At 40.0% G+C, this 144,179-nt stretch overlaps 1 protein-coding gene and 3 pseudogenes across 3 annotated transcripts; 2 read left to right on the forward strand and 2 right to left on the reverse strand.

Annotated features, from left to right (window-relative positions):
• The first annotated feature begins 27,722 nt into the window (after positions 1-27,722).
• Positions 27,723-113,644, forward strand: KCTD1 (potassium channel tetramerization domain containing 1). Of its 3 annotated transcripts, none has more exons than XM_039844011.1 (5): positions 27,723-28,256; positions 71,436-71,614; positions 93,304-93,448; positions 108,678-108,983; positions 112,687-113,644. In XM_039844011.1, exons 2-5 carry the CDS (start codon positions 71,451-71,453, stop codon positions 112,843-112,845), a joined length of 774 nt encoding a protein of 257 aa, XP_039699945.1. In that variant the 5' UTR covers positions 27,723-28,256; positions 71,436-71,450; the 3' UTR covers positions 112,846-113,644. The 3 variants fall into 3 exon arrangements, 2 of the variants coding, with proteins under 2 accessions (XP_039699945.1, XP_039699944.1); XM_039844010.1 differs by lacking the exon at positions 27,723-28,256 and adding an exon at positions 28,450-30,389; XR_005648907.1 differs by lacking the exons at positions 27,723-28,256; positions 93,304-93,448 and adding an exon at positions 28,356-30,389.
• Positions 51,842-51,960, reverse strand: LOC120590612 (uncharacterized; annotated as a pseudogene).
• LOC120590945 (uncharacterized) lies at positions 63,661-63,779 on the reverse strand (annotated as a pseudogene).
• Positions 113,645-120,166: 6,522 nt separating the features above from the next.
• Positions 120,167-120,285, forward strand: LOC120589392 (uncharacterized; annotated as a pseudogene).
• The last annotated feature ends 23,894 nt before the right edge of the window (positions 120,286-144,179 follow it).

The raw sequence follows: 144,179 nt of genomic DNA on the forward strand, positions 1-144,179 counted from the left end.
TAATGTAATTTGGAGATCTTTCCATACCTATACATGAAAAGCTGCCTCATTCTTTTCCAGGGTTATCTGGTACTTTTTAGGCTGCACAATTTATTTCTCCATTTAGGTTATTTCCAATGTTTTAGGATTGAAAACAATGTCACAGTAAATAACTGTGCAATTTTATCATTTCAAATGTGAATATTTCTAGAGGATGACTTTCTAGAATCAGAATCACTAAATCAAAGGGTAATCGCATTTTATTTTAGTTAGATATTGTCAAATTCTACTCCCTAGAAAGTTTTGCTAGTGTACAGTTCCACTAATACAATGTGCCCTCATTAGCTGCAAGGTGGGAAAAATAGCATCCCGTTTAGTTTAAGTTGTTTTTTGTTTTTTGTTTTTTCTTTTAAGTAGCTTGATCATCTTTTCATAGGTTAAAGAGGCATCTGTAGTTCCTTTTCTGGGGAACTGCCTGTTGATATCCTTTGCCCACTTTTCTATTGGGTTGTTGTTGGTCTTCTTATTGATTTGTAGGAGCTCATCAAGGAACACACTCTTTGTGCTTTTTTTGAGATTTACCATTAGTCTGTTGACTTTGCTCATGGTGGTTTTGCTGTGCAAAAAAATATATATGTATATATATTTTAGTTTTTATATAGCCAAACTTATAAATCTTTTATTTTATAGCTCCCTAGATGTTGTGTTATATTCATTCAACAAATATTTATTGAGAGTGTAACTTGGGTCCCAGAATTGTAGGTACTGAGGGCATAACGGTACACAAAACAGCACTCATGGAGCTTATATCACAAAGGAATATTTGGAGAAGCCCAATAATTGCACTCAAATGGTTTTGTCTTACTTAACATATCACAAACATCTTCCTGGAATATATGAAGATTTATCTAATTTTCTTTATGGCTACAGTATTCTTCTTTTAGCACATACCATAAATGTTACAGCCGATTCCTTGCTGAGTCCATATTCTTATCCAGGGGTCAGCAGACTTAATTCTTATTGGGCCAAATCATAAATATTTTAGGTTTCATGGGTCATACAGTCTCATCACAGCTCTCAACTGTATTGTAGCATAAGAGCAGGCGTAGACAATATCTAAAATAAAAAAAAAGTGTGTGCCAATAAAACTTTATTTATAAACACTGAAATTCGAATTTCACATATTTTGCACATATCACAAAATATTACATTTGTTTTTTTTTTCCAGTCATTTAAAAATGTACAAGAAATTCTTAGCCCATGGCCATATAGAACAGGCTTTAATAAAAACAGACAGCAGGCTGGATATTATGGCATGTGGGCTATATAGTGCACAGACCTCTGCTCTAAACCATTCTGCCACACTACTTCCCAAATGGTCTCTGAGCTGCCTATGAGTTTCAGTGGCCTCTTTTAGAATCGTATTAGGAAACAATGGGAACTTCATTGCCAAAGCCACAGCGGTAATAATCGTTATAGTAATAACAGTACTAATATCCTCAAATGCAGAAAACAAAAGCCAGCCCCCAGCCACTATTTGTCCTGCAGTGTTGATTATTACAGTGCGTGCTATCCTTACCAAAATACAGATCTCATTGAATGATTAAGACACCAGGTTTTCTCTGGTATCACAGCTCACTAGCTCTACAGTCTCTGGGCATCGCAGGCTCGGCCCTTACAGCAGCAAGCCCCGCCCACCCCACAGGGTCTTTACCCTGTTCAGCACTCTATCTGCTCGCCTTGCCTTGTTTTTCCTCATTGCACTCAGGACACCTGACGTTACATTACATATTCACATGTTTCTTGTTTGTCTCCTTCACCAGAATGAGGGCAGGAACTTTGCCTGCCCTGCTGGCTCTTTATTCTCAGAGCCAAGATCTGGGTTTGGTATTTGGTGGGTGCTTAAGAGCTACTAGTTGATGGAGTGAATCACTTCTCTTCACAAGTCACCCATTTGGCATTGGGCATGCTGAGCGTGACTCCCATAAACATGGGAAATCTTACTACAAATGGAACTTATCTGCTTCAGAGAGAATCAGTGAAGACCAGGTTACTGTTGGCCAATGTCTCTACACAGCTGTATAGATAGAGGAAAACAGGCAAATATGGGAGCAGCTCACATTTTCTTCATTGTCCTGACTCAAAGGATAAACAAGGTCCTTCCCACCTCCAGAGACCAAAGCACCAATGATGAAATAATCCAGAAATGGCCAAACCAAAGCCTGGCAACAATAGGTAGGCACCTAAGTGCTTTGTTTTTGACTCTGAAGCTAAGAAATTGCTTTGGTTTTCTTCTTCCAGTGACGGAGTCAAAAACAAAGCACTTAGGTGCCCACTAATTGTTCTCGGGCGCTGACTTGGCCATTTTTGAACTATTTCATCATTACTGAATGTTTTTGCATGCTAAAGGAAATATGAAATTTTGATGATGAGAAATAACTTCTCAATTTTTCATGTAATTTATGGAAAACTGACTTTTCCCCAAAAATATTTCTATGTAATATTTACATTTTAAGTGAGGCATACATAAATTTTAAAAAAGAAAATTAAGCTTCCTAGAGGAAGCAATACAAAAACCCTAAGTAAACTTTAAATTAGGTTGAACACTCTAGATGAGTTACTGAAAATATCTACAGTTCTGTTTTCTCTATAATTATCTGCAAAATCGTTGTCGAATTTAATTAGTTCCTAAGGTCACACGCAAAATAAAACAATTACAAATCACCGTGTATGTCGTGATTGCCAAGTGTAAGACAGCAGTTTGGACACTAACATATGTGCGAGGTTTAGGGCAGTTACAAGAGGCCTTTGCCATCAGGGTGATTCCAACCAATGGAGATTGTAGGGCATAAACCTAGGGGCTTTTTGGCCTTATAGTCACGTTGTCACACTGAGCCTTATTGATACCTATTGTTAATCTGGTGTATTGAGAGCAGGGTAGATTGTTAATCACTAAAGTAATTTCCAGCTGTAAAACTTTTTATAAATTTAAATACCACCCTAGCACATTCAGATCTTTGTATTCGTTTGCGTATGTGCAGACGCGCAGTGATAAGAAAAAGCCCACGTTGTAAAAAATTAACTTCCTTTCTTCTATAGCTATTAAAAAAGATCCAATAAGTATGTTTAGAGCACCTATGGAATGCAGGCTAGATGCTGGAGACACAGTGGAGTAAGACAAATAAGGAGTTCTCAGCCCAGTGTTTCCTACTTCTTAAGCCTTTGTCTTCCATACGTATTCAGTATTCAGTGTAGAGAAACAAACAGGTAAGAACAGATCCTGTGGGAGCTACATGGAACACATAAAATAAGCCTGGCTTTGTTGAAAAGCATTCTTATTTCCTATACAATTGGCATGTTGTAATTATATTTGCTTTCTAATTCCTAATGAGCACTTCCTAAGTAATTGGCACCCTGTTCATGCTCCCCAGTACTAAGAATTACACTGGATAACTTCCATGGAAGTGATGTGTGTGTAATTTCATGAACTGGAAGGGTAAGGCATCCACTGTAATTGAAATCAGTTTCTCTGTTGCATTTAATATTGGCCTACCAAGAAGAGGAAGAGGAATCATGTATAATTATGCTTAAAGGGGAGTTTGTCAGGCATTTCAAGGGCTCCTTCATACATTGACCTAGGTAGGAAATGGGTAAAGTCACGTTATTTTCATGGCATAGAGCCCAAATGTCTACAGTGATGAATCAACTGAAGTCAGTTCAGTTATGTTCAGCAAACCTAATCAGACACCAACTATATGCACTTTGCTGGGTACAAATTTAAAAAATAAATAAATAAGACATAGCCTCAAAAGCTCTTTGTAATTTTTCAAAGAGTTTACATTCGACTTGGGAAGAGAGGACATAAGAACAAATGGTGACAGTGAAACAAGCAATTTTAATACCTTGATAGAGTTTTAATTTTAGTGTAAATCTATTTTCATTAAAGCCAGTTCTGATGTTTTATAAACTATATTATACTATCAAGGTCTGTAAAAGTGATTTATTTATACATCACAACTTAACTTTGCTATGGTTGCTTATTGGGAAACAAAGTAGAGACGAGTAAATAAAGACTAAAGTGAACATAGTAATAGCGTGGACATAATAATCATGACTGACATCTTTCCAAATCCTTATATTCTTTCTAACACAATTCAAATCACATACACGATTGTATTTAAGAGCAATCAGAATTAAGAAATGCTAATGCATTTATCTGAAAGAAATAATCGCACTCAAAAGAAGCAGGAGAGCCCAGTTCAAAGCGGCAGGTTAAGTATCTATCTCTACTACCTTGCCAGACCTCATTGGGATAATTAAAAGGATATCCTAAAAAAGAATCAGTTGATAACAACTCTACAGCAAGGTAGTTATTACTAACAGACAAGAAATCTCAACTAATTTCTGGATGCCAAAAGCAGAGCATTTGCACAGGAGAAATGGAAACTGCTAAAGTCCACATACAAATATCATACACCTTGCCAGTGACGGTGTAGCTGAGAGAAGTTTGAAGAAGTGGAGGAAGCGGGAAGTGTAGATGCTCTAACATCCGAAAAACACACAGCGGGAAACCAGTAGTTGCTGGCCACAGTTTATGGGCAAAGAGAATTTTAAGGACTTTACATAAGGTTAACCGTGTAACCACTAAAATAACTAAACATAAGGACAGAAAGAAAGCCAGGAGGTGGAAGGGGAAGGGAGGTGGAGTAAAAGCACTAAATTCTTCAACTTTCTTATCAAGGAGTTGATAGATACTATCTAGTGTTGAGAAATCAAGAAGTAATTTGGAGTCGTTGAGATAACCACAAAGAGCAGTAAAGTTAGGCACAATTACAGGTGTTTACCTGTGAGTTAAGGAATGGCCAAGAGGAGCATGGTATACCTTCTGCACTGTTTGATTTTTTAAACTTGTGCATTGAACCTTTTTATAATGAACAAATAAGAAGATGAATACCTGAACAAAGAAATATTCCGAGCTTATAGATGAGAATGAGATATTTTACATATTCCATAGAGAAAAAAGCAAAACACAGAAAAATACCTAAAATATACCTTGTTGTGTTTTCAAAAATATTTTTGTTGATATATTAAATATGTTTATAAATGCAAAGAAAAGTCTTTAAAAGTGATTTCATCTGGGGGAAGGGAGTGCGATTGATGAGGAGGAATGAAAGGAGGCTCATTTTTTTCTTCTTTGTGTACTTCTAAATTATTTGAAATGGTTATAGGAGTCTTTTTAACTCTTGAACGCTTAAAAACAATTTATAAAAATGAATAAAGAAATCAAGAGAATGGCAAAAATACATTAAAATCTTAATATAGGTCTACACTCTATTATGTATCCATTTAGCAAATGTCTTGAATTCCCACCAGGGGGTTATGCATTAGTACTTATCAAGGGCAATGAACAAGACGGTCTATGCCTTTAAGAACTTTGTAGTCAAATGGCTCAAAAGACAATAAATACACAATTATAATACAGGGTGATAAGTGCTATGATAGATGTAGGAGCAGAATGCTAAAGAAGGGTACAAAAGGGACACCTACCCTTACCGAGGTGGGTGGGGCAGTGTTGGTAAGGTTTCCCGGAACAGTGATGCCCAAGTGGAGGACACCTATTTACATGTCAAGGCACATGTGGAGCGTATATTTCCATAGGTATTTTATGTGTAAGTATTTGTATGAAGTAAAAAAAGCAAGTCATGTTGATAACAAAGTGACACCAAATATTGCCAAGGCTGACACTAGAAACTCAACCCTTGGCTCTTTTTCGGGAGTATAGTTGTGTTCCATGAAACTTGAGGGAAGATTTGAGGAGAAAAGGAAGAACCACTTTCTCAAGTATTCGAGTGATCCAAACCCCCTGAGAAAGGGGAGCACTATCAGGTATGACCAGCAGAGCCTAAAAGATGTACAAATATTTGAATAATGGTTGAGAATCATCCCTTTGAAGATCCCAAAGCACCTGACAAATAAAGACTCTCCTTTTACAGATGGTAAGCCTGAGGCTGAGAAAGCCATTTCCCTAAGCCACTCAGTTAAGGACTTGCAGTAACAAAACAGACCACACTCTTTCTGGCTTGTCTTTTTGTTCTGGTAAGATCGGCCCCTCCCTCCACCACTGAAGAGACAGAGAGCAATGTTACAAATGGTTTTATTCATAGGGTCGCAGAATTCAGTGTCAACAAGCTTTGTTTCCCATACCCTGTTCACATGCATGCCATGTTCTTCAGAGAGGCTTACTGTGGTTTCTGAGGAAGGCAGGCTTTGGCACAGCACTCAGCATTCAAGTCTGCACGTGTATCCAAGTTGCCACGACTCGGCAATGCTCTTCTGGCAGGTTAGTTTTGCCCTGCAGTACTTTCGGTTGGTTTTTATGGTCTTGACAGCCACCATGAAGGTCAATGGGCCCGGAATTCAAACTTCTGAAATATTCTACTCTGTTGCTGAGATTTCACTGTTCAAAACTGTTTCTTTTTTGCAACAAGAGTCTCGGCATTTAAGACAAGATAAACGTGATAAGACAATAGCAGAGGAAATTGTGGGTTTATGTCTCCAGGTGGGCTAATTTCCAAACTACACTAGAGAAAATTGCTCAGGATAATTTCACAGGTTTCCTCCTTCGTTCGTGGTGGCAGGATTGTTGCACCTGCAAAATTTAATTACACATTTGTGTTTTTTTTCCACAGCAAAGATATCACTATAATTGGGGGTTGCTTGCCTTAGCCAAACTTGTTTCTTATAAGGCCCAGGAGAAACTGCTTTATCCTGGGAATGAATAAATGAGGCTATTTGATCTTCATTATGACTGACTCATGTTTGTCTTCATTGATTGTGAGATGATGACCTGTGTGAAATATAGTACACTAACATTCCATCTATCTGGAGGGATTGAAGTGAGGGTGTTCTGATTAATACAATATTGATAGTTACTATAAATTTTTTACATGGAAAAATTCAATTCATTTCAACAGGTATTTATCGAGTGTCTTCTGTGCTCAAGGCTACATGGGAGGCACTGTGAGAAATGTGAAAATGAAGGCCTGCCCTCAAAACACTTGCACTCTTGAGAATTATGTACTTTTTTAGTGAAAAGACCATGGTAAAAGTATGTGTAAATGCGAACCCACTTTGAAAGTGAGCTAATCTTTATTAAATGACTGGAGGCGTTTCAGGACACTGCACTTGCCTGAAAGGCAGTGGGGGGTGGGGGGGGTCACATGGCAAATCACACCAAGGATTAATTTTTAGAACCAATATCTAATATCAGCTCATTTATTTGTCAGCTTTTATTAAAAAGTAGAGAGAGGAAAAAATGTTTAAGTTCTCTGTTATTTGTTTTTCAGATAATTGGGAAACACGTTTAAAAGCTATTTAATTATTTATTAATTTGGATTGATAAAAGACAAGCAAACCGTGAGTTCCAAGAATGAGGAAATCACAGTGGAATGAGAAATCTGAGGCCGCATTAGTGAAAGGGTGATTGGATCTGGGGCACAGAGTTTGGTCAGCATTTGGCAGTGGCTCTCCTGATGAAATCTGGGGGGACTTTTGCTTGTCACGGGGACTATGGAGTACTACTCGTATTTAGTGGTCGGGGCCAGGGAGATGTCCTGTAGTGCTACGAACAGTCTTCAGCCACAAAGACTTCTCCTGTGTCCTTCACAACCCAATATTTATCAGAAAAATCTGCTTATAATTATCTAAGAATCTAGCTTATTTTACATATAAACACTAAATATCTTTTATATGATTCTAAATATGCCAAATCTTCCAAAAATGCAGCTATTACAAATATTGAGAGGAAACTATGCTTGGTTTTGTGCAGAACTTCCCAAGAGTTGTTCACCATTTGGTAAAAGCCATATTCAGTGTCACTGCTCTGGAAACACACATATCAGACTATCACACGTATCATTCATATTGCTAACATTCATGGTGATTCCATAGATAGCCAGCTTCTAACCAACTCCTTAGGCCACCTAGAATAGTTGTGCCCAGGCATTAACTTTTTGTTGTTCCTATTATTTGGAAATAAATTACTCTCTCTTTATTCTTTAATATTACAAGTAGGTCGACATAATGATTTTTTTAATTGTGGTAAATACACATAATATTTACCACCTTAACCATTTGTAAGTGTACAGTTCAGTAATATGAAGTACACTCACATAGTTGTGCAACTATCACCACCGTCCATCCATAGAACTCTTCATTTTGCACAATTGAAACTTCATTCCCATTAATCACTCCTCATTCCCTCCTTCCCCCAACTCCTGGCAACCATCATTCTACTTCCTGTCTCCATGAATTTGAATACTTTAGAACTCACAATATGAGGATTTTTGAGAGACAATGTGTAGATTATATTATCTGTGAATTTCATTGCAGGACAATAAGGAGTTACAAGTTATTTTTTATGAAAAGGAGACATTGAGTCTAATTAGAACCACTGGTATCTGTGAATCAGCTAACAGTACATTTGCATGGTCTGTATCTTAGAAAATCAACCTTTAACTTAGTAATGTATTTAAGGTAAAATAAAAATCATTTCCTCCTAAACCGTTTGAGGAGAGCCTTTGTTTACTTGAGCTTTTCCAGTATTGTTTTAATTTCTATGCTAGTTTGACCTGATCTGAGAAACATGACAATGGTCTTGAAGTTGAATTTACTGTAGTCAACAAAAATGGGAGCACCTCACCTGGACTGTGGCCTACTTTATTTAGTGTCTCAGAGATTACCACCATGCTGGCAATTTCTGAATACATATTGTTGGTTGCTTGATTGAAAGACATTTCTAAGAGTAAAACTGGAGTGTTTGGCAGCCCCACCCCAAGTGGCTCATCAGTATCATCCCACTTTATAGTTCCTGCCTCTGGGAGCAACCACACACCTCACTCAGTGTCGTGACCCACACATTGCTCAGTTTTCATAGGAGCACCATACTCTCACTAGGTTACCTCATTTTATCTACAACGAAGTCATTGGAAGAATAACCTCCATGAAGAATTTTGATCTTTCCTCAGACTCACATTTGTCTTCAATGATTGTGAGATGATGACATACTTGAAAGTGAAATATAGTACATATTCTGATAACTTTGGCCCTAATAAAATAACATCAAAACCAATAATAAGACCTTGGTGTATAATCTGACTCATGTACTGGTTTGTACCATGTCTTTGACTTCTCTTACCTTAAATTACCTGAGGTAATTTTCTCACATGGAGAGAAATCTCATTTGTCATCCTGTAATGGTGCCAGCTGAGAATAAAAAACCTTACCACTAGCATGAGGTTCAATTTAAAAAGTGGATACAGAATTAAGTACCATCTACTGTTTTGCATTCAAACAGAGTAAACTTATTCAGTGGGTTTATTTGTTCTTCTTTGCTTCCTCTTTGTTTAAAGAGGCAATATGGACCATCATATATGTAGGTACATTTTAAGTAAAACTTATATTTGCTGCCTCGTGATTTTTTTTTAAGGAATGTCTATTTGAAACAGGTTACACTGTGACTGACTGTCAATTAATATACACAATTAATATACACAATCACCATACGTTTCCAGAATACCTACCCATATATGACACTAAGTTTTTATCCTTGAACAATCACTCAGATATGGGCATTTTTAACAACTGTATTATGGAGTGTTCTTGATTATTTCTCCTCTTTTTGTTAAGGCTATGTCAGTTTTCTCAGTTTCAAGAATTGGAACTCTGTCATTCACTTCATTCATTCACTCAATGTGTATTATGTTTACTGGCCTAGTATGTGCAAGGGGCACCACTGGTTCCTGTTAATGCAAAAATGAGTAAGACTCAGTCTCTGCTGTCCAACTAGTAAAAGATTTTTTTTTTCATATTCATTGGTTACTTGGAAATTCACTATTGAGCCCTTACATTCTGTAAAAGAAAGCTGAGGAATTTTAGATGCAAGAGATATTTACCAGTAAAAATATTCTATGATTGGTGGCAACAGAGGTGATGAATTTGGCAAAAATAAAATTAAAAAATCCTTAGTACCATGGAAGTGCCTGGAGCACACTCAGAGAGTAATAGAGTTATACTCAGAGTACGACGGGGCATCTTCACAGAGTAATAGAGCTATACTTAGAGTATACTGGGGCATCCTCAGAAAGTAATAGTTATAATCATACTAAGACTGGAGCATTCTTAGACAGAATAAAGTTATAATCCCACTACCAAGAGAAATTTCCACATTTCCTCATTTAGCCAAAGCACCATTTCCCCTGTCCCTGACGTGAGAATCCCTGGAATCAGAGAATACTTTCATGTTAGAGAAAGAAGGCAACTTAGTTGTTTTCAGAGTAAAGAACTTAAGTCCTAAAAGGCTTGATGATTTGCCTGAAGTCAGAGGTCTCATAATAAACAAGAAATGCTTAAGTGAGAGCCAGGTTCCCCTGGTAAAAATGTCCTCACTGGGTTCCTTTTCCTCAGCTCTCCATTCTAGAAGCTGCTTCTTCCAACGTTCCTCGGGTTTTGCCCTTCTTCATCTTTGGTTCTCCAAAGTATCTTTCTCCTCCAAATTTCTCTGCATACTTTTTAAAAATTAATATTCCCAGAACACAGCTTTCTCTGTGTCACTCCTCAGTAGGAGATCTATACCCAGTTAAACAAACACTTTCCAAAAGGTAACGCAAAGGCCCCCCTGCCTCCATGAAGCCCTCCTGGGTTGTTCCAAAGCATAGCTCTCCCTGTTTGGAACTTAGTTGCTTTACTACCTAACATGTGAGTATAGTGTGATTTGTGTTATTGGGAAATGATTTTACTAATATGTCTTTTTCAATATTGTAGTCCAGCATCTTTTGGGTACAGAGAAGGTAAGATCTTGCCACATACTGGTTGTCTGTTCTTACTCATGGGCCCTTGGCATCCCCCATAACCTTTCTTGCACATGACTTTGGTTAGTCTCAGTGCCAAATCTACGTGATTTTTATCTAATTAATTCAGCTCCTCAGACGATATATTACTCTTAATTAGCTGGGAGTGAATGACTTTATTAGCTGTAGTCTATCTAAAACTAAGTTCCAGTTGGTGATTTCGGGACTGAGCCAGGAGAGAGTTACGATCATGTTAGAAGAGGTATTTCATAACCAGAGGTGCATTGGGAATTATCTGTTCTTTGTGAATAATCTGTGCCCCTACTTCCCCCTCAACAATTAATGTAACAGTTTAGTTGTCATTGCCATGATAATCGAGGCAAAGTGCCCCCTCCCTTTCTAATTTGCGTCCCAAATCCTTTGCTAGAAGAATCTGACAGCCTGAATAGAAGAGTTGTCGGGGGCGGGAGAAAGGCGAGAAAGGTAGGAAGTGTTTCTTTTCCATGACATTTGAGCTGTGAGTTGTCAGGAAGGGAGAGATCTGAGTGGGTTTTTATCAGTTACTGAGTGAAGCTCTGCTCAAAGCACTAAGCTTATTTCTCAGAGCCCCGTGGGGTGCTACTTTTTTTTTTCTTACATGGTAGCTATAGTGTAGTGAAGGAATACAGGATTTAAGATGGAAGTACTGGGTTCAATTCTTGACCCTGCAACTTAATACTGGGGTTAAATAATTTTGGAGTAAGTTGTTTAATACTTTCTGCCTCAATTTTCTTATCTGTCAAGTGAGAAATAATAGCACATCTCCATTCTTTGTTGTGAAGTTTACATGACATAATACATATGAAAGTGCTTTGCTAACTCTAAATCTCCATTAAAAAGTCAATTACTTTTAAAGGTGCCTCTGCTCAGTCTTTATGCTAAAATGCTGCTTATTCAATGAAGGTGGGGTCAACTCACAGGCTAATTGCCTTTTTAAAATGGTAAACAGTAATTTATATACTTTACCTCCAACCTAAACCAAATTTTCATGTCAAAAAAAATAAAGAAAAGAAAAAGAACATCTTATTTTCACCAATAAAACGCATTTGGAATGAAACTTTAGATTTTTCAATCGTACCAACAAAGGTCAGTTTAACATGAGAAGCTATGAGGACTGTTTGTTGGGTTTCCAGGGTTTTGCTTCCATGCTGTAGAGCTCAGTCTCAAAAATGTATTAGTAAAAGCAAATTACTTACAAATTAACAGGGAGCAGAGTGTTGGCCTTGATTAAGCTCTCAGTGGATCATGTTAATTATTCCACTTTTTACTTATGTTATTCTATAGTATAATGGTTTTAAGGCAAATGACTGCCTTTATACCCTACCTACCTCTTTTTTTGTTTATGCTAAAGGAAAAAAATATTTAAAACTGCATGAGCTGGTCCGTTTATATTTGTTAACTCCTCCATTCTTTCCCCCTTGATAATTCTACTTACATTACTTTTGCTGTACTTGGGGTGTTACTAATATCACCTTATGGAATCTGTTAATCGTGCCTTGTTAAGTAGAGAGGAAACACGTAACAAATGAATTTTCAAGTGGCCAGAGATGAAAATGATCTAAAATGTCCTAACTTAAAATCCTACAAATATTTAAGAGAGTGAGGTCTTGACAATCTTGATTTTGGTTGCCTAAACAATATTCTTCTGCAAATTGATGGTTATTTTCTAATGGGGTGGTGGGTAGAGAGAGAGAGAGATGCTTTTTTTACATAGATTAGGAGAAATCACAATCATCATCCTCAAAATGTGTATTCAATTCCTATTTGCTATGGTGATCTGTGTCTCTAGAACAATAGCAGTTCCCTCTCATTCTCACATCACCCCTAAGATTCCCTGTCCCGCGGGATATACTAAAAGATTTATCTCTTTAAAAAATAATTTGTATATATCTCTTTAAAAATAATTTGTGGAATACTAGGCAACTAATATCAAGGGAAGCCTGATCAGCATCTGGATTCCAATGAGAGAGAGAGGGGGTTTGCAGGAGACCTCAGAGTTATTTCTCTTCTTCCCTTGCTCCCACAGTGCCTCTGAAAGCAGAAAAACCTTTTCCTTGTTCTTTTATGTCAGGAACGAACCTCGAAGCTGATACCTGAACCAGCCCCAGGACTTAGGGGTCCAGATTCCTGAGTGGAAAGAAACAAATGGTTTACTCACAACTCTTTTCTCTCCCCTTCAAGATCCTGCCTTTAAAACAGAACTTCGGGGTTATTGTCTAAGGTTCTCTAAGCCACCAGGGGAAATGCCAGTTGTGTGGGCTGTGACTTTGGGATGAGACCACAGAGACTGTAGAGTCAAGTTGAACCTCCAAGTGCCAGCCTGTGGATTTCTGCACACAGGCAGCTCCAGCAGAATATTCATGCAGACACTCCATGAACAAGCTCCCTCTCTAAACTGCAAATTCAGACTTCCCAAACAGATTCGTCAAGTTGAAAATCTCTATATATACCCACCCTCACCCTCTGTGGGCAGGAGCAATTTCAGAGCTGTCTTCTGGGTGAATTGTTAACCAGTTCAGAGCCTGGCAGTGCAGCCTGAGTGGTAAGCTTTTGTTGGTTTGTTTCAGGACAGCCAGAAGGCACTCAGTGGAACTGGTCTGGTGCCTCTACAATGCAGGTGTGGAGCTGGTGGGGTAGGAAGTGCGGCCAGAGAAAACAAAGGCAGGAGCCTGGGCAGACACGGCTGTCCTTATGGAATCTGGCTTCTTGCTTCCCTATTCAGACCACAGATACAACACTGGGATCCTTGGACAGGACATGAAACCTTGAAAATTGGAATGTCAGGAAGAAAAATGGTTAAAAATACCAAATACTGCATTGACTTAATCGAAGGAGAAACAATATTTAATTACAGCTATTTAATGATATTTCAAAATGGCAAGCCATTACAGTCATTTCAGTCCAACTAACGATTGTTGGTCCTTACTATGTACCTGTGCTTGTGTTAGGCACTGGGTATAAAATGAATAAACAGACAAACTATATCTCACAGGGTTTAAACTCTACTAAGATTAAAAAAAAAAAAAGCTAAACTTGGATAAGAGATATAAAGAACACTTGTGAAAAAAAATTTTTTTTCCCTAAATAAAACTTAAGATGCCATAAAGTCGGAAAGAAAATACTCTGGCAACAAAACAGCAATTTTATATATACTTAATACAGATCTATTTTTGCCTTTCATTTAATGATTTCAAAGAGTTTAGCAGCCACTCCGAGTTAATCCTTAGTACTGAACCTGACTCTTCCATCTCCCTTTGGAAAAAAAAAAATTGGCACTAACACTTAAGCATCCCACAGAGAAGTTCTGGAAACAAAGCATGCTCACTCCCTCACAAGCATCAAGCAGCAAATTAAAGACAATCTAATTTATTCCAAAAAGTAAGTTGGGACGCAGAAGAATCAAACCAATGCCCAAGAAATGAAAGTTATTGAAAAAAGAAATACAAGTTCATTTCTTGCAAGTGGGCATGAAAAACTTTAACGCACCTTCGGGTGTTCTTGTTGGGCTTTCACTATCTCTCTAAGGTCCAGAGTACATTCTGGGAAGGCTTGCTTTATTTTCAAAGAGAGAATCACTTCCTCCTGTTTTAAAAACAGAAAGGGAGATAAAGATTTCATTTCTATAACGTAATATATAAAGGCAACCTGATTCAGCTGATGATCCCCGAATCCTTTGATGGTTCCCCTCAGAACCATATTCATATGACAGGAAGAGTTATGAATGAAAGAATTCAATTGTTTGCAAAAATAAAGTGAAACTCTGCCAGAGATGGAGATGATCTGGAACAGACCTGATCTCTAATTACATAGTAATCTGATACTTAGCGCTGTCACCTGGCAGTCTTCATCTTCAAAGGACCTTACCAATGTTAATGAATTCTTCACCTCCTCTCCCCTCCTCTACTCCCAAAATAGCTACTCTTTAAAGAAACATCAGTCTAACTCCTGAGAAGACTTGACTCACATTATCATATCATTCTAGGATACAATCACGAGTATCTCTTTCCTTTTGATGTTTTGGGATGTTTCCTTCATATATATACAATAGAATATTGTATATTCTATGACCCTGTAAAACTGTTGTAAAACAAACAAACAAACAAAACAAACAAACAACATACAGGCACAGCATAGCCTCTCTGTGGAGATATTATTATAATAAAATAATATAGGAGTATTAGCATAGGATAAAGAGCAGGATGCTTCATGAAAGCCTCTAAGACATGTGAGCTGAGTCCTAACAAATAAGTAGGAATGTATCAAGTGTCTCAGAGAGAAAGGCATCCTAGGTGGAAGAGAGTTGCATGGACAAAGGCCTGGGATGTGAATGGGTATTGACGGTTTAGACATAAGGCACAGTGAAGTAAGCTGGGGTTGTAGGTCAAGTTCATTGGAATGAGACTGGAAGAGTGATTTGCTCAAGGTTACACAGCTAGGAAGTGACACAGCCATGATTTAATCCAGACTGTCTGGCTCCAAGTTCATGCTCAGTCTAACTTACCTCCTCACTGCCGCTCTTTATACAAAGAATAAGATGGATTCAGGGAACTCACAGACTAATGGGTGATATAGGCAAGTAAATTCATAATTACAATACATGCAACAGACAGCTATTGAGTACCTTCTGTGTACCTATGCTAAGACAAAGTGAATACAAAGGAAAAATAATTAAGCTCCTCTCTCTTTTTTTTAAGTCTAAGGCATCTAGTTAAGGAAAGAATAACAATTACAATACATGCATCTGCTAAAATATGGGTCTGTCCAAAACGCTGGGAAGCACAGGAGAGACTAGCCTTAAGGAGTCAAAGAAGGTGCCTCAGAGGACTTGTGCGGAGACTGGAAGGCTCACAGTTCAGTGGACAATGCTGGGGTACCGCACAGGATTAGGGTCGTTGCTAGCATTTATTGCACTTACAGGCACTGTTCTAGGCACTTTTCCCATATTAACTCATTTAATCGTCACAACAATCCCCTATTCTACAAACTGAGACACAGAGAGAGGTGAAGAATTTTGCCAAGATCACACAACACATAAGCGGCAGAGCCAGAATTTGAATCCAAGTTGTTTAATACCAGAGCCCAAGCACTTAACCACTACACAATACTCTCTTACTATAGAGGAAGGGAACCCCAAACCTGCTGAAGTCAGAAAAGGCTTCCAAGAGGAGGTAACATTCTCCTGGGAGTTCTCTGGGAGTTCAGCCATCATCAGTACGGAGATAAAAAAAAAAGTCATCAGGCCAAGGGAGTAGGATCCAAGGTACATGGGATAAAAGAGGAATGGTTTAAAAGAAAAACAATTACTTTTGGTAGCTGGTGGGTGAGGTGGGTGTTAGGGGATGATGAGTGCCACTGAAAGGGTAGGCAGGGAGCACATTCTGGGCTTGTCAATTTTCAAGGAAAAGACACACGAGTTTAAGAATACAAAAGCATCCTATGGACATCCAAAGGCAGGAAACTAATCATAGCCTAAATGCATGTGGAGCTGCTCCCTTTTCCATGGGTGACAGTGCCTCAGTCTCAACTCCCACTCTGTTTGTTCCCTGAGTCACAGAGCAGTGGAGGTGGCCAGATTTAGGGTGATGCCATTGGATCTGCAGAGCAGGAGCCAAATGGGACTGATTTGACTTGAACATGAGGGACCAGTGAGGTGACTACTGGGTTCCCAGCTTGGGTGTACTGCAGAGACAGGAAATAAGGAAGGAGGAGCAAGTTTGGAGGGTGTTATGAACTAAATCGTGCCCATTCATATGTTTAAGTCCTAACTCCCAATGTGGCTGGCTATATTTGAAGGTAGGGCCTCTAAGGAGATAATTAGGTTAAATGAGGTCATTAGGGTGGCATCCTAAACTAATAAGACTGCTGTCCTTATAAGAGAGATACCAGAGATCTCTCTCTCCACACATGCACAGAGAAGAAGCCATAAGAGGATATAGAGAGCAGGCAGCCATCTAAAAGGCAGAAAGAGAGGTCTCACCAGAAACCAACCCTGATGGAACCTTGATCTTGGATTTCTAACTCCCAGAACTGTGAAAAAATAAATATCTGTTGTTTAATCTACCCAGTCTGTGGTATTTTGTTATGGCAGTCTAAGTTGACTAATACATAAGGAAAGACAATTCACACTTGGATGAAGGCACAGTGGGTAGATTTAAAGCAAGTCATGAGTTAGAATTGGTAGAGCTGGAAAACAAACAAACAGAGACTCATGGACATGGAATATAGACTAGTAGTTACCAGAGGACTATAGACTAGTGGTTACTAGTGGGGTGGGGGAGGAGGGGGGAAATAGATGGGGTAAAGAGGGTCAAATATAGGGTTTAGGGGGAGGGTGAACTGGATAAAGGGGATCAAATATATGGTAGCTGAAGGAAACTGGACTTTGGGTGGTAAACACACAATAGAATATACAGATTTCAAATGATAATGTACACCTGAAAACTATATAATTGTATTCACCAATGTTACCCCAATAAACTTAAAAAAAAAAAGAATTGGTAGAGCTTGGTGCTTCAGTGGAAGTAGAAGGTAAGAATAAGGAGGAAGGAGAGGAGGAAAGGATGCTGTCCAGGTTTCAGTCTGGGATAAAGGGTAAATTGTAGCTTTCACTGAGTCTGAAATTTGGGAGTTGGACCTGGGCAGACAGAAGAGGCATAGTTAGGATTTCTTGGTTGTAAGTAAGAGAAACTTAAGTCAAGGGTGATTAACTGTAGGGTTGTAGGAAGACTATAACAGAATTGGAACCTCATCGAAAACCAAGGTCAGGATTCTAGGATGGTCAGGCCCCATGGAGGCCAGATTGGAATATGAGTCTGGATACAAAGTAGTGCCTGCCTGTGCCCACCATCCCCACCGCCAGGACTCTCAGCAAGAATAGGACCCAGGAGCACAACCCAGCTGCTTTGATGGCTCTGAAGACATAATGAAGGACGTTGGGAAGTTAGACTAGGGCCAAGATTATGGAGAGATAGAACTTCTCATTACTGACTGACTTACCCTAGTTATAATTCCTAGGGAGAAAGACTATTTGGCTCAGGAGTTTCAATCCAGGTTTCTGGTTAGCCTAGGGATTGTTCAGGGATCCATCCTGGATCAGTCAGTTAGAGTTGGTGGTCATGTGATAGGACACTTGGCTTGACAAATCTGTCCCTTCATCAGTGACTGTGAGCAAGGCAGTATCCTTTAGAAAGGTCTGGGATGTGCCAGGCGGTATAATTGAAATACCTAGAATGGAGGGTAGGGGTGGTAGGAAGATCATTATTTTGGTTTTAGGCTTGTTTGGTACATTTGTAAAATATGCATATATCATTTTAGTTCAGTGTTTTCAACAAATGAACTCATGCTTTGCATAAACATTCTTTATTCATTTAATAAAATGCTTTGGAGATCATTCCACTGAGTATGCAGAAACCAAACCTACATTATTCTTATGTCTAGAGAGATAATTCATTTATTCATCATCCACTTCTAGAGTTAGATTGTATCTAATGATGCTTTATTACAAACAGTGCTTCAAAAATATCCTAGTACATTTTTCTTTATGTACAGCCTAGATTCCTAGAAATGAATTGCTGGATTGAAAGCGATGTGCATTTTACGTGCTGATAGCTACTGCCAAATTGTCCTCCGAAAAGCCTGTACCAATTTATATTTCTAGCAGTAGAGGATGCATGTGTTTATTTCACATATCAATACAAATGTTTCTTAAACTATTTTGAATCATAGAGACCTTTAGATTCTGATGAAAGCTATAAACCCTTGTTCTAGGATAAGACACTGATGTCCACGTACAGACATTTTGCATACAATTTCTACCAGTTTACAGACCACCTGAAGACAATCCAGGAAACCCAAAACTTTATATTAAAGGCCCCTGAGTGGACATGAATGGGTGTCCCAGTCTAGAACAATGTGTCTCAAACCTTAGCTGCACATTCGAATCGCCTGGAGAGCTTTGGAAAATTCCCTTCCCCATGTCACTTCCTAGACCAAGTGGATCCAATTCTCTAGGAAAAGGATCTAGGCATCAGTATTTTTTGCAAGTTTTCCAGGTGATTCCAACATGCACTCAATGTTAAGAACCATTGCATTCTAGGCGAGGACTGTAGAAGAATAAAAAGTAACTGGAAGACAGAAAATCTGAGAGTGTACAAGTGGCTCTCGAGGGCCTCAGACCTGGCTGCAGGAGCTTTTATTTTTAATGAGTTGGGTGGAGGGGGTGGGGACAAGGACCTGGCATTGATGCATATATTTTCATTGGGAAAATGTTCAACATGCACAGAAGTAGAGAGAACACTTACAGGACCCAAGGAGGGCTGACATTTCTCCCTTAAATTACTCAGTGGTTTTGGTACTTTTGTAAAGATCCCCTGGTGATTCTAAGGTATGGCCAAGGTTGACAGTTGCTGTGCAGTATGAATCCTGCCAAAGAGAAGGAACCCCAAGTGGTGAAAAGTAGAGGAAGAAAGTCAAATGCAACCTGAGAACTTGCAACTTATAACCAAAGGGCAAAGGTCACTGCCAGATCCTATGGATGGCACTGACAGAAGGGCCTGGCCATGAGGGTCAAAAGCAGTGACAGTTGGCTTCGAGCTGCAATGGTGGGAGGAGGCTTCGGGAAGAAGTAGGATTTGGAGCTGGGCATTAAAGAATCAAGATGATTTAGACCAGCAGAGGGGAGGAGAGGAGACTTTTTCCGATCAGAAAGGAAGCTAGTTGTCAGGGCTGATTCAAGCCTCCTCACAGCTCTGCCATCATAGGTTCAGCCATGGAATCATGTGAAAGATTCCTTCCTCTGGTCCTGCTGAACTGACTCAGCAAGGCTCACTGGACTCCACGCCCTCAACCCCTAGTCCCATCTTTCCTCCTTTCCTGAGCAGATTCTCCCCTTTGGATATGTTTATCTTTCTCCTAGGCCAGTGGTTCTCAAAGTGGGGTTCCGGGAACCAGCAGCATCAGCATCACCTGAGAGCTTGCACATTTTTGGTCCCTACCCTGGACCTGCTGCATCAGACATACTGGGGATAGGCCCAAAAGTGTGTTTTGACAACCCTCCAGGGGATTCAGATGCATACTCAAGTTTGAGGCTCAGTATCCTGGGAACTCCTAGCCATGTTTACTCTTTCCAGTACTGTTCTCTCTGGAGTACTCTCCCACAGAGGACTGGATTCATGTTAGGAAGACCCAGTGAAGGACATTGGGAAATTAGACTGGGGCCAACATTATAGGGAATTTGCTCTTGAAACTAAAGAAAAGAGTCATGATGACTCTTTGGCCAGGGGAGGAAAAAATATTGAAATGGTGTTGGCGACCAGGTAACAACAGCATTTTAAGAATGCAGGTTGACTCATTAAATTGTAGGCAAAATTGTGGGTATGCATCTTCTGAGGAATAAGTTTCATAACTTTCATTCAATTTTCAAATGAATTTATGGCCCCAAAATGAGTTAGTAATCATTGCTAGAGAGGAAATTATTTTATAGCTTGCTAAATTATATTAGCTTTTGAGGCAGAATTTCTCAAAGTGTGGTCAGATTAGTATTCAATTAATTGTCTGAGCTGTTTGTTAAAAATGTACATTCTTGGGCTGTACCCTAGACCTACTAAATCAGAATCTCTAGAGCTGGCACCTAAGAATCTGCATTTTAAAAGAAGTTCCTTAGGTGATTCTGGTTGATACAGATGCACTCTAAGGTTCACGAACTACCTCAGGCTTTAAATCTAATAAACCATTAATTCTAGGAAAGCTAAATTAATGGCAAATTTAGAAAGCATGTGAGCCACTACAGCATGGTGCTGAGGCACAAAAAGCCTTTCAGTGACCAAAATACCACAGAACGGGGAACATTAGCCAGAGCAAACACTTTCCTGGCATTTCAGTGATCATCCATTTAAAGCTGTACTCTATATGCCTTACCATATGGACAGCAAAAAGGACCTGAGTCGAGGTTCGTCCTCAAACTCTGGCAATTCAATTCAGCTTCTCAGAGTTGGATGAAGAATAGGTAAATGTGTTTTTCTGTGGAAATAAGATAACTATGAGAAAGGCAGAAGGAAAACCACTGACCACGTGAACCTCCTGAAGGTTCATCCCTTCCTAGAGTCAGGCTAGGCATGTTCCTGGAGTGAATCTTCTGCCCTTTCTGCCTCTTCCCATGTGCTTGGCAGAGTCTGCCAAAAATCCACTGATTACGTATTTTGAATTATGGATTTTGAAACACATAGTTCTTAAACAGTAAACCATGTGGGACTGAATTCACTGAAATATGCTTAAATGTAAAGAGTGTTTTTTTCTGGGCAGTAGAAATAGAACCGAAGGACCTAGTCTGGTGAATTAAGAAAATATATGTGCTCTAGAGTCTCACCTTCAGTAGCTGTGTGATGTTGGGCAAGTGATTTAAGCTCTCAGGGTTTCTACTTATCTGGAAAATAGGAACAATCCTCACATATTCTTGAGAGTATTAATGTAAAAGACCAGACCCTCCGCAAGCACTCACTAAACATCAATAAGAAAGAAATATGCTGCATATATTTTTTTTCCAGATTTCTGTACTTTCCAAACCTTTTCCAATGAAGACTATTTTTAAAATCAGAAAAGAGTGATAAACTGCAGTTTTATCACAATTTTTTAGGGAATGAGCCATGAAGAGAAAAAAGATAGGAAAACAAACAGATGCAATCACTGTCAGGGGAGCCTGTTTTTATTTGGAGTAATGACAACATGTGACCTCTGGGGTACCCTAATCAAAGCACAGACTGTAGGAAGAGTAAACATGAAGAATTATGAGTGCTATACTGGTATCAACCATGCCCTGTCCTTGCTCACACTTAGATCCCAAATAGAGAGTTAGGTCCCCGCCCCTCTCCAAGGCTGTCCTCTTCCATCAGATGCAAAGCCTGGATCTCCAGCGTCAAATTAAAGAAATAGAACAAACCCATCCCAGGGCTTCCTTAAATATTCAGATAAACCCATGTGCCCCTACCAGTTAAATTAAGCTTTCCTAAGAAAAAGTAAGTCAATTAGTTCAAAATGTGGGTTAGTGCTTCTGGGTATTTAAAAGGGGATCTTTTTTTCTTCTTCTTTTTTAGTTCATTTAGAAACATAGCCACGGGGCAGGTATATACTCACTCTTCAGCACGTCCTGTGAATTGCCACAATATACTTAGATACTAATTTCTGACATCTAGAGCTTCAAAATCTGGTCCTTAAAGTTTCTCAAAGTCATGATGATATTGAAATAGGAGATCTAAGATTTATCTTGCATTACCCTCTTAATTCATATCCTTTATCTTCACCATCATTATAGATACTCATCAAAGAGTGCTTGACATTACTATAGAACATGATTCTCCCTAATTGAACTTCTTCCTTCATTCAACAAATACCTACGATCTAAACTTTTGTAAACAAAGGTAGGTCTCTAAGGTATTGTGAAATGTGGTTCTAGAGCAGACTCTGTGACATGTACTACAAAACTCATTTGTCTAAGTTACCTAGATGCAATAAACCAAACTTTACCGAAGTACAAATAAAATTACATATTTTCTTAAGAAGACAAATTTCCAGAATCAAGTTTCTGGGTCATAAAATATTAACATTTTTATGGCTTTTACGAGGTTGCCTATTGCTTTTTTAAGAGGCTATCTTAATTGATTTTGACATGAGAATAACATTTTCATACCAATATTCGAGCATAAAGTTTTTTTTTTACATTTTTATTGTTTTATTTTGCTTTTACTACCTTAATAGGCTTTTTTTATAGATAGTTTCAAGAACATTTTAGGTTAAGACAACAGTAAATAGCTCCTCCATTATTTAAAATATATGTATTTGTTACATGACATTAACGCATATCTTTATCTCCTTTTCCACCTTAATTAGTCTTGTAATGGCATTGAAATAAATGTTATTTAATAATGTGAGTAATATCTACTTCAATCCCACATACCCTTTAAAAATATGACTAGAAGATAAAGAAACTATCATTAATTTTATGTTCGATTTAACTTTGGCAGCCTTCACATTTGACTTCTTTATTAACAAAGTGTTATTATCGGAATATTATAACAAAGAGAGAGAGCACACTTTTAGGCTCCACAGAAAAACAATTGACTCATGGAAAACTACATTCCTCTCATACATTATTTGCTTTAAAAAAACCTAAGAGACTGGTCAGTGATTATTAGGTGAAAATATCAAGAATTACAGTTACCAGGTAGCAATTAGAAACTAAAAATTCTACTCTTGTCAATCACTGTACTAAGTTCGAGCTGACCTGTTTTTTAAACAAAACATCCAAGATAAAAATAGGTAATACCTTCTTTGCCTTCAGGAGATTTAGGCAGAAAAGCCCAGGATTTCAGTGGAAAACACCTCATTCTAGTCTGGTTGGGTTTGTGAGCATTCATTTTACCTCTAAACTCTTTACTGTCATTCTTCCAAGGCGCAAATTGGCCCCTGCTTCCAATAGTCCAGGAAAATAGTACCAGTGTTTTAGTTGCCAAATGACAAAAGTGACACTGTTTCTTAGGCCATTTCTGCTACACTCGCAGTCTAAGGCCTCAGCTTAGTACTATTCTGGCTTTCCAAGATTCCCAAGTCAAATGACACACAGAAGTATTTAAGGGTAGCAAATTGTTCCCTTGAAGATTTTTTTTCTTCATTCAGTTCCTAGAAGCTGAATGTGGTCAAGTGGCTCAAGAGTAGGATATGGAGCCAAATTTTCCTGTCCTACCCAGGTCTGGGAGACCTTAGGCAAGTGGCTTAAAATTTATCAGCCTCCTGGCCTTGGTTTTCTTGTTTATAACCAAGCCTGGAAAATATTTGAGTCTCAATAAGTAAGAGCTAACAGTTCAATGTTTACTAATGTTCTAGACACTGTATTATGTCCTTTACTCATATTAACTCATTTAATTCTCACAACAATCCTCTGATGTAGGAGCTATTACTATTATTATCCAGATAATAAAATAACGAAGAGAACTGAGACATAAAACAGCGTGGCTGGTAAAGACAAACTAATAGTCAAACATAGGCAGTCTGGTTTCAAAGAGGAAGCTTTTAACCACTCTGCTACATACCTTTTGTGGAGATTAGTTCTCTTCCCACGTATAAACATCTTTATGTTTATTGAGTGTCTACTATGTACCATCTCTCTGCCCAAATATGTTAAAGAACTGTACTGAAAATGAACGAGAGGCACAGTATAAAATAAGACATAGTTTTTGCTCTCGTGGAAAATTTTTTTCTTTCACTTGATAGAGTTAGATTACATGGGTTCTATTTTCATCTGAGTTCAAGAAAACATTACTCAAAATGATCTTCAGTCGAATTCAACAGAATTTAGTAGTGAAACAGTGAAACAGAGATATGTCATAATAGCTTCAGTTTGAATTCATATTTAACCTCCAAAGTACTTTATGAATCTTGTAGTAATCAAATCGAGAAAGCCTGACTTAAAAGTGATAAACTAAAAACAAGAAATAAACTAAAAAGTGACTTGAAAAAAGTGATGAACTAAATGCTTTTTCTGACTTGTGCCCTGAAGACCCCACACAATTCTTTGAATTTATCAGTTTAAATCCTCCCCAAAGCACCTCTCTTAACACATAGATGCCTCTATTGCCTGGCACCTTTACTTCTGCAATAACTTTCTATAGTGTGTTCTACTAGAAAGGGAATTCATGGTAGAGCGATATAAAGCAAAGCAGTCTTTACGTTCATTTTAATTTGCAAACAACAATGTTGCCTTGTAGTTACTTTTTGTCCTGATTTTAATATAGAAATTAAGATCATGATATTTTAGATTTTTTCCAAAAAAAAAAAAAGTTTCTTGCTAAATATAGGATTTCACTAAACACAGATCTTGTTCATTTGTTCAAGGTAAACAACTGGAGTGCTCACCAGGTCCCAGGCATCAGCCTAAACCACAAAGGTATATTGGTTTATTAGAGGAACCAGACAGATAAAAAGCAACTATCTCAATTACATACCAGGTAATGCTCAGAAGACTGGAAGCCAAGAGGAGGAGGAGCTGAATATGTTTTTTGTAACATAACGTTTAATAAAGTGTGAACCTGAAATGGGAGTAGGTGAGTTATAAAATGAGGGGGAAACATTTGCAGTTTTCTTTCCAAAACAGCCATGTCACTACTTTCAAGTAATCTAAGAATGGAGAAGCATACATATATTGTTGGTGCTTTATAATGATTATAAAAGAGACAAAAAATGTGGAGCATCCTGTTGAAGTTATAAATACTTAGCACATTTTAAAAAGAATTCTGACAGTTAAATAATCGCATTAAATGTTCCATACAGTACCAGAATCATTTTTATATAAAGAACCTATGCATTCAGCACAAGAAATCTTAAGAACTTCCTTACAAAGGAGTGATGGGCAGCTGTCAGTTTTAAGTGGTGGGCTGAATGGACTTCATGATAGAGCAGAATCAAAGAGGAGGAATGGGGGCTGGACTGATAGAAGTCAACCAATGTTGCCTCTCTACTGAAATAAGAAAGCCCTTTTTAATTCTCTCAGTTAGGAATTGAGTGTGTGGAACCACAGGAAGTTTTAAGGGATAATTTATTAAACTTCCTTTATGAACTCGACTGTAATTTTGTATTGATGGTTTTAAAAATTAAGCAATATTTTTCTTTTTTGGTCGGGAGAGAGGGAGGTTTATAACTACTTGTTTTTGGGGGGGTGTTCTTTCTGGTAAATACTGTAGGTACTAATCCGAAAAGGTCTTTTCTAATATTTGATGTATTATGAGCAAAGAATTTTAGTAGCGTTTCAGGAGGTGGTGCTACGAAGTAGATTCACAGTCGTCCTATAATCAGGCCAAGGCATATTTTCCAAGGTGTTTTCATATCTAACGTAAGCGGGGGTCCTGCCCCGTGGTTTGCAAACTGTCCAGGCAGTATCTGAAACTGCTGTTTTTCCAAGTCCGTTAAAAAGTTATTACACTTGGGGTTTTTCGGTTCTGTTATTCCCCACCCCTGCCCTCTGGCTTTTTCCAGTGGAGACCTGCCCTGGGGGGTATTTTGTCCCGGGAGCACAAAACTATTTTCTTTTCTGGAAATAAGTTGACGTCAACTGGGAGCTGTTTTTGGTTGCTTTGTTTCCCGGAGCGTCCAACCAAGCACACTGCCTCAGGCAAACTGCAAGCAATTCAAAGCAGCTCGCCGAGCAGGGAGGGGAGCTGGGGGGGGGGAGGGGCGGAGGGACAGACCCCCACCGCCCGCTGAAGTGGGGAGACTCGGGGAGCGGCTTCACTACTGGGCTGGAGCGTGGGCCTGAGTCCCCAGGCGGAGCCGGGAGCACAGTCCCTCGGTTCACTGCGCTCACGGTGAGGGCCTCGGGGGAGCAGCCCCTGGTAGGTAACTCGCCTGGCACCCACCTGAGTTCTCAGCACCGCTGAAATTACCCGCCCTAGCGTTGCGGCGGCCGGGAAACCTGGCAGCATCCCGGGACAAAGGGACAGCCCTCCAGAAGTAGCCGTGTGCGACTGGTGTGTGCCAGCTCTGGTGCGCGGGTCCGCGTGTGTAACTAAGTTGCCTACTGCCCTGGGCTCTGGGAAACAAACACGGCTTTCTACATTTTGGGGGGTGACAGTGAAGTTTGAACAAAGCGTGCCGCATCTCGGGGACGGTTCCTGAGGAGTGTAATCTCCTGATTCCTCGCCTCCCGTGACGGTTCCCAGCGGAGAGCAGGACGAATGAGTGTGTGTGTGTGTGTGTGTGTGCGCGCGCGCGCGCGTGTGTTTCCCCGAGGAGCGGGAGGGGACCCGCGAGGCAAGGACTTGCTCGAACTTGTTCACACCTGGCGTTGTTTCTCCAACGCTCTGCTGCGTCCAAGGCCCAGGAGGCACGCGGAGGGCGAGGACTGATCGCTGGAGAAGACACCATCACTCCTACTAAGACGCCCACGCGGCCCAGAGACCTAGTTCTCCTTACTTTTTTTTTTTTTAAATTACAATTGACGGATGGGTTTCTATTGATGTGTAAAATTATAAATTGCCAGGAAAGCAAGACCGAGGGCCCGGGAGAGGGGAATAGGCAATTGACAAGACTCCCACAGTCGAACTGCAGAGAATTTGGACTGGGATGCAAATCTGAGGACGCACTCGAGGAGCTGGCGAGGCTGCCTCACGGGAGGGCCGGCTCGGCCGGGGTCACGCTGTTGGGACCTGACTCCGTCGGTTCCTCTCGTCCCTGGGGCTTGGAGCTGGCGCGGGCTAGACGACGCTCGGGCTGCCCAAGGAGGAGAAAGTTAGGATGCAGCGCGAGCCCCGGAGGGGCTGTGCCACCAAGTAAACAGCCGAGATCTCTGACTTCTCCGAGGGCGCTGCCCCAGAGCCAGGAGAGCAGGAGGCAGCGACGCGAGGACGCGCGTAGACCCACCGCGCGCCGGGGGCGGGCGTTTGGCTGGAAATGGGACAGTGTCTCCTCTGGGAAAGCGGGACTCGGCGAGCTCTTTGGCCGCCTTTCCAGTTTCGGAGGTGCCCGCCCCCGTGCGCCGGAGGCAGCGCAGCCCAGAGGACGAACGAATGGCGGTTGGCAAACTTGGAACGAGAGCGCACTCAGGATCGGAATTGCGACGGCAGCGGGGGCGGCCGAGACCCAAGTTCACTTTTTCCGCCCGTCCGACGGGCCTTAGGGACAGGCGATTGCTCTAGCTCTAACCAGGTGGAGCGCCTCGCCAAAGGGAGTTGTGTCAGTTTGCTCCGGGGCAGGGAGGGCGGTGGCCTAGGCGGGCGGGGAGGGGTCCCTAGGGTCCCGAGCGCCTCTCCCAGCGTCTCCCCTCCCACCTGCCCCAACTAGTCTTTCTTTCTCACTCCTTCCCCAGGCTGGGTGGACCCGCGCGGACTTGCCCCGGACCTACGGGGAGCGCCCCAGGTCTTTAATGACAGCTTAAAAGTGGCTGTTGGAAAAGTCGAAAGGGATGAGGCTGACGTGGGGCGTTTCGCTCCTTTGCAAGAGTCGGAAAGGGAGCTGGGAGCCGTGCGGCTGGCCCCAGGCCCCCGCGCCTCGCCGCCAGCAAGTAGGTGGGGGAACCGCCGCCGCCAGCCCCATCCCGCTCCCAAGCCTCGCCCGCTGCGCCCTGGCCGCGGGCGCAGAGAGGGTGCGGGGCCTCGCCGTGCCTCCTCCACCCTGCTCATTAACCTGCTTGCTCCTCTCTGCTCCGGGCGGCCCCAGACACGGGCTTCTCCAAGCAGCACCCGCGGCCCGCCCGGCTCAGCCGCCTCCCCGACCCCCCGGCTCCGGGGGGCAATGAAGGGGCGGTGGAAGGGGCACTGCTCCTCGGGCATTACTTAGAGAAGCGAGACCGCCCCGCCCTCCCGCCGGCCCACCCTCTCTCCCGCCTCGGCCCGCGCGCCACTCCGCCAGAGGGTAAGTTGGGAGTGTTTCACCCCCACTAACAACTCTCCCTCCCCTTTCTTTTTTTCTCCTTCAAAGTTTTCTTAGGAGTGGGAAAGGGGTGGGGGAGGAAAAGGGTCCAGCCAGCCTCCGTCTTTACCCTCTCCCAGTCTAACTTCCCCCCGCCTCCGGTCCATCCCCTGCGCGCCGCTGCCCCTCTGGAGCAGCGCTCCGAACTGACAATTGGAGCGCGGCTCCTTTAAGAGCCCGGCTTTGCCTCCCGGTAGCTGAAGGTCATTAAACACAAAAGCTCTCAGCGCTGCGGTCCAATATAGCGCATGCGCCCTGCCCGAGGACTGGCAGAGAGACGGCAATATGGCGAGAATGCCTGGCAGCGGGGACTGTAACACCAGCGCGGGCGGCAGCGCCAGCGCCGCCGCCGCCGCCGAGAACAATGGGGAGCGGGGCGAGGGCGAGCGCGGAGCGGGGGTCCGCGGCCGCCGCCACGGCCGCCCACACTACTGCAGCGCCGGCGAGGAGGAGGAGGAAGAGGAGGAGGACGACGAGATCCAGGAGGTGCAGATAACGGGGGACGAGGAGGAGGACGGAGGCGGGGGGCTGGAGGAGGACGAGGAGGAGGAGGAGATGGGGCTGGACTGGGACGAGCCCCTGGAGCCCGAGGACTCGGCCGGGGAGGAGCTGGAGCCCGAGCCGGTCCATATGATCAATATGGACCAGAGCGCCGTGCTGGAGCCCGAGGCGCCGCCGCGACTGCTGGCGCCCCGGGCCCGCGGCGGGCCGCCCGGGGACGGCGCGGAGCTGGACCCCGACGTGCTGCAGCGCCCCGAGCGGGCCCGGCTGAGCGAGAACACCCGGCTGGCCACCCGCTACGCCGTGCGCATCTTCCGGGAGTACCTGAGCGAGAAGGCGCAGAGCCCAGACTTCGAAACCATGGACAAGGGGGCGCTGTGTCGCGTGCTGCGCTCCTTTTACGCCGAGGCCCGCTCCAAGAGCGGCCAGCTCTACAGCAAGTCCTCGCTCATCAGCATCCGCAGCTCCCTCAACCGCTACCTCAACGAGCCCCCGTACTGCCGCACGCTCGACCTCACCAAGGACCCCGAGCTGCGCAGCGCCAACCTGACGCTGGCCGCGGTCATTCGCAAGCTCGAGGAGCAGGGCGCAGGACCCGTGGTGCAGAAGCAAGCCATCACGCGCGCTGACCTGCGCAAGCTCTACACCTCCAGCGTCTTCAGCACCAACACGCCCTTCGGGCTGCTCAACAAGGTCTGGTTCGAGACGTGCATGTACTTCTGCACGCGCGGCCGCGAGAACCAGCGCGAGCTGGAGGAGGACTCTTTCGGACTGGCCATGGACGAGGACGGCCGCAAGTTCGTCTACTTTAAGTCCCTTGGGCCCTACCACAAGTCGCGCTCGTCGTCGTGGAGTAAGAAGCGCGCTGAGAGCAGCGACGAGGAGAACTTGCCCCGCATGTACGAGACGGGCACCGAGTTCTGCCCTTATGCCAGTTTCGTCAAGTATTTGTCGAAGCGCAACCCCCTCTGCAAGGCGTTCTTCCAGCGGCCCCGAGACCACTGCAGCGAGGGCGATGTGACCTGGTACGAGAACAAAGCCATCGGCAAGAACTTACTGGGCACCAGGATGCAGATGCTCTCCAAGGCGGCCAAGCTTTCCAAGACGTACACCAACCACTGCATCGGCGCCGTCTCTATCGCCACACTTAACAGCATCGCGGGCATCGGCACCAAACTGGGCTCGCCCGCCCCGCAGGGCTGCTATGCCGAGGCTCTCAACGGGGCGGCCCGCCACCACTCCCACCACCCCCCTACACTTCCATCCCACCACCACCGCCCCCAGCCGCCCTCGCTGGGGAACACCTACATCCTCCCCAAAGACAGCCAGATCGGGCCCGACGTGAAATCCGAGGCTGCGCCCAAGCGCGCCCTGTACGAGTCGGTGTTCGGGTCAGGGGAAATCTGCGGCCCCTCTTCCCCCAAAAGACTTTGTATCCGCCCCTCGGAGCCTGTGGATGCGGTGGTGGTGGTTTCCGTGAAACACGACCCCCTGCCTCTTCTTCCAGAAGCCAATGGGCACAGAAGCACCAATTCTCCCACAGTAGTTTCACCTGCTATTGTTTCCCCCACCCAGGTAACCAAGCTAAAAACTCTATGCATGAAATGTTTCTGTGGTATCACTTCGGGACTAACGTGTGCTAATGCAGGTCTGGGTTGGGGGGAAGTTTGAAAAAGTAGCAAATATACTGAAGCAGATTCGATTTCACCCTTTGAAGCTTAACTCTTGCTTTTCGGGAAAGTTTACACCTTCCCTTAAAAGATATGAGAGGGCAAGCGCCCTAACAATCACTGCTGCGCAGTGACTCTAATCCTTCAAAGTTCGCAGAACAAAAGGGTTAGCTCAAGCCCTCGCAGCCTCGCTCTTTGAATGCATGAGTTTTATAAGGCAGAGTGCAGTAATACGGTACATATAAAGGAAGCATTTACTTCAAATGTATTTGAATAAAGTAACCATAAAATACCCTATTACATATTCACCATAACTTATGAAGTTAAAAGAACAGTTATAAATTATTAAAAAGAAAACATGCCAATCGCATTTCCTATAAGGGGGCGAGTAGAGAGACTGGCAGTTGAGTGCCAGTAGCTTGCACTTGAATGAAAAGTGACGTTTGGATTATAGTTTCCATAACTAAAGTCAGTTGTTAATGTTATTACTAAATGGAAAGGTTATCTGCCCTACCAGCCAGGCCCTGAATTGGAACATGCCCTCTGGTGCCCAGCACTGAGGGCATTAAACATTGCTGTCTTTCCCTAGCCCCATGGAGCTCACCATCTAGGTGGCAGATAAGACTTATGAAGATAGATAATTAAGACACTGCAAGGGAGTGTGGCAAAAACACCGAAGTAAGAGTGGTAGCCCAGAAGCTGAGCCATCTTGGGCAAATCAATTCACCTTTCTGGACTTCAGTGTCCTCATCAAAGATAAAGTAACTTTTAACATTAAAACATTCTAAGCAGTACCAAATTCTAGGTCGAGGCTGGGGGCTTAAGTGGATGCTTCTTGTCTTATGATTTTTCCTAGAAGAATATGTTTGTATTATTAAAATTATATCCATCTCTCAGATACTCTTCTCTAGGAGCCAGAAACCAGAGGTCTATGGGGACTGTGCCCTATTCTGCAGGCAGGAGTAGCCACTGGAGGTTTCACAAATGTGACCTCCCTGCCATCAAGCAGAAGTAGGAATTTTGACTAAGTCTGGAGGTGTAGTTTAGGCCCTTCCAGAAACAGATGTCAGGTACCTCTGTGCTTTTTCCAAAGTGGAAATTCCAGTTCTGGACAAACTGACACATTCAAACCTTTACCAGCTAATCAGCAAGCCTCAAGGCCAACTGAGAAAGGCACTGTGAACTATAATATAAACACCAAAGTTCTCTAAAATACACAAGACCCGTAGGCTATGTGTCTTTCTTTCTACACTTCTAGTGTGTGTAGTACATTTCTGACAGACCAAGAGATTGTTTTAGGGAGTTTTAAGGATGGAGAGGAGAACTTTTTCTGTTTGGAGAATTCGGGTTTGGTTTTTCTTTGAAAGCAAAATAAATGTTCACATTCTTCTGCTGAAGTCAAACCCTTAAAATGTCTGTTTAGAATAGCATCTGATTAAGAATTAAAAGCCTAAGAGTTTATTAAAATGTATACCTTGGAATAATAATGAAACAGTTTGTCTGCTGGCATGTGTCTGCTGGTTTCTTGACACCAGTGTCCTATAGAATCATGGCTTAAAATCCATAAAAGGTGGGGGGAGGGTTGTTTAATTGGTTTTGTTTTGTTCTAGGGAATACAGTCCCTCTGTCACAGTCTTGTTTTAACTGAGTGAGATAAATCAGTTCTATACACCTGAATGCCGATTCTTTTATTTTTCTTGAATTGTCAGTTAGCTCCCAAATTAAATACAGATTCAAGTGTCCACATGTTAAGTATATTATTATTAGGGCTCTTGAACATTATCTCAACTAAGTCCCCTGTAGTTAAAATACTGCAAAAAGTTGTTCTCTTTCCCCATATTTTATAGTCAGCTTTTCACATATATTAAAGTAAAAAAAAATTTTTTATCAGCATTAAGAAAGTTATGGGAACTCTAGTAACTCCTGTTCAATTCACTTTATGAAGTCTGAGTATTCTAAGTATGAAACAAATGTTTAAGTAGAAAGCTGATATTAAACTTTTTCTTCCTGTATTTATTAAAATCGCTGTAACAGTTAAGGTCCAGGGCATTTCCTGGGGATTAATGACTGGCTAGGGTTACTGGCACAAGGCATTACTTTAGGTTGTCCACTATAGCTGGCCATTAATCCCCAGGAAATGCCATGTGTACTTTAAGTTTCAGTTATTATTACTTAATTATAAACATAGGCTGTCTAACCTTAATACTGACTGGACCTCATCAAATGATGTGGCACTGAATTCCACTGTTGACTTTATTATTCTAGACTTCTTGATAACGTAGTCACGCCTTGATGCTCTAAGTCTCTTCTAACAGTGCAGGTTTCTCAAGAAATGGAGAGCCTGTTACTTTAAATGCATTGACTCTTTTTACTTCTTGAGGATGTTAGTGTGTCATTTATGGGACTGGTTGAAAAATTAATTCACTTAAGGATGGAATTTGTGATTTTTACTCATGCGTAGTACCTGGCTTTTTGTTTTGAGGGGGCGGGGTGGTGGTGGTTGTGATGTTTGCTTTAACTTATTCACTGTTTAATTCTCTTGAATAGCTGTGTTCAAAGTACAGGGTAGTTTTAGTTCCCCTTTTCCCCATGTTGCTGTTGTGATCTAAGATGATCCAGTTATTGGTGCAACTTCCTAGCTCCAACGTGGAAATAATTTTAGAAGGTTTAGTGGGCCTGTCTTACTTCTGCATAGCTGGGCTCTTTGCATGAAAATACAGCATTTTTCATGCCTCAGAGAACAGTCCTTCAGCTTAGCTGGATGACAGAGATTTGTAACTTTAGTCTTTAGCATTTACACACATAAAAAGAATACTAATGGGAGTTTAGATTTTGTTCTTTTAAGTTTTTATATACAGTGCCTTTCTCCAGTACCAAACAAAAGTGTGAAAATTAGCCTCCTAAAATGCACATAGAAACATTCATAAGCTTGTGACAAAGCTGCAAGTAAATTATACTTCCTTGACCCTACCCAGATTATTTCCAGAAAGACTTTTAAGGAATTCTGTAAGTAGGAAATCTATTAGTTGAAAGATTCTGGAGTCAGTGGTGCACATCGACTGTTTCTATTTTATTTGTCTTCACTGGAGACTCAGAGTTGGTCCTTACATTTTCCAAGCTGAAAATTGGAGCAGCCTCCCCATAGGGTACACGCAGTAGTTCATGACCTTGCTTTTGAGAACTCAGACGCTGATAGCACTGAGAAGACAGTTTTCATTCAGATTCAGGTGCCGCAGTGTGGGAAGGGAGAAGGAATATTTAGTCTCTTTACTTAATAGAAAAGAAAACATGCATTTTGTGTATTATTTAAATAATCACCAGTCTTATTTTGCATTTGGAGATAGGAGGGATATCTTTTTCTACTTAAAGATGGATACAGACTTCTATAAATGTGAAAGGAGTAGTGTGTTTAGCAGTTATAACAATTTTAAGAGAACTTTTTTTTTTTTTTTGCAGTGGTTATCCGAAGCTGTTATGATTAACTACTTTGTTTAAAACAGATAATTTTTAATGTTAGTTTGTGGCTACATTTCTTTTGCTGTTGCAGGAATGTTTGCTCTCCTTTATGGAAAGTTCAAATTGGTAGAGAACTAAATGTCATTAACATTAAGTATGTAACTTTTCATTCATTCAGAAAACAATTACTGAGCACCTACTAATTTGGTTCTTGCACTAGGAATCTCTATAATCTATTTTCCACTTGGAAAGTAATCTCATTGGCAAGATTTTGGCCTCCTTGAGTATTAGAATGATATCAGAATAAAGAAAGTTCAAAGATAATGCACTCAATGTTTTGCAGCAGTCATTTGGGAAAGAAATCTGTTCTCTTACTCTTGCATATTATACTGCAGTCAGTACTAGAGTGTATTATTTTAAATAGATATAAACTCGTGTGTTGGCTTATTATCTACTAAATCTAATCTGGGAAATAGGAAAAAGTATTTGTCACCAAAGAGAAAGTGGATCTCATTTGTCTAAAACTCAAATCTTTGTGTCTTTCCTAAAAAATGTCACCTAAAAGGCCATCCTCTTGTCATCGCATATAGATTTCAAGCAAAAAGAGCCCCTTCGTCTAACAAGACTGCTAGTCGTATGTGAGACTACTTAGGCAGATTCTCACCTTGGCTAGGCCAGTCAAAGCTCCACTTTAATTAATAAAAAGGTCAGTTTCGTCCTATGTAACAGCAGAGTAACATGAAATAAAATTACATTTTATAACCTCCCCGCCCCCCACATAATGTTCAATTTCAAGTTATCTTTTTGTATCTTAACTGCCATTTCAAAAGGAAAATCGATACAGGAGTTGCTGTGTTGTTACTTATGTTGAAAATATTAGGACCAAATGTATAAACTAGTAATCTGTGGGTCTGTCATAGGCTCAGACTTTTATTTCTAGGGCCTATTTTACTTCTCTTGATTGATCATTCATTGCATTATACCGTTTAGGATGCCTTTGTAAAGAGTTTGTTGGAGAATTAAATAGGGAATAGGGGAGTGCAGATTTATTGGTCCTTTCAGAAAGGGTATTGATTGACCTTGATAAACTAAAATGAAAGAAAACATAACTTTAGGATTTGAATCATTGTGCTGATAAGCCTTTTAATTTAACACTATGATCTTTTAAAGATGCTGCATTCAATTCAACCATTGTTACCTGAGCCTCTTTCTGCCTGTTAAGTGCTGTCAAGAGGAACAGGAGTCAGTCCTTGCCCTCAGTAGGGGTTTGCAGAGGACAGGCAAGGTCATGGACATCAAGCTGAAGTGATTCTCTGCTTGATACATGAACATCACAGTAGGAATAGATGAACTTTGAAAGTTTTAAGCTCTATAAAGTTTTAGGCTCTGTGGTTTTTCAGATTTATAGAAGTTTCTCTTTGCCTCCTATTCTCCTTTGAGAGAAGGATGGGCTCTGAACGATGTCAAGTCTTTTTAATGGAGAATGAGCTTCTAGTCTGTATGGTCTAAAAATGAGTGTATAGGGCTCTGGGCTGACATTAACCCCACTCATGAGCTTGTATTATCTCACACGCATGGCTTTAAACTGAACACAGATCACAATATGTCCCCTAGTACTACTATAGGAGGCCCAGCTTAATTAGATGTGCTTTAAGTTTTCAGTAATTCTCCATATCCTTCTGTTCGGCACTTCCTTTACTCAGACTTCCTTCCTTTCAGCTTATATTTTAATAACTTGATAGAACATTTTCTTTCTCCTTAAAAAAGATCCATTTATATATGACAGCAAACTTTCAGTAGTGACTGATATATTTTTATTCATATCCTATCCTAAACTTTGTACAAGTCTTGGGTAACAGAATCTTCAAACATAACGGAAGTAGGAGATACCTTACAGTATCGTAACTCCAGAGTGTCTGAGCTTTAATTGGAGTTTTCATCATAGCAGTTTGCTCTCAGGCTGCTCTGGGAACCCCAGTGGGAACTTCCTTTTTCTGGAAACCCTCTACATTCTGAGGTTTTTGACTTGTGTTTAATTGCAAACAGTTCAACTCCTGCTGGCTCTCCAGGCAGTAAGCTGGGTTATTTTTAATATGTGGGGTACAAGGAAGTCTCAAAGTGTGTTCCTCACACTGAAGCAGCGGTATGGGGATGGTGAAGTTCTCATGTCCATTTATATAACCCTGGAAAACTGAAGGAACTTGGGGAGACCTTGAAGGAGAGGATGGGGACATGCTCCATTAGTCCCACATCACCAGACCATTCTCTGCCTCTCACCCTTTCAGCCCATCTCCACCCACATATAGCATTTGAAAATCATCTTTACCATACAAATCTTTCCTGGGTGTGTCTAGACTCTTTCACACCTTGAATTACTGCTTTCCCCTGATCACCTGGCAGTGAACACTGGTGTTTTGATTCATTCTGTGAGGAAGGAGGTAAAAATGTCCTTACCTGACAGGGCTGACAGATTTAAGAAAGCATTAGGTGCTAGGCTCCTGGGGGGGAAAAAAAGGAGAGGAATTTGGAAGAAAATGCTGATAGATGACAAAGATAAATGTCATTTCCTTTGTGAGTAATTCGGTTACCAAATTAGACTGTCAAGACTAGTTTGGCAGATTGTAATCATCTTTTTCTAGTTTTACTCTCTGTTCCCTGTCCAGGTTAACCCAGTTTAATCAGATGTCCCACTGTTTAATCTCCATTCTTCTCCTCTTAACACAAGAAAAAGGGAACTATTAATTATAGCACTGTTTCTCATTTGGGTGCTTTCTACCACATGCCAGGGACCAAGCTAGTAAGTACACTATATATATTCTCATTTAATAGTTGTAGATATTGCTACTCCTCTGTTTAGACAAAATATTCGAGGATAATCTGTTCATATAGATAAACACAAAAGTTTGATCCATGAGAAAATCCTCTTTTGGTATTGTAGTCTGAGATAAGTGTTTAGGATGAGTTTCCTGAGCTTGTGGCTAAGTTCTGATACCTACACTTATTATAGTCTTTGCCATGTAGCTTTTAAGGAACATAACTTAGCAGTGTGAACTATTTCACCATTCCTAGCTTCCTAGCTCTTCTGGGTCAGTGAGTGGACAGCTGGACCAGATCCCGGCAGGAGTGGTTGAAGGTAGTGTTAAAGCCATGAGGCTCTCATTTCGGTGGGCTGTAATCTCTAGAGATAAACATGATTCCCTTCTTGCAAAGCTTTCATGTCAGCTGTCCCATCCTCTCACAGATTCTGTAGTTATGAAGTAGACTGTAATCATTAATAATAACCAAAATGTTTTGGGGCCTTTAAAGTGGTCCTCCTACTGGCAGCCTTTGCATCACTTGGGAGCTTTTTGGAAAAGTAGAATCTCACCAGTCTGTCTCCCTGAACCAGCACCTGCATTTTAACAAGATTCCCAGGCAATTTATGTGCACAAAACATCTTGAGCAGTGGTCCGCGTGGTCTCTAATCCTCACACTGCCCTTCAAGGAGTTATGGTTGTTATGTCCATTTTACAAAGGAGGAAACTAAGGTTAACAGGTGCTGGTCGACTAACTCGCTTAAGTAACTGTGTTGGGATTTTAATCAGGCCTGTCTGATTCCAGTCTCCACTTTTAAATCCATGGTCTGTTGATTCCAAAATTTTTATCAGCTGTTCAAATAAATGAATACAGTAAAGAGAAGATGATACAACATTAGATTCAAATCACTACCTTAGGTGCTTTCCTAGGAGAGCACTATAAGAAGAAAGAACTTGTTAAAACAGGAAAAGAAAACACATACACACACACACACACACACACACACACACACACTACACACACACGAATATTACCAGCATGCAATGCTTCCATTTACTTTGTGTGGTTTCCAGCCTTTGCTGGGTCTGAGGACCCTAACAGTCTTTTGAGAAGTCCTGGGCCAAATTTCAGTTTTGCCCAGAACCGCCTTGTGCTTCATTTTTCTCATCAGTCTGATGGGAACAGTGGTTATACTTCGTAGGTGGGGTCTGTGATCCTCAGCATTAAATGAATTGCTGTGTGAAAGTGTTGAAAACATTTTCTAACATTTTATTATCTTAGCACAGAATATTTTACATTTGACAAACTGCTGATCTGATGATAAAGTCCTAGTCTCATTCTTTGAGTGTGCTCTTAAAAAATATCTTATCCAGGTGCTGTGCAGGGCCTCTCTGCTGTTTCTTCTTCTGAGGTATCCATGACTCAGTTCAGTAGCCCTTCCTCGGGTCTCCTAGTAGATAGGAAATCTCCAGAGGCCTCTTACACGCTCCTCCCTTGTCCCTGTCACCTCAGAAAGCCCATCCATGTGGATGTTTACCCCAAAGCCTGTTTTTTCTTTTTTTCTTTTAAGTCTTGTGTATGCTGTGGCCCCTCCACACCTGCTTCTAGGTTTGTTCTGCAGACCCTTCCCATTTCTCTTTATAGAGCCTTAGAAAATCTCAAGTGCTGAAGAAAGGGAATGGGGGAGCTTCGATGGCCATAATTGCTGCCCAAACTCCAGTGGCTTCATGAAAGCTGACTTAGAATGAAGTCAACAGCTTTTCACAAAAGATTAAGTTTTATCTGGAATGGTTTGGGATTAAGGGAGCGGTCATAATACTGGGATTCTTAAAACATGACGATCATTATAGCAATAACTTTCATAAATTCTAATTTCAGTACTCTAGAAGTAGAGCCTATATTTGGCTAGATCCTATCTTGTGGTATTTTTATTTCCCTGTTGCATAATTGGGCTATAATTTTCTAATATTTCTATCTTTGAGGATGTATAAATCAATAGAAGTTCCACTTAAAGTTGATGTGTACTAATGTATGTTTGGAATAGACTGCAGAATCAGAGTAGCCGGCTGGTGTTTTGATGCAACATTGCTGATCAGTTAACCTCTTGTGATTTGTTTTTCGTTTGACAAGGCGCTGTTATAAAATAAAAGTGGTTATATGACGATGCAGGATTATTATCTCTAATTTAGTTTGCCCTTCAAATATTTATAGTATTCGGCTACCTCGGTCCTTATAGGATAAGTTCATGGGCTTTTGGAATTTTATTAATTTTATTAGTTGATAATAACTTTAATTCTATAAATTTTATTAAGCCAGCTTATTTGGAATGTAATTTTCTATGTTGTGACATTCTTTCTGACACAACTACATATAAATCGATTTTCAGTATTCCATCTTGAAAAAATATTTCATTGTTTTTTACTCCAGGAAAAAAAAAAAGAATTGTGGAATATTTATTTTTCAGTCAGTTGAGATAGCAATTTAAAAACAGGCTGCTGCAGAAACACAAAGACCTAAAAAAAAGGATAACGGGAATATTAGAAAACTGATTATGCTGGCTTCATTTTCTTTTCCTTTCAACATGGTGTTTATTCACATGTTAATTTTTTATAATAACAGTAGAATATTCATAGTACTGGTGATTTCACTGTTCTCAGAATTATTTTACAAGGGGAGGGGGAGTGATAAAGTTCCAGGCATGCTTCTCAAGTTTTTTTTTTTTAACTTCTGAAGAAAAACATGGAATCATAGATTCTATCCCCAGCATTTTAACTACTATCTCGAGTGATGTATTCACCTCTTGGGATTTGAATAATCTAAGGAGAATGCTATACAGAAAAACTCTGAATATAGGATTCATTTATAACAGCATTTATTGAGCACTTACTGTGTACCAGGATGGGAAGTGGAGGTAAGGAATAACTTAGAAATAGTTCAGAGATGCACTGGAGCAGTTACGTGGGAATACCTAGGGCAAGTCAGAAAGAGGACTGTTGGAGAGGGAGCAAGTCTCATGGCTAGATCTAATGACTGCTCACAAGTAAACCCTGGAGAGTAAACAGTGCATTACTACCTAAGAAATGGGACCGAAGTTGGCCCAACCAAATTGAAAGACTAAACATTTAAACCTTAAAAGTGTGTTAGGAGAATGTGAAAACTTGGAAAAATAAAACATTACTTTGTCCAAAATTTGAGCCTTTCCTTTGTACTCACATTGAGACCTTTGGAAAAGTCGTAGCACACTACTGTTATCGGTGTTCCAGCTATAGGTAGGCTGCCACGTCTTGCTACATCTCAACCCTTCTAAATGTTCGCTGTGTTGTTAATCCACATATTCGATGATTGAGTATTGTGCAGTAACCCAAAGAAATTCCGTACTGGTACTGTGCCACAGTTTACATTTTAATCGTAGCTCTTATGATTACTGAAAGGTTGGCTCCTTTGGTACCCAGCATTATTTCTTTCACATCTCGGGTCTGTGAGAACATACTGTGAATAATCAGTTACTAAGGTACTTGTGAATAGTGCTTTACAGTTTGCAGAGGGCTTTCCCATATGTGATTTTGTGCTAAGGAAGCTCTGTAGGGTATTTCCTAGTGTCAGGTACTGGCATAGATAGACGGTGGGGACACATATACACGTCTCATCCTTGTAGACTCACAGTCTCGTGGGGGAGGTAGACCAGCAACCTGGAGAATATACCGTGATTATGGGGTGGGTCCTGTGATACTCTATACATCTATACACAGTATGAGTCAGCTGAGGGGGGAAGATAGGAACTGTGATTATATCCATTCTGCAGATGAGAAAAGCTGACCCTCAAAGGTTAAGAAATTCTCAGGTTTACCTCACTACCGAGGAGCACAGTTAAAGTTCCAGTTCCAACTCCAGGTCTAGCCCTTCTTATACAGTGGTACTTTTTTTAGCTGTAATTTGTAGCTAAAATTATAAAATCTGTGTAGTTAGGCATTAAAGAAAAAGAAAAAAGGACACTGGTTTTTGTGCTCTTTTCATTTCAGGAAAATAAAAGGGAATATTCTAGATTAGAATGACACAGGCTGGGCCAGTCTTCCAAATGTCAGCACATGCTCAAGACGTCAGTAGCTGACAGTTATAGTAATTTGAGGATCTTTTCTTAATATAAAGTCGAGCTCCCCATGGAGCCCTTTGTGCAGTGGCCGGGTGCTGACCAGTTCCTCCTAGTTGGGTCTGACGCGCACCGGGAGCAGGCAGGTCTCTGCGGTTTTCTGTCTGCGCCCTGACTGTTTGGCAATTGAAGACTTGCTCCCCAAGGCCCTCAGTCTTTTCCACTTCACTCAGAGCACTTAATTAAAAGAAAAGTGAATACAGTTCTGATGTAGTTATGACTAGTAAAAAGAACCAATAAAAATGACTATAAAGCGCCTGACAAATAGAAAATGTTTAATAATACTAAGATGCTTTGTGGGGCAAAGCTTTACCCCTTGGCACAGGATGACAGGCCTTCCTGCGGAGGCTTTTCCCTGGATGCTGCTCTTGGCAGACAGTTCTTGGCCAGCCTGAACAGGCAAGTGAAACGGATTCTGTCGTCCTGGGGTCACCTGACTTCTTATTGCAAGCACATCCTTGGGAAGTGACAATCAAAGACATGTAGTTAACCCAAGGGCTAAAGGACACTTTGGTGATACAGGAACAAATTAGAAAACTCAGAAAAGACACAGTAGGAAAAAAAAGGAAAAGAGGAGGTAAGTAGCTAAGGTACCTCCAGTCTCAATGGGAAGTTTGGAGCAAAACCAATATTCTCTATCAGTTCTAACTAGACTTTTAACCAAAGGATAAACCAAGTTAAAGTTACGTGAATAATTAACCTAAATGGCCTTGGGCAAGTTACTTAATTTCTCATTTATTAAATGGGGATAGTAGGACTGCTACTGTTGTGACTAGTAAAACTCATAGTAAGTGCTCAATAACTGATAATGTTTTTTAAAAAAATTTCTGTTGGTTAGAGATTATTGACAGGCTAAAGAAAAAGTGGAGGGATTATATACATTTTACAGCTGATCCTCAATATTTTCTTTTAAAGCTAAGGCAAGGAATCCCCAAAATTCACAGAACATTTATAAACACAGGTGAAAGAATGGAAATATGTAAAGAAACCAGATGAAGAACCCACGTCTATGGTAATAAAATAACAGTAATCAAAAGGTAAATTTAAAGAACTGTAAAGTTTAGAGAAGATGTATATTAAATTCTTGGTATATCCCTGTTTGAGCCAGTGTGTAACTCACTAAAATATAAAAATAGTTAAATCAAGCTTTTATTTGCTCCTTAGTTATATCATGAAGAGGACAGTTTATATAAAATATTTAAAGGATCAATTTCAGACTAACAGATTAAGCAGATTTTAAACAGAAAAAAAAAACATTAAAATGACATACAGGTATCAACAGCATAAATCATTGTTCAATAAAATTATGTATCATTAAAAAATAGGCAATTTGATTTTTCCTAATTATAAACAATGAATTTATAGAAATCAATCTCTTTATAATTTTCATTAGAATGTTGTGATGCTAGTAAATCATATTCTAAATTTGTTTGAATTAACAAATATCTTAATTGGATAGAATATACAACTAGGATCTTTTAAACTTCTACCATTAAAAGCAATACATATGACCAGATAATAAATAGCAGGGTCTTTTTTTTTTTAAATAATAGTTTTAAAAACATTCTACTGGCCACTTTACAACCAGAAAAGTTCTCATCCAGATACAATAAAGAATATGAAACTTTCTGGCAATGTATTGCATAGAACAGTGGCACTCTTTGTGTTAAAGTGCTAATTTGAGAAAGAGAATGTCATTCTCTTAACTCTCTTTTCCTACCTGACAAATAAAATACTTGCTCAACTTACATAAATTTTAAAATAATTCACATTTTAATTTTAGTTTATACCAACTTGTTTAGAAATTAAGTCAGTAAATATCTGCATCATGAAATATGAATTGTAATTAGTTATTAGCCTTCAATGCATTGCTTGGTATCAGGGTTACACCTCATTCCTGAAGAATTCCTCCCCATGATCATTACAATCGCTAGCATATATATTGTTAGAAAGGGAGAGAATTCCTCTCTTTTACTTTTCTTTAGTTGTTATGGCCAGACTAGTAATGAAGTGATAAAATTAATACAAGATTAGATTTAACAGGAGAAAAAAACATTTAATATGTGTGCACGGAGGAGTCAAAATATGTTGCTCAAATCATAAGGCTCAAGGGATTGAACCAGGTACCTTTTAAAACTTTTTAGACAAATTTGTGAGAAATTGACAGGACAAAGAAAGCGCTCATTAGAAAGGAATCTAAGCAAGGTTTGGGGATCTGTTAGGAATTTAAACGAAGTAGTAAATTAGAAAAGTGGCAAGAAGATCTGATTACACAGACTTTTTGGTTCTGAGTTGTTTAACAATAAGGAATGTCTTCCAGGTGCAGGGTGGACACCTGTCACATGGGTGATTTATTTCCTGTATTCAAGGAAACAAGGGTCAAGGTGCCCTTCTGGCATAGGCCACTTGGTCAAGTAACTTGAATTCAAAATAATCAGTATGCCACTGTGGGATATTTTGGGGTAGCTTGCCATGGGCCCTAGCAATGTGTAATATGTAACTGTAAATCTTCAGTGTAAATAATTCCATCTAATCTTCATAACAATCTTGTTGGCTATCGAGATTCAGTAGCCTGCCCCAGGAAGTACAGTTGGTGAATGGCAAACCCGGGACGGACTATATCCCACGTCTCGCACTTGTCCATTCATTCAGCCAATCTTTACTGAGCACCTACTATGTGCTAGTTAGTCGTCTGTTGACCCAGTAAAGAATGTCTCATTTCTCGTGGATTTGACATTCAAACAGAAGTGATAGACATTAAAACTAACAAAACTAGCACTAATATAGACCGAACTGACAGGGTGGCTCCTCCCTCCTCCTCATGTGCCATCTCCTTCCCCAACACTCGAGTCCCACCCATAAAGAACCAGGTAACATACACCTTGTGCTAACAAGATCACAGGTGAGGCTTTGCGTGAGCCCAGAGCAGACTGAGCTGTGACTGGTCTCCCCACTCTTCCAGATAAAGGTGTTCATTTTTGCATGAACCACATCACACTTACAGTTACCTTGATTAAAATATTAGTGGAAGGAGAAGTAAACTGTATAGAATGGGTGTTAACAGAGTTCCTTTCTTAAGAACTCAGAGCGAATAACATATCTGACCACCTCAACTTGATAGTGGGGGTGAGGAAATGGAAGCCCAGAGGGACTGAGTAGCAGACTCTGGTCCAGAGTCTTGATCCTGATTCATAGGCTCAGCATGTCTTTCCTGGTCAACAAAGCCCCCTCCCCTCACTTGCTAGGTTTTGTGTAACCTTTACAATGAGATTGTTCTAGTCTATTCAGTTGATTCTAATCCTGGGCAGGAGTGGCTAAGGGACTGAGGTCTCTTTTCTCTTGGGTACACACTTCTCCAAACAGCCTTGCTGAATAGTTAGGTCAGAAGATGCACGCTTTTCTCTCCTCTCCTGCGAAAGAAAGTAGCTAAGGTATTATTGATGGAATCAAGAGAAAATATTAACATAGAGCGGTACTTGTTTGTGATGCTAAAGAATCCTGGGATTAGCATTTGAGAATGAGGGATCAGCTAGTATGGCTGCTGGCTAAATAGTGCTAAACTGTATCCTAGCCTCACTGAGGGATGGTTAATCAGGCTAACTCACATAAACCAATTTACGAGAAGCCCTTCTCAGTAAGACAGCTATTACTGGAATACCTGGTCTGGTGACCTTTAGAATCCTTTCTGCCCTAAGAACCTATGATTCTATCTGGGCAAAAAAGGTCTGCAAATCAAATTTTTACAAATTAGTTATTTGTAAATTAAATACACTGAGAGAAATTCTGTTTTAGAGTCGTTGTCTGTCCTTGATATGATATCGTGTCAGGTCGTTTAAAATTAAACATACCTTGCTGTATACTTACAGTGTCTGTTGCCATTTCTGGTTGTGATTGATATGTTTTAAGGATGTGTGTGTGTGTGTGTGTGGTGTGTGAGTGTAATTTTTATAGTACTTAATATGATATATAAGGTAATGTGTCTGGCTTAATGTATTTTAACCTGTAATCGATTTAGGGTAATTTTATCTTTTTGCTATATGCAGAGTAGCCCTTCAAAAACTAATAGTCGAATATTTTTTTCAGAGTGAGAGTTAACATTTTCATGAGTTTCATTCATCCTACCCTTCATGTGGGCTTATTCCTGGGACATTGCCTGTTTTGCTCACCGTTCTGTTCCCAGTGCCTGGCACAGTAGTTGACACATTTTAGGTGCTCAAAAGTATTTGTAGAAATGAATACAAATATTTTATAATAACATCTTCGGGTTAATTTATAATCTTTACCCTCCTAGCCCTGAGCAGGGAAGGATCTAAATATTTTACCCTCATTTGAAAAAAATGAAAATTAATTCTTTAGCTCTGAACATTAGAAATAAAATGCTCCTCAAAAGCACATAAGAAAAAAATACATCTTTCCCTAAATATTTGTCACACACCTACTGTGTGCCTGGCATTGTGCTGTGCTCTAAAGGGTCAGATTAAGACAGTGCCCCTGAAGACTGAGGCAAGTTCTCTACTGAGTCTGTTCCAAATTTAATTTGTTCTCTTCTGTCAATTTCTTAGTACACAGAGGGAATCACATACACCCAAATAAATCACCAGCCTCATTAAATGTGGTGATGGTAGCAGTGTTGTCCTAGTAGAGGTGAGGTCCTAGTTGTCAAGGTGTGTCATCTATGGATGAAGGAAGGGCAGGACTAAGATGGATTTGCCCTTAGATCACCAAACCTGGACTTCAGCCTCTTCTGTGCTTCATGGCTGGACCAGTATTCTCTACCTCAAGCCTTCTCCGATTTTCTTTCCTTTCTCCTTTATCTATATCCCTCATTTCTCCTGGCTTTCCCTGGCTTAACCTTGAACCCCATAACAACTAAGAGAAACCCTTTTATGAAGTTATGCATTTGATTTTACAGAATCATCCAATATATAATATTTGCTCAAATTATAGAGTCGACAGTACACAGTTGAGAATTTCATAGGGAAAGAACTCCAACTTTAGATAGTCAGTATTGTAGCTTGGGTTTATGGGAGTCTGTGTCTGTCTGTCCAACTGTCTACCTTGTGTTTTTATAGTTGGTATTTGGCCTCTTCTCACTCATGTCAATTTATTACTTTTAGGATATATACCATATTAAGAAATACCAATGACTATTGTCACTAATCCCATTTTACTTTTACAAGATTTGATGGTGGACACCAGACATCTTTTTGATTGTTCATAGCTATGGAAAATAAAATCAGTACCCTCACAGTTGTTTAATACCATTTAGGAATTTATTCTGTTCTGATTTAGGCATAACCTCCTTGGGTTACATTTTCTTTTAAATAACTGGTCTATTCTTCTTGATTTTTATCCTCCTTTGGTCTTTTATTCTGTTTTCACTTCCAGAAGGTGTAGAGAGAACAGAGAAAGGAAGGATTATGATCTGAGAGATATGGTAGACAGAGGGAAGTGCATGAGTGAAAAAGCCCAGAGACAGAAAAAAACATGGAACATTCCAGAATATTCCAGAGCAGAAAGGAAGTCTGTGGGCTTTTTGTGCATAGAGAGTGATGGGGAAGTGGTGATAGAGAAAGCTGAAGGAAGCATTTGATAAAGGCCTATGGTGTCTAGGCCATGTTAAAAGGTTTCAAACCTCATCTTATAGTCTAGACAATTTTGGAAGACTTTTAGCAGAGAAGGACGGAATGCAACTTGCTTTTTTTAAAATAAGTTTTCTTCAGTTGAGATGGGGACCATGGGTTGATCGCATAGGAACTAGAGCAAAGGTGGAAGTTATAGTTGGTAGTAGTGAGAGAAGTAGAAGATGGTTCTGAGATGTTTGGGGAGTAGAATCCATAGGACATGGATGTTGGTGTTGCGGGGGTGGAAGGTGTTCGGACAGTGGACAAAGCAAATGCTGGTGCTGCTTATTGAAACGGGCCCCTGTGGGAGGAGCACTGGAGAGATGTGGCGAGTTCTGCCTTAGAGATGTTGAATTCGGAGCTTCACCAGTTTGTAGATGATAATCGAAGCTACTCAGGGTGGATTATTTTGTTTAGAATGAAATCATAGTGGGAGAATAGGCCTCCCAAGAAATTTGCATAGAGCCACAGCAGGGGCCAGAGGGGAAGGAGGGGACTCGTGTGGTACAGTGTACCCGGAGCCAAGGGAGTGGTCGATTGTGTTAATGTAGCCGAGACTTCAGGTCAGATGAGGCCTCGGTGTATGTCCTCTGGCTTCTCTACAGGGAAGCCTTAAGTCATTTTTGCCAGGCAGTTTTGTGGGGGTGATGGGCAGTGCATAGAAGTCATGCTAGGGTGAGTGAGTTGAGGGAGCAGTGAGTGGTGATGAAAGAGAATAGCCATCAGAAAAGGAGGGGGCTTCTTTCAGGTTTGAGTGTCCCAGAGAGGGAGCAGGAGAGCAGGAGCCAGAGGTAGGTGGGGGACAGAGAAGAGGCTGGGGGGGATTTTGTGTATTTTTAAGATGAGGGAGACCTGGGCATGTTTACATGCTTGTGGGAGGGAGTCAATAGATGACAAGGACAGATGGAGTGACTGGCTTTGGTTGTTTTATTAATACTTTATTTACTTTTCTAAAACCACAGAAGATAAAGACTGACTCAGGTTAGATGGCACTGCAGCCTCAACTCCCTGGGGCGGGATCTTCAGAGAGTCCCCTCCTCCGACTGCTGCCCACCCTGCTCCCTGGAGAATCTGAATCTTTAGTGCTACGAGATCTTGCCTCCCATTTAAAAGGTTAAAAGGTGGTCCTCATCTCAATCCTCCCCATTTACAAGGAGAATGTGAACATTCTTTGTATTTGGAAAGAGTCAGTGACAAGGCAGAGAATCAAGTTCAAGGTAGCAGCCCATTTTATTGAAAGAAAAGCTAGATAAAATAGGAACACTGTCAGAAAATGTTTCTCAGAACAGGGAGAGAACGGATGAGTTGCATTCTGTGCCACGAACATGCTAGATCTTGAGTTTCTTGGAATTCCGATAGGCTCTTGTTAGAATCACTTTAACTGATTTTAAGCATTGTGCATATGTGCAGAGAGAGGATTTCTAGACTTCCGTCTGAACTGGGCCTGAGTGAGGTAGATGCTCATAAGGGAAAAAGATAGGTTTCTATATGCTGTTCTTTTCTGGAAAAAAAAATTATTGTGACTTGCAACAAATGTAATTTTTTTAATTCATTTTTTTTTCTTAATCAATAAATTTTATTTTTTTTTTGGAGCACTTTTAGGTTCATAGCAAATTTGAGTGGAAAATTTAGAGAGTGCCCGTATGTCCCCTGTCCCCAAATAGGTACACCCTCTCCCTACTATCTGCATTCCCATGATAGAGGTACATTGTTACAATGAATGAACCTACACTGACACCTCCTTAGCACCCAAAGTCCGTTGTATACATTAGGGTTCATTCTTGGTGGTATACATTCCATGAGTTTTGGCAAAAGTACAGTGATATGTATCTACCATTGTAGAATCATTCAGAGTAGTTTCACGAACCTAATATTCCTCTCTGCTCCCTCTATTCATCTCTCCCTTCTATTTCTTTGTTATTTGTAGTAATACTCTTCTATGTAAACAAAAGTTTTCAGTCTCTCCTTTCTGAAGATCGTGATAGAACCTTAATAATAGAATCTTTGTTTTGGTTTGAGTACTTTTGTACCCCAAAAAAGTCAGTCACTGACCACTGACCTGGAATAATGACTTTTTAACGTTTTTTAAAGCTCTTTGCAGTGAACATTTCACCAGAAGCTTTTTTCCCCCCTACCTTTTAGGTGATGGAAAAAGCAGAGAAACCCTCTCTTGACTTTGGCCTCCAGCTGAGGATGTGTTATGGGCCTCTCCTGTGTATTGCAGAGTAGATTTTTGTTCCTAAAGGGCCAAAGAGAAAACACTGTGTCTTCTCACAGGTACTGACAACAGTGTTCAAAGAAAAAGGTAGGTTGGTGATGAAAGGGTTAAAGTACTAGGGTTTAGGGCTCTGCTATTTACTCATTGCTACTTCGTGCAGAAAATATGTTGCATTAAAGCTTGGAGAAACTGGTTAACTATAAATTCTGAGGTTCGAAAGTTGTCGGGAAATGTGCAAGGCGAACTGCACCGAAACACCAGTTCTTCAGGGCAGCCCCCTTTCTCCACCCCCATTAAGCTCCTTTATCCACACAGTGTTCTTATTACTGAGTCTTCACCCAGCTCTGCTCCAGCATCCCTCTGGACGCCGTGGAGGAGACAGGAGCAACACAGGAGTCATGTCTCCAATGTCACTGTGCACCACTGTCATGACTTTTGCTCTTTCTCATTTTGCCAGTATTTGTGTGTACCTAGTGGCTTTCTGTTGCCTATTTTAGACTCATCCTGAGACAGTAGCCAGGGAATCACAGATTTGATGTGCTGGTTATGTTTTCTAATACTTACTGAAACACACTTCTTATAACTATTTAGAAACAAGAAAATAGTCATTTGCATAACCCCTGAAATAACTCTGTGTCTCCACTGTTTGGGAATGCCCATCCAGACCACAGCCTCATGGAAGGAACCCCCAGGTGTCCTGAAGGTCATGAACTGAGGCTAGGAGGTTCCTCATGTGTGTAAGAGGCTCTCTCCCTCCTCTGGGTGCTAGAAATGTCAAGGAAGGGCTGCTTCCTTGCTGGTCTCTTCTCTCATTCAACTCACAGTTTAATGCATCCTTGGGTGATTGTTTTCCATCCTGAAGAGAATAGTGTTAATGACTGGCCCTTTTCCTTCAGGACTATAAGCTGAAGGCCCCTGCCCTGAGGAACAGGGTTTAGAGATATCGAAATAATTTCCACATCTCTCAACTACTGTTTAATAAACGCCTACCATAGGTGCTATAGTAGGTGTGTGTAGGCTCTGGAAATAGCAGCGATCCACCAAACCAGCTAGGGCCCTGCCCTCTCGGAGCTTATTTTCTAGGAGGTGTGAGATGGACAAAAAGAGGTAACAGTGAGAAAACATGATATAGTAGTAAGTGTTCTATAGAAAATGGAAACGAGGGGACATGACAGGTGGTTATGGGAGAGTGGGGCTGCTGAGATGGGGCCTTGGGGAAAGGAATCTCAGAGGCATAAAGGGACCTGCCCTGGGAAGAACATTCAAAACAGAGCAAACAGCTTATGCAAAAATTTTAGAAAGTCTTTGGGAAATACCAAGTTAGTTCAATCTAACTGTGGGATGAAAAGGAGGGGAATGAGGTGGAATAGTGTGTTGCACATCACTAGAGGTGATGGGGAGTTACGAATACTGGCTTACACAGAGCAATTGTGTTACAGAAGTCAGCCCGCAAATAAGCAGATTGCAAAGTGGACCAGAGCACATGTGTCGTTGCATTTTCGTGTGAGACCTGAGGCAGGTTACATAATCTAAACACAGTTGACTTATGAGGTAGCCATACTAGCAGCCCTGCCTCGTGGGGGTGGAGGAGGAGGGTATCTGCACCACCCTTAGCACCAGGCCTGGCACACTGAAGCACACAGTGAAGGTTAGCTGGCAGTCTCTTCCTCTTAACCTGGAAGGCCTTCTGGAAAGCCCTTCCTGGTAGAGAGAGTTGCACGTGAGAAATAAGCCAAGATTGTGAAAGTTGGTGTTTGGATAATAATGTTCTTTGCCAGACTCATCAAAGGAAGGCTCTGGAGACTGGTGGCTGGGATTGGCCAGGTTTTCTAGGAGAGATTTTTTTTGGAGAAATGATCTCTTGATATTCAGCATTCTTTCCAGAGGATCTTTTGGGTGGAGTTCATCCAGGCAGTACATATAAACAGTGAGATCAAGGCGTTTTGTTAGAGGAGGAATAAAAGTTGTTGCTCTAACAAATAACTCCAGAAGAGCACATGTGGTTTTGTACCTGTAGGTTTTTTTAAAATATAAAAATATTTTATAATTTAACACAGTACATGTTAACATTTAACACAAATAATCTTACTTCCTACTTCTGACTCCCAGCTCCCCATTTTCCTCCCTAGAGACAACCACTTGTACATTTTCTTAGGAATTCTTATGGATTCAGATATTTAACGTGCATATTCAAATGTATTACATGTATCCCATACGATTTTTGAAAGGTAGAGCTTTCTTAAAAGTGTGTGTGTATGGCAGCTGCTCAAACATTTGGAAAGGCTAGGACGACATAGGAAGAAGGTGGAATCATGTCATGGGGATATTGATTCCTGAGCATGTGTGAACTTGAGGGCTCATAAATAATACAAATGATTACCAAGGGAAAAATAAAAATCATATGTGCAGTTAAATGGAGCTAATTCTAGCTGCAAAGACAATGTTTTAGAAATACAACAAAACCTAGAATGTTTTCGTTTTTTATACTCTAAGGGAATCTTTGGTGTCTTTTTTTCCTCTCTCATCAAAGCCTGAAAATAATGAGGGAAGCCTGTGGGTGTCTTCACCGTGGCACCCTCAGCAGGCAAATGTGGATGAGTAAGGGTGGACGTGGTCTGGGCATTTTCCTCAGTGACAAGCAGACCCCACTGCTGGACAGCAGGCAGTTTGCACAGGTGAGATCCAGCATCCTAATCCAGCTGTTGGGGTGAGTGTTCACCTCAAAGCAGGCTCCTAGGTGCATCTCCTAATAGGGCAGCAGCAGGACACCCGGGGTGGGGGACCAGGCAGTAAGGGGCCTCAGGGCGTTTGCATTAGAAGCCACAGAGGTAACAGTTGAGACGCTCCCAAGTTAACACCTCCCTACCCCAGACCTTTGTGTCCAGTGCCATTCCTGAAGCCCTCCAGTTGTGTTTGGTCAAGGTGTTCCTGGACTGCAGAGTCCAGACTATTCTCTGCTTGGAGCCACACGTGTCTTAGCTGGGTTTTCTAGTGAGGGCGCTCAGATCCCAGATGGCACCAGCCAGAGCTCGACCACCTAAACCTTAATCCTAATTCCACAAATTGTGTTTTCCAATCTGTTGGAAGCTTTTCTTTTCTTTATTGTTATTTTTTAAAGCCTACAGCACCTAGTAGTCCTAGGTGGGTTCCCATCCAAGTACTAACCAGGCCTGACCCTGCTTAGCTTTCGAGATCAGACGAGATGGGGCACGTTCAGGGTGGCATGGCTGTAGACAAGGAAGCTTTTCTTATGTGAGCAAAGAAGAGTAAGTAGTTCGTTAAGGGAGCCTCCCCAACACTTTTTCTAAACTCAAAAACTGTTAAATAGTAAAATTTTCACAAAACCACACAAGGCTTACCATGGGTTTACAGTTTTTTCGATTTTGATATCATGTATATTATCTAATTTCTCTTGCAACAACCCTTTGAAATAGTATGCATCGATTATTATGCACATTTCATAGGTGCAGAAATGGAGTCTTGTAATAGTCAATTTCCATGGCAAGTTCAAAGAGAAAATAAGTCATTGTGCACAGTTGACTTTTCCCAAAGTAAATGAGGGGAACACTGGTCCTATAGTAATAGGCATCTATAAACATAAGGTTCCTGGGTCTGGTAAGTTTGGGGAACAATGCCATCATCTTGGGAACCCTGTATAAAAAAACCTGTTTAATTCTGTTTCCCAAATTAGCTTGCCATCTTCCCCATCTGGTAATATCTATCAGTACTTCTTATAATATTTTGGAAAACACAAGTCTGCAACATCACCAGGAAAAATATAATTTTTACTAACTTTAAAAAATGTATCTTTATAAAAGTTAATTGGTACTATTTAAAATAATTTTAACTCTAATAATTTTATCTCTAATAATTTAGAAGCTACAAAAGTTACCCACATGGCTGTCAGCCACCAATACCTTAGAATTCATGGAGCAGCATACGGACGCCATGGGAGATTCTTGAAATCTACTGTAGGGCTCATCTTCTTACTGGCTTTGTGACTTGGCCAACTTACTTAACTTCTGTCAGCCTCAGTTTATCTGGAAATGGTTTTATATTAATCTTACTCTATGGTTATTGCAGAGATTAAATGAGTTGACTCAAGTAAAGCACTTGCCACAGTCCCTGGTGTATAGTAAATGCTCAGAAAATCTAACCTTTATTATTCATGGGCTCCAAGCAGGTTTGCTGTTCAGCAGAGTCTGGTGGATTCTTGTCTCTGGGATAGATGCCATCTAGATTTGATTACACTTGAGAAAATTACAGTTGGTTAAAGTGTCCAATCCTAATGTAACCAGAAAAAAAAATGCACCCTATTATATTAGTTTCTCAGGGTTGCCATAACAACATACCACAGACCAAGTACCACTGTCTTAAACAGCTTAAACCACAGACATTTATTGTTTCACAGCTACAGAGGACAGAAGTCAAGGTGTCGGCAGCGTTGGTTCCTTCTGAGAGCTGTGAGGGTGAATCTATTCCAGGCCTCTCTTCTAGCTTCTGGTGGTTTGCTGGCAATCTTTGGCATTCTTTGGCTTGTAGTCACATCACCCTGATCTCTGCCTTCACATTCATGTGTCGTTCTCCCTGTGTGCCTGTCTGTGTCCAAGTTTCCCCTCTTTCTAAGGGGAAACCAGTCATATCTGAATAGGGCCCACCCTACTCCAGTATGACCTCATCTTAATCACATCTGCAAGGACCCTATTTCCAAATAAGGCCGCATTCTGAAGTACTGGGGGTTAGGACTTTAACATATGAATATTTGGGGGACACAGTTCAACCCACATAGCAATGTAGTAGGTCAATCCCAATAAGAGAATGCAAGAGACAAGAGATTTGGTTAAACATCCAATTGGGAAATTTTGTGCTTGCTTTTTTTTTTTCCTTAGAACTTTTTTTCAATCACCTTTATGCAAAAAAATGCATCCATTTTAAGTGTATAGTTCAGTGAATTTTGACAAATGTATATACCTATGTAACCATCACTCCAATCAAGATATAGGTCAGTTCCATCCTAAAAGTTTTCTCCTGTCCCTCTCCAGTCAGCTCCTCCCTCTGTGTCCCAGCCCCTAGACGATCACCGGGCTTCCTCCTGCCACTGTAGATGAGTTGTGGTTGTACCTTTTCTGGCATGTCACATAAATGAAATGGTAATTTTTTATACATATATATTCTTTGCCTTTTTTTTTTTTTTTTTTTGCCTCTGTCTGCTTTTAAAGTGAACCATTAATTAATCCACAGGAATCTCGTAAAGTTTTTAGTAAGAAAAACCCAGAATAGAATTCTATAGCTAGATGGAGCATAATTTTGATAGATTATTTAAAATATATATTATTTCCTCACTATGCCTGTGGTCCTATATTAGATACCTAATACCCTCATTAATTTCTCAGATCAGCCTTGTGAAGCAAATATATTTTCCGCATGTTTAAAAGAGGCAGTTTTTTAGGGCATTTTTTTTTTGTCTTTGATTACTACTATCTGGAAAATGGGCTTAATTGAAGAAAGTTGAATGTTTGCTAAGATTAGAGCTTCATAATATTGGAATACGCCTGTAATGGCATTTTTAGTGAAATGTCACAAGGTCATCATAAAGACTAAATGAGATCATGCATGTCAAGTGTTGAGTATAGTTAGTGCTCAGCACACAATGAGAGCCTTCATAATGCTACTTGTCATTACTGTTATTAGTGGACTCAGTGGCTGTCAGAGCTGGAGCCCCTCTGTGAAAATCTAGGCCGGAGCTCTTCACCCTTCAGAGACCTGGACAGTCCACCCTCTTCCCGAGAGAGGAGGGCCTGGCAGAGGGCGGTAGTCCTCTCCTGCTCCCTAACCTCCTCCCTCAGCAGCATGCCTTTTTATGCTTTTCATCTGCTACTAAGTTATAAGCTTTTCCTGAAAAGAAAAGATTCCACATGAACACATGTAAGCATCCCCTGGAGGAGGTCTTCCTTTCTCATTCTTTGACAGGATGAGGTGTAGTGACTTCAGGTACCTGGCATGTACAGGAGCACTCGAACCCAGCTCTTCAGGCTTCTAGCCTTTAGGAGATTAAAACAGAGGAGACGCCAGTCCAACATGGATGTTCTAGTGTCATCCAGTTCAAAGCAGGGACTGTTCTTCCCCACCTCAGTATTTCTAGTGCCAGCCAGGCTGAAGTAAACATTTATAGGTATAAGTTGAAAGTTGATCATTTTACAACTTCTTATTTAGGACATAGTAAACATTATAGAACCAAACTATGGAATTGGCGAGCACCATTTTTTAGCAGCTATTTTAGTTTGGGTGTCTTTTAGTTCCAATTTGTCATATTTTCCTCATTCCATACCCTTCATATCTCTTTGGTAATATGTGTGAATGAAGGTCAACTAGCGTGTGTTTTGACATCTACCTCAAATGAAATCTTCAAATTATCTTCATGTAAATCTTGAAGAGGTAGTAATTTCAGCGTAAGTAGCAATTAAAAAGCAAAAATTGTACTTAATAACCTCTACAAGGGTACCTGAGGTTTTCTATTGTGGAGTCTTAACAAATACTATTCGTCATTAATAATTTGGGTGGGATATCATCTGACTTCCATTTAGTTTTACAAGGCTGCACAGAATTCCAGGTCTGTCTGGGGAGATGGCAGAGAGAAAATCACTGGGCACACGCATGTGTTGAAACCATGCTCACCAGGTGCTTTTCAGCTGTGGGCGCTGAGCAGGCCTTTGAGTCTCCCTGAGCCTCAGTTTCCTTTTTTGGGGAAACAATCATGAACAAGCTCTTTTCCAGCCCTGAGTTAATTTGCTAGTTATTATCAAAATGTTAATACGCAAATTCTGTTTTAGAGCTGTTAACTCAAATATAATCCTGTTTTAACGGGATTAACATTAATTTAGTTAAGTGTATTGTCAGATTTGACATTGAGGACATATTCATGCTAATTAGAATAGGTACAGTGAATAGGCTCCTGCTAGAGCTGTCTCATTAAAACTGAATTGAATTGATTTTGATGCTTTCTTACAGATTTTTAAATTAAGAGTAACAAATGGCAATTGGCTTGGAGTATATAGACTTTTACCACCGTCCTTCTCCACAATTATTTTTGTATTTCAAGTATGCTAATTTCTTACCTCCTCCTATCACCTTCTTTATTACCATCTAGCTAAATTATATTAGTGCAACTGAAGATAGCTTTAGAGAAAGAAGTGGTAATCACGACTTAATTTAAGATTTTAATTTCCGTATACTAACTACATGAAACAGGATATCAAGTACATTATTAGCAGGTAAAACAATTCCAGCGATGGAATTTATTTTGAGTCTTAGTTAATATAAATGGTTGAGTGAATATTAATACTTTGGTCACCTTTTCCAAATGGTGATAAACAGACCAGAAAGTTAAGTGCCATTGGTATTACCTTTATCTGATTACCTTTTTGTTTAGGATTTCTATTAGAAGGCCAGTGCCTTTTCAGGTGTAAAAATTTACAATGTCTTTTTGTTTCAACAAAACACTTTTCCATAAAATACTAGACTGACTTAGAAAAAAGTAGTTAATATTTTAGCACAGGGGTCCCCAACCCCCGAGCCATGGACCGGTACTGGTCCATGGCCTATTAGGAACCAGGACGCATGGCAGAAAGTGAGCAGTGGATAGGAGAATGAAGCTTCGTCTGTATCTGCAGCCACTCCCTTGCGCTAGCATCTCCGCCTCAGCTCCACCTCAGACCATCAGGCATTAGATTCTCATAGGAGCACCGGTCCCTGGTGCCAAAAAGGTTAGAGACCACAGTTTTAGCCTCATTCGCGTACCAGAATCTCATCTTTTGCATATTTGTCACACATAAGAACTACAGAAAAGAGGGATGTTGTGAGGGCACTTGCAGTCACATGGGAATTCTCTAAGCAGTGACTAAGGCCATCACTGGAGTTAGGACTTTCTGAAGGTGTTTAAAAATACTACTTGTGTGATTTAACATAACTGTGAAAGTCTGGCAAATTCACTAACTGTCTTCATGGAGATAGAAGTTGTACTTAAACAGACTTGATAATAAAGGAAAAGCAGGAAAAAATGAATTTAGTGCTTATTATTCTCGGTGGTTAATAATATCAAAAGTTCATTGATACGCATTATGTATATCAGGTAATACTTGTAAAGTTTTAGTTTCTGGGTACAGTTGTTCCTCAGAGGACCTGTGTGGTTACCCAAATCTGTGGATGCTCAAGTTCCTAATGTAAAATGACATAGAACAATGCATATAATCGGCCCTCAGCATCTGCGAATTCCCAACCATGGATTGAAAATACAGTTTCCAGTCCACAGTTGGTTGAATTCGTGGATGCAAAACCCGTGGATTGGAGGGGCAAACTTGTTTGTATCATTCTGCCCGCTATGTGGTATAAGATAAGCTGGGATTTCACAGCAAGTTCAGAACCAATGAAAAATGGAAAATAAAGAATAAGAATGGTTGTATAAGCGACATTTGTATAGACTGGTATTTTGTAAGTATCCATTAAAAATAATCATTAAAATCTTTAAAATAATTATCATTTGTAAAATCTTTAAAACCATCATTAAAAATTAAAAATAATAGTTTCCTTCTTTTTAGTTTTTTTCTATTGCAGGCACTAGATAAATGCTTTTTATAACTTTCTACTTTTTTTTTTAACATGAATTACTGATTTTTCACAATAATCATAAAAGGCATTATCATCCTCTTAAAGATGGAGAAACTGAGGCACAGAGCAGTTAAGTCACACAGCAAGCACGTGGTAGCACTATGATCGAAGGCCAGCACTATGGCTCTGGAGCTCGTGATTCTAGCCTGCCTCTGTATAACAGTGCTAATGTGTTAGTAATATTTTTCCAAATAGAATTAATAAAGAGTAGCTGTCAGTTTAGAAGATTATACCATAAAATATTTTATTTCATTTAAAAACGTTATTACCTTTATTACAGAATAAACATCCACCTAAGTGATTCGTAACATTTCTCATAGTCAAGTGTTTAAATAATGTGCAGCTAATATTGCTATATTACGTTACATGAAGTACTCTCTGCCTGTTTCAGCCCCAGGTTAGTTTTTGGTTTCCCCTTCTGCTCCTGTTCCCTACAGTAAAGTGAATCTAATGCCTTATATGGTTATTGGAGAGAAGGGAAGGAAGTCTGTGTGAAGGAAGGTGAAAGACAGGGCTGTGGTGCACCCACCTTTTCCATTCTCTTCTGGAATTTGATTAAATAATATGACAGTGTTTATTAGTGCCTACTAAATGCCAGGCTCTGTGCCAGAGACTGGGGCTACAGTGAACAAAACACAGTTCCCGTCCTCACAGAGCCTGCAGTCTGATTGATTTCCAAGGGTGGTTCTGAGTACACTTCATTTGTGAAAACACTTCGTTCTGGATTGGGGCTTGGTGGAGTTTGTCCCTCTCGTGCTGACCAGCCCCTCCCCACCTGCCCCAATCTCTCCCTCAGAGCTGCAGGGATCGAGTCAGCCCCAGAGGGCTGGTTGGCTGCCGCCTTGTCAGTTTTTAAAACCTCAGCAATACCAACACTCCTAATGCCCAGCTTCTCAGGGTGTGGACTGCAAACCCCAGAGGCTCCTCAGCGAGCCTGGCACTGCTTAGTTCCTCACAGCATGGGTGTTTTTACTGTGCAGTATGACAGTGTCAGGCTTCTGTCTTGGAAAGTATTAGGCGTTTACTTTATTTCCACAAAATCCCTTTCACTTCACTAGAGTTTAATTTTTCCTTAATTGACATTTGTGCCTATTAATGCCATGGGATTGTGGGCTTTGATTTTTCTTTATTTTACGGGTGGGATGGGTCGGTAACAAATCAAATGACATTTGAGGGCCACTGCCCTAAGGGAAAAATCACTGAGATCATTTACTGGAAAGAGATCAGAGCACTCAATTATAGAGCCTTATAGACTTGCTTTGTCACCATCAGTACTGTTTATTCATTTTCTACTGTGTGCAAAAATTTAAAAAGTATTTTATTAAGTACTGTGGGGGGCTGATAGGAAAAATAACTGAGTATTGCTTACCTCCTGATTTCATTGTGATTGTATCTGTAGGCTTTCAATTGATGCCTATGATCTTCCATTCTACAGGCTAGAACCATTTATCTGTGAGCTCATTTATTGGCAAACTTTCCATCCGGGTCAAGGATCTACATGGTTCTCTAAAAATTAGGTTTCAGCCCTGCGATCTTCAGAAGGAAGCATTACATAGAGGGAATCATTTGGATTTGTTGTTACGAAGATTGTAGCAAATTGCGAGATCTGGAGAACCCTTTAAACCCTCCTCCAAACCTCCCTCACAGCTACCAACTTAGAGGGGTCAAGTAAGATCCTACTATGGGAAAAGAAGAGGAGCTACGGGCAAGACAACAGGCATTTGAAACAGATCTCCTGAGTAGATAAGTAGGCAGGTGGTTGGAAAGTAAGGAGTAAAACTAGTCAGATCCACCCCACACACTTTTCTCCCTGTCTCTCTTTTTGTCTCTCTTGTGTTTTCCTTTCTATCAATTTTTCTTCCTGTCTCCCTCCCACATCACTGGCCTCTTCTCACTTCCTGCCCCACTTCCGTTCCTTTTCATCTTCTCATTTCTTCTTGGCCTCTTTTCTTGGGCTGTTTTCTGTCCATTTCCTGTTTCTCTAACAGCGACTGCTTTTATCCTTAGACAAAATTTTGTTACCCACCTCATCCTGCCTCCCCCACCATTGTCATGGCATTATATACCGTGTCTTGTGGTTAAATAACCATCTAATAAAATTAAGCTGGGGCTTTTAAGAATACCAAAGACTTTCTGCTGCACATTTTGCTTCCTGGAGCGGAAATGCTCCAGTGCAATGCTGTCTGCTGCCACGGGCAAATGAAAGGCCGGTTTTCAGAGTGATCCAAGTCTAGTGGGTCAGACTCTCCCTGATTGCTGCAGACTGAGACAGCACATTTGAGACAGGAGAATGTATGCTTAGATCCTGGATATTTTCCTTCTCACTTTAAATCAACTAACTTTTTTGACCTTAGGCAATTAATCTAAATATTCCTGCCTCAATTCTCCTTCTTTGCAAAAGACAGTATTGGTCTTGCCCTCCTCTCTCTCTGGACCTTTTAAAAAGGTTATGAGTTATGATTGTTTATAAGGTCTTTGGCATTCTGGGATCTCATAAATAACTACTTTGTATGCATAAGGCACAGTGTAAATTCCAGGTATGACTTTTTTTCTAATGCATTTCCATTTTTGTACCACATTTTCCTCGTCACTCAGGTTGATCTTTAAAAAGTTAGTTGGTTTTTTCACTTGTTGGTATTTATTTTAAGGGACTTCTCCAAGAACACAGATGTCTCCTTTACAGTGTGAAATTTGTGAAGAATAGCTCATTGCAATAAAATATCAAAGAGGACGATTGCCTTGCTGCTGTCTTTACTGCTCATTCATTCGCCTTCTTCCTAATCTGTGCTTTCAATGCAACTTCTCCCCCATCTGGTCCTAAGCAGGAAGTTTCATCAATCAATGCCCTCTCTAAAATATCTTGAGAAACAAGTCTACTGTGCTCATACCAGAGCCAGCAATTCAGCTGTAGGCACTGTTGGGCCTCCCAGGGTCACTGGCCACAGTTGACTGCTGACAGACCCGGCTTTGGCCATGTCACAAGGAGCAGAGCCAAAGTAGCCCATTGATTCATCTCACTCCACTTTTATTTAACACCAGTTCAAATGGTAATAATATAATTCAAATGGGAATAATGTAACTAAGAACCAGGATGACCCAAACAGCCAGAAGAAAACCAGTCTGCATCTGTGAGGGTAAATATCCCACCAAACACCAGATTTCATCGAGGAGAGGCATTTTTGGCAACCACTAGACCTCTGGCATGCCTCTCAACACGACGCACCACCCACTGGTGGTGGTATGTAAACACTGGGACTCCTTCCCTCAGTTGGCCTAATTGGTCGTTTCTCAATGTCTTTTTGAAAAGATGACACTGATTCTGCTTACAGGAGATTCTTAGTTTCTTAAAAATCATCCGTTTTGTATCACTAAAACAGTTTTTTCTTCTCTTTTGTAAGGGAATCTGAAGTGAGCTGCTTGTGGACCTCTCTAGTATTTTAGAACAATACAAGATATAAATAAATAAACAATCTTCCAATAAAATGGTACTAAGTAAAGAATCTCTCTGAAGAGGGCATTCGGCTCATTAGGCACCATATTTTATTGGCCATTTCCTCTTGTCAGTGAAGGCTAATAAAAAGCAGTAGTGATTAAAATTTAATCTTCCTATAATCAGCCAGAGAAAATGCTATGATTGTTAAGAAATCTCTGTGTTGGCTTTTTTTTCTTTTTCTTGCACTCATACTCTTGGAATGCCTTTCATTTCATGACCAAGTTCTCCTTTCAAAGGAATTTAAAATTCCAATTTGAACATTCTAAAATGCTAGCTTTCTTAATACATTTGAATCTCTTAAGGTTTACACTTTTTAAAATGACAAAATTGTAAAAAAATCAGAACTATAAAAGCATTATAGGCCAACTGATTTAACTGCATGTATTATAAGTGGGAAAACTTGAAGTGAGAGATGAAGTAATTTGCCAGGGCCACATAACTAACTCATCAGTGACATGGCCCAGGCTAAAACTTGGATCTCTTCTTTCTCACATCCTTGGGAAAACATTTCTGAATTTAGAAACCTCGATCGATGTCAGCACCGTGAGAAGCACTGCAACTAGTTTCCTCTTTAAAAGGTAATTGGGTCAGAGTTAGGAGTATGATCCTTGTAATGTGGAATTCCCAAATATAGGTATGTCTTACTTAAAAATAACATGCTCTGGATCCATAAAACCAAGAATGGTGCCGTCCTGGCTGTACCAAAGTGTTGTTTGTCCCCAGAGTGATTCATTTAAGACTGTAAAGAAGTCGTTTTGAGAGCATTTAAAGCATAATGGATTAAAATTTTTTTAAGTTACATGGAGATCTCTTGTCATCAGGAATTCCCTGTGTGTATGGCTAATTCTCAAATTAGACTCAACTCCCTGAATAGTTTACTTCCGCAGTGCCCAGCCCAGCACCAAATACAGTAGCCAGCCAATATTTTTTAAATGAATGAACAAGAGAGCAAATGAACTTTTTGAACATAGCTACCATGTAGAGTCAGCTAGTATATTTACAAACCTGTTTATTTCAATTTTTTTTATTTTTTATACAAAAGGGTCAAGCTGATAGGCGTCTAAATATTCTAAGAGGAGGTTCCCAGGGGCTCAATTAAGGCTAGAAGGAATTTAGCTGTTGACACTGCTAGACAAGGAATTTTTATGACCACATCCAAGAAGTCAATAAGTCAAGTTTATTGTCTATTTAGAGGCAGATGTGTCCTGTAGTTAACATCTAGGACTAGCAGTTAGAGGAGTAAATAAAATACCACTTCTCTGTGGTGGAGAAATAAAGAGTCGGTGGTGGGGGGAAGAGTCCTGAGCCAGCTGGCTTCTGCCTTCTGCGTGACCGCTGACCATCCTTCTAACCCACCAGCCAGTTGAGTTCATCTCAGAAGTGGAAGAATGTAGATGGATCAAGGCAAATCTCTCCCTTCTCTCATGAAAGCTAGAGCATGAATAGCCTAGTAATAGAGAGTGGTAACCTTATCCTGGTACGCAATGGCTAGTGTGTAACTATCACAGTAAATTCATTACTAGATAATTATAGGCTGAGCCACTTGACCTCAGAGTCAACTTCCTTCTCTGTGAAATGGTGATAATACTTAACATTGTGCAGAGGTTTCTGGTTTCAAACTGGAAGGCCCTCTAAGAACCGTAGATGCTGCTTCATTGCCAACCTTCGCTGCTGTGTGCGTCTTCCTTCCAAGAGAGTGCGTGCAGAACACTGGCTTCTGGAAACAGAGGAGGGGTGCATGTACAGCTTTTATCATCTTGCTCTTGTTGTATTTTAGATCTGAGAATGGAAGGGACTTGGAGAAGGAGACAGATGACTCCATCCTAACAGTGTAGAAACCATAGGCCCCTGCCCCTTTCTTTCAGTATCGAACTGAATAGACTTCTGTGCCCGCTAAATATGAGCTTGCTATTCCCTGAGGCCCACATAATTTTCTGTTCCACACATTTTCTCCCTGGCAAGAAAAGGGGAGAGAAGCATTGTCCCTAAGTTCAGTTCCATTTCTGTATTTCTTCATTCAATCCTTCATTTAAAAATTTCCCAAAAATCCTGATTATGAAAGTAAAATATAGAAGCATGCCAGGTATATGCTAATTGATTTAATGGGGTAATAAGTTTTTCCTTTTTAAAATGTTTGAATTTCAAAAGTAATATTCAGCACAGAAGAATAAAAACAAAACTAAACTTTACCTGTAACATCATCACCCAATCCTGGCCCTATTAATATTTTGGTGCATTTAATTCCAGAATTTTTTATTGTGCATACTCATACTTTTGCAAAAACGGCCTTTCCCTATAGAACTGTTACAGAGCTACTTTCACTGTTTTAATATCTTAAAAGTTAGTAACATATATAGTTGAGAGTGTGTATTTAAAAATACTTTGTGATGTTTTATGTACATTTAAAAATATCCAAGAAATCGAATTTAAAAATTAATCTAGCTATGAAAAACAGCAAAATTCTATCAAAATGTTCTTTTTTCAAGTTTATCTTTTTCAAGTTTCACAGGGAAAAAAGCGAGAAATTTTGGCAAATAGTCATTCTTTTCATGGCCCCCAGCTTGAGAAGCTAATAAGGGAGCTTCTCAGATACATATTTCATTATGGAAAAAAAAAAAGGCATGTTGCGAGCCCTCACTCCATATCTGGCAGAGATGGTGCATTGAAATAAACAGTAATAAGAAGAATAACATTTTGCTATTTCAGGTTAGCAAATAATTGCAGATTAACACAGTTGCTAGTCATTTTGAAACAATTTTGAAGACTCCTATTTATTTTTTTAAACAGCTCCTGGTCTTCCTAGGTGGTCTCCCATCCAAGTACTAACCAGGCTTGACCCTGCTTAGCTTCTGAGATCAGACAAGATCAGGCACGTTCAGGCTGGCATGGCCATAGACCGACGACTCCTATTTTTGATTTGTGTTTTTTTAAGCTGCGAGATTAAGATTTTGATCTGATAAATCAGTACAGCTCAAGTGCCATTTCATATTCTGAACCTGCTATGACGATTTCATTCTCTACTTCCTTTTATGCACTTTGTTCAAAACACATAACTAACATCTTGTTATACTCTGTCCTGTTTTCTTTTTGTCTGTACTCCACAATGTAATACTTCGTCAGTGTAAAACGCTGTCTTTCTCACCCATGGATCTTACCTCCTCAACTACTTTAAAAGTTGTCTGAACTGCTCACTAGATCCGTAAAAGTCTCTTCTGTTTTATATCTGGTTTACTGGTTTGTCAAATTTCACTTGCAGAAGGAAAGCAACTCCCTTTGTCCTTTGTGCCATGCACTGTGTTGTATGCCTTCACAAACATGTCTTGCCCGCTGCCGGCTCTACCTCTGTAAGGTGGGAAGATTCATCCCTGTCTTAAAAATGAGGAAACTGGAATCTGACAGGTTTGGTAACTTCTCAAAGACAACTCCAAGACTGAGCCTGAGCTCAAACCATATCTTCAGATTCCAAAAAACCCTTCTATACCCTTTGGATGTTCTGCATAGGTGGCTTTTCCAGCTATATAAAGTTTTGAAAGTTGTCCTACCTTTAAAAAAATGTGTGTGTGTGTGTTGTTTTTTTGGTTTTTTGGGTTTTTTTTTTACTATTATCAGGCAAAAAAATCTTTCTTCAATATGTTATGTAGTTTCCAATCTAAGTTAGTCTGGGGTTTTATTTTAGAATGACAGAATTTTGGATGATTTTTGTATGGGCTAGGAAACCAATGACCACCCTTGTTACGAATGTATGTATTCAGAGTAAGTAGGTTCTGTGAGTTTAAAGGGGGCTCTTGTAAATAAAGTGAATGGAAGATTTGATATCAGAAGACTTTTTATTCTCATTCACTGTTGCCTTCAGAGATCAGTAGAAACTGTTCTCTAAAAAATCATATATACAGTACTCATCAATTTTGAAGCACTGCTGGGCCTTTAAAAAAATGCGTGAAATTAAAAGATTTTTTTTTTCTCTTTTCAGGGTCATTCTGCTATTTAAAGTCAATAGAGACCATAGAGTTTGACATATGGTAGGAGCCCAATAAATATTACTTGAATGAAGAAACAAATGAAACCTCTTATAAAATACATTGACATTGTGGTTGAGTCTCATTATACGATTAAGTAACTATGGTCAGTAAAGTGATATTTTTCTACAAGGACCATTAATTTGAGTCCAATAGGATTGTGTCAGTCCTAAAATAACACTCCCAAAGCAACCACAAATTACCATTCTAAGAAGTAGGATCCTTGCCTAAGATACGTTGATTATAGTTTGCCTGTCCTAAATGGTTGGCCGTGTACCAGAAAATATAATTAATCGGAACACTCAATTCTCCAGGCATTCTAGATAATATAGATGCTACTTGAGTACGAGAGAGGAGGAGAGGGAGGAAGAAAGACATGTATTTTAAACCCAGGTTGAAATGTGTGGAAAAGTTATGATTTGTATTAAATTTTTTTACTGCTCTGCTGAATGATATGAATTATGATATCAAATAATATAGATAAGTATTTTACTATTGACATGCTTTTCTGGAAATATCCCTAAGAAACTTGTTTCTTTTCCCAGTGAAAGAAGTAATATGAAGTTCAACTTGATCGTGAAACATGACATAAGACAGGGGCATACGTTCTCAACAAATAAAGTCATTAAAACTTTAAGTTTAAACTTCAGCTTATTTGTTCACGGCAGTGCCCCTGGGGCTCCTGTCTGAGCAGCACACGGCTAGGTTAGATTTAGGAGGCAAATTTTTCATTAGCTTCTTTTGAAAGATGCCTGGAGTCAAATCCCTTGCAGGATTCTCCCACCAAAAAAATCCTTGCCGCTCCGTTAGGTAGGTGAGATGGATGATTAAGTTACAAGGAGGCCGCAGACTGAAAGCAACTGGGAAATGGGAATTTTAAAAGCAAACTAATCAACATGCCTGGAAAATCCATCCAGGATAGAAGTAGGAGAAGGAAGAAGTAGAAATAAAATTTCAGACAGCTGTTTCGTGTCAAGAGTATTTTAGTCAGGTTTAGTGAATCCTATGAGAGGAAATAATAAACATCTTTTTGGCTTTTAAAAAAGGCAACTTTTAATGCAAATTTAAATGAGTATCTTCACAGTAAAGTGTTTTGATTGGAGGAGTTTTTTCCAGGATTATTTTTGGTTTATGTTCCTTTTCAGTAGAACTTAGAAAAAAGTGAATAAATCTTAGGCATCCATATGGATACAACTGTGTAACCACCCAGATCAAAATTTAGAATTTTTCTAGCTCTCCAGAAGGTTCCTTCTTACCCCTTCCCAGTCAGTATCCACCACAGGTGGCCAGTGTTCTGAGCTTTGTCATCACAGATTCATTTTGCTGTCTGTAACTTCACGTGAATGGAATCATACAGAATGTGTTTCTGTCTGGCGCCTGTTCCAGCACTCCCTCTGTGAGATCGTAGATATTGTGTGTGCAACATCATTCTTTTTCCTCACTGCGTAGCCATTCATTTCTTTTATTTTCATAAAATTAGCAAAGGAAGAGAAATAGTGTTAGAAGGGGAGAGGGAAATGCATGTGTTGAGGGGTCATAAACCATTTGTATTCAGTTCTAAAATACCACTGCTTCTTTTCCACATGAGTGATAATTTCATGTTTGTCATGATTTGGGCTTCATTGTATTCCCAAAAACTCAAGGAAAGGTTACTGTGCTGTTTAATATGATAGCCACTAGCTGCATGGGGCTAAATTAAATTTAAATTTAAATTATTTAAATTAAGATTAAACATTCAGTTCCTCAGTTACACTAACCACACTTCAAATGTTCAGATAGCTACATGTGGCTATGGGTTACCGTACCGAATGGTACAGATATGGAAGGTTTTTCCATTGCAGAAAGTTCTATTGGACAATGCTATTTAGAAAGCTAGCTGTTAGTTCCCTTACTCTTTCTCTTTTCTAGACATAAGAATATTTTGATGGGTTTTATTTATTTTTTTCATCGTAAATTAACATTTATAGCTGATTCTTGAACAATGCCGGGGTTAGGGGCGCTGACCCATATGCGGTCAAAAATCCTAGTATAACTTTAGATGTCCTCGAAACTTAAGTTGTCCCTCAGAATCCACAGCGGTAGGGGAGTGGTTCCAGGACTCCCACAGATACTAAAACTTGAGGCTGTTCAGGTCCGCTCTATAAAATGGTGCAGATCAGTGTATTCAGTGGGCCCTCTGCATCCGCGCACTCCCAGCCACTGACAGAAAACAGTACAGGTATTTATTGAGGAAAATCTGCACATAAGTGGAACCACATAGTCCAAACCCATGTTGTTCAAAGATCAACTGTAATTCTGTGATTCTCAGACCATGATGTTACAAGCTTTTGTTAGGGAACAAAGCATTAGCCCTTCATCGTGGGAAAAAACAAATGGGAGAAGACTCACAATATGCTGAACATTTAATTTCTGGAATGTACCTTACGCTCTCCCACTTTGGAGACTTCGCAGTACTGCTCAGAACCCTCCTTCCCAGCATCCCACTGTGTGTGGACTTCTCATCTGTCAGATCTCAGCTCAGACTGTCTCCAGGGAGCATTCCCCATCTCTCCTCCCTGCCCTGCCCTCAAGCCTGGGTTATGAGTCTCCTCAATTAAGTTACCATGGTAACCTGGCCTTCCCCTGCCTGGGAGTAGTTGCTTGTTTTCTGGCTTCTCCCTCCCACTGAACAGCAAGCCTGGTAAGGCCAAGGACCAGTCTGTCGTATTCGCTATTGTATATCATCCCCTGTGCCAAATCGCCCCCCGCCACCCCGCCCCGGTACAGTGCCTGGTACTTATAAGCTGTTCATAAGTAATGTAGAAGGAAAGAACAAGGGGCTGCACAAGAGAGGGGCCGTAACTGAGTGCTTCGTGTTAGGGCAGGTCCCTCTCCCCTGGGCGAGGAGTCTGTTCCAGAAGGGGTTTTATCAGAGACAGCTTTCTGCCTGGCCACCTTTCAGAATACACATCAGTGGTCTGAGCTGTTTCTTCAGTAGTGATGACGGCACATGTAAGACATTTAAACCCCCATTCTGGTTAAAGTTTATGGTTTTCATTTAATCAAAAGTAATATTGAAAGACTGAGATGATGGTGGGCAAGTGATTCAAGAGAAGGAGAGATGGTAGAGTTGAAGAATGGTGATAATATGATAGAAATTCTGCGTCTATCAGCAGGCAGCTGTCCTTGGCATGATGGGCCAAGTCTCAGCAAGCCAAATGACCTCACAGGGAGGCAGCCGTGGAAAGGAAAGGTATTCCATCAGAATAGGTAACAGGAATCCCAACTCAAACGTACTTTAAAAATAAATTTATTTGGCCAAGTTACAGGAAATCTGTAACTAGAGATAGGAGGCTCAGAGTCGGTTGATCCTGTGTCTCAAACATGTCAGTGAGAACCCAGGTTCTTTCCGGCTCTCAGTTGGCCATTCTGAGTGTTGGCCTTGTCCTCAGGCTGGTAGAGAAGTGGCTTCTGCAGGGACAGGCATCCCATCTGGGACCTCAGTGTCTAGATGAGCAAGGGAAAATGTTAGCCCCAGTCACAGGTGAGGGGAAGGATTTGCCACAACTGTATTAGATGAGGCATCTGGAGTCCATGTATCAGATACTGACTGAGGCAGCCACAAGTCCCAAGACCTCCCAGCCCCAAATATCCTCCTTCAACCCCAAATATCCTCCTTCAACCCCAGCCTGTAGATTTTAAAAGTGCTTTCAGCCTGCACCAATACAGAAAATACTGAGTGAAAACACTTTACTCCATTAGCTAATACCAGTTCATGTCTTAGATGTGATCTTAACTAAGGGGACACATACAGAACAGGAAAGCTTCCTCTATGGAAAGAGAGTCTAGGAGAAGAGCTAGGAGGGCTCACCAGAGACCATTTCTAATACTTCACAGTCCTACTAGAGTCAGCCTGAGCCATCATGAAACTGAATTGTCCTTGCCGTTAAGGATTAATACCGCCCCTCACCCCAACCCCAGCTGAAGAAGAAACACTGGTTTAATTTTTAAATTTAGCAATCTCCATACATTTATGATTTACCATGTAAATGGTATGTATTCTGAGAAATCTGGAATCCTTCAACCAATCAGTTATGCTTTTTTTTTCTCCTTCTAGGTAGACTTCGCAGTGTTAGTGCTGTGCTGAATGAGGTCACAGTCTAACTACAGTATTAACCCTGCAAATCTGTTCATTTTTGCCCGAGCACCCTCAGGCAGGATATAGAATGTGTCCAATTGAAAAACTATTACAGACACTGCAGTGCTGGGCTGGGGTGAATTATAATGGAGGGTGATGTGTATTAGGGGCGTGTGTCTTTAGCCAGGAAATCATTTTCTAAAAGCAAGTCAGGTAGTAAGTATCTCTTAAAAGTAGAGGTTATATGATTGCATTTTCAAAGGAAAAATGTTTTCTGTCATCTAAATTTTAAAATGCTACGTTTAATATTTCAGAACCTTAACTGTTTTAAATTTTTCTTCCAATGTCTTTGGATTTTCATTTTTTTCCCCCTACCAGTACCTCTTTAACTTTTTTCTGTGTTCCAAACATCCTTTTGTGTTTTTTAATACCTGTTTTGCATTGTTAAAAATATATAGGAACATATAAAGAATAATGTAATGATCATCCATGAACCCACCTCTCGATTTCAGAGATAAAACATTAACTCTTCTTCTGTGACTGCTTCTGGGCTCTGTTTAATTCAGCATGGAGAAAAGCACAACACAGATGGTCAGCATTTTGTGAAAAGGCCCAGTAACCACCCCATTCACAGTAGATGCGGGGTTTCAGAAAGCGTGGGCATTCACCGTCTTGCCTGGACATGTGGTTAATGCTAAGTAGTCTAACAGTCGTGCCCCCAGGTAACTCCTAAAGCTGTTTCAGATCATAAAATATATGGTGTTTTGCAAATTTATATTTTATCATGCTGGGTTTTATGCACAAAAATTAGATGACTTCCCCTTTGTAATCTCCATCAAAGGCATTTTTCAAAATCCCTTTATTATGCCTCATCACTGACTTTGGCACATATTGTTTGCATGTTTGAAAACAATCTCTGGCTAAATTATAAATCTGAGCGTATACTTGTGGTATTCAGAATTCAGATATAAATGTTATTTTAGCTTATTCCTCAATCGTAGACTCTAAATATTTGACGCCTTTATTGAGTGCTGGAGACCTGACTTTACTTGTCTGTGGTTTGGGCTTTATAAGCATTCTACCATGTTTGGATAGTATTTGAAATATTTATGTTGTATCCATAGAAAGGATGTAATATTTCATTTTCTCAAGAGTACAGTTTCTTCCACATGTTCTTGCTGCCACCATGTGATATCCTCCTTCTGCTGTTTGCTCACCTTGCACCTTTGCCTGTGGGACTAAACATTGTGCATTGACATCTGCCTCAGCTCCTCCTTGGGCACTTGGTTTCTTCAAGAAGTCCAGCATACAGAAGAGCAGCTTGCACATACCTATCACTGGAGGGTACATACTTGTCTGCGGGGGACACCTAAAACTGCAGATAGTACCAAACCCTATACACTATGGTTTTTTTTTCCTATACACATGGAGCTATGATAAAGTTTAAACTACTCTCATTCTTTGGGGCCATTATTAAGTAAACTAGGGTTACTTGAACATAAGCACAGCCATACCATGACACTTGATCGGATAACTGAGACCGACTGATAAAGTGACTAAGGGTGGGGAGGGTCTGCAGTGTGGATACACTAGACAAAGTGGGTACACTGCAATGGAACGGGATGGTGAGAGATTTCGTCATGCTACTCAGAATGGCGTACAATTTAAAACTTACAAACTGTTTATTTCTGGAATTTTCTATTTAATATCGTTGGACCACAGTTGACTGTGGGTAATTGGAACCTTGGAAAGGGTCTACTATACACTCTTTTCAGAGCATCTCCGGATCCATAGTCTTAAAGGGAGAGAAACGGGGAACAAATGGGTAAAATGTGGATGGATTTTGTTTTTTAATCTGTCGACTGATAAACTTATGGTATCAGTCGTGGTTGCTTTGAGTATGTGAGCTGATGGCTAGACCAGTCGTGCCCTCTTTTTCCTGATTTGAAAAATAAAACTTGAAAGAAACATTTTGCAGAACACAAATGCTAAAAAGTCTGTTTCAGCCACATCGCAATAAGGAAGTTTCCAAAGGCAAGGATAAAGCATTCGTGTTTTATTTAGATGTGTATCGTTTCAGGTATTGATTACCTTTTCCTTTGGAATGAACGGCGCTTCTCCACATGCCATTTTCCACTTGTTAAATGGGAGAATTCTTTAGTAGAATTTGTCACAATGCTCAGGAAGATTTGAAATGAGTTCAGATTCTTGATTTTGAACATGGGAAGTTTTCCTTTTCTTTGTCACGGAATTTGTCTTTCTAACATTCTTTATAACAAAAGTGAGAGCTTGCTGATTTTCCAGATTTTATTGCCAAACAAATGTCAGCTCTCATCACTGGCTTATTCTTTACGATGTATGTGTTTCCTTTCTCTCCAATGAAAAAAGAAAACATGTCTAACTTGCTTATCTCTCTGTAGGACAGTCGACCCAATATGTCAAGACCTCTGATCACTAGATCTCCTGCATCTCCACTGAACAACCAAGGCATTCCTACTCCAGCACAACTCACAAAATCCAATGCGCCCGTCCACATTGATGTGGGCGGCCACATGTACACCAGCAGCCTGGCCACCCTCACCAAATACCCTGAATCAAGGTAATCCAAAAAACAGCAACGTCACACTCAGAAGTGCATGTATTTGATGATCTAACTGTTTTTCCTTTGACCAGCTTAGCAGCTTGGCCCCACCAGGGCCGGGGTTAGGACTTGAAAGCGCCATGCGGGCCACCCGCCTACCAAGGCTGCTCTTGGATGTGCTGTAAACCTTCTGCGAGTCAGGGCTTGACCCACAGCTTAGTCACGTACACATAAAAATGTCACGTGAGAATGGAGTTCTGTGATATTTTACTCTGCAAAGATCTTCATATTTTTTTTAGTGTAGTATAAAAAGGACAATGATTTCTATCCTGAACCTTTCTTCTGTCCTCTTCTAAAACACATTTGCTTATGAGTTCTTAGAATTTTGTGGGAGATCCCTTGGCCCACCAACATGTGAACTAGAGAGGAAAAAAAAAAGAGAGGCTTATCAGTGGGACAGTATATTTAGAACAGTATGCAAAAATCCAGGAAGCAAAGATAGACTCGTTTAAAAAAAAGAAGGCAGTGAAACTTATGAGCATTCAAGGCAGATAAGTAAATATAGAAACTGTACGAAGAGGGGGAGTGGTTTACAAATAGGCAGTGTACACGATGCTTATGAAATATCCCTCCCAGGCCCCCACCTACCAGTTTCCAAAGAAGTTCCAAGGGAGCGATTTATCTTGCTCTCTGGGACAATCTCTGGCTCTTTCAGGAGTTCAGGGCTTTGCCCACATCCTATAAGGGAGTTTATCTTCACCAGCTCTGCTGGTGGGTAGGGGAGAAGGCATGAGCTCACATGGCCTGATGTCAGGAAAAAGCGTGTTTCTTGTCACATGAAATGGAAACACACCACTTGGGCTTCAGAAGGGCACCAGTTGCATCTTCAAGACCCTCTTATGAAGTGACAGCATACAGCCTATGTAGATAGCACTAACATAAGAACCACTGTCATCTTGATAACTGCATGAAGACTGGTTTTTTGCTTTTGTTAATCTCACTCTACTACCTGATATTTATGGAAGTACACGAAGTCTAAAAGAAGAAAGATGAAATATTTTTACTATTGATTTCCAGATTTAATTTCTACAATCAAAGGAAATGATTTTTTAAAAATAGATGTCTATTAATTCAGTTATCCAGAATAACTACGTATTTTTAAATGAAATGATCACATCAGTCACTTATTAGTTTTATTGCATATGTATCATTTGCGTATGACGTAAGCAGCAGGTTTTCTTGTTGAGCTCATTGTGGCTGGTCTCTTCCCACAGATTAAGGCCCCACGGAGTGTTTGGCCTTTATGAAGCTCTTGGTATCACTTGGCCCATTGGCAGTGGTAGAAGATAGAGGGTTAGAGGCTCTGTTTATTCAGTTTCTCTCTCTCACATAATTTGTGACTTTAATCATTCTGGTGCTTCATATTGTTAAAGACCTCAAATAGGGCCTCATTGGGTGAGTCTTCCTCTGGTCACCTCTCCACAGATATTTCTAAGAGTCTGCCTTTTGTTCCTCATTAGCCACACTCTGGGACATGCATCACATTCCATGCATCTCAGTACTCTTGATATCTGCAGCCCCATGTGGCAGCCACTGGCCAGGTGCCGCTATTGAGCACTTGAGATGTGGCTAGTCCACACTGAAATGTCCTCTAGGTGTAAACCATACAATGGATTTTAAAAACTTAGTACAAAAAACAATGTAAACTATCTCAATAATTTTTTACATTGATTTTATGTTGGAATGATAATATATTGCGTTAAATAAAATATATCATTAAAAATAATTTTACCCGTTTCTTTTTACTTTTCCAATGTGGCTACTAGAAAACACAAAATTACATGAGTCTTGCTTTTATTTCTGTTAGTCAGTGCTGTACTATGCCAGAATTTTAAAAACAACCTGATACTTATATGCATCGTAAGTTGAATTTCTCTTTAACCAACTTAATTAGGAAAGCTAAAATTGTTCATCTTCCTTTCCTGGTCTTTCCCTGTGCTTCCTTTTCACAGCGGGCCACAGTATCACAGGAGCAATATCAAAACTAATTTGTGGTTCAGTAGTCCCAGGTTTGAATGTTGATGTTGCCATTTATCTAGTAGTTGTTTGGCCATGGATAGGTTCAATTTCTGAGTGTCTGTCTTCTCTCTTGTAAAGTCGACACAAATATGTCTTCTTGCAAAATTATTGGGAGGATTAAATGTGATTACGAAAAGCACGCCATGGCCCTGCGCCCAAAGCATATTGCTTTTCTCCTTAATCTGCCAAACTCAGCAATTGTTTCTTTTCAAACCGCCTTCCAAATTCCAGATATATTTCATTCCTTCATTTCCTAGACCATGGAAATAGCCTCACTTCTGAATTATTGCCTGAATTACTGCAGATTCAAGGGACTCCTCACCTGCTCCTTCTGGCCCTTTATCTTAAACACCCCCACCTGTCGCAGAGCTGCCAAGCCATTTGAAGACCATCTTTATCAATAGGACATATTTTTAAACATATGTCAAGACTCACAAGCCTTACAAAGTCGCTTCAGTTTCTGTTGCTTACACTTAAAGCAGATGACACAGGTTTAGATGTTGAATTAATCCCTATGAGTTGCTTTGTTCTCTCTTGGGTTTTCTTGTTTTTGTGTTTGGTAATTAAATGTTTATTTCAAAACAACAATCAATTTAATGGGACTCATACACAAATTTTAGTAGTCAAACATACCAGGAAGAAATAGTTCTTCATGCTTTTCCCATAGAAGTCAGGTATTCCTTCAACCTCTGCGAAAATCTCTTGCATATCATCAACCCTTTGTGGATAAATCCTAGGACATTAGAATGCCCATGACCATAGAATTACAAATAACTCCAGTTTGAATTCTCTAGATTCTATTTGAACCCTTCTCACCCTATGGGACCCTGCTCCGCCCTTACCCTTCGAGCACCTGGCTTCTTTCACCCACCTTTCCTTTGGTATAACCCAGAGGGGAGGAGGGCTTTTTCTCAGTTTGCTTTTCTAGGATTTCAAGGGCAGACTTGTAGTGTAAAAGTACTAATTTGTTTATAACAAGTGATCTTAAAAGATGTAATGTCTTTCTACAATATCAAAGGTCCTGCAAAAGGACCTTTACTCCATTTTGAAATATTGTAGGTGATTGTTTATTCTGTCTCTAGGCACTGCCCTTTTGGATAAAGACCACCTTTAAAACACCATCCCCAGAAAGTAGTACGATGGACCACACGGCTAAACATTAGAAGCACCCAGGAAGGATTAAAAGGCCATGGGAGGCCCTGCCCTAGAGAAATAAAATAGGAATCTCTGCGATTTTCCTAAGAGATCCTGAATTTTACCATCTGGCTTTGAACAACACTAAAATGTTTGTTCCCACCAAGCAAATAAAAGGCTCTTCCTCAATGACTATTTCATCTGTATTATGATGGCCATTCCATCAAATGACAATACCTTTGATCTTCGTTTCTTTAATTATGAAGATTAGCAGGATCTACTGTGTGTATGCACCCATGTGCTTTTTTTTTTTTCCTGCTTGTGGGCCCTGTAAGCTAGTTAATTTTACATCTCACAACAAGGTTAATCACTCATATCAGGTGTTTTTTAGCTAAAAGAACTAAAATTTTTAAATTAACTGAAGTTTTGTATACATCAGTGATGTACTCTGTTTTTACCAATGTTTGTGTAAGATGCAAAATAACTTTTTGGAGATGTTTATGAGACAGAGGCTGATCCACACCACCTCAGTGATAAACACTGTTCTCTTTTAGAGGAACCTATGAGTCTCCAATTCTGGTTGCTGTTTTGAATTGTAATCACCAAGAAAAATATCCAGTCCAGATCTGTAGTAATTTTCCATCAAATAAGTAAAACAAAAAAGTTGAGAAAAATATATCACCATCATGAAAAGATTTTAAAGATATACTAAGAAGATAGAACATATTTTATTTAACAGTTTATTAGTTTGATTTATAAGTTGTAAATATCTAGACATGTGGGAGGGAGGTGGGCCTCATTTGTACTCTTGCCCTGGGCCCTGCAAATTTTAAGGATAGACCTGATTATATCTGATTCAAAAATCGAAAGCACTCATTCTGAATATCATTGGTAACAAAAAACATCCAGGTTATCTAAATAACTTGTCATAAGTAATAAGATTGCTACGAAAATACATGGTCTTCTTAAAATCTGTTGACATTCTGAAATGTCTTCTGAGCCACGTATTTGTGTGATATTACAGAGACATTCTATGACTGCTTTAAAAGAAGACACAAGTCTGAGTTCAAAGTTTGGTCTGTTTTATCCTTTACTGTCACCTCAAATAAAAAACAATATTAATAGCAACTATATTGATGATTATTCATATGTGGACATTTTAAAACTAGAAAGTGGGCTGATACTACTAATTCACCAAACCTGTGGGGTGGTAATAAGGCAGGGGTCTCGGCTAAAAGAGCTGACTGCCAGCCAGAGACCTAGAGGTGAAAGACAAGATCTCATGTTACAATCCCCTGAGCCATTCGATCTGACAGCTTGACAGAGCTTTTGTATATTTTAAACCCAGTACATGAGTTAACTCCCACATAAGTAGATTATGCTAAATTGGTCTCTCTTAAATAGCAGAGTTACTAAGCACACTGGCATATGCAGGTAATTGCAAAACTCAAGAGATTCGGCTTTCAGCCTTGCAGTTGACACCCATGGCCACCCAAGGGGTGTGTGTATTTGGAACTTGAGAATGGAGATGCTTTGCCAGCAGAGATCCGGCTTCTGGCCTGCTTCATTCTCAGATGTGTCAGCCATTAAGGAATGGTTTATGTGGAGCTGCACTAAAAGGAAAGTCAGTTGAGAGCAATTTTAAGTGATTGGTGCACACACTCTTAACAACAACTGAATTCTCACATTCAGATGTCCATGTAATTGACATGTGCTGGCCTAGGGAGTTTTCTCTAATCTCGTGTTAGGGCTGGGGGTTCTGTGCTGTGACTTTATGACTTCACAGGTTCTAGTTTACCACTGCCGTCCCTAGACATGGGTCCAGCAGCAGCATCACGCAGGCTCACATTTCAGGATCTCAACAAAAATGCCCGAAAATGATGCATCTCGTTTGCCAAACATTTCCCCAAGCTTTCTTTCAGAATGATTGCGTGGCACAGAATAGAAAGCTTTTAATTATAACCTGTTCCTTAGATCAGCATGTTTTATAATTCAACGTCTATATCAAATTGAAAAGTCACAGATTTTTAGATGAGTAGAAGCCAACCTGAGATCTATAGTTTCAGCACAAATAGATAAAGAAAGCATATTCCTGGTAATGCGAAAACACCTATGGAAATGCATAAAATGAGGACAGGCTGATTAATAGTGAACAGCTTCTATTGGTAAGATCGGTTGATCTTTAAAAAAATAGTTTACAGAGGGATTGAAAAGAGGAGAAGCACCTAGCAAATGAAAAATGGAAAGTTTCTTCAGGGTAATAGGGGAAATTTTCCTTTTCTCTGTCTCTTCTTTTCATCTTGCTATATTGCTTTTCTAAAATTGCTCCTCAGTTGTATAGGCAAAGAGTAAATGAAACCAGCTTCAGAATTTTTTTTTTAACGATTAAACTGGATTTTATGTTTAGTGCTGAAAAGCCAGTCCTTCAGTAACTTACGCTGAGTTAATAGAGGTTTCAACAAACTTCCTTTGCCACTAGGAACAAAGTAGGCCTGGCTTTTAAAGTAATCTAATTCATAAAGTCGTGTCGTAGAGCATAATTCAAAGAAAAATGCAGCTGTACTTCAGTGCCTTTAGTTTTTTCCTGTCATGATCTTTTTATTCATTCAATGGATTGATTCTGTGCTCCCCATTGGCCAGGGCATGTATATTGGCCAACAAAAGTCTTTGCTCTCTAGTTCACGTGGAGGAAGGGATGTCAGATAATCAAAGTGAACAATCAGTAAACAATATTTGAGTTAGTCACAAGCGAAGTAGGAAAGTAAGAAAAAGAACAGAATTAATAGGCCCATTTTGGGGTATAGTTTGCCCCTTATTATAAGCATAAAGATAATTTCATTCCTATGTTTGTTTTATTTTATTTTTTTTTTCAAGAAACATCTTTTTCACCAACATTTTCAAAACAAAATCTAGTTTACATTTTAGTTTAGATTTAGAAGCGGATTTTTGTCACTTTGCTAACACAAGTCACCTCTAATGTAGGATCAATTAATTACCTGTTCTGAGTTTTATTATTCACCTCCTGTTCTGAGGTGTGGCAAATTACATGTGAATATATTCATATATACTCACCCCGCATTTCAGTGGGAGGGAAACACATAATGAAGTTTACTCTCTGGGCCACAGAAGTGAGACAAGTCAAGGCCAGATCATCTTCAGATCACCTCACTAGTATGTTAATCGCAATACTGTTTCTGATATACTTTAATTTTGTATTTGTAGTTTGCTGAAGTTATATTTGGTTTGACCATAATAGGATTACAAGATGTGGAAATAAATGTGGGCAGAAACCCCTTGTAGGCAGTAATAACCAGGCCGGTTTATCCCTTAGCCCATTCCTAGATTAGAGCAGGAAGAAGGTGAAGGTACCCTGCCACCGCACACCTCTGTGCCAGTGCCTTCAGTGGCAGAGCAGTGATGACGGGGACAACACTGAGTATCCAGCGTGCGACAACTCAGGGCAGGACTATGCTCATGTTCTCGATTTTTATTAACTTCTCATTTACCAAGAACTTGACCTCAGCTTAGAAAGAAACCCTCTCCCTGGAGAACTTCTCACTTAGTTTTCATCCTTGTACCCTTGGCAGCTAGTACTGTGCCTGCCAGAGTGAACATTCAAACATTTGCTTAATGTATGAATTAATTAGTCGGTAAAATATTGTAGACAGAGGCCAGATCCTCAGAACAATGAAGGGCAAACAATTGAGTAAAGCTATTCAAAATAGAAAGTCAAGTCTAAAGGCTGGGCCAGGTTCATTACCTATGCTATCTCACTTAATGTGGCACAATTACCTTGTAGGTAAGGGCCATTCCTTAGCCCCGTTTACAGATGAGGACACTGAAACTGAGAAGCTAGACAAGCTGGTCCGTCTTACTTGGCAAATGGGGTAGAGCTGGGACTTCAGCTCCCACTCTGACTCCAGGCCCCTTGTTTTTCCCCTTCTATGGCCATGCTTCTCAACCCCGGGGCATGTTAGAATCAACTGGGACTCTATAAAAAAAAGCCTGGCCCTGCCCACAGAGAAAACAGCTGTATTGGTCTGGGGCAGAGCCTGGCTGTGGGATGTTTTAATGATTCCGTAGTCCATCTTACCACCTTCTGGAACTACTTTCTAAAGGTGGTCTCTAGCCAAGAGAGCAGGTCATCTACAATATTTTAAGCCACTTTATTCTCCAGATGGCCTTCACCTAATACCACTTCAGCCACCGAGGTAGCTGGCGTTCCCAGGCTGGTCCCCTCTAGCCATGAAAAGCCTTCTCCTGTTGCCTGAGTGTCCTACAAATAAAATGCTATCATTTTCTATGTGTGTCACGACTTTAAAAGTCAGCAAAGCACCACCTTAGACTGGGTGATGGGATAAATGGGTCTTACTCTTATTTGCTTGAGGGTTTCAGGAAGTTCTTTGCAGGTCCCAATGTCCAATGTACAGAGTCTGCCTACAGCAAGGGACAAAGTTGGTCTTGCACCAGTGACCTTGCCTCTCACTGATGGCTGCTTGGTTGTACCTGTGAAGAGAAAATCATTAGCAAAACATTCAGTGACCAGCTTTGGCTCCCCACAGGCCATGCCCACCAAGAGGAGTGGCACACTGGCCGGCACCAGGAAATGGAGGGCTGCTCACCGCATAGGGGTGTCTAAGCCCATTGATGCATTAATCACTCCCTAACTGCTCAGCTCCTTCTTTCCTGTTGCTAATAGAACAGTAGACCCAAGAGTGCCCACCAGTGCAGCAGACTATCTCAGGGTTCACACGTGTGCACAAAACACACATGCGTGTACCAATCCAAAAAAAAATTATAAAGACTTTAAAAAGTTCATTTCTAAAACATCTTCTAAACCCACATCCTAAGTTTTTAAACAATAATAGACCTACCAGTAGTCTTTAGTGCCTTGCACACTGTGCCTACCACATAGCAAATGCTTGATAAATATTTGTGTAATGTTGTTGAATGAGTTTGCTTAGTTTAGTTGAATGAGTTTTGCTATGACCTGGAGCACCTCAGCCTCCACAGGGCTGCTGCAGCATGAAGGTCAAACATTTTGAATAATCAGGTGCTAGGATGACATTAGGACTTAATGGCAGGCCTAGTCCAATCTGGGAAGCCAAGATTTATATCCTTTTTTCTTTAAGGCAGAGTCCAGAAAAAGATTTTCTAGTCTAGTTACCCTGAAGGGAAAAAATAAGGAGAAGAGAATAAATCAACCCAGTCACAACCCAGACACCAAGGAAACACATTAACAGAAGAGTGACACCTGCCTTCAGAATGTTTTCCTCAAACTGAGACTGCCTCCTTAATCCCCCCATATCAAGTTCATCTGGAAATGCTTGAAAAAAATGCGGATTCCTGGGCTCCACCCACATCAATACCAGGCTATCCACCTGCATCTCAAGAGTTTGGGCACTAGATCTGCAGAAAAGGGTCATGAAACAAATTTATCTACATGTAGCATGGTGGGGACAGCAGTTGTATAGTGGGGACAGATTCTTAGAGCGCATCTTTTCTTATTTATTCTGGCTTGATTCTTATCACTTGGGACGATAATGCTGCTGTACTCAATTTGTTCTGTCATGATGAATAGTGCCATTGAGCATTGCCAAGGTCATTTTGCTCTTTTTTATCATATTTTCATGTTTCCCCTCATCACTCAAGAAAGTACTTTTGTAATAATAAATTGCATGTTCTATTTACTTGTTTGAAAAGTTAATTAGTAAGGTATTTCATAGAAGACTCTGGTAACCTCTTACAACATTAATGTATACAAAAGATGCTCCATTTTACTGTTTCATCAGAAGGGCTTAAAATTGACATTGTCATTTCATACAAACCAGCTCGCAAATCTCATGACTTTGGCTTCTCAAACCCTGTAGTTTCTGTCAGTCACATAACTCCGATTCAGGTTTAGCGTTTCATTTGAGAGCTTCCTTATGGTCAATGAAGACCAACATTAAAACATCTCAGATGAATTTCCAAAGGACAAACTGCATTTTGGCCATGTAGAGAGCTTCATGTGCAGGAACCTGACACCCCACACCATTATTGTGTTCGCTGTATAGCTCTGATATCATCATCCCAGGCCACCATGATTTACTTCTTTTAGATGTGAAATCGTCTTATATCAGAAAGGAAGAACCCCTGCGTCAGGACACAGTGAGGTGTCTATGCTGTGTGCATTCTTGCTGGAATAAAACAATGCACAAGTATTCTCACGATGAGAGAATCTTTTGATTAAGCCAATGCAGAAAGTAAGCTCCCCCCACCCTAACTTCCAAACAAGCATTTATTCATAACCAAACACATGATTAATAGCCTCAAATAGATGAATTATCAGTATTCTGCTTCTGAAAGATTACTCTCAAGATGCCTGGAGATAGAAAGTAGCAATAATTTGTACCCAAAGCAGCACCTTGAAGTGAATGGGTAGTGCTTTACACGCTGGACTTCTGAATGTGCCCAGGGTAGTGCTGGTGGGAGAACAAGGGAGTGTGATTGGTGGTAGAGAATGAGAAGTCAGTTGTAATCTTACAAGGCGTACGCATTTCATGTATTCGTATTCCAGAGGCAGGCACCCAGAAGCTCTAATCTGGTGGTAGTCCCATTTACAAGAGAAAATGTCTTTTAAAGATCCATGTTTTACACCCACAATTATACTGGCTCTTTGTTAGACTGTCTGAATCTAATCAAGATGCAGTGTCAGTGGAGATGACACTGTCACTGGATAATGGCTTCCCGTTGCTACATAAATGCTGTGTGTCAGTTTGCTTCATGATGATGTTGCTGTTTATCTTTTTTGGTGGTAATGATTATTTTTACCCTTATGCAACCTTTCTTATTGTGTGTCCCGTATTCAGAAGATAAATTACAACTGTGCGTAACAGCTAACCACCACTTTCAAACAGTGGCAAACCTTGCCAGGCTGAGAGGGCTTCGTAACTGAAAGGTGAATTTGAGCTCGCCCAAACTTGTTTCCATGATTTGAGCTGAATGTGTTCCAGAACTCCCACCCAGCCTCATTAGGTTTGGCTAGGCTGCTGCCACCCCTCTAAAGTTGATTTTTTAAGCAAGAGCTTAGAAAGCCCTGGGGGCTTTAGAGGTTACCTAAAAAAACGAAAACTCTTCTAGTCTCGAAGTAGTGCAAATAGTCAATATCAAAGAAAAAAAGAAGGATCTTTTAAGGGTATCCCACCGATCCATAATCTTAGGGGCCTTAAGGAAGGTATTTCAACAAAACATCGCCAAGTTGATGATACACTGCAGAAGGAACAAGATGGTGTGAAGGGTGGAATTCACAGAATGTTGTTGGACTCATTAAAATGGGCTGGAATAAGGTTGTGACAACCAGGCAAACCTAGGGAACCGTGTAAAGTATGAACAAAGCTCTGTTCTTCACCATGGCAAAATGGCTGATGATTAGAAAACCGAACAGTGAAGATATGATTTGTATTTCCAAGGACGCGCCTTGTCAGGCTTTTGAAGAACCCATTTGTAATCGTTTACTGTAGATTTTAAAACTTAGAAGAAGTGTTTATTTGGAAAATGAGACTCGGCTTTAGTGGATTTCTCACCTAGGATTTCAATTGAAAAGTTATAGGAATAAGAAGTATGGGAAATAATAGTATCAAATGACTACTAAATCTTGTCTACTTCTGTATATGATCATCTGAAAAAGAGTAGAAAAAAAATGAAGAATTCTTATTATTAGTTGGGAAACGTTTGTTTCTTTAAATGTTTTGCAGGTTAGGGCTTGGTTCTGTTTTTTTGTTGAAAGGGATAGGGAGAAATATCAATAGATACACCTACCGCCCAATGTGTCTAGGGACCGGCTCGGTGCCTCTGGGTAAATTCTTGAACTATGATAAATCAAGCCTGAGCCCCACAAGGGTGTAGACGGTTACACAAGACCCACACCTACGACAGCACATTGTTGGCCATGGTGCAGCCAAAGGCAAAATGCTGTCAGCAGCCTCCTTCCTGATTTCCCAACCACACACACTGAGAATGTTGTCTTTGATTCATGAGTTGATATATACCTAATATTTCGCACATGTCATTTTGATTTGGTGACTATTTAAATAATCTTTTGACATAAATTTGAAATCTTAAGCTTCTCAGAGTATAAAGCCAACCAGGCACATCATCCATCGTGATTCGAAGAGGCAAATTAGACATTTTTTTAAAAACAAGATAGGGTGGTATGGACATCTTATATATACCCTTTAAACTATTTATGCACTTTTGAAGCTGTATAATTATGACTCTTCTCAAATTTTCAGCTTTCTTTCCTTCCTCTAAGGAGATATAACTTATACTCTTGAGGCTAAATCTCCTGCCTTTGGCTTTGTCATCATAAAGGCTAGTTTCTGAAAGTATTCCTAAGCTTCCTGGTCATTCTGAAGTCATACAGTGGCAGAAGAATTCATTCATTTCCATTCATCCAACCACCTTTCTATACTTTTGAGTGCTGTTGTAAGGCCTTGAATGGCGTCAGTAGTGTGTATGTGTGTGTAGGATCAGGAAAGGGGTACGAAGCAGTCAGGGTGAATTCACTTATTTTCTTCCATATATCTTCTATTAGGTTTTTGAAAAGCATTTACCTGGATTCAAGGTAAATTATATTTTTCTCATTCTTTCCTTTTTATTAAGCACTGTGTTAAGCCTCTCGTGTTTCACTTACAGGTACTAAGCAAAAACATGTAAATACTTCATTGTAAACTACTGTTTTGCTGGCCCCATTACAAGTAGGAAAAAAACTAATAAATTGAAAATAGAACATCTGGCTTTGCCATAGACCTCTCGTAGTGTCATATAATTAATATAATGCTTTTATTTGAAATGACTACTATGACATATATATAAACATTACAAGAAGTGGGGACAGGTTCCATTCCATGTCTTGTTGTCACTGGTAATCTCAAAATACAGCAAAGAGAGTAAGGCCACTGGGAGGGCAGCAATCACGGGGGGTGAGCCAAGTCCATTCCATGTATTAGAGAGATTGATGACATAAATGGAAGAATCAGGAACATTTCATCAAATAAGAATGCATTAGTCCAATAGAGAGGGCTGCTAGTACTCAGAAGCCCAGGAATAAGAGCTATTACTCAAAAACAGATTAAATTCAATGGGAACACATGCAAAAGAGTATGCCGTGTAACGAGAAAACTAGAGAGCAACTACAAGATGAAGAAAGATTGGCAGAAGGTGCCAGGGTGAGAAGGGATCTGGGAGTTCTGGGACAGATGGACACTGAGAGTTGGGGACAGCATGGAGGATGGGCTGGCCCTCACTCTTTGGGGAAGAGAGACTGCTTCGCTCAGCAATCCTTAGCAAGTTACCTGATGGCTCTGTGCCTCAGTTTCTCCATCAGCAGAATCAAAATGTTACCTGTCAATACTTTATAGAGTTGTGAGGATTAAGTCAGATCATCCATAAAGTTAGCAGAATGTCTGACATAAACTCAAAAAAATATTAGCTATTATAACATTTTTTCTCCAAATAGTAATTATTAATGAAAAACATATTCTAGAGTTTTAAATCAAGAGAATAATGAAGTGTGTCAAAAATACCTCCAAATATAGAACAGACTGTTGGGAGGAGGGTGAGGGTGGGCCGTGGGGGCAGGCTCATGTGCACGTGTGCATGCTTGCCTGCCCAAATAGAAAGCGAGAGAAGACCTAAACAGAAACCGTTGGAGCTGAAAATACCAACGTGGGCTCCCAAGGGAGATTATGATGATCTGATCCTAGACCGATCTTAGAAAAATAGCCCTTTACCCTAGAAATAATTTTTAAGCAAGCACTTACTCGAGCCAGAGAGCAGGACTAGGTTATCATAAAAGTTTTCTTCCAATTCCAGATGCACAACAGGCTTTTACACACAGTCAGAACTGTGTTTGGCATAGCACGTACTCTCCAGGGTGAAAAAGTGTCAGCATTTACTGAGCCCATGCCGGGCAGGTGTGCTTTATAGAGGTGCCGAGCGACCACTGGGCAGTAAAGAAGTGGTCCCACTGCCTGATCGTGAATTCTGGCCTCAGTGTTTATTAATTGGCTGCAGTGTCCTCATTTGTAAGATGGGGGTGATAGCATTTACCTGGTAGAGTCGTTGTGAAGACTCAGTACTGTGCCCTTCATGCAGTAAACACTCAGTAAATGTAGCTTTTATTAGACAATCATTTATTCCTCATAAGAATTTTTTGGATTATCCCATTTCTCAGATGAAGGAATCAAAACTCAAACTAATTTAGTCTTAAAGACAGTAAAGTCAGGATTCAAACCCAGGTCTAGGAATTTTAGAACTGAATAATACAGGGGCTCCTAAGACATAACTGAAAGCACTATGCCCAAGCTCTTGTGAATGATGATGCCCTTGTAGGCTCTACTCCGGTCGATGCTTTGAGAGAGATGCTCTTCACTTGCTGTGTCCCTACCTCACCCATCATGTTCTTTCCTGTCTGAAATCTCTTCTCCAAGCCCCTGTGCCCTTCACCTTATGCCTAGTGATTGTCGAAGTCCTGCACGGGCATTGCCTCCTGCAGGAAGGCTTTCCTGCTGCCCCATGCTGATTACGTTCCCTCTCCTGATGTCCTTTCATGGCTCCTCGTGGGACCATGTCATGCTCATTTTAAGAGGCTTGGCAGAGCACCAAGAACATAATAAGCATTCAATAAATATTGAAATAAAAAGCCTTATGTAAATTCTGGTGGTTTTTTTTTTTTTTTTAGTCAGGTTAATTGCAATAATACATTGTTCATAGAAACAGTCATTATAACTCTCCTAATTTAAAAAAAATGTTTCCTGCCAGAGTCATGGGTAAGACTCATGGAATTCCTGGAAGGCTAGCAGTCCCCTGAGTGGTCTTAAGCTCCCCCTGAGCCATCAGTGTCACCATCTGTGTGACCAGTTCTCCAAAATGCCCAGTTTCAGAGTTGGTTTTGCTCTTAGACTTTAAATTCTTATATTTTAAACTTCTTTCCTTTCTCCTTTACTTTCTTCGGTTCTGTGTATCGTTTAAGAAAATGACGCTGCCTCGGGGAACAAGTACTGGAAACATTACTTCCCCATAAGGAGATGTAATTTGTTTTGTTTGTTTTTACTAAGAAGGTATGTTCCCCCTTCTCTTCAAATACTTCTATCCATTTCTGTAACAAGCTCTGAATTAATTTTTATCTGTGTTCATGAAATGTAGATGAAATTTCCCCAGTGAGGAAACTATAAAGAATTATTTCTAGACTTTAAGTTATAATATTTTATGCAAATTAAATTGTTTATGATCACTCAGACTTCCAAAACAGTAAACTGACTTGTGGTTTCTTTTTATTTTTTTTACATTATAATAATGTCCAGCATAGCATTCTCTTTTTTAAAAAAGAAAAACATTTTACCATGGACATTTAAAGATATATGCAGAAATAGAATATAGTTTCAAACCCCCACATTTCGCAAAGTTTCAAGTATCAACCTACCTTTAGTCTTTCCTTCTACCCACTTTGTTTCCTTGATTTCTCATCTCAGCTGAAAAGAGGAAAAGGTCCCCATTAGTTGCAGTGCTGCCCCTTCTATTTATATCCCCTTCCTTCCCTGCTGTGCTAAGTCCATGTTCCACCTGTAGTGACAGCTCTTCACACACCTCTTGTTCACACATACACACACACACACACACACACACACAACTGTGCTTGCACAAACATATACACCCTCCTCTAACCATCTACCCCCATTTGCCATCTTTCTCAGGTTTCAAATATTAGGACAAAAACTTGGTTGGGAATCTACTAACTTGGATTGGTTAGAAAAAGTATAAAGTTACAACTCTTTCTGAGAACAAAATTACTCAACAGAAAAATACTCTTTAAATTGGATTTTTTAAAAGTAATGCCTTACTTCAAAGTTGGTGGACTCATGGCAGATTATTTTTCTGTTTTGCTGCTTCTTTGTCCTCTATACTTTTCCAATTTTCAATAATGAGTAGGTATTACTTTTATAATTTAAAAATATCCTCCAAAAGTAATGCTAAAGAGGTAATTTGGAGGTTTCCTCTGAGTTGCTTAGCAAAATAAATCTGGACCAGAAACTAAATTAAATCTTTTCCTCAAGTCAAACCATATTTTCCATGGTTTGAACTCCAGAGGTGGAGGAAAAAACCATTTCTTGGCCAAGGAGTGCCAAATGGGTGAAAAGGCCCAACAACATGTTCCTGCCCTTTTCTCACCATCTTCATCCCTTTGTCTGTTGTTGGCACTTCATTCCTAACCCCATCCCTGGGCAGGGTCTTCACCCTCCCCGGGGCACTGCACTGGAGCCCTTCTCTTACCTTCCTTTGCTTTGTAATTACCTTGTGTGCACCAGCTATGGAGTTGAAAGGATTTACCCTTGCCTCTGGTAAAGTAGGACCTGTTGTTGTGTTACATGCCACGGTGCTGGACAGACACTGTGTTCACCAGGAAGCATAAAAAGGACTGGGTGTGTGACCCCTCAGAAGGGTTGGGAACCTCTTTAAGTTTAATTTCTTTAGCTGTAAAGTGGCAAATCCCTGTGGATTAAATGTAGGGACACAGCACATAATGGAACACAAGAGCTGCAAGGTAAACGGAGTTGGAATCTCATGTGTATTCCTCTCCCCAGAAAAGTTTTCGTTGTTCTAAGAATCCTCACTTTCCCATCCCTTATTATTCATAGTTGTTCCAGCAGTTTGAAGGATCCTTTGAAGTCTTGGGTGTTTTGGTTTGGTTCAGTTTAGGTATCTTCACAGTATACCCAAACCTCAACTACACCAGGCCCCTGAGCCTCAACTTTTTATATCCCAGCTACTAAGTAAATTAGTTTACCTACAAAGTTGACGATAACCTAACCTGCTTGGGATAACACACAGCGTTAGCAAACTACATTGAACCATAAACATGTGCATTTCCTAGGGAAGTTGTTGTTGTATTTGTTGTTGTTGTTTTCAGATTATAAATGAAAAGGCAGTATATTTAGTGGTCAAAGACACAGGTTTCAGTGTCGGACCTCGGTTGGAACCTAAGCCAACTGACAACCATTCAGGGTTTCAATTTCCTCATCTATGAAATGGGAATAAGATGGCCACCTCATGGGATCATTGTAAGAAAGAAATGAGATAGAGCCCATAAAACAACCAGCTCACTCTTTGGCACATAATACTTTTCAGTACATGGTAACTAGCATTAAAGCAGCTGTTCTCCACTGGCTTGAATGTGACTATCCTTTGTCTATCACCCCAGGGGCGAGCATGGTAGGTTTAGAGCCAGCTCTGTGTCTAGCCAGCTGTGCATTCTTGAGCATTATTTATCTGGAACTCTTTGTCTCCATTCGTAAAACAGGTGGCTGAACTAGGTCATCCTGGAGATCCTTCACTTCTAAAATATGGTTGGCTATTTAAGAAGTTGTGCAACAATTCAAAATGGCAGAATGACTAACTGAAAGTATCTCAAGCCGATGACATTGACTTGCCCCTCTTTAGTCTTTCTGCTCACCCTCCTTTACACTGGTTCTCAATTCAGCTGTTCGACTTACTTGGGGAGGTTTTTAAGAAATGCAGGTAGATGCCTGAGCCCCAACCCTGACCCCAGAATATCCGGCGGCGGGCATCAGTATTTTTTAAAAGTTCCCCATGCAGCCAAGGTTAAGAATCAGTGCTCTATGCAAGTGACACAGTCAAAAGCAAAGCAAAGGAGACGCGATTTGGATAAGCCAGCTGCATCTGTGAGGAGATGTGATTTCAGATGTGGTATTGCAATTCTGTCTCACTTCTAAATTTGCTCTTTTCCTTGATACCTCTGAGAGCAGAGCCTGACATCAGTCCCCATTGCCCTTGAAACCAAATCCAAACTCCTTGACCTGGCTTATAAAGATAGCTCTTCGCGATCTGACTTCTGCTGCTCCGGCCTCATTTTTCAGTTCTCCCTACTCTGCGTCCCAGTGGAGAGTAATCACATGCCAGGTTTTTTCTAGCTTCAAGCCTTTGTAGCTTCCCTACCCCTCTTCTCTGATGCCTAACCTTACCTCCCACCCCTGTACTTGGCCAGCTCTGCTTGTCTTTCAGGTCTTCAGTGAACTTTTTCTTCCCTGCCTCCCCAAAATTAAGTTGGGTGCAATTCCTGTGTACTCACATAGCCCTCTCTACACACCCGGTGACACCCTCCATCATACTGCAATTGATCTGTATTACCACTCTGCAGTCTATTAAATTCCACAAAAGCAAGGAGTGTGGCTTATTTACCACTTGATCTCCTGTATTTCGCATGGTTTGGCTCAGTAATATTGGCGGAAAGAATAAATGAATAACTGAACGACTACACAATAAAAGAAGAGAAATTCTTAAGGAACTGAGTCACAGTAAATTAGAGAAACAAGGTCCTATAAATGAATGAATACACAAGGTAAAATAAACTCTTAGTGACTGGTTCACACTAAGCCAGGTAATCAGTTCCTATCCCTATACTCTCTTTCATTTATGGATGTTCTTTAATGCTAGGGAGAGGGGAAACTGTAGTGGGGAACCAGACTGACTTTCCACCAAAAGGAGCTTAATTTACTTGGAGATTTGGTCCTGTGTTGTTTGCTCCATAAACAAGAGTAATCAACAGAATGCTAATATTAAAAAAGCAAGAAAAAGGAATATATTTTAATATCTGTTAATGCATATTTTTAGTGAATCTTTATAATCCTATTAATCAATGAAATATTTAAAGATAAAACGGCAGGATATTTGGAATTTCCAAAAAAAAAAATCCCAGTGGGGGAAAGTGAAGCATCTGGGTATAGATAGGTAAAACAAGATTGGCCAAGTTGATAGCTTTTGAAGCTGGAAGGACACACAGAGGTTCATGATATTATTTTTCTTTGCTTTGGCATGTTTGAAAATGTCCAAAATAAAATGTTAAAAAATATATGTAAAAAAAATAAAACTGTGGAAGGAGTTTTTTCTCAGCATTGCCACTTGGTTCAATGAGTGTTTTTTTAAAAAAGGCAGCGCTGCATCATCTGGAGCCAACTTGGTCTTGGTCAGTTGAAAAACAGGAATGTTCTCCAAGGTTAGTAAACTGTAATCAGTTCCACATCGTTTTCAGGCCCAAGAGCTTACAAATCACTGCAGTTTTGATTTGTAACTCCATTCATATGTCCACAAGAAATACAGCCTGTGTCGATTTTCCCCTTTATTTGCTTAGCCAAACAATGCTTTTTACACAAAACATTCAGCCCAATCTCAAAACCGACCTTGGGACGCCATATTGCGATCATTGCCACAGCCCTGTCCTTTCAAATTGTTTTCACGACTCAAAACGTTCTTCAAAGGTAGCAAAAGTCAGCAGCACTGTGTTTCCTTTTATTACTCCTGACGTGTGTTGCCTCAAACAGGGGGACTCTTTCTTCTCTGACAGGCCTTTCATCTCAGCCAGGAATGTGCACTGGACGCGGCCCTCAGGCCCCTCCTTTCCAAGTCTTTCCCTCTTCTCCTCACAGCCCGGCCCCTCTCAGCTCCCGCGTCACCCATGTAGCTGTTTCTGCGCTGAACACGAGGTCTGGAGCGTTTTCCCGCCATCTCTGGGCCTTCGGATCCACCAAGCACTTCCTCCCCAGGCCCAGTGCGAGCCCGCCGCGGAGGTGCCAGGGCCTCCGCAGGTTCCGGACTCTCGCCGGTCCGCGCTCGGGGCTGCTGGGGTTTCTCATCTGTAGGATGGTGTCCAGCCTTTCCTCCTCAGTTTTTCTAATTAATTCCTCCTCGAGACGCCATTTCTCCCACTGCCTCTCCCAGTGGCTGCAGCCACCTCTCCGTCCCCGCACGGGACCTTCTTTCAGATTTCCCTCCTCTTTCCTTAGCGTTTCTTCCTATTTCGGTAAGTCAGATGTGAAGGTGCTTCAGATCTCGACGATGCCCAATTTCCTCTATGTGCCAAAGGTGGTTTCTTGTTTTGTTTGTTTTGATTTTTTTTTCTTTTGCATTTTAAAAACTATTCAAATGACCCGTCTCTCCTCTCTTAGAAAGGTCTATAACAATACACTTCAGCCAAGATTGTTCTTTTACTCCTTAAATCCTGTTCCTTTTACTGTCTGCAGTCTTCTAAAAACTGCTTTCATAGAAATTTTGTTTGCTACTTTGAGATTCCTTCTGTTGCTGTAATCTTTGAGCGTGCCATGACCCCCATTTGATTTTGTCAACAACTAGAAAAAGTTAGTGTAATTTTATAAAAGAACAGACAGATTTATAAAAGAAATGAAAACACAGAAAATTCATTTCACCCAGATTACAGCTAGTAACTGGCAGAACTTCATTCCATTCCCTGCACAGTCACTCCTTTACTTATTCACTCCGTAGAGATTTAGTAATCACTCATTTTGTGCCAGTGTGCATCCATCTAGATTTTGGAAATGAGCACTTAAGTATAAAAAAGCATAGGATTTATATATGAATAAAATATTTACTTTTCATCTCTTTACTAAAGTGATTTGCAATCATTGATTCTTACTTATTTCAGGCCACTAAAATAATCAGTATACATGTTTGGGTTTCATTGTAAAGCTCTTACTGAACAAATATAAGAGAAATACAAGCTAGACCAAAAGCTTTCCTTAAGTAGTGGTAATTCTTTTCATTCCAATCTTCATAGGGAGGCCCCTTTAAGAGCAAACAGACCAGGCACAAATCCCCCAATGCTACTTAACTAGTCAGGCAAGTTACTCATCGTTTTGAGCCCATTTCTTCATCTTTAAAAGAAGGACAATGGATTTGTTACAGATATAAAGCGCTTAGGATAGTGCAAGGTATCTGGAAAGCACTTAATATAGCTCCCTTTTCTTCCCGTCAACTGTTAATTTATCATTTTGCTCACAGTGAAGAGTAAAATGTTTTAATAATAGGCAATCCAGTCTCATTATTTCCCATCCTGCATGAAACTGTCCTAGAAACACCATAAATAAGTGACTAAGTGTATTTTAGTTTCAGTACCTCTTTTTTATGTAGCCTATGTTTGATTGATGTGTTAATGAGATATGAATGACACGGTAGATGCAGGGCAACAATCCTAGGATGGTTGTAATCCACACCCTGTTAATCACCCTCAATTCATGGAAAGTTGGATGAAAACATTAGCTGAGAAAAATATATTGAGTTTTAGAAATGGGACCTTACCATAATTAGTTGCTTTCTTCTTTGCATTTACTACTTGCAGGTAAGAACTGAGTTTTCTAATAATCTTTAAAATATTTTTATGGAAACAGAAATTCACATGTCTTTCTTTTTTTGGAAGAGAGGGGAGCAGCTTTTCCATTTGTTGTATTTTAAGAGGGGTGGAATTATTGATTTGCCATTACATTTGTCCCATTTCCATATAAGGTTAGAAAATGTATGATTTTAAAATCATCTTCAAAGTAATAAAATGATGTTCCAAATTAGAGATAGACTTATAAGTTCCTCCAGAACTTTTCATTAAAAAATGGAGCCATTTGCCTGCCTACACTGTTAATGAAAAGTAAAAAGCACTTTTTGGTAAAGGAAGTGATTTCTAGTATGTAAATTTTATTTTTTGATATAGGATATTTGTTTGTCATTATCCAGCCCTCTACTTTCTCGTAATATAGATGTAACCACTTTCTATTAACTAAATATATACTAAACTGTCTAAGTTCAGCCTTCCTTAAAGGATTAAGTGATAATGAATGCAAAACACTCTAACTGTAGCACACTGTTCAAATGTTTACTCTATAAATGGAAAAACATATTATGAATTCCTGTTTTTAAAAATGACCCATAGCCACTTGTGTTCCAGAACTAGGTCATATTTTTGGAGTGGTCAATATATATTTTTTGGTCATATTTTTTGGATGGTCATATACGTATTTTTTATAATGATGCCTGCAATTACAAATGATTTTTTTCTGAGACCTAAGAAACTAGACTTTATTTTGTTAATAGAAAACATATTCTCCTAGATGAGTGATATTTTCAATTATTCTTTTTTATAATTAAATGTAGATGATAGCATATAGGCATTGCTTTATATTTGGAAGGTTTGGGATTCATGGGTGGGAAAAGCTCAGAAAATAGATTTCTTAAAAACAAAACTGCTTCTTTCATAGAATCTGTTTAAAAGACACTTTGGAGCAATAACATTTTTTAAGTAGCAAAGAAGGTTGTTTTAAGTAACGGGGGAAAGACATGATCTTCCATTACAGTGACAGCACTTAGCCATAATCACCATGTCGGGAACATTTTCTTTACAGGTTAAAGACAGTGAGTAAAAGAATTTACTTGAGAAAGCGTGAGACGATTTTGAATTGTCTGGTCCTGAGATATTTATCAAGAAGGGACCAGTACTTCTCAAAGAACCATAAAGAACCATTAAGGGGTTATTTTTTTTCCTGCCTGCCATCTTTGAAATTGCTACCTTTGACACTGGTACAAAATGGTAGCTATTAGTTTTAGTGGCCGAGCAATTGATTCTAATTGTCTTCACTGTTCCCTCTTTTCTATCACAGAATCGGAAGACTTTTTGATGGTACAGAGCCCATTGTTTTGGACAGTCTCAAACAGCACTATTTCATTGACAGAGATGGACAGATGTTCAGATATATCTTGAATTTTCTACGAACATCAAAACTCCTCATTCCTGATGATTTCAAGGTGAGGGATTCATGTTAAATTACCAATAGCATAAAAATATGATTTGTTTTGATGTGCTCCCCCTAAAGATATTTCTAGTTTTTTATTTTTAACATATACCAACTCAAGTGGCATCAGAGGTCTCTGATTTGATTATACTTTCTTTATAAAATATAGTACATGGTCAGTGAAGTTTTTCATTAGCCAAAGAGGAATTTTTATTTAAAGAATTTAATTGCATTTCATTTTAACACATTGAAAATAAGTTGGTTAAATCCAAAGCTTATTTCTGATTAGCTTAATAAAGGCTTTTTTCTCCCAGAATTTAACAGAAACATTGTATTTAACAATAAAATTTTAGAATTGTTCTCTTTAAAGTTAGTATAAGTATTCAGGTTCGTCCCACATTGTGCTACCAACTCTAGTCAATGGAATTAGATAAGAACAGATAGAAACTAGTGTTAATATTAAAAGGGAAGATACAAAAATGTAATCTTTGCAGCTGTTAATATTCTAAATAGAAGATCCTAAAGAATGAACTAAATACTATTAGAATTAATAAAGGAGTCATTAAAGCATCTAAATTCAGGATCAATATATTACAATTGATAGCTTTCCTATAGAATAACAAGAGCCAATCATAAAATATAATGGAAAAATATACCATTCACAGTAACAACAAAAACTATAACATCTAAGAGTAAACCTAACAAGAAAAATGTGAAGCCTGGTTAAGAAAACTGCAAATGTCTACCTAAATTTTAACAGAAAAGTTGAATAATGAAGGGACATTCTATGTGCCTGGATCAGAAGCCTCAATCTTGTTAAGATGTCAGTTGTCCTTAAATTACTCTACATATTCAATGCAAACCCATTTTAGTTACAGATGTTTTTAAAAGCGAAATTTGATACATTTATAAAGTTTGTATAGAAGAAAAAATGTTTAAGAATAGCTAAATAAATTATTGTGGGTAGTAATAGTGGTGGTAGTGGTGGGTAATGGTAGATGCGTCCTACTAGACATCAAAACATACTGTGGAGCTACAGTAATTAAAAAATGTGATGCTGATAGTGCTAAAATGTATAAGTAGCTCATTGGAGAAGAGCGGGGTCAGATGGGCGTGTGCATAGAAATTTGATATATTATAAAGGTGGTAAAAAGAAGAAATAATCAGTAATTGGCACCAAACAACTGGTATTGAGATATTTGGGGAGAAATGTAAAGCCAGAGCCCTATCCCATATCATAAGTTCACAAATATTTCAGAAGTAAAAATAAAATTAAAGCTGTAAAAGTATTAAAAAAAAAAAATAGGAATTTCTAAAAGTATAATTTTTAGGCAGAGAGGGCCTAACTAAACAAGACTTAATACCCAGAAAGTATCCTTTAAATTTTTTTTAAATTAAAGATACCATACACAAGTAAAAGACAAGTGTCAGACTAGAAGAAATAGTTGCAACAGAAGATCAGTATCTATTGTAAAAGAGCTCGTAAAAGTCTATAAGAGACATAAATGTGATGAAATCACTTTTAGATATAACAAAAAATTCCTAAAGAAAAAAGTAGAAATTTCCAATAAACATTTGAAAAGATATTCATTCTTTCTATTATCAGAGAAACAAAACTTAAATGAGATAACCCTTTTTATTCATCGAATTGGCAAAAGTACTTTTAATTGATAAAATACAGTCTTGGGAGTATACAGTATAGATGAGAGTGAAATTATTAAACATTTTTGGAAGGTAATTTAGCAGTAGTTTTTAAGTTTTCAAACATAGATATTCTTTGATCTAGCAATTCCATGTCTATTAATTTACTTTGTAGGAATATTCATATAAATATGCAAAGATATATGTACAAAGGATGTTTAGTGTAGTCATTTGTAATAGAAACAACTGGACACAACTAAAAAAATATTCAACAATAGCAGATGGTTGCAAATATAGACTATTTATACTATGGAATGGTTTAAAATAATGCGGTAGCTCTATGTCTATTGATGGGGGAATCACCAAAATTTTATCATTCAGTGAAAATATTAAGTTCAGAATACGTATAGTATGTTCCTATTTGTGTAAAAATTTATGTGTGTGTACATATACATAAAAAAGGACCTAGAAGAATAGACCCCAGATTAGTAAGAGGTTCAAGGGACCACTCATCCATCCTCTCCTTCAGGATTTTGAGCAACAGAGCATGTGCCAAGGATGATTAGCCAACTGGAAAAGAATATAGAAGAGTCATATCATGTACACGTTAATCTTAAATGAAAACGACTATATACATTGGGCAAGAAAATAAGAGAAAGTCAAAACAATTAGTGTGTGCAGTCCCTCTGCAGCCCTGGAATGAGCCTGAGGAAGACCTGAGACTCTGCTACTCCTCAGTCAGTGGCAGGTCCCAGAGCCTCTCAAAGAGTATGCATCTTTCAGTGCTGAGTGTGATTCCAGGGTTTAAAGACGTAAGAAATTGGTTTGTTCATCATGGCTCCTAAATGAAAGTCAGCTGCTTCATCAGTGATGATCTCTTCCAACTCAGGAAGGAAAGCATACTGAGACTCTGCTTCTAATATGGCACCTTCCTAGGTTTTCTAGGATAGTCTTCAATGTACTGTACATATTCTTTCTTTCTGTGACAACTTTCAAACATCTTTCCTGCCTTCCCCGCCTGCCATTTCATCTGGCAAGCATCTTATGCAGAGGGCCAAAGTTAAGTCTCCTTCTTCTAGCTCTCAGTCTAAGCCTGGGGACACACCTGCTCCAAGACGGCCACAGAGAGAGCTAGCTGGCTGGGTTTAGACAGCAGGCCCCAAGGCTGCTCGGATGACCAGCTGCATAATTGAGGACAGCAGGCCACTAGCTGCAGATGGAACATTGAGCTAAGAGGAAATTCAGGACTGCTTCTAGAAAGCAGGCACTGCCCCTCACAGTGATAAATTGGGCTGAGTCCAATACTGGGCACAAGAAGGAGTCAGAGGAGGGCCTGCTGTACATGGGCTTGGACTTCGGCAGTGACCCCAGCCCCTCTAATCAAGCCTGCCACCACCATGTCAGGCATTCACCAGTCGGGTTGGGAGAGCAATTAAGAGTAGAGAGAGAAGGGCCAGAGGTGCGATGTGATGGCAAGGGGGCGGTGAATGTTTCCTAGAACATTCATGTTTTCCTGGAAGGAAGGTAGTGGAATTAGGAAAGGGGATGAAGGGGAGGAAATTTCACTTTTAGTTCTGTTTTAAGGTGACTGCATTTCCTGATATCCACTCAGAATCTCTACCTGGATAGTTCATTTGCTCCTTAAACTATGCAAACATGAGCTGGCCATGCCACCCCCTCTGCCCCACCACCAACCACCATGAAAGCTGCTTCTCTTCCTTCGTGTCCTATTTCAGTAAAAGATGCCAGGATCTACCTACCTGCTCCAGGCAGGAACTTAGGAGTCGTTCTGCACTTTTTCCTCTTCTTCACCTCCCACCCAGATCCATCGGTGAGTCTATTCAGGATACTTTGTAAATCAACCCACTCCTCTGATGCCACCTCCCTGGTCTAAGGCCCAGCCGCTCTCTGGATGACTGAGTTGCTTCATAATTGATCCCCTGTCTCCCAACCTCTCCCAACTCTCTCATCCTCTCTCCATGTTGAAACTACGAGACAGTTTTTTCTCATTAAACTTTTTATTTTAAGATCATTGTAGATTCTCATGCAGTTGTAAGAAGGAGAGATCCTGTCCCTCCTCGCCCCCCGCACCCCCCCACCCCCTGCCACAGTAGTAACAGCTTGCAAATTATAGTGTGGCATCACAGCCAGGATATTGACATTGATACAGTGGAGGTATGGGACACTTCCATCATTGCAAGGATCCCTCCTATTGCCCTTTTATAGCCATACCCTCCTTCCTCTGCCCCTTCCTCCATCTTACACTCCATCTCTCATTAAGGGACATTTTTTTAAAAATAGTGTATCATGACTTGCTCCCGCTTAAAACTCATAAGGGGTTTCCTGTTGTCCATGAGCAGAGCAGTGCATCTTTGTCAGAGTCCATGAGGTCCAGGAGGCTCTGGCCCCCACCCACCTCACCTGACTCTTATATTTCACATACGCCTTATAGAACTTCTTAGTTCCTCAAACACACCATCTTTTCGCCCCCTTCAAAACAGACCATTCTGTCTGTCTGATGCTCTTTCTCTGTCCTTTATTTATCATTCAGGGCTCAGGGCTCATTGTATTCATTACTAAGCCACCCTGCGCCTAGTCTAGCTTAGGTTTGCCTGTACCCACCCGATTCTCCATAGTCACACACAGTATATTTGTAATTATTTGTCTCTGTTATTTAGCACTGTACACCCAGCTGTAAGTTACAAATGCTTTCAGCTACAAGCGCCTTAAACTAATGGAGATTGGTTTTTCTCACGTAAGAAGTCGGAGGCCTGTGGTTGTTAGCAGTAGTATCTGCTTGGTAATGTTATCAAGGACCAGGACTCATTATTTTTTTTGCCATCCTCTGTGTTGATGTTTTAGCCTCATGCTTGTCACCTCAAGGTCATAAGGTAACTGCCACAGCTCCAGGCATCACATCCTCATTCAAGGCAGGTAATAGGGGCAAAGAGCTTTTGAATCATAATACGTTGTCCTTGTCAGAAGAACCTGAGCAGACTTCCTTTTATAGCTCATTTACCAAAACTGAGCCTCCCTCGGCCACAAAGAAGGCTAAAAAAGTGATTTTTTTCCTCTTTTTCAGCCTCCATATTGAGAAAAACGGGCAAGGAATAAAGGGTTGGGAATATCTGTTGGGGAAGTTAGCTAACAGACTCTGTCACACTAGCTCAGCACTGCCACATATTAAACATGAAATATCTGTTGCCTGAGTGAATGAATGCATGGATGAATGAATAAAGGGATGAAGTGAATCGCACATTCAAGTCAGATTGTGGTTCATACCTGGTCATATGCTTTCTTATATTCAAACTCTGGATACTTCGTGTATATCTCTTGACTCTAAGTACTTTGTAAGGGTCTCACAGGCAGGAACCTTTTTTTATGTTTTTCTAGAAGACATGGTATGCTGTACATGTAATAATTGCTTAATATTAATTAATTTAAACAGCAGAAAAGGATCAAAATAATCATGAGACCAGAAGCTAAATATAAGACACTTCACTTCTACTTAAAATTACATAGGACTAAACAAAATATATAAAACATATACATATATAATATCATCATCCTATGCTACTTATGCAGGTAATATATTAATTTATAATTCCTATGATTAAAAGAGATGCAGACTCCAGGGAATACAAACCATTTATGGGGAATTACAGTTAGAAAATTATAATAGCCATTTGTTTTTAGCTGCAATATGTTCCAGAAAGGAGCTAGGTATTTTAAACACATTTAAACATAGCAGGCATTATTTTTCCTTCAAGAGTATTCAGGTTAGATTCTGGGGAGGGAAGAACTTCCACGTGGGAGTTAAGCTGTGGCAGATTGCAGAGGACAGTCCCTTGAGAATTCACTCAGTCACCCACCTGGCTAGGATGGAGATAGTTGCTTCTCTGCACCTTACTCACTCCCTTAGGATCCCACAGCCCTGAGAGACCTGCTCTTCATCAATTCTAAGTACAGAACACACCCTTTAATTGGCTGAGAATTTAGCTGTAGGTAGCCCGTGCTTGGGGAAAAAGATAAAAAGCATGTCAAGTGAAACTCACGTATCCCAGGGCCCTGAAATGTTTCCCACGAAACCTCTGGGCTATAAATTACAGGGTGTTCTGGAACCTGGAGGAGCAGCAGCAGGAGAATGACAGTGAGGCGGCTATTCAGCCCTTGTGGTCGATGATGGAATTGCACCAACAGCAACAGTCAGTTTGTGTGAATCACAAATACAGTCCTGCACAGATGAGCTCTAAGTCTGCCTGTTCCTGAACAACATAATAGGTTCTTTCTTCCTCATCAGAGTTTATTTCATGACCTTGGAAAAGGGACATAGCATTTGGCATGTGGAGAGGATCTCTTTAACTGCTTTTGCTAGGGAGAGCATTCTTTATTATCTACTTCCCTCTCCAGCAATTTAATGCTGGGTTGAGCAAATGAATGACATCTTGAAATCACAGCATCCTGTGCCCCTTAAAACCTCATTCTGCAAATGTGCTGACTGAGCTGGATACCCATTTAACAATTTAAATAATTTCGTATTTCAGAACACCATTTAAGTGGCAGTTGCTTGTGCCCTGCACCCACTGAAAGCCGTTGGAATCTGTCCTCTAGATAAGCTACTATAGAACTTCTCTGCAGTGTTTTATTATGGACATGAGTGTTTATCTCTTTTCCCTTAATTTCCCCTCCCCCAATTATACCGATTTGTTCATTGTTGCTTTATTTTCTGCTTTTGCCCATGCACGTGCACATGCACACACACATGCACACACTCAGTTCTAATTTCCCTTACCACCGGGAATCCAGAGCTCTGGTCCTCTTTTTGATGGGAAACCACAAAATTCTCTCTCTAGTCTTTTATTTTGAACATTTTTGGTAAGTGTCCCCCCTGTTGCTAACATCTCTTGCAGTCTCTAGATGAATGTCCACCCTTCCTTGATAAAGAAAAATTTGCTGGCAGGCAGCTCCCAACTTACCTATCCCTGGCTTAAGTTCAAAAGTCTATTAGCTATTTTTAATAACCTTTTAACATTATATAAGTATATGTACATTGTAGAAAATTTGAAAATATAGACAAGTGAAAAAAAAGTTTAAACAGCATATTCACACCATTCAGAGATAGCCAGTGTTAAACCTTAGTGTATAGCTTTCTGAATTTTCTATACTTATTTCAGACAATAATCTCTGCCAATCCATTATACTAAAATTGTATTTCCCCAATACTGCAACCATATTCAGTTTTTGTTGACCCCCAGATATCTTTATTAAATTTATTGGAGTGACATTGGTTAATAAAATTATTATTAACTAATTTTCAAGTGTATAGTTCAATAATACGTCATCTATATATTGCATTGTGTGTTCACCACTCAAAATCAAATCTCCTTCCATCACCATGTACTTGACCCCCCTTTACCCTTATCTACCTTATTTCCCCAACCCCCCTTTCCCTCTGGTAACCATTAAACTGTGTTTGTGAGTTTTCATTTGTCTTGTTCGTTTGTTGCTTTCAGTTTCTTATCCCATATATGAGTGAAATCATGTGGTTCTCAACTTTTTCTGTCTAACTTATTTTCCTTAGCATGATAATCTCAAGATCCATCCATGTTGTTCCAGTATTTTATCTTTTCTTAAGGCCGAGTAATATTCCATTGTGTATATGTACCACAGCTTTTTTATACAATCGCCTTTTGGAGGGCCCTTTGGTTATTTCCATGTCTTGGCTACCTAACAAATTAAAAGGCTTCTGCACAGCAAAAGAAACCATCAACAAAACAAAGAGGCAATAACTGAATGAGAGAAGATATTTGCAAACAATACCTCCAGTAAGGGGCTAATATCCAAAATATACAAAGAACTCATACAACTCAACAACGAAAATACAAATCCAATTAAAAAATGGGCAGAGGACCAAAACAAACACTTCTCCCAAGAAGACATACAACCAGCCAGCAAACATATGAAAAGATGCTCAACTTCACTAGCTATTAGGGAAATGCAAATCAAAACCACAATGAGATACCACCTCACACCTCATACCACCTCACACCTGTTAGAATTGTTATTATCAACAGGACAAGTAATAACAAGTTTTGGAGAGGATGTGGGGAAAAAGAGACTGACAGGAATGTAAGTTGGTACAGCCACTATGGAAAACAGTATGAAGGTCCATCAAAAAATTAAGAATAGAATTACCATATGACCCAGCACTACTTCTGAGTATCTACCCCCAAAATTTGAAAACATTTATCTGTAAAGATATATGCACCCCGATGTTCATTGCAGGCGCATCACGGTAGCCAAAATGTCCTTTATGGGTGTTTTTTCCAAGATGGTATCCTACCCAGGACCACATATCGAATCTAGTTATGTCCCTTCCTTTTATTATCTACCATAGTCCCTTTTCATATGATGCTGACTCTCTGAAGAGACTAGACCAGTTCCCATATAGAATGTTCTCCCATCTGGATTTGTCTGGTTACCTTGTCATATGTAGTTTAGCTCATTTCTCTATCCTCTAATTTTCAGTAAACTGTAAGTTATATCTAAAGACTTGATGGGGTTAAGTTAAACATTTGGGGGAGAATACATCTCCAGTGATATTGTGTACTTCATATTAATCACATTACTAAACACGTTGTTGAACTACCGTTAATGATGCTAGACGGACTATTCGATCAGGGTGACTTATGTGTTCCTTAGGCTGTGACAAAAATGATCTCTGTCAAGCTCAGAGTTTCTCAGCTTGCACTGCTAACAGTTGAGCCAAATAATAATTTATAGTAGAATCTAAATTCTTTGTGGCTATGCTGTGCACTGTAGGCTGTCAAGCAGCATCCCTGGCCTCTGCCCACTAGATGCCAGTAGCAGCCCCCTTCCTACTTATGACAACCAAGAATGTCTCCAGGCACTGCTAAATGTCCTCTAGGATCAAAATCACTTCTAGCTGAAGCCCCCTACTCTAGCTTAAGGAAAAGAGGAAGGAAGTATTTATGGGAAAGATACTAGTTTGTGTCTTAGAACTAGTGGGAGAGTTCTCTCGGGCGGAAACACCAGGGCAGCTCTACAGACTTCAGTCATGAGAGTTTGTGGGCTTCTAGAGCACTGCTCATACCATGGCTCGTTGCCCACAGTGCCCAGGGTCTCTTGCCCCTTCTTTGGTTCTACAGAGAGACCATCTGATTGTCTCAGGTTGGCTCTGATGCTGACGCTCTAGCCAATCTGCTGTGGCAACATTTCTCATAGAAGGCAGAACGATGAGCTGTGTAGACCCCCAAGAAGTTTGCTCTTCTCCAGCACCTGAGAGAGTACCCACTCCAGCCCATGGTTTCAGCTGCTGCCACCTAGAATTTGCACCCCTGGTGCAGATACTGTTACTCCTATTATCACCTATGCATACTTTAGCTTTTCTCTATGAGATTTAGAGGGTAAGGGATGGAGACAATGGCTGGGTGGAGAAAGGACACTTTGCTACTGCTTCTGTTTCCTTTAATAGCCATCGGGATAAATCTGAGGCTGGATATCCTTGCCCCAGAAAAACAAGAGTAGACGGGAGAAGCTGGAAATGGGGGCCACTGGACAGGTAAATACTGAAAGAACTGTGGTGGCCCACCTCCCCCTCCAAAAAAAGAATGTTTTTTTTCCAAAAAAATGAAAGTAAGTCCTGCAGAGACCTGATTTTTTCCCCTTAAGATGACAACAGCTTGGATGCTATATTTTGAAATGTAAAATATAAAATCTTTTTATTTCCCTTCATTTTCTTGGTGCCTCTACTTTGCAGATACCCTGATACATACACAGTGTGCCCTCTAGGGAAGAAGCACAGCCTGAAGGGTCCAGGAGCAGGAGCCTACTCTCTCAAGCAGGGGTAGGAGAAGAGCTTCTAGAGTTCTTGGGAATGCATTCCCCACAGGGGAGCCCTCTTTGTGCCCACAGTGCCTAGCTTGGCATCTGGCACATAAGCAGATCTTAAAATGAATAAGTGGTTGAGTTCCTTTTGTGTGTAGAACCTGTCAACTACTATGTAAAACTTCCAGCACATTAGGAGTTAAATAAGCCTTGGAGCTGTTTTGCGGAACTAGGAACTGTATGTGATAGGGTGAGTTACGGCTCCCAAAGGTGTCCGCATTCTAATCCCCAGAACCTATGAATATATTACCTTGCATGGAAAAAGAGACCTTGCTGGTGTGAGTTAAGGGTCTTGTGATGGGAGATTATCCTGGACATCCAGGTGGGCCCAATGGAGTCATAAGTGTCCTTATAAGAGAAAGAGGAAGGCGGGAGGGTCAGAGTCAGAGGAGGAGATGTGATGAAGGAAGCGATGTGATTGCTGGCCACAAGCCAAGGAACGTGGGCAGCCTCTGGAAGCTGGAAAAGACAAGGAAACCGAATCTCCCTAGAGCCTCCAGAAGGAAGGCAGCCCTGCTGACACCTCAACCTTAGCCCTGCGAGACCCATTTCAGATATCTCATCTCTAGAACTGTGAGAGAATAAATCTGTGTTGTTTTAAGCTACCAAATTTGTGGTCATTTCTTACAGCAGCCATAGGAGACCAATGCACTGTGTATGTCACTTTCCTCCCTCTGGGGAAAATGTTTTCTGAATTCCAAATATTTAATCAAGAAATAAGCTTTTGAAAAGAACTTATACAACTCAATAACAACAACAACAAAAAAACCCCAAAAATCCAATTAAAAAATAGGCAGAAGACCTGAACAGATACTTTTCCAAAGAAGAAATACAGATGGCTAACAGACATATGAAAAGATGCTCAAGGTCGCCAGTCATCAGGGAAATGCAAATTAAAACCACAATGAGATATCACCTCACACCTGTCAGAATGGCTGTCATCAACAAATCAAAAAACAGCAAGTGTTGGAGAGGATGCAGAAAAAAGAGAACCCTCATACATTGTTGGTGGGATTGCAAATTGGTACAGCCACTATGGAAAACAGTATGGAGGTTCCTCAAAAAATTAAAAATGGATATACCTTTTGACCCAGCAATTGCACTTCTAGATATTTATCTAAAGAAAACCAAAACAATAATTCGTAAAGATCTATGCACCCTTATGTTCATGGAAGCACAATTTACAATAGCCAGGATATGAAAGCAACTCAAATGCCCATCAACAGACAATTAGATAAAGAAATTATGGTTCATATATACAATGGAATATTACTCAGCCATTACAAAAAATGAAATCCTACCATTTGCACAAACCTAGAAAACCTGAAAGGAAACATAATAAACTCTAAAAATTATGGGGTTTAGATAATAAAGCGAAATGATCCTGACTTAGGAAGGAAAGGGGGATGAGGTTTCTAAAGAAAGCAGCCTTGCTCTGCAGGGACTTCTCCGAGGAGCCGGAGCTTGAAGCATGCGTTTGGAACTAGAGAAAGACAAATACTAAGGAGCCTGCCAAGAAAACGAATGGCCAGCGTGCACTTAACCATGCAGAAAATGGTAACAACAACAAGAGGGATCTTTTTAGTTCCAGAGCTGGCAGATGCTTGGAGGCAAGTCAGTGCAGGAAGCTGATGGCCAAGCGAAGCCCATGTGCTCAGCTGTTCTCTAGCGCTCGCTCCCCCAGCACAGACCAGGTAGAACAATGTAGAAAAGGAAAAAATGGAGCCCAGATAGTCAAGAGAGTAAAAGGACGAACACCTGGTGACTTGAAGTAGTTCTGGGCTGGGCCCAAGATGATATCTCAGGTGCAAGATGACCTTTGGGGGAGCCCTAATTTTAAACCTTCACTTTAATAAGCACTAGCAGGATCCCTGAGAAATCACTGAGCAGGGCTAAAAGTCTTATAAGAGCCCACGTTTCTCTAATTTTTCAAGAGCAGATAACGATGAGTGTGAACCACGTTATATAGGGAGGCACTCTGTCAGTCCACAGCTGGACTTTAGAGCAGATTATTACACATGTGGTTTGTGAACTCAGAGAAAAAAAAAAGGTGGTGAAGATTCAGAGTCAGCATAAGGGGGCTTGTAGCCCTAAGTCTCACTAACCTCATTGCCTTTGGGTTATGCTGGACAAACTAGTAGATCATGGACATAGGCTCATAGAATATCAGGGCTGGAAACTACTTTAATGTACTTTACAGATAAGGAGACTAGCGCCCTAAATAGTCATGGAGAATATGTGGGCAATATGGAGACTTGGGCCTTCCCACACCTCCAGCCTTCCCCTTGGAGTCCCACCCAAACACATGGTATTTCAACAAGTCATCTAGCAAAGGCCATAATTATGGGCTGGATGATCTTAGAATTAGGGGTTTCATAACTGCTTGAACAGCCAAAATCCAGAGTGTTTTCATTTGTTACCTGAGCATCAACCTGAACAAAGGCCTGCATATAGCCCTGTCCTCTCAGTATTTTAAGAAATGATTCACGTATAGAAACAGAACACTTAGTTCGAAATGGCACAAAAATGAGAGAGAAACCTAGAGTGTTGAGTGAAGGAACCCACATTTTCTCAATGAGATCTTGATCTTGCCACCTCGAAAAAACATTGTCAAGGAATTCAGAGCCAAGAGTATGCCACATAAAGAGGGATAAATAATGAAGGACTTAAAAATTTTCACAAATGCTGAATGAGGAAGACCTAGCTCCAGAGCAGCTCTTGTGAAAAAGGTGTAGAGATTTCACTGTAAGCAAAATGTGAACAGAGTAAAGGGATTGCCAAAAAAGCTAATATGGCCTTATAATGTGTGGTAGGCAGAATAATGGTCCCTGAAAGATGTCCACTTCCTAATTCCTGGAAGCTATGAATATGTTACTTTACATGGCAAAAAGAACTTTGCACATATGGTTAAACTAAGCATCTTGAGATAGGGAGATTAACCTGGATAGTCCAGGTAGGCCCATTGTATTCACGAGGGTTTTAATGAGTGAAAGAAGGAGGCAGAGGGTCAGAGTAAGAGGAGATGTGACAACAGAAGCAGAGGTAGGAGTGATGCAGGACCACAAACCAAAGAATGCAGGCCGGGTTGGAAAAGGCAAGGAAATGGAATCTCCCCTAGATCTTCCAAAGGAAACACAGCCTTAATGACTTATTTTAGACATCTGGCTTTCAGAAATGTAAGAGAATAAATTTGTGCTGTTTTCAACCAATACATTTGTGGCAGTTGTTACAGCAGCCATAGGAAACTAATACAGACTGCATTAATAGTGATTAGAGTATCCAGCCAAGCAAAGGTTGTACAATGCACTCATTAGATCACATCTAAAATGTCAAGGTCAGTTCTAGTTTGGGTTCAGGCAGCATGTTGACAAAGTCAAGTACGTATCAGATGTCGAAGAACTTCAAAGTCATAACAAATGAAAAGGAGCTGAAAAGATTGGGTATTTTCAGCCTGAATAATAACAAGTTGTCTGAAAATGTTTGAAGGGTTAACATGTCAAAGAAAGATTAAGATCACTGAAACCCCAGAGGAAAGTATTAGAACAAATAAATTGCAGTTACAGAGAAATTCAGATCATTTTAAGGAAGATATTTACAACAATCAGAGCTGCAAAACAAATGCTGTGCCTTGTTAGGTAGTAGCTTCCCATCACTGGAAGCAATCAATTAGAGGCTGAATGGTTACTATTCAGTGATGTTACAAAGGATTCCTCTGTAGGGTCAAGACTGGTCAAGAAGACTGCTCTAAGCATCTTTTAAGATTTGAGGACTTGGCTCTAGAATAGACAAAGCATATTTTCACTGGAGTCCAAATCTTCCTTGTGCTAAAATTTGTAATTAAATCTCATAGGAAAATCAAAAGCAGTAGCAGTTCTTACTTCTGTAACTCTCAAGGAAGGCGGTTTTTAAATCTCCTTAAGAGCTGTCATCTTTATAAGTAAGTATTGAGGTCGGCATCTCACAATTGGTGTACTTCAAAGCTGGCAAACTATATTGGGGAGGGGGGCAGAGGTTGACCAGGGAGAACCTGCAGTCTCCCCACTTTTACCCTCAGGTAGAACTAGGGGGCCTCAGTTCTGCTCTGTCTTAAGAGTGGCCATACCTCAGCTTAGTTCTCAAGTCCTCAAACAAACAGTGTCTCCTGTAGGTCAGGAGGCTAAGCAGGGAGCAGTATACGCAGTGAAGGTGATCAGAGCAATGGGCTGCTTTTCTGTGGGGAACCAAGACTCCTGTAGTAATGGAGTTGCTAGGAGAGGACAGAACAGAGAAGCAGCCCATCTGCCGATGAGTATCGCCGATAGCGTCTTCTACCCGGCCCAAGTTTCTCAGTAGAGAAAGTGGATGATCTGAAGTTCTCTCACCTCTCCACACTGTTTTCTCTGTAAGCCTTTGATTAATGCTGCTGCTGCTAGTGCTGCTGCTGCTGCTTGATTTGCAAGAGAAAGAACAGAGTGCCAAATATAAACAGTTCCCCTGTGGTCATCCTCTCCCCATGCTTCCTCTCTGTCCGGGAGGCAGAGGCCTCTGACAGCACCCAGGCCCTGGGCTTACGGCACCAGGCACCACCGCCTGCCAGCTCCAGCCTGGGGAAGGAAGGCAGAAATGCCTATGTCAGTTGATTAAAATGTTCTCAGTCGTCGTGCCTGGACAAGTATCCACTTACTTCACACCCGGAGATGATTGTGGCCATAGCTACATTTAGGCATAATATTATCCTGCTTGATAACATTGTTCCTAAGTTGCTTCCACCCCCTCATCCTCCTTTGTCCTCCCCTTCTGTGTGTGTGTGTGTGTGTGTGTGTGTGTGTGTGTGTGTGTTAATGTTGTTTGGTAGATTTCTGTTTTAATTCAATAGATTTTTTTAAGGCAAGAGGAAAAGAAAACATGACTAGAGACTGGGTGATGGCACTTTCAGAAAGGGACTAGTTTCCTTTCCTGCACCTCTGTCCTGCAGGAGTCAAGGCCTGAGGATTTTTTGCCTCTCTCACTTTATAATGGCAGCACTAATAGGTGGGCTGAGCTTACATATCTCCATCGGCCTCCCCCAAACCATCATAGATCAACACTCAAGTCGAGGTGAAGGCTGCAAACCCCCCCAGGCTCCCAGCCACCCCGCTGCAGCCCCACTTCCGCCATCACACTGCCCCCCAACTCTCCTGCCAGAGAAGTTCAGGAGCTTCCACTGAATGTGACCGGGAGTAGAGGCTGCTGGTAAATGGGCACAGCTGTGCCGCCTTCACATGATGTCGGTGTTCTATCTGAAAAGATATAAAGCGGATTCCCACAAACACAATCAAATTTTAAATACTCAAAGGCATTTTTCTGCAAAAGGAGAAAAGTCTTGGGTAAATCCTTTTGCATCCCAGTTTTGTAATCTGCAAAATGGGAATAATAATGTTTCCCAAGTTCGTGGGCAATTATGGGGATTATAGGACTTAATTCATGTAAAGCACTAAGAAGAGGGTCCAGCTGGCCCTTCATACTGTTAGCTCCCTTTGTAATCACTGAATGAATGAATGAATGAATGAATGCAAATTCAGTCTGTACAAATGTGTTATAAGTGAAAATTTTACACCTGGATTTGATTATTGAAATAACAGAGGTGAAAAAGTCACTTCTTATATATGGACACTTTCAGTACTTTATGTTTGTATTTTGCAGTGTGAAATATGTATTGGGTTTTTTTTTTTCAGGACTATACTTTGTTATATGAAGAGGCAAAATATTTTCAGCTTCAACCCATGTTGTTGGAGATGGAAAGATGGAAGCAGGACAGAGAAACTGGTCGCTTTTCAAGGCCCTGTGAGTGCCTAGTAGTGCGCGTTGCCCCAGACCTCGGAGAAAGGATCACACTCAGCGGTGACAAATCCTTGATAGAAGAAGTGTTTCCGGAAATTGGCGATGTGATGTGTAACTCTGTCAACGCGGGCTGGAATCACGATTCAACGCACGTCATCAGGTTTCCACTGAATGGCTACTGTCACCTCAACTCAGTCCAGGTATAGCATTGTCATATGCTGTGTGACATCGAATGTCACTCTTAGTGCTGTTTCTTAACCTTGCCTTCACATGGTATCTTCCCTCTAAAGAGCTTGAAAACTCTCTTGTGATAACACTTTTGTTGGGTACAAACCTATTTACCCCTCTATAGCATTCATTCAACCATTCCACAGCTATTTGTCGAACATCTGTTATGTGCCAGGTTGCTGGTATGAGCACTAGAGATAGAGAAGAGAAAAAAAGAGACGGTAGCTCTATTTTCATGGAACTTATATTATGGGAATAGACTTAGGGGTAAACAGTAACCAACATAAATGTTGGTTGGGTAGTGAGAAAAGGATATCCGGGAACGAGTATTCTGGCAGGGGGACCAGCACGCTCCGAAGACTGTGAGGTAGGAGTATGTTTGGTATATTGAGGAATATCAGGAAAGCCAGTGTGGCTTGAAGAAAGTAGACCTGGGTCAGCGAGTGCTAAGACACGAGGCCGGTAGATGGCCATGAACAGATCGTGGAGGGACTCACAGAGGATGGCGAGCACTCTGGGATTGTTGGTTTAATTTCCTTTGAGTTTTTGGTTCATTTGCTGGCATGAGTAAAATGGAAAGCCATTTGAGGATTTTGAGCAAAAGAATGACGTGATGTAACTCAGATTTGAAAATGAATACTCCAGCAGCAGGTTGAAGACAGTGGAAGTCGGGGGACTGGTTAGAAGGCGATGGTCCAAGCAAGAGTTAAGAAGCGTCCAATTCTGAATATCTTGAATGTAGAGCTAACAAAGTTTTCTGATGATGGCTGTGGGTTGTAAGATGGAAGCCAAGGATGACTAAGATTTTTGATGGAGGAACTGGATGAACGGAATTGCCAGTTTCTGAGATGGAGAAATCTATGGGAGAAGGAGACTTAAGAGTGGAATTCAGAAGTTTGGATTATACTATGTGTGGTGTCATGTGCCTCAGACACTGGTGGGCGTGGTCATCGTCTTAACTAACATGTGTCATCCCTGGGCCAAGGGTGGCACATGCACTATCTTCTTATAACAGCACGAACAGGGAAGCACTATTAATCCTCCTACCTTGGCACATCTAGCTCTTGATTCCAGATCTGTCTGACTCAAAACGATTTGATGTCAATGGAGTGATGAGCTTTTAATTGGAATGGGCCCATGACTTTGTTCAGTATTGACACAACAAAACCTCTCCCAAAGCTCAAAGACTAGAAGCAGTCACACTCCCATTCTGCCTCTTGAAGAGTTCTACAACTCTTTATAATTTTTTAAATTGATGAAGAGATGTCTGAGAACAGAACAGAAACTGTTGGCAGAAACTGAGCCCTGGGCATGCTAGGAAGGCATACACTCTCAGGCAGCGGGGTTGTCCAGTTCCAGAGGTGTACCTCACACTGCCCCTTGCAGTATTCCTCAGTGGGCCTCGCAGACAGCCCTCCCCTCCCACATACGCCTTGTCCCCTCCTACTCCCACATCCACCTCGTTCCCACCCCTCCCTTCCCAGGGAAGGGCCGAGCTAGCCATTCAGAGTCAAAAAAGCATTTCCTCTGCTTCTCCAGGGCTTCGTCTCTCACAAGTCAAGCCTTGACCCCACCCCTCAGGCCATAAATTCATGCGCCGGACAAGTTTTCCCATCATTCCAGTCTGATTAGATGTGGAAATTTTCACCTGGATTAATGTCATCGTATGACACGGCCATGACCCACTCTAGAAGTTTCCTGCTCCACAGACCAAGATATAGACACCTTCCTCTAGGCTTTCAGAGGTTTTGAGATAAGGCACTCGACCCAAGACCCCATGGAGTGATTTTAGTGTTGTCAAATGATCATTAACATTAAGGAACTTTGCTGTTAACAAGTTGATGTTTAAAAAGTAATGGCCAAGAAGGGTAAGCTGTTTGCATTCCTTTGGAATAAGCTTTCACCACATCCAAGGTAACACTGGATCATATTGAATAATTATCATATTTTGCGTATTGAACCCCCTGGGGGGGATGTTTAGGGATTTCCTTATATTAGCAATTTAGCAACTATAACAACACTGAAAGACAAAAGATATCAGGGTTCAGTTCTTTAAAGTTCAAAGCTTCCTCTACTTTTGTAATTCCGGTCCTCATCACAGCAACGAATCCTTTCCAGTGAGGTGGTTTGGCAAAGCAAACTGGGCTTTTTCTTGCAGACAGGCTACATTCCTGCCTCTACTCTGGAAATCTCCTTAGAGGGAGCTGTTCACCTTTCTATTCATCTGCCACCAAAGCACATCTTGATTTTGAACTTAGGGAGAGTCTTCTTCATCCTTTCCTTTTGCTGACTGGTGTGCATATGTATGCGTCATGAATATATCTCAACAAATAGAGCATTGCAGAGCAGAAGGTTCATTTTGTTCTCATGAGGACTTTTTTTAATTTGCCAGCATTTGAAGTTTTAAGTGTCAGAAAGCGTACTCTTGCTTTCCAATCTCATCTAATGAGCTGTTTTGCAAGATAGCAGGTTATATTTCATATAAAAGTAGGTGACCAAAAAAGAAGAATTTTTAAAAAAGAGTAAGGGTTCACTTTACATTGAATGCATTTTGGAAGTTATTTAGTAATATTTCACTTCATCCCCGCCCCCCCCAAAAAAAAATTGAGCCAGACATCTTTCTAAAGTTATAATTGAGTCATCTTGCCTATAGGGTGATGCAGAAGTAATTTAATTATATCCAGAATCCTGGCAGAGAACATTTACAAGTCTAATATTTGTTGGATTCCTAAAGAAGTAGAATGTTCCAGTTCCGTGTCCTTTATTTTTGCCTAAGAGTTATAGGAACTATTTCTAGCATTTAACTGTGTTAGACATGTAATGACAAATCAAAAGTCAGGGATATTTCTGACATTTGATTTCAGAATTAAAGAATTGATTAGGTGCCTTATGCTTATATTAGACATTTAGAATTTCTTTATTTTGGATATGTGTTCTAATATATCACCATTGCATTTATTCTTGCCTCCCTGAATGTACACACGGCAATAAGTCTATTTCAGATGCCACAAACTTGAAAATATGGAGATAAACCTCAGTTGTCTTCAGTATTCCATTTGTCCTGCTGTTGAAATGACGTCAGTTTTCCAAGCTGTAGTATATTAACTCGGTATCGGGAAACTTGAACAATGGCAGAGTTAAGAGTGAATGAGTTGAGAGTGAATCACTGGCTGAGTAAATTTAGATAATGTCACTGTCTTTCCATATCCTTCATTTCATAGAATATATTTTAGTGGTAAATGAGCTTTGAAATGTGAACTTTTTTTTTTTTCAGAGAAGGTAGTATTACACGTTGCAAAAAACATGGAATTTGAGGCCAAATAGACCTGAGTTGGAAACCCAATTCCATCACTGACTGTGAGCCTCAGTTTTCTCATCTATAAAATGAGCTAACACCTTAACCCATTATGTCAGGAGGTTGTAACGATTAAATGAACTTGGCATATGGAAAGCTAACATGTAAAGGCATGTTTTAGGTATTAGAAATGTTTGCCCCCTCTCTTTCTACCCTTTAATTCAGAGTCTTCATTTAAAAGTAGAAAGGAGACTTAAGGGTTGGATAAGCTTGACCAGAGCTGCACATGATCTCAGACTCTGGGACAGTTCTTTGGGTTGATTATGTGGCCAAAGGGCATATCTCGCACCTAACCAGATGCTTGTCTTGGCCCCTCGCAGGTCCTCGAGAGGTTGCAGCAAAGAGGATTTGAAATCGTGGGCTCCTGTGGGGGAGGAGTGGACTCGTCTCAGTTCAGTGAATATGTCCTGCGGCGGGAACTGAGGCGGACACCCCGTGGACCCTCTGTCATCCGGATAAAGCAAGAACCTCTGGACTAAATGGACATATTTCATATGCAAAAAGGAAAAAACATACACAACAAATAACACAAACAAAAAAGGGACATTTATGTGCAGTTGGGACAGCAAACCAAGTCCTGGACCTAAAATTGAATAAAAGACACATTTATATCCAATAGAGACCACACCTGTATTCATATGGGAACAATTGGAATAGTGATATCCTCAAGGTGTAAAAAATATATAAATATATATATATATATATATATATATGTCAAAAGGTAGGAAATGCAAAAAAAAAGAAAGAAAGAAAGAAAAAAAAAACAAACAAAGAAAAAAAGGTGGTAGCTACGGTTGGTGCTGTGATGGCCGTGAAGTGTCCTGGGCCTCCAGAGGCCTCTGACCGATAAACAAGCCATGAGCAGTGAGGACGCATCTCCTTACAGTTTCCATTGCCAACAGCCATCCATTGTTTCTTTTTTTCCTTTTTTTTTTTTAAAAAAAAAAAAAAAAAAAACACCTTGAATAGAGTTTCTTTGCGTATGGAGGTTTCATGTCTCTCTTTAGGTGGGACCGGGCAGGACTTCAGAAAAACTCTTATGAGCACATTGCATTCAAAAGACATTAGACATGAAATTTTAAATGTAGTTTGTACAGAAGTCACACTTTTTTGTCCGCCTCACAGATGTGAACGTTACTTTGTTTTTAAACTGATCAGTTTTGCAAAGGGGCCAGAATTAGTACTTGTTAGAGTTGCTCCAGTTTGAGTCTGCTGCTTTCCTACAATTTTTCAAATTTTATAATGTATTAAATACAATAAACTCTGTTTAAAAAATAAGGTCTGTGTGAAACACACATGTCGGGGTGAGGCTATATTAAGATGAAATTTTCCTTTTTAAAATTTTCTGTGTTGAGCTTCAAAAAGAGGCCTGAAAACTGAGGCCACTTTTGAAGTCAAAACCCACTAGAGAATAAGGACATTGTCACCTGTTCCCGCTCGGCAAGTGTTATGTCCCATGCTTTGTCATTCCTCATTGGTTAGCAAGACACATCCTTCTTGTGAACTTTTTGTTTATAAATTTCAGTAATCTATTGCTCCAGAGCAAACCACACCATCATAGGAGCTTAAAACATTTTATTCTCTCTTGTGACTCTGGTTCTCTTGTGTGGACGGGCCTTCACTGGGCTACTTCTGCTGCACGTGATGTCATCAGGGTGTGACTGGGCTGGGACGTCCAAGACGGCTCCCCCATGGGGCTGCCAATTGATACTGGCTGCGGGGCTCTGTGTGTGTGTGTGTGGCTTGGGCCCCTCCCAGCATGGGAGCTGGGTTCCAAGAGGGAGTGTCCCAAGCGCAAGTACTCCAAGAAAGAAGAAGCAAAAGGTGCAGTCTTCTGAAAGGCTAGGCCTGGAACTGCTCAGTGCAGTTCTGCGACAACCTATTGGTTCAACAGACGGAGCTAGCCCAGATTCAAAGGGAGGAGAAATAATATCCACCTCCTGATAGGGATAGTGACAAAGAATTTTCAACCATCTTGAACCTACCATAACACCTGTCTAAAAGATTCAAAAAGTAGGGCATTATAGTTTTGGAAGAAGTAGGGAAAATCTTTCTTATTAGCTTTCTTATTAGCCAGAGAGGTAAGAAACCAGAGATTTCGATGCTACTTTGGAATGAAGCCCTCAGCTTTTCCAAGGTGTTAGTGATTCTGGAGGCTCCTCTGTCAGCCTGGCCATAACCTCTCTTTTCTACTTTCTCTTCCTCATTCCAGATACTCAAAACAAGCCTGGCACAATGATAAGATTGACAGGTAAACTATAATGTGTTTCTGCTATGAAGATGTTCCTGTGGTGATGGGCTATTTCCATTCTGAACTTTCTTTTTTTTTTTTAAATTAAAAAATCTATGCCTGAGGACACTAGTAATGAAAATATCTCTGGCTTCTGAAGCTAAAAGTAAGCTGTCAATGGCTCCTATCACCCCCTGAAACACAGAGGCAGCCCAAACACTGAATGACTCTAATGACTGCCAGCCAGGCTTCCGCGTAGTTGTTTAATTTCCCCTTATTTGAGACTAATACACCATTATCTCAGAGACAGCCAGGGCTGCTCTCACCAGCTGCTTGGGCATCCATGTCCTACAGAAAGGAGAATGAAATCGCTATATGATTCTTACTAGTAATCCATTCTCATTAGGCAGAATTTCCCAATCAATGAAGCAAGGGCCCCCACTTGGGGACATTCTGCTAGTTATTGTCATTGGTTAATATTTACCCAGCACTCCCTACGTGTAGTTAGTACTGTCCCAACCAACCATTCCACCAATTCTGTGCCTTAACTATTATCAGCCACTTCGTTCTTTTCTAAGTTCTTGTTCCCATTAATACAACTCCAACCAATTGCACATTCTTTCTACAAAAACTGATCCAATTCGATGGAGCAACCACATCACATGTAATTTTCACATTTTTAGGTCTTAAAACATAGATTCCCATATACCAAAGTACTTTAGGAAAGAGCTGGTCAATAAAAAATGCAATTGAGCCACAATCATATTTTTTCCCTACCTTTCATTATTCACAGCTCATATTCAAACTGCACCAGTTGTCGCAATAAGGATCTTTATAGCTGTATTTATTTTCCCCTTAGAGGGTCTGATCAAGGTTTGTGTGTTGCGTTTATTAATAATTTCCTTTTAGACTCTAATTTAGAAAGGTTCCCTGCCTTTTTTTTTTTTTTTTTTTTTTGTGCTCTTCCATGACATTGACTTATTTGAAGAGTCTCAGTCAATTGTTTTGTGATTTGCTGCCAGTCTGGGTCTGTCCAGTTGGTCCCTCTTTGGTAGGGTCAGGTTAATTTTTTTTTTTTCCTAAGAATACCACATAGTTGCTGTCATGTCCTTCTCATTGCCTCACATCACAAAGGTCTGTTTGACCCATAATGGTGATGGTGGTTTTTTTTTTTAATTTCTATTTTTTGTTTTTATTTTCTGCTAATGTAAATCTTATTGCATGTCAGTTATGATTTTTCTTTGGTGATGGTAATTTTGACCACTTGGTTGAAATAACAGCTACCAAATTTCTCCAATGTAAAAGTAGCTTTTCCCTTTGCAATTAATAGGTAATCTGGGATAAAACTGTGATACTGTACAAATATCCTGTTTCTCAACATACTTTCACCCAATGATTTTAACATTCATTAGTAATCTTTTCCTGAATCAATCATTACCTTGGTGGTTATAAAAGTATACTTTTTAAAAAGCTACTATTGCCTGTACCATTGATATTTGAAATAACTTTTGTTTGTTTGTTTGTTTTAGCAAAATGCATTTCTGTAGGGCACACCAACTATAATCTCTGATCTGCTCTTTTCTAAGAATTATTTTAGAAAAAGAGCATGAAGCAAGCCATTTCTAAACTGGTTTAAATAATAGGTGAGTTTCTACATGGTAATAATAATAACCATGTACTTAATGTTTGCTCTGTGCCAAGCATTTTATTGCGTTAACTCGTGAATCCTTATGACCAAACTAGAGGTTGTATTATCCCCATTTCTCAGTTAATGGAACTAAAACTCTAAGACATCAAGCACATAACATGGTAAAGGCTAATGTTCAGTTAAGCTTTATAAGGAGGGCCGAAAACACTATTTGAGAAAAAGTAAGTTTTCATGTTGTAATAGGATAAGGGAGAAGAGATTATTAATTAATAGCATTTTCTCCTTAGAACGGAAATGTATTCCGGGACTTAAATATTTTGAGTATCCTTTACAATATGTTGGGTACTCAGTTTGGTGGTACTATGATGACCATGACATGGTTTCTGCCATAAGGTGCTGGAGGGTGGGAAGGGACCCGCACGCACATCAAGCGGCAGAATTAAGGGGTGCACATAATTAACTAGAGTACAAGATAATATGAGATATATGCTATTTCATGTTTATAAACCAAGGATGATAGCGATGCCAAATGATAAGAGATCACATATACTTGGGAAAATTAAAGAAGCATCAGAGGGGAGATGGCATTTAAAAGCCGAGTGGGCTTTTGCATGAAAGGGTTATAGAGAGAAGGCAGAGAGTCAGAGCTGGGGAAGCATAAGGCAAGTTCAGAACATGGTGGGGGATGCAGCTGGTTTAACTGGGGAAGAGTGGAATATGGCTGGAAAAGGAAGGTGGAATTGGACTGGAGCCGGGGTTTATCTTGAGTGCCAGGCTGGGAGTTCAACTTCAGTCAAGAGGTGTCAAAAAACCACAAAGGTGAGAGCTCTGTGGATATTCACCTGGGGGTCTGCTGTGTTGATTGGTTGAGAACAGTCTGTTGGTGTAAAGGGCAGTTTAAGTGGCTGTTTTTTCAGGTCATCCGTCATGACCTGCTTGGCTATTCGGCGACAAGCAAAGATATATGAGAAAATAAGACATCGCCTTGGGTGTTGTGGTGACAAACTCAGATGCCAACAAGAGCCAGGTGAGTCACATCAATTAGGAGACAGAAGCAAGAGCATGTGTGCCCCATTCAAAGGGGGCAGCTCCCTACTCAACTCGACTCGTGCTAGAGAACAAGGGGTCCCGAACACTTAAACCTCAATATCCTACAAAATCTGGAAATTAAATTTTGGGGTGAATTCTCTAAATAAGCAAATGTTGAGACCAATTCATTTTTTCAAAGGTACAGGTCAAACAAGACATCTGCAGGTTTTGTAACTCTGAGAGTTATGAAATAATAAAACAGCACAGACATTCTAGAAAATTCCCATTTAGGTGTAATCACATGTGATGGCACAAAAACTAAATTGTTTGAGGACATAACTTTTATCAAAAAATGAAAAATTGAGGCAAACTTTTGGGCAAAATACCATCTGATTGTAAAGATTTAAATCCTGGTATGTAACTGACAATAGCAATAATAAGCTACCCTTGTTGAATGTTTACCATGTGCCAGGCACTGTGCTAAGGGCTTTACGGATACTCTTACCTTTAATTCTCATAGAAACTTATGAATTTGGTATTCATTACTATTCTAATTTTGCAGATGAGAACATTGGTAAGTCAAAAAATTTTCCAGAGTCCACAAGAATGGACTCAAACTTGGAACACACACACACACACACACACACGCACGCACGCACGCACGCACGCACACACAAATGATTAATACCTTATACTCTTTCTGGTTTCCTAATCCATGTAAAAAATGATTTTACTCTGTCACTGGCAACTGCAGTGTACTTCATTATAAGACACTGGACAAAAATGTTACTGCAATAACATGAGTTATAGAGTAGGAATTACTAATAACAGTCATAACCAACTAATATTAATATGTAGGACTACAGCCCTGAAGATATGTTGTCTCCAAATCTCAATCTCTAAGTGAAGAGCCTGGTAATCTGTATAAACAATGCCCACCATAGGCAACTCTGCAATGAGGCAAGTTTAGAAATGACTGGGTAATATTATTGTGATCCCTTGTTGTAGGTTAAAGAACAGTAGATGAGAATCTTCTAGGGGTACTTTTGTGATATGCCTTTTTATGACTTCATTGATGTTTATAACAGTTGGCTTCTATTCTTTTGAAGGCCAGATTGAACACGTCAGATGGAGTTAGTAGGGGCCAGGAAGCATTTACCTAAAATTTAACCTAAGGGCCTTCATCCTTCCCTGGTTAGGTAGAGAACTGCCTGATCCTGTGGAAATAATATACTAGCTACAGAATTTTTCCACCATCACTTTAAAAGCTAACAGACACTTGAATGAACAGAAACTTTACAGACAGGAAATAATTACGGTAGCATCTACCATCTTTAAAAATTGCTTACTACAGTTATACAGAAACTTTTTCCCCAATATTTTAATTGTGTGAGTTTCTTTGGAATTTAAATGATAATTTCAAACCTTTAGAATTTGAAAAGGTGTATAACCTGTCTAACCCTGTTTACCACAAAACTCCTTTGCATATGCTTTGATATGTTAAATTCAGAGAGTTTAGTCTAATTGTATTTCACATGACTCCAAGTTCATTCCTTCTTGCTCTGTTTCACTCTCAGTGTGAAACCAAGTGTTTCATCACTCCTCCCAATCCATCTATCAGATTGTGCTTGTCAGAATAAGGAACGGATACTATAGGTATTAAATTATGCTGTTGATTAGCTGAACTGAAAAAGCCAGAGAAACATTTGTTGTTTCAAACTTGGGAACTTGACTCGGAAAGCCTGTTCTGGAAGCTGAAGACCAAATCCTTGTCACAGAAGCATCACATTAGTTGGAAAAGAAGCAAGACCAGTAGGGACAGTTGACTAAAACCAGTCTGAGGAAGCCCTTGAGGATCATCTAAAGGTCTGCAACTTGAGCAACCTATTTGATGGAGCTAGTTTTTCTGTTAGTCAGCAGTAATAGACAACTTGATTGGCAGGAAGAAATGATGAAAGGTAGATTGCTCATGGGTGCTAAAATTTACATTTTTTATCCATTATTACTCTTTATTTGAAATATTATTTTATTTAAAAAATTATTTACCTATAAGTCATATTCTAAAATATTTGGTCTCTTAATATATATACATACCTAAAATTGTGGATTTCCATTAAGTAGGTTGCATATTCATGAAAATAATTTAGTTATATCTCTTACTTTAAGCAGAATGGAACACTGACCTTATAATCTTTTCCCTACTGCCATTATAATTTCAAAATCAGAGTTATTTCCCATAGCTTCAGGGTGGGGGGCAGACTATATACACTCACTTAGTCTTCTCTTCCAATAAATGTCTGCCTTTGTCCAGTTTGCATTAAACATTCTCCACCCCCAACCCATAGCCCTGCCCACTCCTTGAAACTTTTCTTCCAAGCAAAGCTAGTCAAATGATTAATCGAAATGATTTCTGCACTGTCACAAAAAGTCTTTGTAGTAATATTAAAAATACAGAAAAGGAATGATTTACCTAAACCAAAAACATGGACAAAGCAGCAAGACTGCATCTAGGTGGTAATTCACAGGGCCCATGGAAGAGCCACCTGACAACATGAGGCCACAGGTCACTCCTTTCTCAATCCCCACTCCAAGGTGTGAACATCTTTTGTGTATGTGTCACTGCTCTTCTCGGTCTACTCTCTCCCTGTGTGATCTCATCCATCAGATGAAAAAAGCAAATGAAGCCTATTATTCCTAGAACGATATGGGTTTCATGTTACTAATTATACTTGGAGAGTTTGTTAGTACTCATAAGAACTAAATTAAATAAAAATGTATATAAAATAACTGGCATACAATAGAGAATCATTTATTAGCAATCTTAAATCTCTCAACCACCATGGGTTTTTAAAAATATTTACTTTGGATTTTGTCTAATTAAAAGTCATGGAAAGTCTATGGCCATGCTACCCTGAACAACCCCGATCTCATCTGATCTCAGAAGCTAAGCAGGGTCAGGCCTGGTTAGTACTTGCATGGGAGACCACCTAAGAAGACCAGGTGCTGTAGGCATTAAAAAAAAATTTTAAAAAAAAAAGTCATGGAAGACTTTTATATTTGACCAATGTGGAATAACAGATTTATTCTCCTACCTGAAACAACTAAAAAACTGGACAAAATGTATGAAACATATATGAAACAATGCTTTTCAAGACATTGGACATCAGACAACAGAGGAGAGTGATCTCTGAGAAGTGGATAATAGGCAAGGTGAGCCCTACTGTTGCCCTAATTGCCCTGAGAAAGTTTCCAGACATGGTGTGGAAAAGGTAACCCAGGCAGAGGCACCTGGTCTCCCTGGTTGAAGAGACAGAGCTGGGAGTCTAAGGAAGCCAAGGCAGCCAGAGTTCACAGATCAGAGTAATAGAGAGGAGAGAACTACACAAGGAGAGAGAAGACCAAAGAACTGAAGAGTATATCTATGGAGTCTTCAGCTGAGTACTGATCAGCACATGTGTCTGAGGAGACTACCCAAGGCTAGGAAAAGAACTATGTAGGGGAATTAGAAAAAACAATTTCCATAGCTCACACAGCGCCAGCAATAGTTCCTATTCCCACTAGCTAGAGTAGAAAACCTCATAATTAATAGGACATTGGCTAGAATACTAAGAATGCTACAGTGGTAGGGAAAAATTAGCCCTAGACTAAACATAGCTCTGATCTCACCTAACAAAGTTTAAAAGCAAATCCCAAAGGATCAAACTCTTTCCAAGTAACTCAACTTCATGCTACAACAAAGTTCAAGAATATTTATAGGAATAAAAATATATCCAGCCCCCAAAAAGGTAAAATTCACAATATCTGGCATCTAATAAAAAATTACCAGGCATGCAAAGAAGCAGGAAAATACAAACCATATTAAGAAGAAAGATCAAGCAATATAAACCAACCTAGAAATAAAAAAAAATGATAGAGATGATAGAATTAGATGACAAAGACATTAAAAGTTATTAAACTATATTCCATATGTTCAAGGAACTAAAGTAAAGAATAAACACATTGCATGAAAAATATAAAAAAGAACAAAAGTAAACTTCTAGGAATAAAAATTACAGTGTCTGAAAAATATACCTGATAAGATTAACAGCAGGTTCCATGTTAGAGAAGAAAAAAACTAATGAACTTGGAGTTAAAGCATTAGAAACTGTCTAAAATAAAACAGATTTTTTGAAAGGCTGAAACAAGATGAACAAAGCATAGCCGAGCTGTAGGGCAACTTGCCTAATATACATGTAGCTGGAGTCACAGTTAAGGAATATGGGGAAAGGAACAGAAAAATATTTGAAGAAATAATGGTTGAATATTTTCCAAATTTGAAGATGACTATCACAGATCCAAGAAGCTCAATGAACTCTGAGCAAAAGAAATATGAAGAAAAACATGCAAGGCATATGGTAATCAAATTGCTTAAAACCAGCGATGCAGAAAAAAAAAATCTTAAAAGTAGACATGGGGGGAGAGAGAAAATACATTATGAATAGAGGAATAAAGATAAGGATGAGAGCAGCTCTCCTGTTAGAAACCATGCAAGCCGGAAGGCATTGGAACAACAACATTAAAATACTGAAGAACAAAAACTGTCAACCTAGATTTCAATACTCAGTCAAAATAGCTTTCAAAAATAATGGCAAAATATAGACTTCTCCAGACATACCAAGACTAAAAGAATTCATCATTGGTGGACCTCTCTGCAAAAAAGTTGAAGGAAATCCTTCCGCCAGAAGGAAAATTATATCAGATGGAAACCTGCATCTATACAAAGAAAGAAGAGTATCAGAAATGATAACTACATCGGTAAACATGAAAGGCTTTAGTCTTTATTGTTCAAATATTTTTATAATTGACTGTCTGAAGCAAAATAATAACAACAACAACAACAACAACATTGTGGATTTATAACAGTTGTAGAAGTAAAATAGCACAAGGAAGGGCAGAATGGAAGTATAAGATTCTCACACAATATGTCAAGTGATAAAATATTACTTGAAAGCAGACTGTGATATGTTAAAAATGATACTATAAACACTAAAGCAGCAATGAAAATAATGCAACAAAGAGTTATAGCTGATAACTCTATAGAGATAAAATGAAATCACAAATACTTATTTCATCCAAAAGAAGATAGAAAAAAAAAAGCAAACAAAGTATGATGGACTATGTAAAAAAATAGCATCCGATTAGAATTAAACCAAGCCATATCATAATCACATTAAATGTAGGTGGCCTAACTCCTAAACTGAGAGACAAAGATTGTCAGATTAGATAAAAATATAATATCCAACTATATGCTGCCTACAAGAAATCCACTTTCAATAAAAAATGGGTTAAAAGTAAAAGGATAGAAAAAGACAGAGTTGCTATGTTAATATCAAGCAGATTTCAGAGCAGAGAATATTATCAAGAATAAAGGTTATTTCAAAATCGTAGAGGTCAAGAGACCACATACCTTGCCCTTTTTTTTCTTTTTCTTTCTTTTTTCTTTTCTTTTTCTTTCTTTCTTTCTTTTCTTTTTTTGCACATAACAGGGAATTAGAATATTGGAACTAAAAGTTGATAGAATTATAAGATTTAGGCAAATTATAATTATTGTCAGAGATTTCGACAGTTTTCTCAAGAATTGATAGAAAAAGTATACAGAAAATCAGTAAAGATATAGATGACTTACATAACTACATAAAAAAGACATGAGTTAAGTCATACAAAGAATGTTCTCTAACCACAATGGACTTAAATTAAAAGTCAATAACGAAAAGATCTCCAGAAAATCCCCAAATATTTGAAAACTAAATAATGCATTTCTAAACAACCCATGGGCCAAAGAAGAAATCAAAAGGGCAATTAGAAAGTATTTTGAACTGAATGAAAATGAAAATACAACATATCAAAATGTGTGAGATTCTGCTAACGTAGTACTTGGGGGGAAATTACATCTGTAAACATCTATATGAGAAAAGATGAAAAGCTTCCAATCAATTACCCCAGCTTCTTCCACCTTAAGAAAAAGAAGAGCCAATGAAATCCAGAGTAGAACAAAAATAATTACGATCAAAATGGAAATCAATAAAATAGAAAAATAAAAAACAATAGAGAAAAGCAGTGAAATCAAAAGCTGGTTCTTTGAGAAAAATCAGAAAACCTCTAGCCAGACTGATCAGAGAAAATAAGTGAGAGGACACAAATAGTATCCCAGATGAGCTAAACAGTGAATCAGTGAAGGAGCCCACACTCTAAGCCAGACCTGGCCAACTGTTACACCCATGCCACACGGATTCCCCTGGCTTCAGAGAGGCACAGCAGATTGACAGACAGGTTGGGTGCTGCTGTGTAAAGTTTTCTTAGATACATAAAAGTGGCTCTAGCAAGTTTAATAACCTTCCAAATTATACATTTGCAACCCAAACACTTCCCAGCAACACTTTTTTGGGTAAAAAATTTATATTTTGTTACTCTTTGGATGTATTTGTAATAAACTTTTAAATACCTTTTTATTTGGCAAATTATCTGACAGTAAACATTAAAATATTTTTAAAAAAATAAATTCTTAAATTCTGTTCTTTCTTAAAACTAAGAACATTTTCCAGATAAACAAAAGTAATTATGGCTCATATTTAAAAGATGTTTTATGCCTGGCAACATACTTGTATCCTGGCTATATCTGAGTTTTAGGTAGGGCTGCCTCCTCTTCTGAGAAGCATTGGTAAGTAACGACAGGGTTAATCAGAGTGATGGGATGGGGTGGAGAAAAGAAGCTTAAAACAGTCTGATCTTCCCCTCTGCCTCTCCAGTCTGAATGAGGCTGATAAATGAGTTCATCTAACACACAAAATAGTCTTTATTTTATTCTGTAGCTTACTGGCTTTTCACTGCTGAGAAAAGAGGTAATATGGTTTGCCTCAACTTGCCTACTTACCACTAGAGCTTTTGATTTTTACACTTGCAATACAGTAAAAGTATTTCTTGAAATTTGCCTTTATTTTCATGTTAACTATTTTTCTCCCAACTTTCATTTGAAAATTTTCAAACCTACAGAAAAGTTGAAACAATAGTACAAATTATACCACATACCTGTCACTTAGATTCATCAGTTGTTAACATTTGCTCTTCTCTCTGGGTGTGTATTTTTGTTGAACCATTTGAAAATAAATTGTAACTGTCATGACAATCTACCTTTCTGTACTTCAGCGTGAAGTCTTCTAAATAAAAGAACATACTCCTACATAACTTTCAAGAAATTTAACATTGATATGATAATATCACACACAATACAATACACACACACACAGACACACACACATAGCACAATAATACAGTGTCAATATTAAAATTCCCTCAACTGTTTTGTTTTGTTTGGGGACTCTGGAACCAGTCAAGGACCACACACTACACTTAGTTGTCATATTGCCGAGCACTTTTTAACCCATACTAAACGTCTGTCCCATTTGCCATGCCCACCAATTAGGAAGTCTCAGATAAATGAGAGCTTGATTTTGCAATTAATTCAAAAGTAATTACCCTTGGAGTAAAGCCCTGCATATCAGACACCCTGTTCCAAAAGGGGGAAGCAGCTACTTCATTACATCATCCTTTTTGTCCTAGGGGGCTATTCAATCTCCTTTGAGTCTTGGGTCATCTGAGAATTCTGAGCATGGCCTGTCCGTCTTACCCCGCAAGCTCTTTTTACTGCAGATATCCAGGCCCCACTGACTGTCCTAGAATCCCTGGGACGGGCCCCAGAAATCTACCTCCAGCTGACCCTGAGGCCAGGCAGGCCAAATGCAGGAACAAGCCACAGGCAACAAGGAATCGTTGACATTTTTAAGCAGAAGAGTGATGTAACTAGATTTGTGTTTAAGAAATACTATTTTTGTGGCAGAATGGAGAAGGAATTAGAGCAGAGACTGAAGAGAGAAATCAGGAGATTATTCCAGCTATCTCATGGAGCTATGATAAATGAAAGCAATTGGGAGGTGGAAGAGGAAGTAAATTCATGAGATATTTCCAAGGTAGAAACAACAGAATTTGATGAGCAATTAGATGTGGGTGGTGAAGGAGAGAAAAGAATCAAAGAACGATTCCAAAGTTTCTACCTCAGACTCCCAGATAGTTGAAGAGCCCTTAAGAGAAAGAACATGGAGGCTGGGAAGAAGCCTGCATTTGTGGGGCAGGTAAAGGGGTGTCTCAAAAGGGTGTAGTTTTGAGCATGTGGCGGGGGAGGTGCCTGTGGGCAACCGGATGTCCAGAGACGGGGCAGTCAGAATGGATACTGGGGAGACAAATTGAGCTTAAACATGTGGCTTTGAAGTGGTGACTGACAATGCATTTCCCATGAAGCAAGGGAGAGTATATAGGCAGGTGTGGTCCTCATCTGGAGAGGACACCAACTCTTAGGGGTGGGTGGAGACCCAGAAGGAAGAGCCCAGAGGGAAGAGGAAACCAGTGTAATATGGGGTGGGAAATTCGGGTGGAGGGAGAATTTCAAAGAGAGAATGAGTGTGCAATGTCTGAGAGAGGTCAAACGAGAACAAGACTAAAACCTGTCCATCAGGTATGATAAATACAAGGCCATTGCCAGCCCTGGAGAGACAATTGTCAAGTGGGATCCAGAGGCAGACGCAGCAGGCTGAGAAGTGATCAGAGGCAAGGAAGTGAAGACAGTGACTACAGACTATTCTTTTAAGACCTTGTGAAGGAAAAGGAAGCCAGAACAGTAACCAGAAAGGAAATGGTGGAGAGAAATACTCAGATTCCGCAACACCCCTCTTTTTTTTAACGTTTCCCGCTATTAAAATGACATGCCTTAACATGAGTCATTTGATATAGTTGTTATTTTCTACATTCTATAAACCAAGCCTGAGTAGAAATATTTTTTTACCCCGGCAATTCCTGACAATGTCTTTGTAGAGGGTACAGGGTCAGCAAGTTAGGGTCATAATAGTTTTCAGTTTGAATATTTGAGAACCATATCTATTCATATCATCGCTCATTCTCATAGCAAAAAAAAAGAAAAAGTAAAAGAAAACCCACAAAATTAATACCAGAGTCACAAATGAGCTCACCTGATGTTTATAAGAAGTGATAAGAATTAGGTTCAAAATCTACACTTGTTGGGTAAACCTTGCATCATAGGTGTGTTGCTATGAATACGATGTGACTCATTTAATCCTTACAACAGTTCAACAATAATATAATAGCAAATATTTATATAATTTATATGTTATTTATTATATTCCATGTAATATACTACATGCTTCAATATATAAACTTAATAATTATAATTTGGGTGTATATTCATATGAATATATAAAAGATATTTTTCTCCTGGTTTTTACTGTTTTGGTAATATGAATTGAAAGGAGGAATATTAATAACATATGGGGAGAACCCAAACCAAAGTAATCTGAAATATGTAGTAAATGTTTTTTCCCCCTTTTATCTACATTTTGGATGTTGGTGCTAAATTTCCAATTGTCATAATTTAAAAAGAAATTTTATTCCTTTCTTATTTATTTCAAAGATGAGGGGAGAATAATGTTTTTGCTTTTTTATGTGACTCTCTTTGAAAATATTGCAGTACAAACTTTCTAAAAATAAGATTTTACCCTTGAAAGGAAAAAAAAATGCCTGAAATAATCTTATAAAAAAGATACTATTGCCCAAAACAATATCCTAAACAATCTTATGAAAAAGATACTATAATATCCTATTTTATAGGCACGGAAACTGTAGCTCAGAGAGTCTAAGCACCCTGTTCAAGGTCATGTAGCTAGTAAGTGGGGTGAATTTTTTAAAATGATTTTATTATATTTGGAAATAAAGAGAAATAGCCAGATGTAAAAGAAGTTAAAAACACAAAAAGGCCCAAACCAGAAAAAATCCAAATGTCCTCCAACAAGAGACTCAGAAAATAAATTGTGGTTTATTCAAACAACAAAATACTACTCAGTGATTAAAAAGAATGAACTACTGACACCTGTGATAACATGTATAAATCTCAAAAAAAAAGTTATGTTGAATGAAAAATTGAGCAACCAAAGGAATACATGCTATCTGGTCCCATTTATATGAAGTTCCAGAACTGGCAAAACTAGTTTCCAGTGATATAAATTAGAATAGTGGTTCCCGATTGGGTAGAGATGAAAGGTGGCAGCTAGTGGCTAGAAAGGGGTTCAAGAGAACTTTCTGGAGTAACAAATATGTTTTATATGAGGGTGGTTGTCATATTTGAACAGATTTTAGGAAATAGGAAAGGGTCCAGAGATAATGGAAAAAGCAAGGCCGAGGAGCAGGATGGGGGGCTGGGTTAACAACCAGAGATGGGCTTAGCTCCAGAGGCTTGTCTGGAGACCTGAGAAGGAGGTAGAGTCAGCGCCGTGGCCTGGGCAGGTTAGCATCAGAAGGCTCATGTGTCATTCAGCTGGAGGAGTGAGTACAGGGTAGAGTTCTTTTCCAGGAGCAGAGGTTCTTGGGGTTAAGAACGTTAAAGCTGGGACAGAATTCCACCCCCTCACCCCCTTTTATAGATAAGAACCAGTGTTAGTGACTTATTCATGGTTACACAGCTAATTAGCCACAGAACTGGGATTAGCACTTAGTTCTTTTACTTCAATAGGATAAGCCAGTTGGGGTAGGGTCAGGCTTGCTTCACCTCTCACTGCTTGAGGGCTCTTACCTTTGCTTATAGAAAGCCAGGAGTAATTTCCCGTCATTTTTTTCCATTTAATGAACCTTTATTAATCACCTACCATTGGCCAGGCACTATTAGGTGCCAAAAATCCAAAAATAAGACAGGTGCTGCCCCTGTTCTCAGCTAACTGAAGTTGGTTAGGGAGACCCACATGAACAGACAACACACTATAGTATGAAGAGCAGAATAGGAGGGGAAGAGAGGTTTTCCATCGAGCAATTCTGCTAAGGTGGGGAGTTGAGAAAGCTTCACAGAGAAGCTGTTTAGGCTTCCGAGAGGATGGGCAGGCTGAGGTTAGGGAACTGAGGAGAAGAGTTTAAAAATAAAATAACTGCATTAAAGGCATAGGGAATCACATGTGTAAAGACACAAGAAACTGCCCTCCCCCTAATCCACCCTCAGCCAAGTACACCAGCCAAATGGACCTATCATGTCAATCAACACCAAAAGTGCTCACGGAGAGATTAACATATACTGATGATAAATATGACAGAAGCTCAAAATGCACTTATTCTCTAAGTAGAATTTCCACCATAGAGTTAGGACTGAGTTTCGATGAGTGGAAACACTGTTTTTAAGCATGTTTTAACCAACACGATGATCTTAAAACAGTCACCTAAACCGGTTCCGCAGGCAGTAGTCCTGAGCAGTAACCTCCCGGCTTTCTCAACCAGTATCTCCTAAATCCAAGAAGCATGCGCACTCGCTGAAATGCAGGCTACAGCTCCGCTGGTGATGGATAGCAAAACAAAGGCAGCACTAATGAAAAATTAATGAAAACGGTTACTTCCATAAGAAAAACGATCTGTTCTCTCCCACCTTTGTATTGATTTTTGACCAGCCCTGTAATTGAAAATGAATAATTTTATCCTAAGGTAAAGACGGGCAGATGGGGCAGCAGATGTGGGCGGGCTTTCAGCCACACAGCAAAGCTCTACCCCGGGCAGTGCAGCCCGGGTCTCACTTCTCCGCACCTGGAAACTGTTCCTCCTAAGCCCTGAAGCCTGAGTCATTGGAAGGTAATGACAACACCAATTGTTTGCATGTCTACTAGCCTTTTGGGATCACCATTCCCTATAGCATTCAATTAAAATAAATACACCTCAACCTACATATTGTACGGAATCCCATCTCTTCCCCAATTTTTTTTAAAGAAATTCCTTGGGAAGGTATTTCTCTTCTATCTGGTAATCATCTGTCACATCTACCTCAATTCCAGCCTCACCCTCCCATCCCCTTTATCCCACCTGCCCTGACTACCACACTTGGTCACAAGTTTGGAGGTAGTCCACCTCCCTGCCTCTCTAAATACACTAACCTGAAGTAGTGCTAGGTTAGGTTAGTTTAAATTAATTAAAGCAGACTTTACTGGCGGTTGGAGGGCGGGAACATCATGTGTTATGCTCACCACTGAATCCCATGTGCCAAACCACCACCTGAGCTTACAAGTAATTATTGACCTAAAGTAGTTAAACCACAGTAGCAGAAAGTAGAATGGTAGTTATCAGAGCCTGAAGGAGTGGGAGTTATTGTTTAATGAGTACAGAGTTTCAGTTTGGGGAGATGAAAAATTTCTAGAGATGAATGGTGCTGACGGCTGCACAACAATGTCACTGAACTGCACACTCAACAGTAGTTAAGATAGTAAGTTTTATGTTACGTATATTTTATCACGATAAAAAAAAAAATGAATGAAGTAATGATGTTATAAAAGAGGGCTGCAGCTCAGGATAAAAAATAACCTAAAACTGAAGATCCGACCCCAGGGTTCCTAAACTTCCCAGCTGGTAGCATGGCTGATCCAGAGTTCTCCAAAGTGAGTGCTCTAAAAATATTCCTAACACAATCTAACGGGGAGAGAAAGAAAATATTAGAATTTCTATGTATACATTTTAGTTCATTCTTTCACTTTTTCTATTTGAAGGTAGATTTAAGTATACGTAATGTAGAGTAGCACAGATACACATGTAAATACTGCCACTTGTGACAAACATGGGTGGAACTTGAGATAATCACGCTAAGTGAAAAAAGCCAGACAGAAAAAGTTGAAAATCATATGATATCACTTATATGTGGGATATAAATCTAAAAGCAACAAGCGAACAGGACAAAACAGAGACTCATGGACATGGACTATATACCAGTGGTTACCAGAGGATAGAGGGTGTGGGGAGGAGGGAACTAGATGGGATAAAAGGGGTCAAATATGTGGTGACAGAGAGAAATCGAACTATGAGCAGTGAACGCACAATGTGTATGTATATATATATATATATATATATATATATATATGCCTTACTGTTAAAATGTAAAGCTGAAACGTACTGGATTTCATTAACCAATGTCATCATAAAAAAATAAATAAATACATACATTTTTTTAAAAGGAAAACAAACAAACAAACAAATAAATAAATAAGAGACTTACAAAGTACAACTTTACATTCCCAGTTTTCATGGTCAACAAACTTTGAAGACACTATTAAGATTACTTTGTATTGTCTGGCTCACCCCATCTCTTTTTTCCAGCTCTGCTTTTCTCAGATTTATGAATTTTTATTTATTTGGGGGAAAAGTGAGCTCTGCAGAGTTTTAAGTGCTTTAAAAATTCTGGACTAGATATTTCACCTCCTCAGTGAAATATCTCACGCTGCCATCTCTGCCTGGGACCACTCATTCCCTAACCTCTCATATTCAAGAAAGGAAGGAGAAGAGAGAGAGTGTTAGGAAAAACTTCTGAGTACATTTAGAACTGCTGTCTCTCACATCCTTTCATTCCAATTTCAGCCCTGGGCATGGATTTAAAGCAAAGCTATCTTACAGGTGGTCTTCAAATGCAATAGAGGATGATTAATGCTCATACTGTCCTTTGGGCCATGGGCGACCTTTGCATACTTCTCCACGACTGCTGCTAATCTGAGCTCAGGATCTGGTGGAAATAGCCTGGTCTAGAAGTGTGGAGCACACCCAGCTCCTTCATTCGTTGGCTTAAAAACCTTGGGCAAATAACTTGCCTTCTTAGGTCTTGGTTTCCACATCTGAAAAATGAAGGTAAATAATGTCCACCATGCCCACCTCACAGGGTGTTTATAAAGATCTCCTGAAAGAATGGATGCAAGAACCATACAGAACCACATAGAAGATAGGCCCCGGGCATACCGGATATCATCTGAGCTGGCCCCTCACTGAAAAGGTCGGCTCGTCAGGGAGGGGCTGTGCTCTGGACACACCCATGGATCCCCAGGCCTGAGGTCATCCGGGGAAGGCAAGGCCATGGAGACTGCAGGTTACTACACAACACCTCCTCCTATCTGATCCCAGTAGTTCACTTTCACAGCTTGCCCAATGTCGGGCAGGTTAAGATGAAAGTGTCTTAGCTGAGATTCCACCCAGATACCACTGGTTCTTCCAGGATTAAACAGATAGTGGATCTTACTCCCACAGCCCCTGGAAGGAAGGCAGAGCTGGCCTTTGGCTCAGTGGGGCCCAAGGTAAGAATGGGTAAGGCCCCTCCTCCTCCCACCAGTCCCACCAGCCCCTGTGGAAGGTGGGGTGAGGGATCTGCAAGCTCGGCCACTTGTTTTGGGAACATCTAGGATGTGGAAAGCCAAAGAAAGCCAAGAGAAAAAGGCTAATGACATGGAGCAGGGAATACGTGAGGCTGAACTGACTTGGTAAGTAAATGATTTAGAAGTGAGAAACAAGGCAAATGTAAGTTCAGTGCAAAGTACATTTGGAGGCTTACCCTGTTGTGCTGGACAGGGACTCAGGAGGCCTGGCTCTGCTTCCTACTCTGGGTGGCCTTGGGCAAGTCACATCACCTCCTCGGGTTTCTATAAATTTGTAAATTGATGAGATTGGACCAGGATCTCACTTTTTAAATGAGTGCATTTAACTCCAGCTTACTCAGTGGTGAAAAGCTACAAGTTACTCAGCTTCCCAGAATGCCAATTATATATGGAGGTTGGTAGGACGATTTTTAAAAACAACTTTATGAGATATACTTCACATTCCATACAATACACTCACTTAAAGCATAGCATTCGGTGGTTTTAAATATATATTCAAAGATTGTATAACCAGCACACAATCAATGTTAGATCATTTCCATCACCCCCAAAGAAATCCTGTACCCTTGAGCCATCACCTCCCATGTCCCCCAACCCTCACGGCCCTGGGCAACTGCTAATCTACTTTCTGTCTCTATAGAATTGCCTATTCTGGGCATTTAATAGAAATGGAATCATACAATATGTGGTCTTGGGAGGATAACTTTTGTATTAAAACAAACAATTATGTTATGAAAAAGCATGCAAAAATTACATTAATTTTTAAATCACAAGAAAATACTTGGAAGAAATTTCCCTTAAATCTGGCAGCTTCACGCTAAGTCTTCTTCGGGAACAGTGATTCCTGCTGTTCTGTCCCTAGGGTCATTTTGTGGAAAGTCTAGCGAGCACTGGACCTATGATTTTTATCCCCACACTAGCACCAGGCTTTAGAAGATGCCAGGACCCAGACTGACAAACTTATAGAGAGATTTTCCAGGAGAAACTTTTAGTGACTTTCTGTTACCGTTTTCTTCCTTCATCTCCTCCTCTGTCCATCTTATCTTCACTCAGAGGTCTACATTTAGAATAACTAAAAAATACCAAGATTACACCAATATTTCATGTTTTTACATTAAAAAAACAGGTAAATGTTGTCCTCCCTGGCACTTACCCTGTACCATTCCCCTAGCCCCTTGGGAAGAGCTATTGATCTGTTTTATTTACTGTAGCTGTCCCAGTGCCCAGGGCTGTGTGTTGGAATATTACAGGGGCTCAAAAAATATTTGCTGGAAGGAAAAAAATGGAAGAAAGAATGAGGGGAAAAAAGGAAGGAAGGAAAGAAGGAAGGAAAGAAGGAAGAAGGAAGAAGGAAGGAAAAGGAAGGAAGGAAGGAAGGAAGGAAGGAAGGAAGGAAGGAAGGAAGGAAAGAAGGAAAGAAGGAAGGAGGTGGGCTTTGGTTAACATAATCAGACATGGAAGTTAGGCTGTAAGAAACACTCAATATTAGTACGAGGAAGGTTTGTCTTCTAAAGGACACTCTATACCCTAAAGGAAAGGACTTTTTCGGTTCATCAAATGGAAAAGAAAAAAGGTACCCATGAGTAAAGAAAACAAATAGGAAGACTAGATGGAGAAGGCATGGCCCTCAGAGAAGGACTCTGATAGGTGACCTGGAGGAAAAGTAAACAGGCACAGACAAACTCTGCCCCAGTTCATGACTGTCTAACAGAAAGAGTTTCTTTCCAATATAAAGTCCTCGCCCAACACGAAGAACCCCAAGATTCTGACTTACAAATGTAGGCAGGGAAGCAGGTCAGGGTGCTCGCTCAGAGGAAGTGGTGCCCAGCCTTGGCCTTGGTGCTCAGTCATCTCAGTGCCCTTGACCAGATAGGCAGTCCTTTCTTGCTGGAGCCATGATCATAATACTGTGTTCTCTTAGGGCTGCTTTGGGGGCAGGGGGATCTCAGAGCACTTTCCCACCTGTTCTTACGAAATCTTCAAAACTGTCTGGCTTACCTTCTTGCTGCTGATAGACTCTGAGGGCAGAAGTTGTGAGGTGTCTGATAACATAGGTAAGGGCTGCATCGTACTGTTTGGGGGCCTAAGGCACCTTTACCTGCATGGGCCCCTTCCTCCATAAAAAAGTTTAAAAGTTATATTTTATGACTGCATTGGCATGAAGACAAATATAACCAGATTGGATTTATGTGTTACATATTATATATTTATTATTATTGTATTCATTTTTTCTTCTGATTTTAAAATAAATTAAAACATTTTCGTGGGCCCTGGGCCCCCCTGTATGTTGTACTTAATGGAGGAGTTGGCCCTGAAATCAGGACAGAGCCTGGCGATGCCCACAACCCAAAGCCCGTCCCCTTTAGACTGAGCCACCCATCTCTCTGAGAGAAAAGAACACTCGCAAAAGTCTGAACATGGTAAAATAAGAAGCTACAGACGGCCTCTTTCTAACAAAAAATGAAGCTCCACTAGAATAACACTACGAGAAACGAAAGAAGGTAGGTTTAAACAAATGTTTTGAATCTATTGGTAGCCTTAGTAAACACGTGCACACGCGCATGCGCGCTTGGGAGCCCAGTGTTTGACAATGGTTTTTAGCTAGAAAATGAGTTTGGTTTGAAAATGGGATATTTGGGGATGGTAGAATTTTCCTCTTATCTGGACGGAGAACAAGCCCCTCTGTGGTGTTCTCACAGAGTGCCCAGAAAGAACAAAGCTACTTTTAGTCATTCAGATGCCCCCTGACTCCTCCAGTGTGTTAGGCACTGCCTGAGGTTTGGGTGAGGATGGCTGGGAGGCAGTGTCTGCCTGGAGGGGCTACCGGGTAGTGGGTGACAGACACAGAGAATGTGAGCATAACATGGCAGATGTGCTGGGAGACTGCACAGGGATGTGAGCACTCAGCCAGACCAGCGGCAGGGAGGAGGGACACTCGAGGAGGGTGAAGTGGGAACAGAGGTGCTCAGGCCAGGGTCAGCAGGAGCAAAGCCAGAGGCAAGAAACTGTGTGCGGAGTGCCGGAAGCTGTGCATGGGAAGAGCCACCCTGGGACCCGCTGCAGCAGAGAGACCCATTGGGGGTGGTGGGAGGTGGAGCCGGGGCCAGGGCTGGGCCGGAGACCTGTACAGGCCTGGATTTCATTCTGCAAGGATGGAAACCAGTGGGGCAGAACTAGCTACATAGTTCAACACAAAATGAAAATGTGGGGCCCCTTATTCAAAGAGCACCCACATTTTCCAGCCAGCAGCAGGAAAGCATTAAACCAAGTTCCGGTTCTTGAATGTGAGTCCTGTGTGACCGTCCAGGCCATCCTCCTGGGAGCCAGCCATCGGTACACAAATCCATCCCCAACAGATGGCAATTTCCAGTCCTGGCCAGGAGAAGCCTCGAACGTGTATTGTCTTTGTATTATTGTTATATTACTTTTCCTTCAAACACAAGATTTTTAAAAAATATATTTCAATCTTTCAGGGGATAGTGACAGTTTTTAAAAGTTACATACCATTAAATACACAAATTATTACACTCATAGAAACTTATTTCAGAGACAACTTTTCCGGAATCTCTCTTCTCCAGTTGCTGAGGCCTGCTCCCGCAGCCTGGGTAACTTATCCTGGGCTCCCCATGGGGCTGGCACGCAGCTCACTGCTAGGGGCAGGAGCCAGCGCTGACTTGACCATTTTGTAGAGCAACACCTAAGGTTTAAGTTCTGGCAACAGTGGAGTTTTGAAACTCTCCTACATATTTTACAGGAAAACCAGCCAAATTCATTCCGAAGCTCGCTAAGAATTTTTCTCACTACATCTCTGAGAGGAGGTAGAGTTGAAGAAAAAAAAAATCACATTTAAAGGGGTAGGTGAGGACCCTCCTTTGGGGAGCATTCACACCTTCCCTTTGCCCTTGTGTCCTGCCCGGTGTGATCTGCAGAATCCTGTCAGGGTTCAGGGTCAGACCCTGTGCCCCACAGGAGGGCCAAGGTCATGACAGAGTCTCCCCTTCTCCACACAGGCCGGCAGCGAGAAGACTGCTGAGAGGAGAGCCAGGCCCTCTGCAAGTGCACAGTGTGTAAGGCAGTAGCCTTTCGAGCAGACGAGATTTACTTGGCTCTTATTTCTCTAGTCTTACATTTCTGCCTGGGATGTGAGGAAGTTTCCTCACAAGACTCCAAACTGTACCCTGAAGCAGAACCCGGTTCAGAGAGGGTGAGACTTAGCCCCACTAAGCCACGCTTCCCTCATCTGTAAAATGGGTATAATAATAGTCTGTGGCCACGAGTCACAGCGGTGCCATGAGTATGAAGCAGGAAGAGAGACATGAAGCATTTTCTAAGCCCATGTCTGGTACACAGGGAGAGTCTAATAAATGCTTGCCAATCGTTACATTTTCTACCAAGTTCCCTAAACCAAATATTCTCAATCCAGAGGGTTCAGAGCAGCCACACAGTTAGAAATCTGAATGGAATGCTGATTTTTCATTACTATCTTCATTACTATCAAAATTACTATCTTCACTGCTCCCCTAATAACTCCTGTGGGATGCCCACCCAATGGCACCAGTTTCCCCCTGTGAACCCACTGCCCTGGATTCATCCGTGTCCTTTGGCCTCTAGTAATGGCTGTGGATGGCATTTCCTGTGATTCTCCCGAGCTCATTAACCATCCCCACTGCCCCATGTCCACTGCACACTAGCAAATGTCTTCAGGTGCCATACAATGCAAGCTGCTCCCCAAAACACTGCTTGAAGTTTTACATCCCTGAACCATACTTTACATGTTTAAACTAGCAACAGAATGTCCATCAGCACAGAAAAGTGGATTTTCTCCCTTCTATCGGAGAAAGAAAGGAATGGGGAAGAAAATTATTTAAAGGGTTTTTAGAAATGAACAACTGAAACCTCGTGGTCCTGAGCAGGCTGGAGGGAGAGGCTCCATCCCCCTTTCCACGGTGTGCTCCAACCAGCTCGCTAGCGAGTTACTGCCAAAAAATAGTGGAAACAGCGGAAATCTCTGGAGGTGTGAGAATTTCTGTAACTGCGTAAGCCCCACTCCTACAGGACATGACTTGGGCCCTGGAAGCAACCCAAGAACTATTACCCTGGCTCTGAAGGCTATTAGCAAAACAAAACAAAACAAAACAAAACAGTCTTAATCACAACTGCTGATGTTCACTGTGAATCTCCAGAAGCGGAGAATAACATGCAGCATTTCTCAAATGAAAGGCACCACAAAATACTTCTCTTTGAGGAGTTCCGAATGAATGGCTTCTTCAAGCATTGATCTAGGGACGTGGGGCAAAGGCAGAAGACAGACCCAGGGCTCAAGGAAAGGGCGAGCAAGGCCAGACAACCCTGCAGCCATAATGAAGGAGTGAGATGCATGATCCATGCAGACCAGAAGAGGGTGGGTCGCCATGGATCGAAATGCATTGCCCTTTCTTTTTCCTCTCCCATCTTTCTAAAGGCTCATGCTCCCAGTGTTTTTGTTGCTGGACCCCAGTCTCAGTCACAGAGGCTCCCGTGTAGGAGGCTCAGGGTCCTCACAGAGTACTGGATGCCTGGCCACAGCCCACATCCAGGACTGAGGCAGAAGTGGGGATCTCAAGTTTTGTTATCATGTTTTCTGACTGTCCATCCGATCATCAAATGGAATTGTTCAAATCAGTCATTCTCATTGTTTTAAAGGATGATAGTTATAGTTAAAAAATAATGGCTGTCAACCTCATAAAGTGAGCTTTATTATCACCACGGACATTCTCACGGTTGGCCAAATCCCCCTAAGAAGACTGAATTGCCACCGGCCGAAAAGGATTAGATTCACTTGACATCATGAAAATGCACAACGAGCTCCACATCCTTTCTCGTTTTCCATTGACAGTCATGCTGGGCAGTGTCTTTCTCTCAGTTTGCTGTGTCCACTTCCCAGTGCCCATATCTGCTGGTCTCCACACTAACGTCACACAGCTTTGTCTTCCCTCCCTACTCTCAGCCTCTGACATAAATCTGGACCTGCTCTGGCCCCATCAGTCGGTGTCTTCTCTTGGATCCTGAAGAAACAGATAAATCTAGAATTTGTTTCTGGACACTAGGAATACAGACTCATTAATATAGACCAGTAAAGGCTTATATTCACCTTGATGTGTGAGAAGTGTGAAAAATCTCTTTATAGTCTAGGCTCTGCTTTACAGGCTATGACCTTGGGAAAATGATTTAATTGTTCTAAAACTGCTTATTCATCTGTTAAAATTTTTTTTTTGTAAATATAGAAATGTAACTTTATTATATCATCTCACTTGATACTCACTAAAGTCCTATGAGACACGTGACAGAAGTTGAGGAAAGTAACACTACCCAGCCAGTACCTAGTGGAGATAGACTTCAGATCGTAGTTTGATTCCAAAATCCATACTCTTGTCCCATAGCCCTCTATGATATCCTGGTGGAGGAGAGAATTTCTGGAATACTAGGAAATGATGTAGGAGATAGGTGAGAAAGAGACCAATAGCAGGGACTGATAGATAGAGGGAGCCTGGCACACTAACGCAGAGGAATGGCAAAGAGAAGAAAAAGAGATACTGTGAAAGTTGAACCCACTTGATAGGAAGTGAGGGACAGGAGTGAGAAAGTGATGGAGACTGAACTAAACAGAGATTTTTGAGCCTAAAAGAATGCAATGGAGGAGACGAATGCAAAAAATTTATTAAAGAAAGTCATCTTGAGCATAGGGACACTAAGTGAAATATCTGGGAGGAATTCGGGGGTGCAATATTTTAGATTTAAAAAATTAGGGACAGAGAATTAAGATCTAAAAAGTAGCCACATTAATCAAAGCTAAAGTCATGAAGGCAGTGGGATCTCCCGGTACAGAGAAGAAAGCTGCAAACAGAACAGGCTTGGGTGGGTGGGAAAGAACGGCAGTCAGCGGGGAGAAGGGGACCAGGCACAGCGGGATCACCTGGGGCAGGGGTGCTCAGAATCAGGAACAGGAAGCCGAGGAGAGGACATAGTGGTAATAGAAGGAAAGCTTTCATTTTTAAGAGGGTAATCTCAATAGAGAGGTGACGGTGGAGGTCAGATTACAGATGGTTAAAGACAGACTCAGGGCAAAGAAAGAAGACAGAAGTCATAGACAATGTGTTTAAGATATTTAGGAGGGAAAACATAAAAAAAGAGAACAGCAGGAACAAGTAAAAGTGTTTTTCTTTCCCTTTAAAGTCAAATACTTGAGTGTGTCTGACTGTAGAAGGGAGGGATGTAGCGAAGATGGAGATCGAGTAAGGAAGAGAAATCACTGAAAATTACTAATTACTAGAGTGGCCAAGAAGGGATTCATTTGTTAATTCAATAGCATTTATAATGAGGCATGATATGCAAACTATTGTGCTCAATACTGTACGAATTAGTAAAGATAAAACAAAAACCAGTGCCGTTTCTGAAGAGTTCACAGTTTAGTAGGAGAGATGACAGTTATGCAAATAGTAATATTGCATGGCTTTGTAAGCTCTTTGTTCATGTAAACAAATAAAGTGTTACTGAAGTTCAGAGAGGACATTTGGGATAGAAGGGCCATCTCAAAAGACATCACAGAAGAGAAAAGTACTATATTCAGCCTTGGAAGATTAGCAATAATATGATTGACAAAAGATGCAGAGGTGCATGAGTGTGAAGAAGGAGGAATTCCAGCTGCAAAGACGGGATTCGCAGCAAGATAGAGGAGTTGGCCTTGGAAAGGAGAGACAACTCTCTGAATGGGACTTAGGGGAAGAATAAGTAGGGACTATAAATAGGATAGAAGTATTGTAAAGCAGAGAGAACAGAGTATGAGAGAACTCATACTTAATGATCTCGCTGTACTTTGTAATGCAGGCAAGCAGAGAAGCCTCTGAAAGCAGAGGGTCAGGGGCCAAAGTCAAGAAGAAAAGGTGAATCTGAAAGAGATTTTTAGATTTCGATTCTCTGTCTCTAATCTTTTAAATCTAAAATATTGCACCCCTGAAGACAGGGACTGCGAAGCAGCTGGGAGGGCTTGGTCAACTGAAATGAAAAACTCCCAAAACTTTGTCTAGCAAATATTAACACTCTGCATATAGGAACTGGAATAGTACCATTGGAAGGACTTTTATTTCTGGAAGCATGATGGAGAAGATACACTGGCCTATCCTCTCATGGAAAACAATTAACAATGCTGATACAGGAAGCATTGTTGAGTTGGGCCAGAAAATAGCAAAAGACTGAAAACTCAGAAAGTAAAAAACCAGAGATATAAGCAGAATTCTAAAGCCAGCTTACACCTTGATCACATTTGCTGTAACAGTGAACTTAAATTTTAATTTTCATAGACTTGCTGGGTGAAGAAAACAGGGCCCAATTAAGGTGGGAAGTCTCAATTTTTCCAAGAGGACATACAGATGGCCAAAAGACATGAGAAGATGCTCAACATCACTAATCACCAGAGAAATGCAAATTAAAACCATGATGAGACATCACTCACACCTGTTAGGATGGCTATCATCAATAAATTAGCAAATAATAAGTGTTGGTGAGGATGTACAGTAAAGGGAAACTTTGTTCACTATTGGTGGGATTGCAAACTGGTACAGCCACTATGGAAAACAGTATGGAGATTCCCCACAAAATTAAAAATTAAACTACCATATGACCCAGCAATCCTACCTCTAGGTATTCATCCCCCAAAATCAAAAACACTAACTTGAAAAGATATATGCATCTTTATGTGCACTGCAGCATTATTTGCAATAGGCAAGATATAGAAGCAACCTAAGTGTCTATCGATAGACAATTGGATAAAGAAGTTGTGGTACATATATGCAATGGAATATTCCTTGGCAATAAAAAAGAATGAAATGTTATCATTTGTGACAGCATGGATAGACCAACAACTACCATATGATTCATTTATATCTATAAAGCAAAATAAATGAAAGAACAAAACAGAAACAAATTTATAGAGACAGAGAACAACCAGATGGTTGCCAGATAGGGGAGAGGAGTTGGGTAAAAAAATGAAGGGATTAAGAATTACAAATTAGTGGCTTCAAAATAGTCACAGGGATGTGAAGTACAGCATAGGGAATCTAATCAATAATATTGTAATAACTATGTTTGGTATTAGGTAGGTACTAGATATATGTGGGGAGTCATTTCTTAAATAACTATCTAACCACTATGCTGTACACCTGAAACTAATATGATATTGAATGTCAACTGTAATTGAAAAATTAAAAAAAAAAACGCTGAATGAAAAAAACGTGTGCAGTCTAATAGGAGAGCCCTCTGCATAAAGTTAGAAGACCAGTGGATTACATCTTCCATGTCAGAATAAAATGAAGAATAGACCCACCTATTTCCACCTACAATGAAGTTCAAGGAATTTGCTTCCTTGAATCTTGAACTGAGGGGGAAAGAAAAACTTCAAGTGAATATTTCGTTTAAAGACGTCTATAACTGGAGGTGCCCTCTGAAGCCTGAAAAAGGCAAATAACAATCCTCCCAAGAGAAACTCATCAACCAAGCCTCAACTCCCACAGATATGAGCTCACAATAAAGAATCACAAAACACATAAGGAAACAAAGCACGAATAAGTATAAGCAGGAGAAAAAAATAAACAGAGAATCAGACCCATGAAATTATCAGGTCCAGAATATGAAATAAATGTTTGATATGTGTTAAATGACAAAATGGAATTTAAAATATGAGTAAAGAGACTATATATGACCCTGTTTGAAAAAGAACCAAATAAAACTTCAAGAAATGAAAATAATTAAAATGTGCAACTCAGTAGTTGAGTTTAACAGCAGACTGGATACAATTAAGGAGAGAATTAATGAACCAAAACACATGATCTGAGATTAGAGGAAGGGTTCGTTGATAGGAGTTAAAAGTATCCCAAAGATCATATACTGTTCAAAAAGAAGGAAAAAATCCTGATTAACTTCAGACTTTGGTAAGTTAGAATTTCTAGAATAATAAGAAAAAAATTGAAATAAAGTATAATTTCCAAGCTACTAAGGGTAAAATGAGATAAGAAAAACAAGGTTTATTCTAAAGAAGAAATAAATGGGTGGACCTTAGTGGGTCCAATTCAAACAAGCCAATAGAGAAAAAAATTGTGTGTATGAGACATTCAGGAAAATTTGAACACTAACCAGATATTTAATGATAATATATAATTACTATTTTAAAAAGTTGTTATAATGGTAATGTGATTGTGTTTTATAAAAGACTTCTTAAATATTATAGAGCCAAACTGAAGAAGTTATGAATAAAATTATATGATGGTTTGGTTTTGCTTTAAAACAATCCAATGTTGGGTTATAGGGAAGATATAGAGAATAGATAAAATTTATTGATCTTTTGTGAAGCCAAGACATGATTTTTCTACTGTTGTATGTGTTTAAATTTTTCTATAATGAAAAGTTAAAATAAGAAAACAAATATTAAAAAAAAAATAAAAGAAAGCAAGTAAGGAGAGAAAAGGAGAGAGAAGTAAGACTGAAAGCTTTTAATAAAATGGAAAATATATCGGTAATCACAATCAATATAAGTTTACCAAGTTCCAGTTTAAAAAATTTTGTCTGTATGCTATTTATAGGCACATGTTTAAAACATAGGAATATAAAAGGTTGGAAGTAAAAAATGAAAATAATATTCCATGCAAACACTAATCAAAAAGTTAGTGTACTTGAATTAAAAGCAGACAAAGTAGACACCAATGCAAGAAGCATTACTAGAAATAAACAGGATCACTATACAGTGATAAAAGTTTTAATTCACTGGGAAAATATAGCAACTTTATACATGTGTAACACTTAAAAAATATAGCTTCTAAATATATAAAACAAACATATACACAATTACAAGGAGAAATAATTAAGTCTACTCTTGTGGCAGGAGAATTTATTATACCTGTCCCAGTAATTGAAATATCGAGAATAAAAAAAAGCACTGTAAAAGTCTAGAAGATATAAACAACACCATAAGATTGATCTAATATATGTTTATAGAAAACTACCCAACAAATATAGATACATATTATTTTCAGTGAGACAAAAAAGAAAGTCTCAATAGATTTTAAAGCATTAGTATCATACAGAGCACATTTCTGACTACAGTTAAGTGACAAATCAATAACAAAAAGATAATTTCTTAATGATTGAAAAATTTTAAATATGCTTATACCCAATGGCTCAAAGAAGCTAAAGCACACAACTTATAATAGTAATTGAGCTCAGCATATGACTTAAGAAGATAGAAAAAGAATACAATAAATCTAAAAAGAGATGAAAGAAAGAAATTAATGAAATAGAGGACAAAAACATAATAGAATCAACAGAGCCATTGTTTTTTGACAAAACGAATAAAATTGATAATTTCTGGCAAAATCAATCAAGAAAAAGTACAGACATTGATAATATCAGAAATGAAAAATGAGACAATTATAGATGCTGCAGACATTACGAAGATTTAAGAGGTTATTATAAACAACTTATGTCAATAAATTTGAAAATGTAGATGAAATGGATAAATTATTAGATAAATATAACTCTATATAACTGACTCAAAAAATAGAAAACTTGAATAGTCCTATAATCATTAACTAAATTGAAATAATAATTTCAAATCTGTCTGCAAAGAGAACACCAGGCTCAGATGATTTTACCAGCAAGTTCTACAAACACGTGAGTGTTAAAATTATTTTAAAATAGAGAAAAGTAGGTAACACTCACCATCTCATTTTACTGAAGTTAGAATAACTTTGGTATCAAAAGCAGATAAGGACAGTAACAGAAAGCTGCACTCTCACTTATGAAATATAGATGTAAAAATCATCAAATGCTAGCTAATTACGGCAGATTAAAGGTGACTGCACATTTTTTGCTACTTTTCCCACTAAAAAGTAGAGTCTAATTCCTTCCCCCTTGAATCTAGGTTGGCTCCATCAATAGCATGAGGTAGAAGTGTCACTGCATGACTTCCTAGGGTAGTGAGAAGAAACTTGTAGCTTCTGCCTTAACCTCTTAGAAGCTTTCTCTAGGAGCCCTTAGCTGCCACGTAAGAAGAAAGACTACCCCGAGAATGCCAGCTGGAGAGGCAACATGAAGGTACTGTAACTGATAATTCCGGAAGATTCCAGTTTTCAGTCATATCTGTCAAGGTGCCAGACATATGAATGAGGCTGTCTTGAATCTGCCAGTGCAGTCCATCTGCCAGCTTAATTCCATCAAGTGATCTTAAATAGTCCATAGGGAGCAGGAAAATCCCTGAGCCGAGTCCTGCCCAAATTCCTGATCTGTAAAATTATAATAAGTTAAAATAGACATTGTTTTAATCAACGATATTTCGAAGATAGATTGTTATGCAGTAAGGGATAACCAGAATGCTAACAAACTCTAGCACTGTATAAAATCATCATAACCTAGTTGGTCATAAACATTAGAAAATCAGGTAATATATTTTACTCCATTAACAGATTAAAGGAGAAAATAGTTTCTGTCGATTAAAGCAGAAAAAAGAGCTGTTAAAATACTTTGTCCATTCACGATTTAAAACAAATGAACAGCTCTTTAACAGTCTAAGGATAAAGGAACTTCTTTATCCTAGATGTCATTCTACGGACATCATCGTTAGGGTGAAAC

This window comes from Pteropus medius, unplaced genomic scaffold (genome assembly GCF_902729225.1).
Source record: "Pteropus medius unplaced genomic scaffold, Ma_sr-lr_union100, whole genome shotgun sequence".
Taxonomy (NCBI): domain Eukaryota; kingdom Metazoa; phylum Chordata; class Mammalia; order Chiroptera; family Pteropodidae; genus Pteropus; species Pteropus medius.

Bases quoted from the DNA above. Each gene is read 5' to 3' on its own strand.
- KCTD1 (XM_039844010.1), top strand. From the start codon at position 28,599: ATGGCGAGAATGCCTGGCAGCGGGGACTGTAACACCAGCGCGGGCGGC. The intron at 30,390-71,435 runs GTAACCAAGCTA...ATCTCTCTGTAG, and splicing joins CTATTGTTTCCCCCACCCAG to GACAGTCGACCCAATATGTC. The intron at 71,615-93,303 runs GTAATCCAAAAA...TTTCTATCACAG, and splicing joins ACCAAATACCCTGAATCAAG to AATCGGAAGACTTTTTGATG.